Source organism: Medicago sativa, chromosome 7 (assembly GCF_051527215.1).
Source record: "Medicago sativa cultivar Bolivia chromosome 7, Bolivia_mono, whole genome shotgun sequence".
Classification (NCBI taxonomy): Eukaryota; Viridiplantae; Streptophyta; class Magnoliopsida; order Fabales; family Fabaceae; genus Medicago; species Medicago sativa.
Genome location: NC_140755.1, coordinates 90,694,145 through 90,838,323, shown reverse-complemented (window position 1 = coordinate 90,838,323; position 144,179 = coordinate 90,694,145). Strand labels below are relative to the sequence as shown.

The following is a 144,179-nucleotide window of genomic DNA, read 5'->3' as shown; positions in this document are numbered from 1 at the left end:
ATACAATAATATGATCAACCTCACAAAAAATGTAAAGGGTGAATATGTAAACAAACTCACAACATCCAAGTTAATAGCATACAACGACAAAATGCCTACAAATAATTTGATAAAATTTAGATCGTCAGAATACTTATGTTTCCGGATCCACAATGTTAACGACCAAATTATTTAAGCTTGAAATGTTGTGATTATCACGTTCCTTTCCATCGTCGGAACGTAATCTTTTAGTAAATTTTCCGAATTTCATTTGTACCATATTGTAAAACTTAACAAACAAATAGTTATCCTTTGTAAGCTTACAAATAAATTGAAAGTTAATTTCACCACAACACAACGATCAATATTTGTATGAGAATCATCTATATATAAGTAATATAGAGACTGTTAGAAGGAGAAATATACATCAAATTTGAAGTCGCAATTAGGTCCTTAAACTAATTTGTCATTTGAAAAGGGTGGTTTTAGATCTTTTTTTTTTTAAAACATGTAAAACAATAACAATTATCTACAAATTTAATTTGACAATCAATTTTCTTTAATTCCTATGTTTTTTTTTTCAAAAGAGTCTTATATTTTTATTTTTTAAAGGAAAAAGAGTCTTATATTTAATGACAAAGTAATATATACAGCATATTTTTTCTTAAGAATATTGTGATTCAAAGACACTTGTGAATATTTTTGTATATTCCCCAAAAAATAATATTTTTGTATCTTTTTAACGGAAGTTTGAATTCCGACCACAATGTTTAATTTAAGGAGAATTCTACGGTACAGTCACCCAAATGACTTTTTCAATAAAGTCAAACATTTTAAATCAGTTTGTGGAAAACCGGCTTTAAAAGTCTAAATAAAAATGGAATTTATTAAAGGACCAACAGGGAAGTGTATTTTACAACCCTTTATTTTATGTCCAAACTATCAAGATATTACACTAGTCAAAGCACAAATTAGATGGTGTGATACAACGGCTGAATATTTTTTAGACAAATATTTATATGAAAGCCATGAAAATATAGATCATTTTTTATATAATGAATATAAAGGATTAGCTCAAGATTTAAGGAATAAACTTAAAGAAATAGCTAGATGAGTGAAGAAAACAATACACTCACAACTAGAGTCAAGGCTCTGCTTGACGAAACCAAGAAATTAAATGAGAGATTTGAAAAACAAATTTCTTTTCTCGAAACCTTACCTCAGATCTTTAAACAAAATAATTTATATACAAAAGATTATGAGCAAGGATTAGAAAGACCCCATGAAACCTGGGCAAATATAGAGAAAGATTTTCTGTGCTACAACAAAAATGAGAATCAGAAATATCCTCATATATATCATTCTTTTAATCCTCAGTTAAACAATATAACTGATATGATTAATTACATCATAAAAAATTGTTGTTGTAAGCAAAATCATTCTCCTCAACTTAAAGAAGGGGGGAAGAATAAGGAAAAAATTGAAGCATCTTTATTTACTAACTTTAAAAGATGAGTATAGAAGAAAATATAGAATATCAACTCGAAAAACTAGATCAACTTATGGCTACTTTAGACATAAGTGAAAAAGATTCCATTAAGGAAGAACCTGAATCTAAAGATCTAGAAGATATTATCTACGACTTTAGTTCCGATGATGATTCAAAAGACGGCGGAAATTTCGTTAAAATAGAACAATTAGAAATGGGCGAAAGCTCAAGAACAAAAAGAGGACCCTCTTATAATTGGAATACAGAATTCCATAGAGAATTTTCTCAAGCTAAATTCCAAAGAATTCCTATGAGTTATGTTCCCAAACATAGTGTAAATGATGGAAGTGGAATTCTAAACATTGATTGTGTTGACAATCTAGCTCAAGCCATAAGAAGTTGGTATAATAAAAACATTATCCAAATACAGCTAGATAGTGATTTAAAAAATCTAACTCCAAAACAGATTTTTAATTATCTTTTGTGTAGAACAGAAGGTAATGCATATAAATTTTTAGCTGAGAAACCTGATGAGGAACAAACTGCAGAAAATAGTATCGGAATGATTAATAAAGTCTTTGAATGGCTTTTAAATGAGTTTAAAGGATGGCAAGATACGGTAGACTCAAATGTCGCTTTTAATGCCGAAAAATTATGGAGAATAATGAATCTATCCATATGTAATCCTTGTTACATAGAAAATTATATTTGTGAATTTTCACAATTATATTATGATCTAAACAAAGACACTAGAGAAAACCAAAAGGTTGTCGAATTATTTTACCAAAAATTACCTATGGCAATGTCCCAAATAATCCAAACTGAATTTAACAGTGCAGTATCTTCAGGAAAGGTTAAAGATACTTTAGGAGCTAGAATTTCTATCCTTAGAAATTGGATGCAAGAACAATGCCTAAAGAAACAATCAAAAAGAGACGCACGAATAGGATTGTGCTGTGATAGGATCCAAGGTAGAATTGGAGCATATGGTTGTGAAAAAACTAGGAGAAAAAGAAAATACCCTAGAAGAAAGAAATTTAAGAAATTTTCCTATGACAAAAAGAAACATAGGAAGAAAAGATTCTATAGAAAAAAGAGGGAGTATCCTAGAAAAAATAAAACCTGTCCTAAAGGTAAAAAATCATGCACATGCTGGTTATGTCATGAAACAGGACATTATGCGAATGAATGTCCAAAGAAAGTTTCTAAAGAAAAGAAACAAGTTTTAAACATGATCTATAGAATAGGTTATGAACCAGTAGAATCAGATTCAGATTCTGATTGGGAGCAACAAAGTTTCTATGAACTCTGCACAGATTCCGAAGATGAGCAAAACCAAAATTTTGAGTAAAGGAAACCCTAGTGCTACCTTTATCAAAATAAAACTTCATAAGAAGGAAATTTTAGCCTATTTAGATACAGGCGCAACATTATGTTTTGGAAAACGAAACATATCAAAAAATTGGGAAAGATTAGGAAAACCCAAAGAAATAATTGTTGCAGATAAGTCAAAACATCAAATATGGTTTGTTTTGAGAGATATCTCAATTACTATAGAAGGTCATGAATTCTTCATACCAACAATTTATCTCCATGATTCAGGATTAGATTTAATCATTGGAAATAACTTTTTAAAATTATATGCACCGTTTGTGCAAAATGTTAAAACTATTTCTTTACTTTGGAAAAATTTAGCAAACCCCAAAGAAAAGACAAAAGTTATAACAACAAAAATTATAACTAGAAATGAGATTATTCAATTAATTTCTGAAAACCTTATAAACCTAAAGAGTATTTGGGAGGATAGAAAATTATTTTTAAATCTTGAAGAAATAGAACAAAAACTTGATGTTGTATGTTCAGAAGATCCTTTGGATAATCTGAAAAACACAAATCATGAACTTGTTACTATCAAATTACGAGATCCTAATAAGGAGATTAATGTAAAATACAAAATGCCTTATTCAGTTCAAGATAAATTAGAATTTCAAAAGGATATAAAAGAACTTCATGAAAAGAAGTTAATTACTCCATCTGCAAGTCCTCATTCAGCACCCGCTTTTTATGTGACAAATCACAATGAAATAAAAAGAGGAAAAGCTAGAATGGTGATAAATTATAAGAAACTCAATGATGCTACAATCGGAGATTCTTATAAATTACCACGAAAGGACTATATTTTGCAAAAAATAAAAGGATGTGATTGGTTTTCATCTTTTGATGCAAAATCAGGATACTATCAAATCAGACTTTAAGAAGAAACTAAGCCTTTAACAGCTTTTTCATGTCCACAAGGTCATTACCAATGGAATGTCCTTCCATTTGGACTAAAACAAGCACCATCTATATACCAAAGATTTATGGATAATGCTCTTAGAGGATTAGAACATATATGTTTGGCATATATTGATGATATTTTAGTTTTTACAAAAGGAACTAAAGAACAACATCTTAAAGATGTAGAAATCGTTTTAAACAGAATTTCAGAAAAGGGAATTGTTATTTCAAAAAAGAAATCACAATTAGCCAAAAAAGAAATCGAGTATTTAGGCCTTATTTTTAAAGAAAATGGCACTCTCGATTTATCTCCACATGTTCAGGAAAAGATTCAAGCTTTCCCTGATGAATTGAAAGATCGAAAACAAATTCAAAGATTCTTAGGATGTTTGAATTATATTGCCAACGAAGGATTTTTCAAAAATTTAGCAAATGAAAGAAAGATTTTACAGAAAAAGATATCTGAAAAGGTTCCATGGTCATGGACTGAACAAGATACTCTAACTGTAAAAACTATTAAAAGAAAAATTAAAGTTTTACCCAGCTTATACAATCCAACAGAAAATGATTTTTTAATTGTTGAGATTGATGCTGATAAAACAACCTGGGCAGGTTGTATGAGAGCTCTACCTAATGGTAAAGCGATACTGAATCTCGATGATTCAGGAAACTATGTTGATGATGTAACCCATCAACAAGGAATGAAAGATACTGGAGCAACCCAGTACGCTAAGTCTAGTAGCTCGAAAGAGAAATTGGACAAACTATCTGATTCATCAGAAAGATTAGTATCAAAAGATACTAAGATTGATTATTCTTATGAAAATATTAAAAATAAGATAAAAGATGAAGATCTTTTACTTTGTAAATATGTTTCAGGATCATTTACAGATACCGAAACAAGATATCCAATTCATGAATTAGAAACATTGAGTTGTGTTAAAGTTTTAACAAAATGGCAAATGGAATTAATTCCAACCAGATTTTTATTAAGAACAGATTCCAAATATGTAACTGGATTTTGGAAATATGACCTTCGCGTCAATTATAAATATGGAAGACTTGTAAGATGGCAGATGAAACTCCAACCGTTTCACCCATATATTGAATATATAAAATCTGAAAAGAATTGCTTTGCAGATGCATTGACAAGAGAATGGAAGCAGCTATAAAGACGCTACAGAATTCTCTCAGACAAAAACAGGAGCAAATTGCCTCTACAAAAAATTGCCTTGAAACTCTTCTTTCTGAAGAGGGGGAGATGATATTAACAATTCAAAACCTTGAAAAACTTTGTAAAAAAGAAACATCAACAGTTTCAGATTCAAAAAATAGTGAAAACTGGGATCTGCTTGGTCAAGATTCTGGAAAATTCAACTACTATGTAAAATACTCAGCTCCAAAAGAGTCAAATACCCCAATTGAGTCAATAGAACCAAAAGGATGGAAATCTTCAACAATCCCAACAACTGTCCTTGCAGATTTACCAAAAACATCTTGGGCTGATAAAGTCGAAGAAGATGAAAGAAAAAATGGAAAAGAAAAAGAATCCATTGATCAACAAACAAGCCAAAAGATTGACAGTCAGCTTGGAGGCAAAAAGAAAGCTTATGTGATTTTCGATGGACCTATGAAAGGTATCTACCAAAACTGGGAAACCACAAAGTTACATACAAATGGCAAAAATGTCAGATACAAAGGCTATGAGACCCTTGAAGAAGCAAAGGCAGCTTACAACGCTGTTTACAAGGAAGTTACAATAGCAAACAATATAGTCCAGCCATCAAAAATGGAGACTAAGAAGAAAATATCTGTAGATAGAATTATCTATGGAGAAAGCAAATTTGTTAAAGAAGTCACCATTGGAGACTACTACAAAAACTGGAGATGGTTAACCAACTACTCAGAAGAGTTAAAAACAGAATGTTTTTATCCCAGCAACAACGGGATAGAAGTAAAAGCTGTAACAGTCCCAGGCGTAAGCAAAGAGTTAGTCAGATCATTCTATGATTGTGGAATGATTAAAACAATGTATCTTCAAGAAGATGCAGGAAGAAAAATTCATGAACTAGAACTTCTTCCAAAAGATATAGGCGAAATCGCTTATAAATTCAATAATAGCTTCGCGAAAGGTAAAGAGTTCTTTTTATCTTTTACTTCAACTTATCCATGGTTCGAAGACGATGAAGTTATTAAAGCCAGACACTTAATCAAGATTGGCATTTCAAATCATTCATATCCAACAAATGATGGAAGAGATGTAGATCCAAGACCAGAATGTTTTCTGCATCAAATGGAAAAATTCTACGATACTCTCATCAGATTTGGAGTAAAATTACCAAATTTCAGGGTAATTACTGCAAAAGAAAGTTTTCTAGTCTATAGTGATTCAAGGAAACAAGCAAAAGAGGAGCATCTTCAGCAAATCCTAAAGTTTGAAGAAAACTTTAGTGGGCTTGAAGCAGACTTGGGCCGTCTACCCGACCCAATCCAACAGGAGTGCTGCCGACACTTTCAAAAATACAAAGGACACCAATGCAAGTGGTGTGCAAAAGACATAAATAACGTGGCAGACAAAGAATCGTTGTATGACAGTGACGTTTTACCAAACAACGAAGAAAATGTAGAAAATTAGTAGGCATGGGACCCATTTATAGATAAGCCTTATCTCTAAGGCAATTATGTAATCTACTTTTCTGTATTTTCTTTATTTCTTTTGTCACATAGTAAGCTGTAGCCAGCTGTAAGGATGGAGACGTAGTACCTATCTGTAAGTCTCTATTCCTATAAATAAGAGCCTCGAAGCTCATTTGTATTCACTATAAATTGAAGCAATATAATTTATATCAGTTTGATATGAGCTTGCCTCTTAGTTTTAAGAACTAGTGGTCCTATAGTGGTAAAACACTATAGTTGAGAATTCTTGAGGTAATACTCTGGAGGAATTCGCCCTGAGTTGGGATAAACTCAACACAAGCAGAAAAAACTGCTGAAGAAGATCAGATTGCTGAAGCAAACCAACCCAAAATTCTGAAGAAAAATCAGGTATGAATTTATTACAAATTATCAAATATGTCTGAAGTATCATATTTTGAAGGAACATCTAGTTATCATGCTGATAGCATAATAGATAATAAAATTGAAGAAGCAGATTTATCTTTAACTGCTGAAGAAAATTTCAAAAGAAAGTTTAGTAAACTTAAGGAATTTCTGTCAAGAAAAAATATTCTAAAATTCGGAATAATGGTAGGAGAGGAAGCAATTCCAATTGAAACAACTAATGGAAAAATTGTTATATCTACTATAGATAAACAACAAATTGATAAAAGACTTGGAAAATTTTCTGAAAATGAAAGAAGAAAGATTGGTTATATTCACATATCAACCATTCAAATTTTAATTAAAAGTACCTTCATGAAAGGTATTGATTCACCGCTAGAAATAGCTCTAGAAGATTCTAGAATTAGAAATAAAAAACAAGCAGTAATTGCAAAAGGAAATTGTAATCTAAAATATGGAAAGATAAAATTTGATATAAATTTACAGATGGGATTATCCCTAAAAGATATAGATTTGAATAAATCTATAGTTTTTCATTATAAACTAAAAGATTCAACATTTATGAAAAAAGGTAATCATCCTTTTACAATTTACTACAGAATTAATTATGCTTTGAGTAATTCACATCATAGCATAGAATTCATAGGAAAAGAAACAATTCATATTGATGAATTATTTACACCATTAATTACTTTGGAAACACCAATATTTAAAGATATCACGAGAAATAGTTTTTCTTTGATAGAAGCAGAAAAGAATATGTTTGAAGAAACAGAAAAACCATTGTTTAGAAGCCAAAGTCTTCGAATAACATCACCAAACAAAAATCAAAAGGATTTTAATAAATCATTAAGTTCTCAAACTATATTTGAAGATGATATCTCATCCTCAAATAACACTTCATTCGAACCCCCCTAGGAAGGATTTCGAAATAAGCAGAGAAAAAGAGCTTAAGGATCTGCATGATTCTATAAAAACTCTATCAATACAGGTTAATAAGATTAATCAAAGACTATAAAAAGTCAAAATGCCTGGATTAAATCTAAAAACAGAGTTACAACTCTATAAGCAAAGACTAGAAGAAATAATTTCTGAAATAAATTATCAAAATACAAGAATTATATTAAAACAAATTCTTTTTGCTTCACAAGATTTAATAATCTACCATGTAGGTTATATTTCTAATTTATTAGAAGAAATAGAAGACTCGAATACTCTTACAAGTATTCAGCAAGAAAAAGCAAAAAGACTTTTAGAACCCTTTCAAGGTTTAGAAAAAATCGAAAAAATGTTAAAACAAATAAAAACTGATCAAATGTTAGAACAAGAAAACCTCCGCTGGAAAATTAACAATTAGATATGCCTGGATTAGATCTTATAACAGAATTAAGACTCTTCAAGAAAAGGCTAGAAGACATAGTCTCTGAAATAGAATTGTATTATGAAAGAATTGTTTTTAAACAAACTCTTTACAATTCTAGAGAATTTGTTATATATCATATAGAATATATTGAAGATCTATTAAGAGATACGGAAGATTTAGAAAATCTTACTCAGATACAAAAACAAAGAGCTAAAACACTCTTAAAACCTTTTCAAGGATTATTTAAAATCGAACAAATGTTAAAAGAAGTTCGAGAAAATTCCGCAGAATACCCCACTCCAAACCTGGTATCAGAGCCAGAAACACAATCCTAAGGGATAAACATGAAAATAAAAATAAAAAAGAAATTAAAAAATATTTTTTATATAAAACAAAAGCTTTTTAAAATCGTTTTTCCAAATAACCGATTTAAAAAGACATCCACGTGGCACTCTCCCATTAAGCCACATAAGCAACTTTTTCAGAAAAGTCATAAAAACAACTGCACCATAGCAGTCCCCTTAATTTAATCCAATCTTTAAATATGGTTAAATCGGTATACATACACATGATAGTAAACATGTTGATTTGTAAAAGAGAAAGATTCATCAACATAAAGAATGAAAACATATGGACGTGGAGCACTGACATGTTGTCAGATAGTAAATTAAGGTTAGGAACATTTTGATTCCGTTGCAACGGAAATATGCCAATATCAAACTCCCAAAGTCCCAAGCGGCACTCCTTCCTCCATAGACAGTGGCATTCCACCGCTTCTTTCTCTCTTTATATTATTCTGCCAAGAAATCATCACTCACTCACCGCTTCATCAATCACTAACTCAAACCAACGCATGCATGCTTTGGAATCGGCGTTAGGACCATACTGCTTAGTACAAAGTTACAAGATGGGTGGGTTAATCCATTTTTTTTAGTCAAGCAAGACCAATGACCAAGTTACAAGATTATTAGAAATTGTGTCTTAGTTTTCCATTGGGGTATAAAGGACAAGGTTAACCGCTTCTATTAGATTACACAGATATGTCTGATACAATACGATGTGGTATTGGAACTGCAAGTAGATACCCAATAACTACTCATTAAGCTAAGTTTGTTCCCCAAGCAAGCTTCCCTTGTTGCAACAAAGCTCGAATGGACTGTACCTCACGTGGTGAGAGTATGGGATGAAAATAAATATATGGTAATATTAATACACACTGCCATTTATATTTTTAAAAAAGTTCCATAACACTTACTTTTTGGATAAAATATTTTTATATGAAAAAAAAATTATAGTACAAATAAAATAATAAATCAGTTGGCAAACTCACTTGTGTTGTGTTGGGTTTGAAGTGTTAATGGTTAAATTTTGAGTAAGTTGATCACCACCATTTTAAACTAAAACTGTTAGGAGAAGAAAATAATAGCCGCAAAGGAATGACAACATTTCATCAAGCAATACAAAGAAAAAACTACACAAATAATAAAACTAATCACATGTAAATCTATTTCTTAATGGAAAAAATCCAAATCATCTCCAATGTTTTTTCCATTATTTTCCATTAATTTTCACAATACAATAATCTGAATATTTTTTTTTTGAAGGAACAATAATCTGAATATGACTAAAAAAAATATTCAGATTATTGTATTGTGAAAATTAATGGAAAATAATGGAAAAAACATTGGAGAATATGATTTAGATTTTTTCCATTAAGAAATAGATCTGAATATGACTACCGTCACAATTTTTTTTTTTTTGAAGGAACAATAATTTGAATATGACTACCGTCACAATTCAATTAATTTTTTTGTGGTGTCCGGGGTTCGAACCTCATACCTTGCATATATTATACATTGTTCTTACAAACTGAGTTAAGCCCACGAGGACACAATGTTGGAATATTTTATTATTTATTATATTCCAATATCATTATGTGGGCAAATATCGTAACAATAATTATATTAGCTATTTATCATCTGTGGGCCTTAGTTGATTAGTGATCAAATTAAGTGATAAGGCTATTAGATTTCTAATTGGATAATTAAATAAATATTTAATTAGTTGATATGGACTCAATGAGTGGATGTCTGGATGGCCCATTAACGGAATAATGGAAAACCCTAATGGCCATCCAATATAAAAGAGGTTATGGTCCCCAATATACCGTACACGGCAAACTTTCTTTTCTCCCCATCTGAAGAGAACTTGAGGCATAAAGGTACCGGTTGAGGAAGAACCAAATCAGCCACCGCTAACCCTTGCTGCTTGTTTCAGATCACCTCCTCTCTTTTCCGTTGTTGTTGAGAGGACTGCCAGCTCTATCGAGGTATTCCTAATACCCTATTTCTTAATAGTTTGATAAATCAAACATGTTGTAGATCCGTTCATATTCATGTTCACTGTTTTGTTTGCTTCCGCTATCGATTTGTAATTGTTGAACATGTTTTATGATATCTGTTTTATTAAGACCTAAATTTCCAACAAGTGGTATCAGAGCGGTTTCATGTTTGATTTATTGAGATTAATTGAATTTTTTGTTTGTTTTTCAATTTTATGAAACCTACTTTCATGAATTTTGAAATATCAATTACGGTTGAATTTTTCGAATGGAATTACTCGATCCAGAAATTCATGTTTTTTTTCTTCTTTCTATCATGGATCCGAGAATCAATTTAATTGATGATCATAGGTTGTTTTCTATTTGCACGTGTGTGTATATATTAAATATTCATGTTTCCCATTCCCTAATCATTCAGTATATAAACTTGAATATGACACATGAATAAAGTTGATTTTATTTCATAATCGGTTGAATCGATGCTTTTTGAGAAAATATGGGTTTAAAACTGTTTATTTTATCTGATTCAGAAATAGTTTTAAATTGGCTGTTTTCTATCCAGTTCAAACCATTTTGGCATCACTTATTGCATTTCTTATATGTGAAGCATGGGTTCTTTCTAAACTACTGTGGTTGTTGTCTCGTTTGAACTTTTTTTTCAAAATTAATTATTTAAAGAGTAGAATAATAATATGATGTGAGGCACTAGCGTGAAATGTTTGCTGTCAAAGATTTCCAATATAGTTCTCCTTTGCAAAATTTTACGGGTCCAGTTTTTGTTGTTGTTGTTGGGAGTTTCAGTTGTTTTCCCAATTTTCATGAATCACAGTGTATTTTGATTTTCACGTTCATTGATCTCATGTAAAAGTTTTGTGCTATCTTGTACGAATTTGTGCTATCACGTATGACCTCTTAGCCATACTGCATATACAGTTGTTGCTTCCAAATATTTGGTAACTATTAAATAAGGATTTGGATATGTAAGTGATAAAGTTTTGAGTTTTGATTTGGTTATTTGATTTTGAATCAAATAGTATGGTTAGCATGATTTTCAAATATCATTATCATATCTTGCAGCTTAATTTTCATTTGAAATTAGTTTTGATTCACGGAGTTTTTGTACATAAAGTTTGTTTTGAAAAGTAGGCAAATAAAGATTAAAATATATTTGTGATATATTTGTTGCCTTTTAATAATGAATCTCAAAATATTATGAACATTTTTTTTTTGGTGTGTACAAAAAAGTAAGAATCTAGTTCATTAAAGTTTAAGAAATAATAATTCTAGTTTTGTTTGTTTATTTATAAACATATAAAGTTTGTTTCCTTATTTAGGAAATAATTGAGTCTAGAGTTATTCAGTATTTTATTTAAAGAATCATTTGGTATATGTGAATCAATTGTGACATGAATATTTTTTGTATATATAAGATTCAATTTTCTTTTGATTTGAAATTGAATATTTTGTTTATAGCATGATTATGATGTTAGAGTTTATTGTTATTGAGTTTCTACAATAATATATTTGTTAATCATGCAATTTGAATAATTTTCATGCTATGTTTGTTGTCGCTTTTATGTGATAATTGTAAATGCATTGTTATACACACGTTGATGTTGTTTTTGGGACTTGCATCTTCTTTTAAATTATTGTAAATGCATTGTCATACACACGTTGGTGTTGTTTTTGGGACTTGCATCTTCTTTTAAATTATTGTGAGTTTGTCTTCACACTTAAGGGTTGTCGAGTGACTTATGGTTACTCAGCGACATAATGGACTAATTCGGCCTACATTATGTCGGTAGTGCCTTGTAAATTTAAGAATTTCCCATTTGCCTTGTAAAATTAAGACCATTCCCATTTAAATTCATTTATTGAATTGTCCAGTAATTTTGGTTGAGTTGGTTGAAACAACAAGTTGCAAAAGTAACCTCTGTTGCGTAGATTTGATTCAGTTGGAATTACAAAAGATGTAGTATGTAATTGTTCATGCGAGTTGTTTTAGTCGGCCAAAAGGAAGGCACGGTTTGGCCGGATAATTACATACCTGCGATGGTAAATATGCGGTAATTATTAAGTTTTTCCATGTGGATAATAAGGATGTCAAAAGACACCCATTATCTGAGAGGACTTCTTAAGTTTTATCCATGTGGATAATGAGGATGTCAAAAGGCACCCATTATCTGACAAGACTTATTACCATATTTGATCATTGCATTGAGATTACCGTTTGCAGTTAATTCTTAGCAGTCAAAAGATTGTGTTTTAATGGTGCTTTGGTATCTTGTTTTTTGGTCTTTTAATTTACAACTTGTGATGATAAATATGTGGTAATTCTTAAATTTTTCATGTGGGTAATGAGGATGTCAAAAGGCACCCATTATCTGACAAGACTTCTTAAGTTTTTTCATGTGGGTAATGAGGATGTCAAAAGGCACCCATTATCTGACAGGACTTATTACCATATTTGATCATTGCATTGAGATTACCGTTTGCAATTAATTCTTAGCAATCAAAAGATTGTGTTTTAATGGTGCGCTTGGTATCTTGTTTTTGTCTTTTAATTTACAAATAAAGATCAATTGTGCATGTCTTACAGTTAATTAATTTCGACATGTCTATTAATGTTGTGTGAATTTAAACTCATTCAAGTATTTAAGAGTTTACATCTACACTTGTAATGGTAAACACACGATAATTATAAGAATTTATTCTTTGTCAAAGTAAATTGTCATTGTTTGATCATTGCTATAAAATACCACTAGCAATTGATATTATTGTTTAAAGACTTGATATTGATGATGCACTAGGTATTTTAGTGAGTGCTTTTGCTACTCTTGTTCTCTCTAAACTAATATAGTTTATGTATCTGCTAATTTGAGTTTTAAAGGACCAAATTGATACTTTTAGTTTTTTGTCGGGGTCCAAATTGACACGTTTTTTTGTTAAGGACCAAATCGATACTTTTTTATCAGGTACTAAATTGGCAATAAAATTGAATTTTTCTTGTGGGACTAAAATCAGATTTCTTTTTCTTCTAATATATAGTATACTTGCAATATGAAGCTTTTAACATTCATTAAAACTAGCTAATCTAAATGCATATTATGAAACCATCAAATCCAATATATAATTTTCATCAAACCCATCGAAATTATCAAACATCTAGCATTCCCTCACGCTTGGCGCGAATGATTCTTATTTTCTTAATTTTTAGAAGAAAAAAAAACTATGCCTAAACCAATATTAAGTAAAAAAAAGAATGGCACTTCGAGTTCGATATGCAAAAAGATTTTTTTTTTCAAAACCATTAGATTATATATCGAAAGAGTAGTATGAAAAAGGGGTATTTACGATTTTATATAATTATAATACTCTATTTTAGTGTCACAATTCTTTGTTTGTTTTCATCTTTCATAGCAGAGACATTTAACAACAACATTAATTATTTTAATTGAATTTCAAAATAAAAATGAAACTTTTGGATTGCTGAATAAAAAACTACACTAAATAAGAGAGCAACAGAAGCATCATATTCTTTAAAAAAAATTCTCAAACAAAAAAGAAAGGTGATTATTATATTTTGGATTCGTTACTGGTATATTATATTTCTGCAATGGAATGTAAATTTCATATTTATAGTAGAGCCGAGCCGTATGCTATATAAAAAAGATGCCTGTACGACTTTAAATTAAATTTCTTTTTTATATGCCCTACCTTATAATCCAAGATTAGGAAAAACTCCTATCCTGTTAGATTCTCAGCTCAGGGTAATGATCCATCAACCTGCTACTTCTTTGTATCGAGGGACAAGCAGGAGAATGTATCCTGGAAGCGAATGAATTACTGACAATGCGAAAAGCTATGACAAATAATTATGCACAAAGAACAGGCAAAACTTTCTGGCAGATATACAAAGACATGGAAATAGATCTTTTTATGTCAGCAGAAGAAGCTCAAGCCCACGGAATTGTTGATACGGTCTCAGATTAAAGTAAATAAACTAAACTAAAGTAAATAAAATAAATAGGAGTGAAAAATTATGGTAACAATGTGCTTGCCTCCTCTATTGGGTTTTCTTTTGAAGCTTTTGAAGCGAGTAATTACTAAAGTAGAGTTGTTTTTAATACTAAACGTATTTCTTCATGAAGTAAAAAAAGAAAACTCTATGGGAAGGAAGAACACCAATTTTGTTGCAGTAAGTTTGACCCATGTTATTTATTTACAAGTAAAAAACCAGCAAGGTGTACGTCTCATGTTAATTTGTTGCAGTAGTCTATTTCCGTAAAGGATGACCCATGTTAATTAAGTGTATACATAAATGTTGATTTACAAGAAGTCTCTTCATTTGTTGTAGTAGTCTCTTCATTTGCGGGTAGCTGTGGTGTAAAATCAAGTTCAGTTTTTTTTTATTTTTTTAAATAAAATAAGGAGAAACGTCAAATATATTAGATCAACGAGTAATAATGTTTAATCAAATTTAGTTAAATCAACATACATGAATATCTTTATTCAAATTCAATATTAATATTATTCAGTTTAATTAATTACATTCAATATATATAATGTGCGCGAGCGAGCGCGCGTGCTTCTATGAATTGCCTAAAAAAACATTCTGTTGAGTTCAATGTGAGTAATTTATTCCAATGTGAGTAACGTTTCAATGTAAGTAACTTATTTCAATGTGAGTAACATTTTGAACTAACTTGAAACTTTTAAAACATAAGATACCAACTTGAAACCTAAAATAAACATAAGTAACAAAACATGCAATTAAACCTATTTTTTTACTATGAAGTTCAATCAAATTATAAGACAGCAATCGGTAGCAAAAATTATACGATTGTTTTGTCTGTATGCACAATTTATTTGTGTGAGAACAAAACTCATCCTTAACATTTGTTTTAGGGATAAACAATTTCTTTTAGATAAGAATTGAGCGCGCTAGCCTCAAAGCCAAAATACCTTTGTTTTCTATCAAACTGTCATTTATTATTTTTAGATCTATGACATATTTATGGAAACACCACTCATCTTTTCAAATTTCAACATATAATTATAGTACGATGCAATAAACTTTTTTTGACAACTAATGTCGTCTTATACTTGGGAGCATATATTGGAATCTCAACTCCAAAATGTAAGATCAATCTAGAATATTGGGGTTGTTTTTGGCTTTCAAACTTTTTCTTTGTCATTATAATTTATACACTAATTGATTGCAACGAAAAGCAACAAGATTTCTTTTTATTCCATGGACTCTACTACATATGTATACTATTTTCTTGGTTATTAATATTTGCTTAGTGAAACCAATGATCGGTGTAGAGTGAGTACTTTTTTACAGAGAAAAAGTTGCATGAATAGGTATTAATATTTTTCGTATTCATTTCGTCATGCATGAAATTTCCCATTTAATCTATATTTATGTACAGTTATATATATATATATATATATATATATATATATATATATATATATATATATATATATATACTTTATGAATGTCTATTTTTCTAATTTTATTCATTTTCCTTTCATGTGTAGGCTCTAATAGAACTGCAATATGATTTTGTTCATTTATGGTATATATTTTTCTTGTTGTTTCAGCTTTCTATTCTCATGCTCTCAACATCATTGGAGGTTAAATAGTTAACTATATTAACAAAAAAAAGTAATATAAAAGTCGATGTGAATCCAACAACTATATATTATAACCTATTTCAAAAAAATCATACTTGAAACCAAAATAATATTTCAAATAGTCTTGAACCACTACACTTCTTCCACATAATCCAACTTTTTTCCTTCATATATATCTTCAAAATTTGTAACTATACCCCATACAAAGTACACTATATCAGATTTATGGAACAATACAATATCCACCATATGTACATGAATCATTCTTATTAATATTTAGGCTTAATTACATATTTTGTCCCCTAATTAATTTTCAAGTTTCGTATTGATCCCCTAATTAATAAAAGTTTCGTTTTGGTCCCTTAATTCAATATCTGTTTGCCAATTTGGTCACATTTTGTTAATTTTAACCTTTGATATTTTTTTAGAAAAGACAACCGTTTGATTTTGAAGGTCTATAGAATCTAACAATGGACCATCAACACCTAATTTTATTTTACATTTCTTCATCTTCTTCCCCTTTTCTTTTTCATCCCCCAAACAATCATCAATAAAACAACACTGGATCATAATTATTCAAACAATCAACCGGGTTATGAACTTTCCATATATGAGGTTTGCTCCATCCCCCAAAGCTGTCACACTATCTTCCAATTTTCTCTGTCTGTTATGAACCTTCTTAGTTCTTTTTTTTTTTTTTTTTTTATTATATGAAAAAAAATCAACCGGGTACTTAAATCTCAACTTGCAAACAGTGTGAAAAATGCGTTTAGAGAAAACCCCTTTTTGATTGCAGAAAATGCAAACATTTCACGGAGAAATGACTTGAAATTTGATGGAGGAGATAGAAACTGAGTGCATTGCACATACCAACATCCAGTGCGGTAATGAGTAACTGAACCCCAAGACTTTGTTTGGATTGATGGAATCCGATGGAATGGAGCGGAATGGAATGATATTTAATTAAATTCAATTGTTTGGATTCTTAAAATATGGGTGGAATGGAGTGGGATGACATTCCATCCCATTCCATCATTCTTTCTTATATTTCTTCTTCACTTTTTAGATTACTTATAAATAAATACAGCTCACCAATTTTTGCTTTTTCTAGTAACCTGTAATTAACCTGTAGTTTAATATTGTTTATGTGGTTTATGGATTTGTAGTTTATTAATTGATTAATTATAAGGAGAGACCTACAAATATTTTACGGTGCATATTTTTCTTGTATATCAACTTTCTCCTCTCACGTTTTGAGTGTCATTGAAAATTAAATATTTTACTACATAAAGAAAAACATATATTTTCTCAAAAAAAAAAAAAACAAATATAAAAGTCGATGAGAATGCAACATCCAAAAATGCAACCTCTTCAAAAATATCAAACGTAAAACCAAATAATTTATACACCAATACATTTCTACCAATACACTTATGGGCAAAATGGATCCATCGGGTTGGCCCGTTTAACCCGCACTATTTAGTGGGGTGGTTTGAGATTTTGAACCCCACCATTGACAGGGTGTTCGTTCTTCCTAACCCGTTAAAAAAAGGGACGGGGCTGGTTGACTTGATATTAGAATGAAACTCTCAGTTTCATTTCTTTTTATTTATAAGTCACAATCAATTTTCTTCTGTAGTGGAGAAAAAAATTCAATTAATTTTATCACTTTTGTTTCATGATTTTAGCTTCATATTTTTCAAATAGTCAATTGATAACTCATGAAGTTTTTATTTTGAACGTCTTATTGATTTATTATAGATTTTTAGATGATGTATTTTATATGTTTGAATGATTATGTTCATATTCTTAGTGGAGTAATTACTTGCATGTTTTTTTTTTTTTTTAAGGAACTTATATATAGATTTCCTTAAATTGACTTTAAATTTATATATTTTTACATTGTTTATGTGAAGTTTTTTAATGATATTTTTTTATATAAAAACATTGACGGGTCAACCCGCAGGTCTGCCATAAAATGGAGAGGGGTGAGATTTTCAACTGTACATCTCTAGTTGGCCTTCCCCGCTCCTCCCCTTTTTAGACGGACTATTGACGGAGCGGGTTTTCCTTTTTTGCAATCCCTAGTTATAATTACATTTCCAAGTCGAGATTAAAACAATTCTTATAGAGACGAATTTATTTTATTACTTCAATGAATTTTGAATACAATTGCTAAAAATTTATCAATACCTCCAAATTTAAAAGATAAGGGGACATTATACATAAAACTTTTTGCTGCTTTATTTTATTTTATTTCCACAATCTTAGATTACAATATCATAACTTCAAAGTCCATGAAATTAAGAAGAAAAAAATACAATTATTTGGTACATGAAAAAAAAAGACAACTCGTGGAATATTCTAGCATTAGGTATATTATATAGTTCATTTGCTAGCCCAAGTACTCACTCATCTCAGATTCAGAAGGCCTGTACACATTGACTATGACGACACCTAGTATTAAGTTTTCCAACTTTTGGACAATCTTTATCCGTTACACAGTGTTTTTTAAGCACCCAAGGACTAACAGAATGAGATACTGTAATGACAAGAAATAAGGAAATAAATAGAATCAGAAGATAAACAAACTTTAAAGTTTCAACCATATTTTTCCCTCTTTACATCTAAGAAATAGGGTACAATTTGATATATTTATAGTGTATAAAGTTCACGCTCACATAAAATTAATTAAATTGTTTAAGCATTATAAAATTTAAAAACCCTTTAAATGCCCCTTGGTTATATCGATGTGTTGTGTTTGTCCCTTTCAGACACTTCTAAAGGAGGTCATATAATAAACTTGATAATCATAAGAGTTGAATATTGTTTAACTAAATTTTCACTACTTTTTTCTTTAATAAAATTTCGTTACTTTTTTAACCTTTCGTCATGGTAAAGGGAAAAATTCTTTTTTTGCACCTGGTGTTGTTATCAATGAATATAATGTATCATTTGGCTGAGAAATATTTATGCACAACTAGATTGTATTGTAGGATCAATAAATATTTTGATTAAATAATTGAATCATAAAAAATGTTTATTTAAAAATATTAATTTCATAATTTATTGCACCTTCTCATTCAGATCAACTATATGATTCATATTTATTTTCAAAGTAAAGTAATTGGTATTGAATGTAAACCAAAATGGATTTTTAAAATGAATTATATTTGTTATAGAACCACTCTTTTTGGTCTTGGCGGTTCCAAAAACAAGGGATGATATTGGGTACCCTATGGATAGGGTATTACACAATGCCCTTATCCAAACTCGTGTTTGCAAAAAATACATGTACCTAAGCCCGTATCCTCGTGGACAACTTTAGTGACGCTTTCTATACCTTATGGGCACCTAACTGTCCATACCTGCACCCATTACCCACACTTTAACTATAAAAAGACAATAAAAATATTACAATTGAAATAAAACTATGGTCCAATTTTTTTTTTAAATAAACTCATAAAATAGTACGAACCATAGTATTTAGCCAAATAAAAAACATCAAAAATATACTTCAAAAATGGTACACCAACAGGAGGGAGCGGTTATGTTATATAACTTGATTGTTGGAAAGAGGCTGCTGCACTTGAAACCTGAAAATTTAATGGTTATGCATATAAAACTCAAAGCGCATGGGGTTGCCACACTAACCTTTAGGTTCGATTCGCCCCCACTAATAACTGTATATTGGATGCAATAGGAATGACCAGCGAACCCCCTTCAAGATACTATGAGTACCTTGATGTGTATTGCACAACCATACCAAGCGTATCTCCTCACAATATTTTACAAATTTATGGTTCCAGCAATTCACTCAAGCATTAGAGAATTGATGGATGATTTAGAGTAAAAAAATGAAGGAGAATTATGTTGTTAATGTAACAAAATTCCTTTTTCTGTTAGTTTGTGTGTGTGTCCATACTGATGCCCAAATGCCAAGTATTTATAGTGCATTATATGGTTCATATTTAAGCACTCATTTGCCAAAGGTTATGATCATATACACTTGAATCAATGCTAAGGTTCATTAAGCACACCCCTTTGTCAAAGGTTCCAATGTATACGAATGATTCCCATCAGGGCCGTTCCTAGAGTTTTATGGGTTTTAGGCATAATATGAAAAAAGGGCCCTTACATAATACTCCCTCCATTTCTTTTCTTTTGATGTTTTAGAACTTCAACTTTATTTCAAAACATTTGATGTTTTAGTATATTTAATGTTGTTTTCTCAAGTTTACCCTTGTTGAAAAACACACCATACTATTAAAAGAGTTATGACTTTTGGCTTATCACATGTGAATTTAATGATAAATAAGGATATTTTAGTCAAAACATACAAATATTTCTATACATTAATTATTCCTTAAGACTTGTGCCAAGAGCTAAAACACACCATACAAATATTTTTTTAGCTCGTTTTTGTGTTTTTTTAGCAATTCATTTTATTTTTTTTATTTCGCTTATCACTACCAAATAAATGTTTTTTAGACAACATCTGAAAATAACTTAAATACTCTATATACACCAAAACAAAATAAAATATCGTAGAAGTGAAGAAAAATAGCACATGTGAAGTAGACTGAAATTTTAGCACCCCATTTTCAACTAAAATAGAATTTGCTTTGTTATGAAAATTATCCTAATTTCTTAGATAATAAATATCGTCGATATTTTTAATATTAGTGAAACACATTATTAGGAACAAAGGGACCAAAAAAATATCACCAATTTCTTCGATAATAAATTTTCGAGCATATTATTAAGAATAACCAATTTTTTTTACAGGAAGGTGTATATAGAAATTTTTGTGCTGCATGGAACATATATAACAAATCTCACTAAAAGGGCCAAAAAATTAACAGATTTCAGCCCATTCCTATATCATGTCAAAGTTTGGGCCTTTTCAGAGAATTTTACTATATATACCCCCAAAAATCCAAATATTTCTATATACACCCCCCACCTTAAAAAAACTTTTGGCCCCCCTCCCGGCATGGGTCCTAGGCCGTCGCACTCGCAGCCTATGCCCTAGGGCCGGCCCTGATTCCCATGAAGAGTTACAACTCTTGGTGAAGAGTTACAACTTTTGGTTCCAAAGTGATTTCATTATTTTGGAAATCACCAACAATCCCCCACCATTTTCAAAATACTAAATCACATAAATCCGAAAATTTCATGCCTTTAGATAATGGTATCTCACGATTTGAAACATTACTTAGTAAGTTAAGTTTTCTCTCATTCCCAAATAGTATGGTAGACAAGCTTTGAACCAACAATTCATTAGAACAAGTGTGCATAACTTACACATAGAATCTCGGTACCGTTGATAAAGAGAATTGTAAAATGACACATTAAGAAGACCTCGTGTCATGTATCCCTTTTCATGAGAACTTAAGAGTCAAACCCTTTAACTCTGTGAAGCGGCCAAACTTCATTCTCACATAGGTAGACTATATCGGGAATGCCCCATAAGTATGCATTCCAACAAATATATGTTATATGTCCATTAAGAGGAAAACCTCATCCTACCCCTTTTCTTCTTATGGTCCAAGTACTTTTACCCGTTGAGATATTGTCAAGTGCTTTAATCATTCTAATAGTGTACTTTCACCATTGAACCCAAAACTTGATACTACTCAAGTGTCTGTCCATAAGGATTTATCTGTCTCATAAGCGCAAATCCCCCAGGATTCAACAGGCTCTTCTTGGTTTAAAACCAAGGATACAAAACTGACAAGAGAAAAGATTTTAGGAAGATGAAACCCAAAGTAGTGTATTAGATTGACAAAAATTGATTTTGATTTGTTTTGTACATGACTCAAAGCATAAATATGAGGGTCTTTTTCTATGTTTTGTGTGAGCACTTTTTTGTACTAAAATGGTGAACTTCTGATCAATTTTTGTTTGGATGATCCAATACATATATAACCGACCCTACTAAATATACTGGAAAAGCATTAAGCATCTGATATATTTCCAAATGTTATTCCACTAAATCTTAACCGACCCTACTAAAAATACTGGAAAAGCATTAAGCATCTGATATATTTCCAAATGTTATTCCACTAAATCTTAGTGAGCCATTGATCAAGTAAAACACAATTAATGTGGTAAAATGAAACAGCTGAGAGAAAATTATGCTTTAATTATGCTTTTTTTGGTAGTGAAATGTTATTCCACTAAATCTTAGTGAGCCATTGATCAAGTAAAACACAATTAATGTGGTAAAATGAAACAGCTGAGAGAAAATTATGCTTTAATTATGCTTTTTTTGGTAGTGGTCGGGGTTTGAACACCGGACCTTGCATATTTTATGCATTGTCCAACCAACTGAGCTAAGCTCACGAGGACGGGAAAATTATGCTTTGATTATGCACTATTATTTCCTCCTTTAAGAGACATCAAGCCGTTACAAAAATTTGGAAATTAAATACATGTGTACAAAACCAAGTCAAACATTCTTTAAAAAAAAACCAAGTCAAACATATTATAAATTAATAATATGAAAATAATTTTCTATTAAAATAATTTTCTATATTTCGAAATTAAAAATATGGGACATAATATTTAAAACTTTTGAAATATACTCAAAATTTACAACAATATTGGCTGAGGGGTTGATGTCTTGAATTTGGCAGTATAGGGGTCTTGTTTTGGAGGATCTTTTAGTAGTTTTTGTGATAAGTATTTAGCTTCTCTGTGTCAATTCAGTTTTAGTTCTCCTTATGAACCTTTTGTAATTTTAATTACTTACACACCTTGTACTTGGAGTGGCGGATCAGCACATTCATTTTGCTTTTGCACAAAAAAAGATTTGAACACGTATTATCAATATCTTCAACTTGTATTAGTTGTAGAATGTGAAATATTATAATTTTCTTGTATATCTTGTCATTATTAGTTGTAGAATAATGTGAAATATTATAATTTTCTTGTATGTCTTGTCATTGCGATGGCATGTGGAATGACATGATCATTTAAAACCAACTTCTTATTTATATGTCTATGTTACATGGCTATATTTGCAACTGTGATCTAAGTTTTGACAATGCAAACCATTGTTTGATTTTGGCAATTTGCAAGAGTGATTTACATTTTAAGCATGTATAATCAAACCATAATGTGCACTTCCAGAAGAAAATAAACATGGTTCACAAAAGAAGGAAAGTGGCTTACAAGAAAAAATTGTTTTAGTTCTTGAGACTTTGACATTCACTCATATATTTATTTTTCTAGTTTTGGGCAAAGTTATAGTCTACTATGACCTAGCAAATAGTGCACCAAAGTGGTCTGCACTCATTATGGACCTGATTAATCAATAACATATTTTTTGAACAAGATCAATCAATAACATTGCCAAAGCTCATGTACATGGGTCAAATTTTCATATTTATTAGTACATGACTTTGATTGCCATATCATTTCAAAATTATATGCACAAGAAATTTTCTTAAAAAGACATGTCATAACCTATTGCTCAACTGGTAATAACTGACGCACATTGTTTGAAAATGTCAAATTTAATTCTCAATTAATAAGGTCTTTGCATTTTTGTCATAACCTAATGCAATTCTATTTACTATGCATAAATGAACAAATGACATCTTTCATTTCATCCTTTGGTTCTCCGGCGATTACAAGGCATATCCTAGATTTGAAGCCACTGGGGTGGTGCCTCTGCTACTCCAAGTCGACAATGTCTTTGCAGCCTACAGAGGAATGACAAGATCTAAGACTCAGAGATCTTTCAAAATTGGGTTTTCTTAAGCATAGGAACGAAACTGCAAATCAGCGACCGAGACGGATAAGCAGATTAGAGACACAGGTGAATAAAAAACGAAGTCTGAGACATAAATCCAGAAAAAGCAAATTAGAGAGAGAGACAAAAGATAGAGAGCAGATAATGACAGCACGCGCATGAGCTGAAATATGAATCGGAAGCCACTATCAATATTATTTGGTTCATTTACTAAATGACAAGAAAATAAGTCTAGAACTCAACATTGAAGGTCTCGATTCATCATTAGGATCACTATATTCTTTGAAAAATATCAATAGTAGCATGCAGCAACATAACATATAAGCCAACCAAGTGATTGAAGTTTCCACTTGCATTGACACAACAAGTTTAGTTTCAACCCGATATAATTTGCATTATGAGTCTTGTTATTTTCATTAGGACTTAACATTGCATTCAGAGAAAGACCGGATACATGCACATTCAAGCCTCAGCATAGCACATCACAACACTATGAATACACAATACATAATCAGATTGCAAATTGAAACAAACACTTACCATATAGAAAATCAACATTAAATTTAACATCAGATAATGCCATAAAAAACGCGGTTGGCAAAGTTTGTGTGAACTCTGAGACTAAAATTAATAACTATAGAGAGATGAACCATAAAGCAATTGAAGAGATGAATATGTCATACACGATGAATGCTCATTGATATAGAAAAACATCCAAACGTATCCCAAATCTGAAATTCGATTTAGTAAAATTAAAATTTTAAATTAGAAAGCAAAAAGGAATGAGAAATTGAAACAAGGAGGTAAAGCTTCATGAAATCCATGGTTGATCTGTAAAATGGAGAAGGAATGATTTTGAAGTAAACTCATGATGGAATGACGAACTAGAACAAAAAGTTTCTCCCACAGGTCAACAGAATATATAAAATCTCAAATATATAAAATACCTTTGCAGGTCAACAGAATATGTTACTTCATCAAAGTGATAGAAGTTGCTCAAAAGGAAGAAAGAACCATTCCTCTTTTTCTATCATGCTACCTCATTGTTAACGGCTGAGCCGATGCTTCTGAATTGCTGCATATATACTAATAATTTAGAAGCATCGAGCTACCAAATCGATAGCCAATTAGGGAGTCTTCCCTTTGCTTGTAAAAAACGGGAAGACTACCAACTGTCATGGGAATCTCAACAATTCCATTTAACATAATTGGCATATCCATAAGAACAATGCACCGGCATAAATTCTCCCATCAGTCACTGAATCACAGTGCATTACAGCTCGGGGGAAAACGGTTATGGCAATGATGGTCATTACGCAATCTGAGACAGTAGGCTGGCACACATGAGTAATGGATTTGTATGAATTATTAGTAGTTACTTAAATTGAAAAACTACATTATTCAAACCTACATGACAAAGTTTGAAGATATAGTAAAACGAATTGTGCTTCATGAGTATATATTATCTTAATACACATGCTTTGAACGATTCCCACTTTCCAATTCCATACTTGTTGGTTGCCAAGTCAGCAGGGTGGCTTTTAGATTTTTCTAACTGGTAGCAAGTTTATTAACAAGGCTTATCCCAACTTCGGTCATCTGAAATGCCTCTGCAAACTGTCTAGGCGTTAGAATCCTATAAGGTTTTTCATTTTCCGCCCAATATTGTTCCTGAACTTTCATTGATTTGACCTACAATACCACATAATAATAACAAAAAATCAAACTATTAAAACTCATTATGTTCTAACCATGCAGTTATTTATATTTACTTGTAGAAAATCTGCCGCGCTGTGTGCAATGCGATAGAAGCACATCATGCTTTAAAGGAAACATACTCTCTGAGGGACATATTGTGTACTAGGGTTCATGTGAGCATGTGCTTGTAGGTCAGACAGACTATGCTACACAATATGTCTCTCAGGGAATATAACAATGTCATCAAAAAGCTCATAGGTCTCCAGTGGTGGCTGCAAGAGTGAGATCACAGATCCATGAAAAAAGCTTTCGCTATTCCTACCAGCATCTCCCCTGTTTTTCACATTATCAATTTGTGGTGATTAATCATATCAATCATGATATACTTCAACATAGATAGGATTCCATAAGTTTGTATGCTTCTTTCATAGGTTGTATGTTCTTTAATTTCCAAAAACAACATGTTTCCTGCGGCAAATACAATAACAGCAACAACAACAAAAGTGAAAAACTGGAAAAATGTCAGGTTGGAAATTTCCGGGGGGAGGGCATCGACAAGAACAAGATATGCAGATTGAAGAGTCATAACTGTGTGCAATGCGATAGAAGCACATCAAGATTTTAAGGAAACAAACTCTTTGAGGGACATATTGTGTACCCGTGTCCGTGTGAGCATGTGCTTGGTTTTTTTTTTGCTTCAATGGGTTTTGTATGCCTCGAGAGAAAAGCTGTGAAAGTAAGTATAACGTTATGATCGTCTTTTTACATGATTAGAAGATAATGAGTTTTAATAGTTTCATTTTTGGTTATTATTATGTGGTATTGTAGCTCACATTAATAAAAGATCAGGACAGGAGCAATATTGAGCGGTAAATGAAAAACTTACAGGTTTATGACGCCTAGAGAGTTTACTATGCAATTTCAACTGACTGATGTTGGGATAAGCCTTCCTGTTGAACTTGTTACCTAGTTAGAAAAATCTAAAACCACCCAGCTGCCTTGGCAACCAATAAATATGGGATCGATCAAAAGCATGCGTATCAAGAGAATACATACTCATGAAGCACAATTCATTTTACTATATCTTCTAACTTTGTCATGTAGGTCTGAACAATGTGGTTTTTCAATTTAAGTAACCACTAATAATTCATACAAATCCATTACTCATGTGTGCTTGCCTACTGTCTCAGATTGTTGTGGTGGCCATCATTGCCCCGTTTTCCCCTGAGCTGTAATGCACCGTGATTCAGTGACTGATGGAAGAATTTATGTCGTGCATTGTTCTTTACGATTATGGCACTTATGAATTGTGTTTAATGAGTATATATTCTCTTGATAACGATTCCCACTTTCCAATTCCATACTTGTTGGTTGCCAAGGTGGCTTTTAGATTTTTCAAACTCGGTAGCAAGTTCATCAACAAGGTTTATCCCCATGAGCTGAAATTCCTCTGCAAACTCTCAAGGCGTCACATACCTATAAGATTTTACATTTTCTGCCCAAAATTGCTCCTGATCTTTCATTGATGTGACCAACAATACCACATAATAATTAATAACCAAAAATTAAACTATTAAAACTCATTATATTCTAACTATGTAGAAATAAGATCATAATGTTATATACTTACTTCTTGTAGAAAATCTGCCACAACTTTTCTCTCAAGGCATACAAAACCCATTGAAGCAACAAAAAAAAAAAAAAACAAGCACATGGTCACACAGACCGTGTACACAAAATGTCCCTCAGAGAGTATAATAATGTCATCAAAAAGCTCATAGGTGGTGGCTGCAGGAGTGAGATCACAGTGGTTCCCTTGAGAAAGTGCGCATATTGGTTCAATGATTTCACAACTTGGAAAGTTGTTTAACAATCCAAACCGGTGGATATTTCATCCATGAAAAAAGCTTTCGCCGGTCCTACCGGCTACCAGCATTTCCCCTGTTTTCACATTATCAATTTGTAAGACTTGGATGGAAAACTTCAGTTTCAGTATTGTCAAGGTCAAATGAAACGTCAAGATGCAGATTGTATTATTATTATCAGATATTCAAAGTGAAGTATGATTTACCTATTGTAACACGTTTCTTTTGTCCTCTAGATATACCTCTCTCAACATTGTAGTCCCAAAATCTGAAAATGTAAAGCAAATAAAATGCTAAATTAACACAAAATTTCGTATACTTAATGATAATCAGAGAAGATTCCAAGTGTATGAGTTATACCTTTAAAATATAATCTGTTAGAAAACAAACAAGTATTGTAGTGTCTCTTAATTACCTTCATATAGGTATCAATATCTGGAATGGATCGGGGATAATATTTGCTTCTTAACTCTTCTACACACCTCAGACAACATATCTGCAAAATACCAAAGACCCTTAATTAATCTAAGCCTTAGGTGTGTAGAAGAGAGAGAGAAGCAAATATTATCACATATAGTTATCTAAGGTAAGAAAAGAACAACACTTTATAGTTAGTTACTTGGAAAATTACATGAATATTTTATTAACCCTATGACTAAAAGCAACAGTTTATAGTAACACAAACCAAATTAAATGAATGGAGATTAGAAAGGAGATAATATAGAAAGTAAGAGAGGATCCTCAGAGAGGAACTTAATCTGTGTGTCTCGACCACTATGCTCGAGTGGGAAACGTGTGTAGGCAGTAGGATATGCATAAGTAATGAATGGATATTAATTTTTTTTTTTTTTTTTTAGGGGAAGTATACGATATCAGTTAAAAGAAAATTTTAACTATCAGTTTATTTTTACCATTTGTGGATTTATGTCCTTTGAATGCATGTGATGTAGGGGCAGTAACCATAAATTACTTCAGCACAACATGATATGAATTCTCTTTCGTACACACGTTACGGAACCTTAATTTGCGCCTTTTTCTTACTGTAATCTGCATTAACACTTCTTGGTTATAAAATACTTTCATTTAGCTAGCTTATATGTGACTGATGTCAATTTAAAAAATTCTAGAGCTAATAAGATGATGAAATTCAAATGCAGATTGTCCATAGAGATTTTTGGTTTGCTTCTTCACATGTTAAGTATTATTATTACTATATTTAAACTCCTAGTATGTTAATTTGTGCATTTCCTTTTGTTACTCGTATTTTATAATGCTTTGCTTTTGTTTTCTAAATGCTTCAATTCATCATTCACACCTAGTGCAGGACAAGTATTTTATCTGCTGTTTAATGTGATTTTAAAATTAAACTTCATTTTTTATTTTAATATATTAGGCATATAAATATAATATATGCATATTGACCATTTTTAGATCAATTAAAGTAGGACTTATTCAGTCAATTTAAGTAGGACTTCTTCAAATTCAGCTGCTAAATAATGTAAGCAAGAGGTGAGGCTTACGTGAAAGAAATTGGTACTAGATTGTTGTGTAAACGACACTAACGTACATAGAAAATGCATTCATGGTTGAACCAAACTTCAACTTTAGTGATAAAGACTTCTCATCGTATTCTGCTATGCTTTATAAAGGAAACAAGGACAGTTACACATGATGTGAGTAAGTATTGTTCACGTGGTTGATCAGATACTTGAAGAAAACCAGAGTTAATACCTCCAAATGAAGAAAACCAGAGTTAATACCTCCAAATTTAAAAGAGAAGGGGACACTATACATAAAACTTTTTTCTGCTTTATTTTATTTCATTTCCACCATCTTAGATTACAATATCATAACCTCAAAGTCTATGAAATTAAGAAGAAAAAATACAATTATTCGATACATGAAAAAAAATAAATTTAAATTACAACTTGTGGAATATTCTAGCATAAGGTACACTACATTGTATATATCATTTGCTAGCCCAAGTACTCACTAATATCATATTCAGACTTATACGCATCGGCCCTTACGACACCTAATATTATGCCTTGTAACTTTTGGACAATCTTTATCCGTTACACAATCTTGTTCAACGTAACGAACACCAGGAGCTGCAGATACTACAATGACAAGAAAAATGAATATAAATAGAATCAGAACATAAACAAACTTTGATGTTTCACCCATATTTTTTCCTCTTGGCATCTAAAAAATATGATATAATTTGATCTATTTATAGTGTATAAAGTTCATGCTCTCATAAAATTAATTAAATTGTTTAAGCATTTATAAAATTTAAAAACCCTTTAAATGTCTCTTGAGTATATCGGTGTGTTTTGTTTGTCCCTTTAAGACACTTCTAAAGGATGGCATATAATAAACTTGATTGATAATCATAAGAGTTACAACTCTTGGTGAAGAGTTACAACTTTTGGTTCCAAATTGATTTCATTATTTTGGAAATCACCAACAATCCCCCACCATTTTCAAAATACTAAATCACATAAATCCGAAAATTTCATGCCTTTAGATAATGGTATCTCACGATTTGAAACATTACTTAGTAAGTTAAGTTTTCGCTCATTCCCAAATAGTATGGTAGACAAGCTTTGAACCAACAATTCATTAGAACAAGTGTGCATAACTTACACATAGAATCTCGGTACCGTTGATAAAGAGAATTGTAAAATGACACATTAAGAAGGCCTTGTGTCATGTATCCCTTTTCATGAGAACTTAAGAGTCAAACCCTTTAACTCTGTGAAGCGGCCAAACTTCATTCTCACATAGGTAGACTATATCGGGAATGCCCCATAAGTATGCATTCCAACAAATATATGTTATATGTCCATTAAGAGGAAAACCTCATCCTACCCATTTTCTTCTTATGGTCCAAGTACTTTTACCCGTTGAGATATTGTCAAGTGCTTTAATCATTCTAATAGTGTACTTTCACCATTGAACCCAAAACTTGATACTACTCAAGTGTCTGTCCATAAGGATTTATCTGTCTCATAAGCGCAAATCCCCCAGGATTCAACAGGCTCTTCTTGGTTTAAAACCAAGGATACAAAACTGACAAGAGAAAAGATTTTAGGAAGATGAAACCCAAAGTAGTGTATTAGATTGACAAAAATTGATTTTGATTTGTTTTGTACATGACTCAAAGCATAAATATGAGGGTCTTTTTCTATGTTTTGTGTGAGCACTTTTTTGTACTAAAATGGTGAACTTCTGATCAATTTTTGTTTGGATGATCCAATACATATATAACCGACCCTACTAAAAATACTGGAAAAGCATTAAGCATCTGATATATTTCCAAATGTTATTCCACTAAATCTTAACCGACCCTACTAAAAATACTGGAAAAGCATTAAGCATCTGATATATTTCCAAATGTTATTCCACTAAATCTTAGTGAGCCATTGATCAAGTAAAACACAATTAATGTGGTAAAATGAAACAGCTGAGAGAAAATTATGCTTTAATTAATTCCACTAAATCTTAGTGAGCCATTGATCAAGTAAAACACAATTAATGTGGTAAAATGAAACAGCTGAGAGAAAATTATGCTTTAATTATGCTTTTTTTGGTAGTGGTCGGGGTTTGAACACCGGACCTTGCATATTTTATGCATTGTCCAACCAACTGAGCTAAGCTCACGAGGACGGAAAATTATGCTTTGATTATGCACTATTATTTCCTCCTTTAAGAGACATCAAGCCGTTACAAAAATTTGGAAATTAAATACATGTGTACAAAACCAAGTCAAACATTCTTTAAAAAAAAACCAAGTCAAACATATTATAAATTAATAATATGAAAATAATTTTCTATTAAAATAATTTTCTATATTTCGAAATTAAAAATATGGGACATAATATTTAAAACTTTTGAAATATACTCAAAATTTACAACAATATTGGCTGAGGGGTTGATGTCTTGAATTTGGCAGTATAGGGGTCTTGTTTTGGAGGATCTTTTAGTAGTTTTTGTGATAAGTATTTAGCTTCTCTGTGTCAATTCAGTTTTAGTTCTCCTTATGAACCTTTTGTAATTTTAATTACTTACACACCTTGTACTTGGAGTGGCGGATCAGCACATTCATTTTGCTTTTGCACAAAAAAAGATTTGAACACGTATTATCAATATCTTCAACTTGTATTAGTTGTAGAATGTGAAATATTATAATTTTCTTGTATATCTTGTCATTATTAGTTGTAGAATAATGTGAAATATTATAATTTTCTTGTATGTCTTGTCATTGCGATGGCATGTGGAATGACATGATCATTTAAAACCAACTTCTTATTTATATGTCTATGTTACATGGCTATATTTGCAACTGTGATCTAAGTTTTGACAATGCAAACCATTGTTTGATTTTGGCAATTTGCAAGAGTGATTTACATTTTAAGCATGTATAATCAAACCATAATGTGCACTTCCAGAAGAAAATAAACATGGTTCACAAAAGAAGGAAAGTGGCTTACAAGAAAAAATTGTTTTAGTTCTTGAGACTTTGACATTCACTTATATATTTATTTTTCTAGTTTTGGGCAAAGTTATAGTCTACTATGACCTAGCAAATAGTGCACCAAAGTGGTCTGCACTCATTATGGACCTGATCAATCAATAACATATTTTTTGAACAAGATCAATCAATAACATTGCCAAAGTTCATGTACATGGGTCAAATTTTCATATTTATTAGTACATGACTTTGATTGCCATATCATTTCAAAATTATATGCACAAGAAATTTTCTTAAAAAGACATGTCATAACCTATTGCTCAACTGGTAATAACTGACGCACATTGTTTGAAAATGTCAAATTTAATTCTCAATTAATAAGGTCTTGGCATTTTTGTCATAACCTAATGCAATTCTATTTACTATGCATAAATGAACAAATGACATCTTTCATTTCATCCTTTGGTTCTCCGGCGATTACAAGGCATATCCTAGATTTGAAGCCACTGGGGTGGTGCCTCTGCTACTCCAAGTCGACAATGTCTTTGCAGCCTACAGAGGAATGACAAGATCTAAGACTCAGAGATCTTTCAAAATTGGGTTTTCTTAAGCATAGGAACGAAACTGCAAATCAGCTACCGAGACGGATAAGCAGATTAGAGACACAGGTGAATAAAAAACGAAGTCTGAGACATAAATCCAGAAAAAGCAAATTAGAGAGAGAGACAAAAGATAGAGAGCAGATAATGACAGCACGCGCATGAGCTGAAATATGAATCGGAAGCCACTATCAATATTATTTGGTTCATTTACTAAATGACAAGAAAATAAGTCTAGAACTCAACATTGAAGGTCTAGATTCATCATTAGGATCACTATATTCTGTGACAAATATCAATAGGAGCATGCAGCAACATAACATATAAGCCAACCAAGTGATTGAAGTTTCCACTTGCATTGACACAACAAGTTTAGTTTCAACCCGATATAATTTGCATTATGAGTCTTGTTATTTTCATTAGGACTTACCATTGCATTCAGAGAAAGACTGGATACATGCACATTCAAGCCTCAACATAGCACATCACAACACTATGAATACACAATACATAATCAGATTGCAAATTGAAACAAACACTTACCATATAGAAAATCAACATTAAATTTAACATCAGATAATGCCATAAAAAGCGTGATTGGCAAAGTTTGTGTGAACTGAGACTAAAATTAATAACTATAGAGAGATGAACCATAAATCAATTGAAGAGATGAATATGTCATACACGATGAATGCTCATTGATATAGGAAAACATCCAAACGTATCCCAAATCTGAAATTCGATTTAGTAAAATTAAAATTTTAAATTAGAAAGCAAAAAGGAATGAGAAATTGAAACAAGGAGGTAAAGCTTCATGAAACCCATGGTTGATCTGTAAAATGGAGAAGGAATGATTTTGAAGTAAACTCATGATGGAATGAGGAACTAGAACAAAAAATTTCTCCCACCACCATTAAACTCTCAAATATATAAAATACCTTTGCAGGTCAACAGAATATGTTACTTCATCAAAGTGATAGAACGTTGCTCAAAAGGAAGAACCATTCCTCTTTTTCTATCATGCTGCCTCATTGTTAACGACTGAGCCGATGCTTCTGAATTGCTGCATATATACTAATAATTTAGAAATTAGAAGCATCGAGCTACCAAATCGATAGCCAATTAGGGAGTCTTCCCTTTGCTTGTAAAAAACGGGAAGACTACCAACTGTCATGGGAATCTCAACAATTCCATTTAACATAATTGGCATATCCATAAGAACAATGCACCGGCATAAATTCTCCCATCAGTCACTGAATCACAGTGCATTACAGCTCGGGGGAAAACGGTTATGGCAATGATGGTCATTACGCAATCTGAGACAGTAGGCTGGCACACATGAGTAATGGATTTGTATGAATTATTAGTAGTTACTTAAATTGAAAAACTACATTATTCAAACCTACATGACAAAGTTTGAAGATATAGTAAAATGAATTGTGCTTCATGAGTATATATTATCTTAATACACATGCTTTGAACGATTCCCACTTTCCAATTCCATATATACTTGTTGGTTGCCAAGGCAGCAGGGTGGCTTTTAGATTTTTCTAACTGGTAGCAAGTTTATTAACAAGGCTTATCCCAACTTCGGTCATCTGAAATGCCTCTGCAAACTGTCTAGGCGTTAGAATCCTATAAGGTTTTTCATTTTCCGCCCAATATTGTTCCTGAACTTTCATTGATTTGACCTACAATACCACATAATAATAACAAAAAATCAAAGTATATATATAAATAAAAAAAACAGAGAAAAAAAATTTAAGACATTGGTTTTATCATGTGATTGGTTCTATAGTATTGAAGCTTGAATTGTATGGGATTGAACTGTCTTAAAACTGAACAAGGATGGTAGTGATTACTTAACTCCAATTTTTATTTTTAACCTACTATCTTAAAAATATCTTACATGTACCTAAACTCTGTTATAACTCTTAAAAAACTTCAAAAGTGTGTATTGCAATATTAACTTTGCTTAACTGTTAAGAAACTTTTCAAGGCTATGGTAATATGGCAGCTCTGCATGTTGACTATGTGTAACCTTATATATACTCACTTCAGAAAAGCTGTGGAAAGGATGATGATTCAAGCCGGTGTATCATCTTCCTTCATTAAAATAGTATTCGGAACATCCAGTTGAATGACAGCAACTAGAGAATTAGGACTTGTTCAACTGGATGTTCCGAATACTATTTTCAATGGAAGAAGAGGGGACAATATGTGCGATAAATTCATCTTGCTTTGCTTTGCGAGTGGTACATTTTCTTTCCCTTTCCTTCCATGTTTTTGTGTGTGTTTTCAAATATGTTATGTGTAATATGTTAGAAGTTGAAAGTAGAAAGAAGAAAGAAACTTGTATGGATCGTAAGTAAGAAGGAAAGAAGACTTTCAATTAAAATCGATTTTAGGACTTGAATATTTCATACATCAAGCTGATTTTGTTGAAACTATGTATAGATACAATACAGCTAGCTATGTACTTGCCTTATTACTCCGTGACACTCTAGTGTGCATTTTTCATTCACTACAATACAACAATACATCACATTATTGTCCACCTGACATGTTACACATCATCATGCATCATCTTGTGTCAGTTATGCGTTCTGTTTTCACCCAAACTCGTGAGGTACAACTTGTTGAAACTATGGTCTGAAACTATATATATGCAACACAGCTAGCTATATGTACTTGTCTTTTTTTAACCACTACAATACAACAGTACATCTTGAGGTACAACTTGACACTCTAGTGTGCATTTTTCAACCACTACAATACAACAGTACATCACATTATTGTGCACCAACTTTTTTTTACGTGTGTCTATATATATACAACATTTTTTTGCACGAAGTAAACAAATGTCGATGTCAAGATATAAGGAATGTCGAACACAATGTCAAGACATCGTAACAATACAAATAACAATTAACAACTTAAAGTAAATTGCAGAAAATAAATGGCACAAGTTATTTGTTAATCAATTCGGTGCAAAGTCATCGACATTTGGGGGCATCCAAGTTAGGAAGGAGTTCCACTATAATAGTATTAGTTTGAAGTCCTACGTAAACAACCTCCGGTTTACTTGCCTTCGCACCTAATCACTACCCGTGATATTTCTATCTAAGACATACCTAGACATGAGACCCCTCTCACTTCCTCTCAATCACTCACCAGTGATAACAACAAATACAATCAAAATGGAGACATACTCCAAGAAACAGAATCCATTCTTGCTTAAAAGCTTCGAGTGATTCACAATTACAACTCAACTATCAGTCCAACTCTAGCATCAAGAAGATACAAGAGTGGCTAACAAACAACAAAGGACAAACTAAAACCTTAATTGCCACTTTCAAAATTACGGCTTCAATAGTCTTCTTAGGTTTAGAGTCTTCCTTTATATAGCCCGAGAAAAGTATGGGCTTGATGGACAATTTGAGCTAAACACACATCTAATCCAATACGGTCTTCAGCACAATATTCCGGAAGCATATATATATATATATATATATATATATATATATATATATATATATATATATTGTTTCCTAAAATGTTATGACATCCATTCTTAGAAAACACAAATTTGGTCATAAACACAAATAAAAAGTGGTTAGGCACACACACATAAAGTGATAAAATTAAAAGAGAAAATAATTGAATGATGTTGACTAAATTTTTCTCATTTATTTTTCTCTATTCATGTGAGTGTGCTCAAACATTTTTCATTTGTATTTGTGCCTATGTAAGACTTTCTCAAAATTAGCTAGCTAGTATAGAAAATGAAAAAATAATTAAGAGCACAAACATGAGAGCTTTTTTTATTTTTGGTTGGAATCAAGTTTTCCAGCCAAGGCCAACAGGAGTGGGGTCTTGCCTGAACTTGGAGGGCCCAAAAGCAATGTCAACCTGGAGATAGAGCAGCAAATGAATATAAAAAATGGAAAATATTACAATTATATGAGAAATGGACACGAGAAAAAGAAGATGAACCAACGCACTATGTTTAGAGAGAATGAGAAGTAGATGAGTTACATCTAAGAAAAGAAGTACTCTTACGTTATTATTTTTTTTCCAAGACCATAAGTTAGGAAGGTGTTTTGAGATTTCTTTAATTATTTTTCTCCATAGAGGTTTTATTGTCAACTGATTGTACCTCAATTAAGTACATGGGTTAGTTAGAATGGAAATGAACAAAGTTATTCAATTAGAAACATCAAAAGAAAATCTAATGCCATATGAGCCGGAATCAGATTCCCTGCTGTTAGAGCAGGGTGCTGTAACTGATCCAAGTCATTCAATTTTAAATTGATGGCTGAGATTATTTTACTATGTGAAACTGTGATTAAATCTGGACCGACGGATCTCATATCTACGGTTGAGATGTGCTACAGCGTGCAACTGCGTGCAGTGGCGGATCTTCACTTATTTTCTTGGAGGTGCCAAATGCTTTTGTATACTCCACTTTTAATGAACGTTTATATATTACAATATTTCAAGTAATATCATACAATAAATAATAAGTGATCTGGTGGTTTGAATTGCTTTAAATAAGCGTTGTGGTTCGATTCTCCTTGAGAACGTTTTTTTTGATAAAATATTAAAATGCACATAAAAAATATACTGGCTAAAGGCTAAAGGGTCGAACACACGACCTTTAGCCTAATGCACATGCACATCAAAAATATAATATATACTGGCTAAAGGGTCGAACACACGACCTTTAGCCTTGTAAAAGCACCCTTATCCGCTAGAACAACTGGAAATTCCTTGCTGTATTATGGATAATACTATATATATAGTAAACTTGGGGGGTGCCACGGCACCTGGGGGTCTCAATAGAGATCCGCCCCTGACTGCGTGTAAATTTACAGCAGCAAATCCTAATCCGAAAAAAATATGTATGCACGAACAATTGGAATCAAAATCAAGTTAATATTGGGAAATCAAATATTTTTCAGAAATTCGCTTTCTTATAATCTAGATGCAGAAATTACATGTTTTTGTCAAATATAGTACTTAGCAAAGACCATTAAAAAGTATACGCAAATTCTTGTGACTAAAATTAGGTAGAAATAATCAGCAGAATATAATTATGTAGAAAACTATCAAGGAATTCAAGCTACACCATTGGATTGAACACACTTAGAATCCTGTTGAGGTATAATAAGTGTTCAATTAAAGAAAGGCTATTGGATTGATTCAAACCTTTATTAACAAATCAAAGTAAAGATTACCTTGGAATTCATAATTGAACATTGAACATGTACACTTTTGTATATTTTAACAATTTCGTACCTACTGCCTATATATACATTAAAGTAAAAGAAATATTAAAAATATGTAAAAAGAAAAGTGGCCTAAAAATTGAAGAAGGTAAAGATGGTGTGATGCACAGGCTACAGTTTCCCCTTGAATATGTTGGTGAAACACTCATCATGTGTGAATGTGACAAATTCAAGAGATGGCAAGTCTGCCTTTGTTTTGGGCGTTAGATTTTCTTAAACTTCTCTTCCATTGTGGTTGCTTTTGGAACTATCAACTGTTTAACTTTGGATTAGGGGTTCTAGAACTATGAGATCACATAGTAGCTTAAAAAAATTATTAAAATGAAAAAACAAAAGTGAACTGAACCGTCTAAAATCAGTTTACAAAAGAAAAGAAAAAAGTGTATATATAAAGAAGAACAGAGAAAAAAATTTAAAACATTGGTTTTATCATGTGATTGGTTCTCTAGTATTGAAGCTTGAATTGTATGGGATTGAACTGTCTTAAAACTGAACAAGGATGGTAGTGATTTACTTAACTTCAATTTTTATTTTTAACCTACTGTCTTAAAAATATCTCACATGTACCTAAACTCTGTTATAACTCTTAAAAAACTACAGAAGTGTGTATTGCAATACTAACTTTGCTTGACTGTTAAGAAACTTTTCAAGGTTATGGTAATATGGCAGCTCTGCATGTCGACTATGTGTAACCTTATATAGACTCGCTTCAGAGAAGTTGTGGCAAGGATGATGATTCAAGTCGGTGTATCCAAAATGCTGGCAAGAAGAATGAACTTTGAGGTTATTGTTCATAGGATAAGTAAGTTATTTTATTGTCTTTTTCATTTAACAAATTTGTTCCATGAAGACAAATAATATTTTAAGTTTGGGGTTGTGATGATAATCAGTCATACCATGTTTTTAGAGTATTTCTAATTGAGTTTTTAGCTTATTTTTATTTAGTTTAGTATCTAATTTAAAGTCTTTTTGAATAAATTACCGTTTTTTTAGTTATTAAGTTAAGTAGTGTATTATTACTCATTATTTTGGCCACGGACGCATGAAAGTATGAAACTCATGAAACAACACCTATTGGAAAAGAATTTGAGGAGCAGCGCTGGCAATGACGGAACGCCATCGAGTTTATTAAGTTGCTTATTTCTATGAACGATAGCTACTTACTTTCCTTTGATTGAGTTTTATAGATGAATTTATTTTGAGCTTCTTGAAACATATGTAACATTGAGTATTTTTTTTATACAATTGTAACTTAGTATTATTCAACATGTTTGTTCTTGATGCCTTCTGTATTATGACGAATGTATGAATTAATCTCTATTATCAATTGACTACTTGTTCTAATTGTGATTGAGAAATTAACGTGTTGTAAAATCTTCAACGATCACGAACTCACCTAATATAAGAGATTAGGGAGTTGTAATCGGAGAATATTAATCTCATATATTTGCTCTGCATACCCCCCATTTTTACATCCTAATTATAATTATATTTCCAAGTCGAGATTGAAACAATCCCCATGAAGACGAATTTATTTTATCACTTTCATGAATATTTAGTAGACTTGCTAAAAAATCATCAATACCTCAAAATATAAAAGATAAGGAGACATTATACATAAAACTTTTTGCTGTGCCATATTAGATTACAATATCATAACTTCAAAGTCCATGAAATTAAGAAGAAGAAAAAAGGGTTAATAGTGTTTTACCCCCTGTAATTTTTTTTATTTACCCCTGTAAAAGTTGGTTTTTGAATGACCTATTAGGGGTATTCCAAAACAATTTTTTTTTACAAGAGTGTAAATAAATAAAAAATTACAGGGGGGGAAACCGAAAATGACCTATATTATAGGGGGTAAAGCACCATTAACCTAGAAAAAAAATACAATTATTTGGTACATGGAGAAAAACTAAATGACAACTTGTGGAATATTCTGTAATTTATTTGTTAGCCCAAGTACTTAGACATCTCATCTCACATTCAGATCTCTACGCATTGGTCACGACAATGCCTAATATTATGCCTTAGAATTTTTGGACAATCTTTAAGCTACAAAGTTGCCAATCTAAAAACATATACATCGTACTTTAAAACTAGTATATGTGGGAGTTGTGATGCACTTGCAACAACTTTTGGGAGATCAAAATTGATTCCCTTGCTAATGTTTGGGAATTTGGTCATGATAATTTGCAAAGAAATGCCGGTATTGCCTCCGACATCCACCAAAGTTTGCACTCCACGAAACCCGTCGTAAGATTCTAGAACTTCTCTCAAGAATGGAGTGGTCAATGAAAGTCTTGTTAAACAACTCCATTTGTTCGGGATATTTTACGTAGAAGTCCATTGCCGGTTCCCCGTTCACCTTCCGGAATGGTTCCATGGATGGGTCCTCTCAACCACGTCCTTAAGCAGAGGCCAAGTCTTCATATACGAATGCTATTTAAGAAAGAAATAAATATATATCATTTAACTAATCAACCCTTTAATTTCTAAGATCATTTTTAAAATGTATATATGTAAGAATGAAATAAAGATAATAACAACTGATAATAACTAACCTGCTGGTGTTGAAGCATGTAAGGGGCATAAGAAAAGCCGTCTCCATCTTCAGCGAGAGATTTACCGACATCTGCAAGTGAAAACTTTATAACTTCGTTACTCATCAAGTGCTCCTCAAAGATATTGTAAGCTGTTAACAGCCTAAGCATACGTAGGTTATCTGGTTCCCCTCCTTCGTTCAAGCTGTATTGTATCTATATATATAGTTTCAACAAAATTGGCTTGATTTATCGTGGCGGTGGAGTTTGTCTAGGCTTACTATGCAAACTTGTCTTACCGTGATGCATGGGTATGCAAATTAGGGAGTAGAAATCATCACAGTACCTTGGCAGTGGTGGTGATATTGTGGCTTTTCCTTTATTGTATAACTTAGCATCATGTTTTATTTAGGTGGTTTAGTCCTTTGTTGGTTTTGATTTCTTGGCTCCGCCTATACACAGTGCTCTTGTATTTTTTCGTTTTTCTTACCGCGAGTGATACTTTTTGTGTACAACTTGTCGTGAAAAATATTAGCCGATTCAAAAAATCAATAAAATCAGCTTGATGTATGAAATGTTCAAGTCCTAAAATCGATTTTAATTGAAAGTCTTCTTTCCTTCTTACATACGATCCATACAATTTTCTTTATTCTTCTACTTCCAACTTCTAACTTATTACACACAACATATTTGAAAACACACAAAACCATGGAAGGAAAGGGAAAGAAAATGTGTCACTCACAAAGCAAATCAAGATTAGCCATTATGAATTTATCGCATATGATGAGTGTCCCCTCTTCCTCCATTTAAAATAGTATTCGGAACATCCAGTTGAATGACAACAACTAGAGAAGATGGGACACTCATCATATACGATAAATTCATAATGGTTAATCTTGCTTTGCTAACTAGTGGCACATTTTCTTTCCCTTTCCTTCCATGTTTTTGTGTGTGTTTTCAAATATGTTGTGTGTAATAAGTTACAAGTTGAAAGTAGAAGAAGAAAGAAACTTGTATGGATCGTAAGTAAGAAGGGAAAGAAGACTTTCAACTAAAATCGATTTTAGGACTTGAACATTTCATACATCAAGCTGATTTTGTTGAAACTAAGTTGAAACTATATATAGATACAATACAGCCAGCTATGTACTTGCCTTATTACTCTAAAAAAAAAATGTTCTTGCCTTATTACCCTAAAAAAAAAAATGTACTTGCCTTATTACTCCGTGACACTCTAGTGTGCATTTTTCAACCACTACAATACAACAGTACATCACATTATTGTGCACCAACTTTTTTTACGTGTGTGTGTGTATATATATAATCAACTTCTTGGCACGAAGTAAACAGATGTCGAACACGATGTCAAGACACAAGGAATTTCGAGCACAATGTCAAGACATTGTAACAACACAAATAACAATTAACAACTTAAAGTAAATTGCAGAAAGTAAATGACCCAAGTTATTTATTAACCTAGTTCGGTGCAAAGTCACCTACATTTGGGGGCATCCAAGTTATGAAGGAATTCCATTCCATTATAATAGTATTAGTTTGAAGTCCTACGTAAACAAAAACACAACCCAGGGAAAAATAAATTCCCACAAAAATAAACCAGAGAGAAATAAACTCTCACAAGAAAAACCTTCTTCAGAGAAAAATAAATTCTCACAACAGGATGTCTAGACATCAAGTATGACATCAGTATACCATAAACTCAACACACCCACATGCATCCATACATCAAGCACATAAACTAAAATTTTAAAATAAGTGCATAAATTCTCTCTTTTATCTTCCATTATTTTTTTACAATGTTAATCTTAAAGTTGACCACTTTGAATTTAAAATCATCAACAAAGGGCTTTTAATGACTTTAGTCATAGTATCTTGAGATGAAAGAAAAAGCAAAAAATATAAGTTATTTTGTACTCTCTCCGTCTTAAATTATATGACATTCTAAATATTTCATGCAAATTAAGAAGTGTAATTGATGTTATATGAGAAAAAGAAATTACATGTAATTTTACAAAAATATCCTTTATTAATTAGTGGTATATAGGGGTGGGAACAGGCCAGGCCGTCCGACAAGGGCCTATGGCCTAGCCTATTTAAAGCCTAACTCGGCCCAGCTCGTTTATTAACAAGGTCAGGCTCAAGCTTTTTATAAAGCCTATTTAATTAAATAGGCCAGGCTAAGGCTTACAAAAAAGCCTATTAAGCCCGTCGGGCCGGCCTATTAAGCTTTTTATGTATAATATATCTTCCATTATTGATATCATTGAAGTTTTTTTCTCATAAACTCAAGCCTTCATATGATTGGTTATTTATTAGTAGATATATTGGTGTGATTAGACCTTTGTAAGATTTCATTATTTAGTAGCACATATTTTCATGTGCTTTAGGCCTTCGTAAATTTTGGCCTATTTAGTAGTAGGCTTACATGTGTTGCTAGACTTTAGTGTAAAATAGGCTTTTAAATAGGCATTCGGGCTTCATCAGGCCTTTAAATAGGCCAGGCCAGGCCTCGAAATTGAGCCTATGACGGGTAATAGGTCAGGCTCAGGCCTATAATTTTTGAAGTAGGCCAGGCTTGGGCCTTACAAAGCCCGGCCCGGCCTAGCCTATTTCCACCCCTAGTGGTATAGGGAAGATAAATTGAATAATTGAAAGAAAAATGTAATAAATAGTTGAGAGTATAATAGAAAAATAGCATTTAATGCTTCATTGATATCGTAAAACAACTTATAATTTAGGACAAATTTTTTTCTTCTTCTAAAAATGACTCATAATTTAACACAAAGGGAGTAAGATATAGCATTTAATGCTTCATTGATATTGTAAAGCACCGGGTTGTCGTTGATCATGCATCACCAACATATGTACAACTCTAATTATTCAATTTATTCTTAAAAACATATCATAACGATTTTGGTAATAGCAACAACGTTAGTTTTAAGGGACTTCATTAAATTAATATAAAGAGTTAAAAAAAATTGCGTACAAGAGTTTAATAAATTTCATAGATATACATCTAAATATTTATTAATGTGTTTTTTAAAGTACAACAATGAATTTTTTTAATATACATAAAGTGGAAGCTTACGTTTAAAAAATAATCATTAAATAAAAATATAAGTTGAAAACTTCTTTTTTTTTTAATTTAGTTACTTTAATAATCATTAATTAAATTTACTACTTAACATAGAAACATTGCATGCTTTCACAAAGGAAAATGCTACTTCTCAAGAAAAATAGCTTCAAGAATTTTTCAAGAAATAGTTGGCAAATTTTAATTGGATGATTTATTTGTCCACTTCCTATTTTTCAGCCACACCTCCTTGAATTGTGGCAAATAGTGCATTGTGATTGACTATTCTTTATTCTTGAAGAATTCTTGATGTTATTTTTCTAGAGATATAGCATGCTTTCACAAATGATGTTCTGAAAGCAGACACTCCTACTACTAATAAAAAGGAAAATCATTTTACCTCTCCTGAACTATTTGGTTGGTTGAATGACGTAACATAATTTTGTTTTCTTACTTGTTCAATTCACCTACTGCAGTGGAGGTGGGAAAATGCCTTGTTGGGATGTTGCTTCCTATTCTTCCTCCTCGTCACAAGATTCATGACGTAAGTGAGGAGATATGATCCTTCCTAGAGTGAAAATGTGTTGATATTCTTAAACTCATATGTGGAAATTGTGGACCTATACTAACAACTTAACATTGTATGCATGGAAGATGTTGTTAGAGTAGCTAGATTGTTAACACCACATGTTAGATTACTTTTGTAGTCCTTCTATACATGTTAATTAATTATCAGATTTAATAATTATCAATTTTAAACTTCATGCACAATCTTTCAGATTTAATATTCTACTCTTCTTGATACAAATGAAAAATTGTACATTGACCTGTAACTGTACATAAACCTCTGCCTGACATATATTAAAGTTGGTTTCGTACGTATAGCAAGAAAAAGTTTGCAAGCTCCAGAATTCAGTTACGAAAGTTATAGTGAAATGGTATTTTTAAAGAAAGAGAAGTTTGTGGCTTCATAATATGCCAACACTATAGTTGGAAGAGAAGTACACTAATTGGTACGTCGACAATAGTTTTCAAGATAAATAGACCTACAAATTTTTTTGAACAAGCTAGACCAATAAATTAATCCAGCTCAATTAGCAATAGATCTCTCACATTGCGCCTTGACTTAAGAGACTTCCATCATATTACTATCTTAAAATGCTACTTAAATTAGTTCACATCTTTCATCTTTATCTTTATCTCTTCAGATAGGTAACTTATATTTCTCATTCATAAATCCCTCTTTAGCTTGATTACTGAGTATAGCAACTACACATTTAAAGAAGAAAGGCTGGTTTTTTCCAGGAAGATGAATGCTAAGTCCCCTAAACCAGCTGTAGCTTCTGGTGTGTTTTGTCTCTTTCTGTGTGGTACAGTGGTGACTTAATGAGATTGTTTGTTTGTTTCTGAAATATGGCATACTTGGTTTCAAATTTCTTGTGTAAAAGTGATTGAAAAACTACTTGTGAAAATGATGTTTGTTGATGATGAAGGAACGGTAAAAGTGGTTAAAAATTTAACTTTTTAAATGACAACAACATTCTTCTCATCTTTAAATTAACATTAATTACTTTACCTACTTCCCACAATTCGTCAACCACAACTTCCACTTTATCTTGCAAAACGGTCAATTTTTTTTAATCATTAGTAAGAGCTAGAACTTATAGTCTTGGAGTTGGAAGACTTGCTACTCTTCAAACATATTGCTTTCAAATCTCCAAATATTGCATCAGAATAGCTCTTTTTCTCCCGATTGAGTGTTAAAAATCCACCTTCATAAGGAATTGGCTAACAGTAATCTACGTGTTATTTTATAATTGGTTAACAGTAAGAACGGTTCATAAGGAATTGTGTGTAAGTTTTCTCTTTCAATTAATTTATTAGTATCTATTTGTTACATATATTATTTATATTTAAAATTAAAATTAAAAATTAAGGGTATTTTAGGAAAGAAAAGTCCAATCTAAAAGAGTGTTGAAAATGGTAGTTTTCTTTATATATATAGTATAGATAAAAAAAATTCATTTTTTTTAACAAACACATTAATAAAATAAGATGTATTTTTTTTTTTAAGAAATTAGATGTATATGTATGAAATTTATTAAACGCTGTATATTTGTACCCATAAATATTAAACTCTTTATATTAATTTAATGAAGTCCATTAAAACTAATTTTGTTGCTATTACCAAAATTGTTTATTTATAATCAAGTTGTTTGGGCTCCGGTGGCATGGAGCTCCTAGCAAGGACGTATCCGGGGATTACCGGGTTCGATTCCCAGGGGGAACAACGTTTGGTCAGTGCACATGTCTCTACGCATGAGCCGGATTAGTCATCCACCTTTACCCATACCCGTTCACGAAGATGTGGAAATTCTTGCTTATTTTTCACCGTATCCATTTGGCAATGTAGAGACTCTTGCTTATTTTTCACCGTATCCATTTGGCAATGTAGAGACTCTTGCTTATTTTTCACCGTATCCATTTGGTAATGTAGAGACCCTTGCTTATTTGAAGTTATACTATATCTATACGATGTGTTGCTTTTATGAAACAACCTAGCATTGACACAATTACACATTTGCTCTTAGCATATCATAGAGATTGGATAAAATTTTATATATGTTGATTGTCAAGGCCTAACACAATCATATCCTTTTCATTCAGGCTATACATACGGAACCAACTTTAATATTAGGGGTATGATATCTTTCATTTGTATCAAGAGAGAGTAGAATACTAGGGGTATGCTTTCTTTTCTTTTTCTTTTTTGAAAGAAGGGGTAAGATATCTTTTATTACGTTACGTACATGGTATATTTTTTAACTCAATAGGGAGGACAATAATGTTAGGTATGTGAACCTATCAATTAGTACTCTACTGACCCTTTAATGTCACCTCCACCTCCCACTTCACTTGCATTATTGCTTGGAAAAGAGAAAATATAGATAGACAAAGAAAAAGTGATATTTGATGGAAATGGCAAACAAGAATCAATTCAGTACACTCCACTACAATTATTGCATGTGATTCCTCGGTTGATAGCAACTGCACATTTAAAGAAAATCAATCAATTTAAAGTAAATCAATCAATTTTAGCTTTACCTTATTACTGTGTATAGCAACTACACATTTAAAGAAGAAAGGCTGGTTTTTTCCAGGAAGATGAATGCTAAGTCCCCTTATTACTGAAGAAAGGCTGGTCTTACATCCATACAAGTTTTCGTTATTCTTCTACTTTCAACTTCTAACATATTTGAAAATGAGCAAAGCAAAGTTAGCAATAATGAATTTATCCCATCTAATGAGTGTCCCTTCTTCTCTAGTTGCCGTAATTGAACTAGATGTTCCGAATACCATTTTCAACAAAGGAAGCAACCTTCCTATGTCGGCTTCCGAGATTTTGGCAATTGTTCGCCCAAACGGGGGAGGGGAAGCAGATAACCTGGAACGTATGCTCAGGTTGTTAACGGCTTGCGATATCTTTGAGGAGCACTTGATGAGTAATGGAGTTAGAAAGTTCTCACTTGCAGAGGTGGGTAAATCTCTTGCTGAAGATGAAGACGGTCTCTCTTATGCCCCTTACATGCTTCAACACCACCAGGTTAGTTATTATCAGTTGTTATTATCTTTATTTGATTCTTACATATATACATTTTAAAAATGTTCTTAGAAATTAAAGAGTTGATTAGTTAAATGATATATACTTATTTCTTTCTTGCATAGCATGCGTATATGAGGGCCTGGCCTCTCCTTAAGGACGTGGTTGAGGACCCATCCACAGAACCATTCCGAAAGGTGAACGGGGAACCAGCACATGACTTTTACGTAAAATATCGAGAACAAATGAAGTTGTTTAACAAAGCTTTTATTGGAATGACCATTCCATTTTTTAGAGAAGTTTTGGAATCATACGATGGGTTTCGTGGTGTGGAAGCTTTAGTGGATGTCGGAGGCAATACGGGCATTTCTTTGCAGATTATAATGGCTAAATTCCCAAACATTAGCAAGGGAATCAACTTTGATCTCCCCGAAATTGTTGCAAGTGCATCCCAACTCCCAGGTATACTAGTTTTAAAGTACGATGTAGATATTTTTAGATTGGCAACTTTGTAGCTTAACAAGTACGTGACTGTTAATTTCTCTCAAAAAAAAAAAAGTACGTGACTGTTAAGTACTTGGCATTTAAGCAGGGTCGGCACAATAAATTGTGAGGCCCAAAGCAAACACCAAAATGAGGGCTTTATTATTAAAAATGTAAAATAAAAATTCGTTTTTACAAAAGGTGGTAGTGTTGTTATGGTTATTATTATTATTTTTTCGGATTTATATTCTTTTTTTTTATCAGAAGTGTTGTTAATTTTTTTAGGGAAGTAAAAAAAATAGAAATAAAGAAAATAAAATTGAAAAACGAACTTAGCATGCCTTCACAATGTCTTCAACCTAGGACTTACACATGTTTGTTAGCTTATTTTGCTAATTGTGTTAGATAACCATTCTGCTAGATATCGATATGTGATATATAAATACACAACCGCTTATTTTTTTTTTGAGGGGTCTAAAGCAAGGGTTTATTAGGTTGCCTTATGTTTGGGCCGACCCTACTTTTAAGTATAAGTGTGTGTGTTTTTAAACAAAATCTATGTTTGTAAATACTTTTTTTTTCACCATATATACTTGCAAATATTTTATTCTTCACATTATTGATCATAATCATATTGCATATATAGGCATAACCCATGTTGGTGGTGATGCCACTGAGTTTGTTCCTCCTGGAGACGCTATCCTGATAAAGGTCAAAGTTCATCCCACTCTCTAGTTGAATTAAAAACGTTATACGCAAGTATTAATATTGTACAACATTTGTTTAACAAATTAATATTCCACTTGCAGTGGTTGTGTTTGGGTCTGTCAGATGAACAATGTAGTACAAGTATGATGAGGAATTGCCATCGCACTCTTCCGGCGCATGGCAAACTTATAATTTGTGATCCTGTGCTGCCAGAGGTGACGGACGAAAGCACCAGGTCAAAGGCTTTGCTAGGTGGGAATGTCTTCATGTTGACCATGTACGGGTCAAAAGCAAAACATAGAACTGAAAAGGAGTTCAAACAGCTGGGTGTGGCTGCTAGTTTTTCGAAGTTCAGTGCTTTCTATGTTGATGCATACATGACATTTTTGGAGTATCACAAGTAGCGGCCAGTCTTTCAGATTGAATAAGTGGAGCATGTTGGATTGTTTTAGCGAGTACGTTGGTGTTTGTTCCATATAATCTTATTTTGGTTTTTAAATTTGTTTGAAGTATGTTGTTGTAAGACTTAAGAGTGTAGTGACGTACATACTCCCTCCGTTTCAAAATGAGTGTCGCTTTAGCCAAAAAAAATTGTTTCAAAATGAATGTCACTTTCAGTTTCCAATGCAATAATAACTTTTTTCTTTTCAATTGTACCCTCCAATTAATACTCTGCACACTACTTCCAAAGTATTACTTTTAAAACTAACCAATAGTTAATAAGGATAATTGGTAAAATAACCATTCTCTTTCTTTTAATCATTGCATTTTTTAATATGTGTGTAAACACCTAAAACGACACTCATTTTGAAACGGAGGGAGTAATATTTGCTTGAGTGGTGGGGTGTCACCCACACCTCAATTATTTTTAATTTATTATGTGCTATTCTACATGCACGTCTCAAATGGGTTTGACATTTACCATCTTTAATTTATGTTTCGTCGCCGCATATACTGTTGCGGCTACTGCTATTAATTTGGTTTCGGTTTTCATTTTTGACTGATTTTTTTTTTTTGTTAATGAACTCTATGCTCTTTCTTTTAGTCCTTTCATAATAATTTACTATTAATTACTATTATGTGTTAAAATGAGTTATTTACTATTAATTATGATGTCTAGCCTGTTATAAAATATTTTATCCTACTTGAGGTGCATAAGAACTAATAACATTAAAGATGAATTGTTCCCCTACAAATGCCAGGGCAAATATACGATTTTCAATCCTTTTTACATCCACGATATCTTTCTTCTATTCCTTATCCACAATAATGCCTACCTTATTTCTCGATCTAACCTATAACATTAAGGAAGTATTGTTTCATTACAAACTTTAGGGCTTTAATATGATCTCGTATATTTTTTATATCCACAATATCTTCTTCTTTTTTTGTTCCTTATCTACAATAATTCCTATCCATTTCTTGATCTAACTTTGTCAATGTACCAACTCTTAAATCTTGAACTATCTAATTCTTTTACTTTTTCACGCACACACTTAATTTCTTTTAGGTACAGAAAATTAACCTTCCTCTAGTCACAATGTTATCTATTTCCATATATTTTCATGTAAGTGCCCACATTCCATCGTCAAAAATGTATCATGCTATCATGTATTAACTTCTTTACCCATACCCGTTCACGAAGATGTGGAAACTCTTGCTTATTTTTCACTGTATCCATTTGGCAATGTAGATACCCTTGCTTATTTGATGTTATACTATATCTATACAATGTGTTGCTTTTATGAAACAACCTAGCATTGACACAATTACACATTTGCTCTTAGCATATCATAGAGATTGGATAAAATTTTATATATGTTGATTGTCGAGGCCTAACACAATCATATCCTTTTCATTCAGGCTATACATACGGAACCAACTTTAATATTAGGGGTATGATATCTTTCATTTGTATCAAGAGAGAGTAGAATACTAGGGGTATGATATCTTTCTTTTTCTTTTTTGAAAGAAGGGGTAAGATATCTTTTATTACGTATATGGTATCATATTTTGACTCAACAGGGAGTATAATAATGTTAAGGGTATGATATCTTTCTTTAAAAATACCATTTCACTATAACTTCCAGAACTGAATTCTGGAGCTTGCTATCTTTTTCTTACTATACATACGGAACCAACTTTAATATTAGGGGTATGATATCTTTCATTTGTATCAAGAGAGAGTAGAATATTAGGGGTATGGTATCTTTCATTCTTTTTTTGAAAGAAGGGGTAAGATATATTTTATTACGTTACGTACATGGTATATTTTTTAACTCAATAGGGAGGATAATAATGTTAGGTATGTGAACCTATCAATTAGTACTCTACTAACCCTTTAACGTCACCTCCACCTCCCACTTCACTTGCCTTATTGCTTGGAAAAGAGAAAATATAGATAGACAAAGAAAAAGTGATATTTGATGGAAATGGCAAACAAGAATCAATTCAGTACACTCCACTACAATTATTGCATGTGATTCCTCGGTTGATTCTTTTGTGTTTTAAGGTGTGATTAATGTTATTTGACTCTATCAACAATAGATTAAAATATATATATATAACTCAATAACATAGAAAGAGAACAACAGAGGATCTATAACTATAGCTGCTTTATTCATTGAATTTCCTTAAACCGAGTTGAAATCCCACACATGATGCCACAATTCATGCCACAAACCTACTGCACTTCCTCAAATCCCCTCGTTACTGTCACAAACCAAAACAAAGTATGAAAGTAAATCAATCAATTTTAGCTTGATTACTGAGTATAGCAACTACACATTTAAAGAAGAAAGGCTGGTTTTTTCCAGGAATTATGAATGCTAAGTCCCCTAAACCAGCTGTAGCTTCTGGTGTGTTTTGTCTCTTTCTGTGTGGTACAGTGGTGACTTAATGAGATTGTTTGTTTGTTTCTGAAATATGGCATACTTGGTTTCAAATTTCTTGTGTAAAAGTGATTGAAAAACTACTTGTGAAAATGATGTTTCTTGATGATGAAGGAACGGTAAAAGTGGTTAAAAATTTAACTTTTTAAATGACAACAACATTCTTCTCATCTTTAAATTAACATTAATTACTTTACCTACTTCCCACAATTCGTCAACCACAACTTCCACTTTATCTTGCAAAACGATCAATTTTTTTTAATCATTATTAAGAGCTAGAACATATAATCTTGGAGTTGGAAGACTTACTACTCTTCAAACATATTGCTTTCAAATCTCCAAATATTGCATCAGAATAGCTCTTTTTCTCCCGATTGAGTGTTAAAAATCCACCTCTTAAAATGAATAAATGGTTTTTTGGAGTTCGAACTCTATCACTGCATATATTATACAATGTACCCATCAACCGAGACTCACAGACACTACAAGAGGCTGTTCTATTAGACTAATATAATTAATATTATTTTTCTAAAAATATGTTTAAATAAGTTTGGATTAATATTTCATTTATATATATATATAAAAAAAATATTTCACTCTTTCACAGCACCATCCGTTAAAAAGAAGAAAAAAAATTCAATCTTTCGCAATATCAAGCGTTTTTATTTTATTTTATTAAATCACCTAGCAATAGCATTGATGTTTCCTGATATATTTGTTTTTTTTAGAAGGCAAATGTTATATAAACAACCAAAAAAAGTTGTCCACACCGTCTCTTTCTACCATTTGCTATACAAATTCATTTTTTTAATCATTTTTAATTATGTTGGTTTGCATGCCAGACTTAATTTTTCACATGAAAGCTACGGTGTGAAAAAAGGTTGTAGGTTTTTGGTTGTCAATTTAACACTCCTCCTATAAGGTTTCCTGATAGCTACATGATGTGCAAAATAAGTGAGAGATTACATGAAATTTGACACCCCAATTTTTTTTGTATTTCAATTAGACCCTTTGCTAGGCGGGAATGTCTTCATGATGACCATGTACGGGTCAAAAGCAAAACATAGAACTGAAAAGGAGTTCATGATGACCAAGCACTAGTGCTTTCTATGTTGATGCATACGTGACATTTTCTATGTTGTAGCGGCCAGTCTTTCAGATTGAATAAGTGGAGCATGTTGGATTGTTTTAGCGAGTACGTTGGTGTTTGTTCCATATAATCTTATTTTGGTTTTTAAATTTGTTTGAAGTTTGTTGTTGTAAGACTTAAGAGTGCAGTGACGTACATCGTCATTGCATGTAATAATATTTGCTTGAGTGGTGGGATGTCATCCACACCTCAATTATTTTTAATTTATTTTGTGCTATACGACATGCATGTCTCAAATGGGTTTGACTTTTACCATCTTTAATTTATGTTTCGTCGCCGTATATACTGTTATTAATTTGGTTTCGGTTTTCTTTTTTGAGGGATTATTTGTTTATTTATTTTAAGGAACTCTATGCTCTTTTTGATGTCTAGCCTGTTATAGTATGTTAAATCCATAACCTTCATTGACTAAATTAAAGAAATTAATACTTTTTCCGTCTATCATTTATATATATTTTTCCTTAACAATAAATATATATTATGATATTTTTAATACACTTAACTTAATCTAAATTGTATGTCTTTCTTTCACGTCTTTTATCGAAACTAGCTAGATGTTGATTTTTCTCCCTTCTTAGTGCCTAAGTATTGGTATAACCCATCAAAACATTGTGTTCTTGCTTCGTTCAATGTCTTCTTAGTCACTTTCTTAACTCTCATAATTTACCAAAATTTCAACATTTATACACCTAGAACGCTCTTTAAAATATTCCATTTTAATTCTCACATTACTTTGATAACTTTTGTTCGACTACCAAGATTCTATTCCCCTTGGTCAAAAACCTTTTGGTTCTCCCAATGTCTCTTTTCCTACATTTCTACATGTGCTATCTGTTAGGAAATAACAGGGTTGAAGAAGAAAAATAAATACAATCGCAACACAAGAATATAACGTGGAAACTCCAAACCGGAGAAAAAACCACGTCCGTTGTCTAAACCGACAACCAGAGAATTATTACTATGTGAAATTTTTTACAACACATAGACTTCTCTAACTCTCACCCAATGCCCTAGTACACCTACACTCTCACAAAACAAATATTTAAACTAAGTCATATATAAGCTTAAAGTGCTACTGGCTGGTGCATCTAAAAACAAAGAACCTAGGTTCAGTGTATAGCCTTGGTCTTCCCATTGCTTCAATAAACTAAGCGATGTGGGACATAATCACCAATAACTAATTAATATTTTTTAACCTCATTCTTTATTCAAGAAATTTGACAATCAAACCCAACAATCTCCACCTTGATTTGAAGAGTTTTATCTTCCGCTTCCATTGTCTATACCGACAATCATACTCCACCATAAAGAATATACTTCACTTGAAACATAACCATTCCAAGAATTTCTTCACGTCGAAACCTTGCTGAAAGATTATGGTGCAACTCCCTTGTTGGCTTCCAGGAAGTTCTTCAGCCATCGACATATCTCACCACACACCTTGCATCAATGCCAACCAATGCCCGTGTGTTGTTCTGAATCCGCTATCAATAACTTGTCCTTTTGCATGGTATATCGGAAATACCATAAGGACACACTTTGTCTTCTAGATAAGATCACCATCATCTCCCAAAACCAGTGAGACATTGCTAGCACTTGTCTCACAGTCTTTTTCGAAAACTGATCCACCTGGACAATTTCTCTTTAAATGCCCAGACATTCCACACTTGTGTAATCATGATTGTATCTGCACATCCATGACTTGTACTTTCCACAAGCCAAAGTCGATTCTTGCATCAAACTTCATTCCGCTTGAATAAGACATAGCAGATGCACAATACTACCCTTCTCCAGCACATTCACAATATCACACTTCTTTTTTCTGATGTAGAAGATCAAACAATGCTGCAACCACAGAGCATACTAAAAATTGTGATATCTCACGGAACTGAAGCCCTTGGTACTACTCTTGGGGAAACAACAGAGTTGAAGAAGAAAAATAAACACAATCACAACACAAGAATATAACGTAGAAACTCCAAAACCGGAGAAAAAACCATGACCAATGTCTAAACCGACAACCAGAGACTTATTACTACGTGAAAATTTTTACAACACATAGACTTCTCTAATTCTCACCCAATGCCCCAGTACACCCACACTCTCACAAAGCAAATATTTAAACTAAGTCAGATATAAGTTTAAAGTGCTACTGACTGGTGCATATAAAAACAAAGAACCAAGGTTCAATATATAGCCTTGGTCTTCCCCTTGCCCTTTGATGACTTTTGTTTGACTACCAAGATTATATTCCCCTTGGTCAAAAACCTTTTGGTTATTCCAATGTCTCTTTTCGTACATTTCTACATGTGTTATCATGTCTCACATATCATTTGTGTTTCCATGTAGCTTCACAGAACTTCTCTTAAAAATCTTATGTTAGAAAATAATTTGGCTTTCACCCTTTAAATGCATCCACTTGACCCTTGGAGAGGAATACCTGCTTCTAATCTTCGTCCTTACATACTGTAATCAATACACATTCTTCATCCGGTAACCGTTTTTGTTGGAATAAGCTCATTTTTTTCATTCTTGATTACCGTCATGCCTCCCTTTTTAGGAACCACTTGTACCGGGCTCACCCAAGCACTATCCGAAATCGGATAAATCATGTCGGCCTCAAGTAGTTTTACAACTTCTTTCCGGACTACCTCCTTCATTGTTGGATTTAACCAGCGTTGAGGTTGAGCCACCAATTTGAATTTCTCCTCCATCATAATCTTATGCATACAATAGGAAGAACTTATACCTTTTAGATCAGATAACTTGCAACCTATTGCTTCTTTGTTTCTCTTGAGGACTTCAATCAATTTCTTTTCTTCAATGCTTGATAAAGAGCTACTAATGATGACTGGTTTTGTGTCATCTTCTTCAAGAAATACATACTTCAAATGTGACGGCAAAACCTTCATTTCCACCTTTGGCTCTTCAACCTTGTCTTTATCTTTCAATTCCTCTATTTTTGCTTTGTTTGGAGGAATCTCTTTCAAAGTTTCAAGATCTTTCAAGCATTCCTCAATTTCTTTTTCTTCCTCCGCACTAACAACATTAAGTGCGTTGGTAAGCACTTTTTCAAAGGTCGTTGGTTTGTGCAACTGTTTTCTTGTATCCATGATTACCTCTTCCGTTGCATCCATCTTGAAACAAGCTCCTTTGTCTTTAGAATGCTTCATTGCCTCATTGATGTTGAAATTGATTTCCTCATCATCTAGCCACACTTTCATCAAACCATCATCATAATCGACCATCATTCTTGCGGCAAGCATGAATGTTCTACCAAGAATCAATGACACATCATCATCCTCTTCAATGTCCATTACCACAAAGTCCACAGGGAACACAAATTTATCAACTCTAACCAAGACATCCTCGGCTATCCCCGTTGGTCGGGTAACGGACTTGTCGGCTAGTTGTAAGGTCATTCTTGTTAGCTTCATGTCTAAGCCACCAACCCGCTTGACAACCGAATATGGAATAAGGTTGATGCTTGAGTGGTTATAGTACCATAGTTAGAGAAATTAAAAATTGGTGGTAACGCCATATTTGAGTGGTGTTAGCACCATAGTAGAGTGGTCACAACACCATATTGGTTTAAGTATTAAAAGAGTGATTTTAGTACCGTATTGGAGATGTAATTCTAGAATGGTTTTCTTCAGTGAAATAGTTAATCGCACAATTATAGCTGGACTTGTTTTATCTTGAAGGCGGCGTAGTTGAGCGTCTAAATATTACCATTAACTCTTTCTGGGGGAAATACGTTGCGCACAATGCAACATTCTCCTTAAACCAACCATCACTTGTAAAAGTTGGTTATTGAATGACCTATTAGGGGTATTCCAAAACAATTTTTTTAACAAGAGGGTAAATAAATAAAAAATTACAGGGGGGAAACCGAAAATGACCTATATTACAGGGGGTAAAACACCATTAACCTAGAAAAGAAATACAATTATTTGGTACATGGAGAAAAACTAAATGACAACTTGTGGAATATTCTGTAATTTATTTGCTAGCCCAAGTACTTAGTCATCTCATCTCACATCAGATCTCTACGCATTGGTCATGACAACGCCTAATATTATGCCTTAGAATTTTTGGACAATCTTTAAGCTACAAAGTTGCTAATCTAAAAACATATACATCGTACTTTAAAACTAGTATACGTGGGAGTTGTGATGCACTTGCAACAACTTTTGGGAGATCAAAATTGATTCCCTTGCTTTCCCTTGCTGATGTTTGGGAATTTGGTCATGATAATTTGCAAAGAAATGCCGGTATTGCCTCCGACATCCACCAAAATTTGCACTCCACGAAACCCGTCGTAAGATTCTAGAACTTCTCTCAAGAATGGAGTGGTCAATGAAAGTCTTGTTAAACAACTCCATTTGTTCGGGATATTTTACGTAGAAGTCCATTGCGCCGGTTCCCCGTTCACCTTCCGGAATGGTTCCATGGATGGGTCCTCTCAACCACATCCTTAAGCAGAGGCCAAGTCTTCATATACGAATGCTATGCAAGAAAGAAATAAATATATATCATTTAACTAATCAATCCTTTAATTTCTAAGAACATTTTTTAAATGTATATATATGTAAGAATGAAATAAAGATAATAACAACCGATAATAACTATCCTTTTTTCAAAACAAAAAAAATGATAATAACTAACCTGGTGGCGTTAAGCATGTAAGGGGCATAAGAAAGACCGTCTTCATCTTATAAGTATAAAATAAAGTATGTCGTTGTTAAGACACATGCCTTGTGACATAATTAATCAAAGAAATCACACTCGATGAAATAATAAAATTATTGTCTATGGATTGATTAAACCTTGTAGGAGATGACAAAGAAACAAAAGTCACCCTCCATATTAAAAATGTAGTGAAAATGTGAATATGATTCATTAACTGAAAAGGAGGTTACAAGATAGTATATATACTATAAGCTAATTGTACTATCTTAGGAGAATTGTACTATCCTCAAGCTAAAAGTACAATGTAAACTAATTACTTGTACTACAAGTTTTCTCACTATTATCCTTATTAGCATTTGAATTATTATTCTACAATACTCCATAAACTTTGTAGCAACATCATTAAAGTACTTATGCTATATGTTGCGTGGATTGATTAAACCATGTTTTTGTGTGTGTTTTGAAATATGTTGTGTGTAATAAGTTAGAAGTTGAAAGTAGAAGAAGAAAGAAACTTGTATGGATCGTAAGTAAGAAGTAAAGAAGACTTCAATTAAAATCGATTTTAGGACTTGAACATTTCATACATCAAGCTGATTTTGTTGAAACTATATATAGATACAATACAGCTAGCTATGTACTTGCCTTATTACTCCGTGACACTCTAGTGTGCATTTTTTCAACCACTACAATACAACAGTACATCACATTATTGTGCACCAACTTTTTTTTTACTATATATATATATATATATATATATATATATATATATATATATATATATATATATATATATATATATATATATATATATATATATATATATATAAGGTTTCGCTAGAAAACACATTTTAGAAAGGTGTCTTTTAAAAAGTTATCCTATAGGCATTTGCTAAAAGACCCCCACTCATTTTCATGAAGGTCTATTTTAGCAACCTGCACCTTTTGATTTGGACACAAAAACCCTTGGTTTTGTTTTGAAAAAATGAAACTAAAGCACTCACATGTAATTTTCCAGTATCATTAATGTTTTCTTTGTTGACAAAAAAAAATATCATTAGTTATTACTATTATTGTTTATCGATTCTCTCCTTCTCTATCATGCTGCAATTCTCCTTCACTTCTCTCCACCTTCTCTCTCATGGTGTTTTGCAATTCTGAATTCACAACAAACACTTTATCCAAACAAAAAAAAAAGTCGATTGACATTTAAACTTAAAAACAATGTTTTTTTTTCTTTCAAAAAACAAATTAAGTTTAAGAAATAAAGACAAAGAACAGATTGAGAAAAAGAATGAGAGATAAGAGAGAGGAATAAGTGTATCAAAATCAACACAATCCGTGTTACTACTTGCTTTACCAAAAAATAATTCAGATCATAAGTTAATTACTTTTGCCAATATTCAGCACCAATTAATTTCTTTTGGAAGCAAGCACGGTAGGTAAATCAGAAAAGAAGAGGGAGACCTGAAGAGAATGGGAGCGGCGGTAGATACAGGAACAACAAAGGAGACGTATGAAATAGAAGAGGCGGACATGAAGAGACGATAAAATAAAATAAAAAACAACTCTTCATTAAACATAATGTAGTTAATTACATTTGTAACCTTTAGTTTCAATTTTTCCAAAAAACAAAACCAAGGGTTTTTGTGTCCAAATCAAAAGGTGCAGGTTGCTAAAATAGACCTTCATGAAAATGAGTGGGTCTATTGTAGCAAACCCCTATATATATATATATATATATATATATATATATATATATATATATATATATATATATATATATATCAAAAAATTTAATTTGTAATACATAGATTACATTAATTTTCAAAAAAAATTTATCTTTTAAAGGTCTTAAAGAGTTCCCCGGAGACACTAGTTAACATTTCTCTTATTCAATTTATTCTTAAAAACATATCATAACGATTTTGGTAATAGCAACAACGTTAGTTTTAATGGACTTCTTTAAATTAATATATAGAGTTAAATTTTTTTTGGGTACAAATATATAGAGTTTAATAAATTTCATACATATACATCTAATTATATATTTTTTATACAAACATCTAATTATTTATTAATGTGTTTGTTAAAGTACAACAATGAATTTTTTTAATATACATAAAGTGCAAGCGTACGTTTAAAAAATAATCATTAATTAAAAATATAAGTTGAAAACTTTTTTTTTTTAATTTAGTTACTTTAATAATCATTAATTAAATTTACTACTTAACATAGAAACATTGCATGCTTTCACAAATGATGTTCTGAAAGCAAATACTCCTACTACTAATAAAAATGAAAATTCTATGGTGAAGTCATGAGAATGATTTTCAAGTGAAGTTAACACTATAGCATCAAAAATGTTGTGAGTAACACCCCACTGTTTGTACAGTGGCATCAAAAGTTCAGTCTCAATAGTATCATCAATTCATCAGATTAACAAAAATACATTTAATCTAATTTTATCCTACCTATACCCCACAAAGTGTAACACTTAAGACTATCACATGGTATCAACAATTCTGTTTGCATGTTAAAGATGCCAACGATACAATAGTACCTGTAAGTCCAAGATGTTGCAAGCATTACTAGATGAATTACTATTGATCAGTAATCAGTAATCAACAATTTAAAAATGAATCAAACATTAAGATTAAAATTAACTTTTTCAAAAAAGTCAATTTCATGACTGCACCATAGAAGCTCCCTTATTTGTAAGGGTTGGGGTTGGAACCCCATATTCTCAACTTCTCCGCACTTTAAAAAGTGTGTGATCGGTGGCTAGTTGACCAAAAAATATTAATTCTTTTTTAGGAGAGGAACCTAACCTGTGTGTCTCAACCACTATGCTCGAGTGGGAAACGTGTGTAGGGAGTAGGATATGCATAAGTAATGAATGAATATTAATTTTTTTCAGGGGAAGTATACGATATCAGTTAAAAGAAAATTTTAACTATCAATTTAATTTTTACCATTTGTGGATTTATGTCCTTTGAGTGCATGTGATGTAGGGGCAGCGACCATAAATTACTTCACTACCACATGTGATGGATTCTCTTTTCTGTTGTAAAGGGTGATTTGGAGTGGGAATTAATTAGTTTTTGTTGGTTGGTGCCTAACTATTTTAGTGTCATTTCTCAAATGTCTTTATAACAATGTTGAAGCTTTTATGATCTTTAAAGTTTGTTGATTTATGCCTATCTATTTTGGTGAACCAAACCAGAGGGATGCATAAAAATGGAATGTGGGGTTTTGGGGAGGGTTATGGATAATGGCTTCTCAGCAATAATTCTACTGCATCAAGAAGCATGGGTGGGGTTACTTTACTTTAGGGATTTCTTAACATACTATTAAACATAGAGAGTTGTTTGTCACTATAATTTAAGGAAGCATTTCTTGGGTGCATTGCATCTGAGTTATGAATAATAGCATATTGGAAATTGTTAGAGGATTCATTAGAAAATCATAACAATAGATTGCTGAATGGATGCTTATGCAATAATCCTTCACACTTTGTGCAAAACAACATGTAATACTATTCTTGATGGAAGTCATACATAAAGAAGAGAAAAATATAGAAAAATAATCTTGTTGAAAAAACCTGTATGGTATAAGGATCTAGGATTAAAGCTTTGTATTATTCGTTTTTTCCTCAACCTTTGTGCCTTTTTCTTACTGTAATCTGCATTTACACTTCTTGGATACGATTTAAACAAGTGACAGTGGCTTGGGTAACAATTTAAATATCAATGGTGAGAAATCGGTGGAATTTGGCAATAAAATACTTTCATTTAGCTAGCTTATATACGTGACTGATGTCAATTTATAAAATTCTAGAGCTAATAAGATGATGAAATTCAAATGCAGATTGTCCATAGAGATTATTGGTTTGCTTCTTCCTAGAATGTTAATTTGTGCATTTCCTTTTGTTTCCATTGGTTCCAATTGAATCACTTGCAAGTTTGACATATTTCCTCTCCCAAATCTATGTAGGTCTTAAATTGAGAGCTTTATCACTAATAATTGGGTAAGTGCACGTTTTAGTTACTCATATTTTATAATGCTTCAATTCATCATTCGCGCCTAGTGTAGGACAAGTATTTTATCTGCTGTTTAATGTGATTTTAAAACTTGATTTTTATTTTAAAGTATTAGGCATATAAATATAGTATGGTATATATGCATATTGATCATTTTTAGATCAATTAAAGTAGGACTTATTCAGTCAATATAAGTAGGACTCTTCAAATTCGGTAATGTAAGCAAGAAGTGAAAGAAATTGGCACTAGATTGTTGTGTAAACGTGTGAAAGTAATCAAATTGTACACTAATTGACCTATAATTATGGTATTGTTCATCTATAAGGTACTTTGTTGTGATTCTAACGTACATTGAAAATTCATTCATGGTTGAACCAAACTTCAACTTTAGTGATAAAGACTTCTCATCGTATTCTGCTATGCTTTATAAAGGAAACAAAGGGCAGTTACTTGCAGGCTTATGATGTCAAGCAAGTGCACCGAAACCCAACAATAATAGAGATGTACAGGCCATGATGTCAAGTGCTACATCATTTTGGTGGATTTTGATCCTTTAAAAAAAAAAACGCTAACAACCATCATTTTGGGCATGTATTGGAAAAAGGCTATTATTTTTTCTACCTTATCTAATTTTCGCGTGCCCTGTTTTGTTTATAATCTAAAATGAGGCAGCAAAGTCGTGTAAGAAGTTTCTTCTTTGGGAGCCTTGATCCTTGATTTTTTTTCTTCTTCTGATTTTCTATTAAAGTTTTGAAGCAGTCTGATCAAGTAGTCCGAAAATCGGATTTTCGACTCGGACACAGCGGGAACAACTAACAATAACTTAAAACACAAGGGTGAGAATTAGGATGATTAGTATGGTCCTTAAATTGGCTATCCATGTTACAAACATGCTCAATATTTGTGCTAATACGGTTTGGATTATATAATCCGAATTATTTTCCCCTAAATTGTTGGCGCAAGAGGGGTATTTCGAGGGTGTTTGAATTTTATAATCTGAAAAAAGCAAGGAACGCGCCCAATTTTTGGGGTGTTCGGATTATAAAATCTGAAATGATATAAATAAAAAATAAAAAAACTCATTTTTCCACCCCCAAAATAGCGGAAAAACTCATTTCGGATTATAGAATCTGAAAATCCCATGAACATTTTCGTAAAAAAAATTGAGTGCGGCAGAAGATGGTGATAGGGTTGAAAAAGTATTAGTCTTTGAAAAATAGCCATTATGGTGTGTAGGTCTATTAGTGCACCTTCCCTCAAAAAAAGGTCTATTAGTACACCCATGTTTATAAATAAACAATTGTCAATTACAAAGACTAAACTCTTTAAAAAAAAATAAGCATATACTAAAATTGTAGTGTATAGGGACTGATTTAGAGCTCATCTGTTATAGCTTTTTTAAGAAAAAAAATCATATTAAAAAAAGGGAAATGTTAACTTGTGCCCTCAAGGCACAAGTTAATGAAACAAATATAGAAATAGCTCATTGGAATGTGTGCATTACATTTAATTTTTAGTTTTTTAATGAGTTGAATGCACAAAATTTTATAAAATATTTCTTCTTTTAGGTTCTTAACATGTGCCCTAAGGGCACAAGTTAACACTACCCTTAAAAAAATGATCACTTTTAAGAGTATTGCATACGTTTGCTATATAATTCGAAAATCACGATTTCGATGTTGTGTTAATCAAATTTGCAAAATTTATGTGTAGACCATATACAACTCTTGAGATTTGTTCTAAATAAAAGTAAAACCACCCTTGAATCATGAAGGTCGACTAAGATAAGAAGATTTTCGCATTTTGTATATCACTTTGTAATTTATTTTCCCTATTTTGTGCGGCTATTAAAAATAGTATTTGCACACCATAATTAGCATCTCCAAAAACATTAAAGAAAACAGATCAAAAGAAAGTTATTCCATTTGACATTTTTTTTAATAATCATAAACATTAAAATGGACTAAACCCCAAACACAATGTTAAGGGAAGTGAATAACCATTGCAGCAACAATAATGTTCATTCAAGTCCATTGCCGGAACATGTGGTCTATATCTCTCTCTTCATCTCACTGCTATAAGTATAATACTTAATAATGAGAGTTTTCTCACAGCTGCAATAGCTGATTACTAAAGTGATTTTTGGCATGCTATCAAATTAAGGGTTCACGGGTTGCTTTAGCTTTTCTTACCCTACCTATTGTGCATTTTGTGTCAAATTAATGGAGCTTATTAGTCTTTGAGCCTATTGTGAATTTTCACTTTCATGGTATGTTGTTAAGTTTCATCATGTACATGTGTCAAAAAAATAGTTTCATGGTATGCTCTTAATAACAAAAATAATTCTGTCTCCAAAGTGACTGAAATATATTTGTCTCCATGGTGACCAAAGTATTGCGATTCCGTGATGACAAATTTGAAAACCTAATCTTGAAACCAATTTGTAAATGAGTTTGTGGCCGATTCAGAAACCGATTTGTAAAAAGCTGTTTTCAAATGTCGCTAATTGGATGTTGATGCTCATTAGTACCTCATAAGTAAAGCACACATGATCAACCTTCAATTAACTTGAAGAACTTGATAAAGGCTATAAAAATGAGGACTTAATTTTTCGTTGGGTTTCTAAGCTAACTTTTCAACTTGTAAATGCAAATTATTACCATATTCAACTTGTAAATGCAAATTATTACCATATTTTGCTCTTATACTTTGAGCAAATTACCTCTTAAAGGAGGATATTATATAGAGCTTCAAATGGTGTCATTTTGATTACTAGGCAACCCAAAAATGTTCATATACACAACATTTTAATAGTTTCTATGTGCATATAGTTCATACTTCATATCAGCAACTGACAATTCATGATTGAGGACCTATGGCAAGGTTGAAATTTCATTTCCTTTGCAGTTTTTGTGATCTGGAAACAAAGTAAATGGAAATTCGTCAAAAACTAGCACTTAGCAAGGTACATTAATTAACAATTATCCATATCACAAAAGAAGTAGTCTTCTTACCATTATTAAAAAAAACAATCCCAACGCTATAAGCTATGGAGGTGTTTTGATGTCACACATGACGAGTATGCTTGCTTCTATTGTTGCGGCGGTTATAAATCTCAAAGTCCCAGACACCATATGGCATGAAAGAAGCAACTATCAGAATCTGAGATGCAGAGATTGGAACATTGCTTCTATCATGCCATATAGTGTCCGAACTCTTAAGATTAATAATCGAAAAATAGACGATAATGAAATAGAAAGTAATTTGAAGAAGTTGAAGCAACTCTAAATCAATGATCCAATCATGATAATTCGCAATGAAATGTTGGTGTTACCTCCAACATCTACCAAAGTTTGTACTCCACAAAACCCGTCCTAAGATTCCAGGACTTCTCTCAAACAAGGAGTGGTCTTCAAAGACATTTCCAAAGTATGTATATAAATAAAAATAAAAACAACCGATAATAACTAACCTACTCATCATGAAAACATGACCGGCCACCGAGTAAAGCCTTCGGTCGGGTGCTTTCATCTGTCAGCTCCGACAGCACAGGATTACATATTATAAGTTTGCCATGTGCCGGAAGTGCTTGATGATAGTTCTTCATATGCTTATGCATATACACAATCCCAAACACAGCCACCGCAAGTGAAACATTATTAATTTGTTAAAAAAATAGATATTGTAGAGTTTTTTTTTTTTTTTTGAAGGAGATATTGTAGAGTTAATGCTTATATATAACGTTTTTAAATTACATAATGATAGACATGCACCTTTAAGAGCATGTATGGGGGCGCAAGAAACAAAAATCATGACATCGTTGATTAGTTTTGGTTGTGGGTATAATATTACCTCACTTGTTACATCACCGTAACTCACTTTCGTTGCTTGAATATGTAGACCCAAGGTTGTATCGTTCATCCAATAATAATTCACTAATATGTACCTCAAATATTACCACCCTCACCCATATCATCCTTCTAATACGGCCTCTGACTCATGTTCTTAAAAAAAAAATATTAAGTATGCTGATTTAAATGCTAGATTTAATATCATTTATAAAAATACTCTTATTAATCGTAGTTAAGTGGAATAAAATTCAATAAATAAAGGTAATATAAGTGCAGGAAAATCATAAATATTGAATTTGTATTTTTTTTTTACAAATCAATTAATTTACTTCAAAAATACATTATTTTACTCTTTCTTCTTTTACATTTTATCACTTATGTGTGCCTCCAAATCATTTTGGTTTGGAGTTGTGATCAAGTACGATTACTCCTTAGAAATATAATTAGTTAAACATGCGTTAAAGAAATAAATACATCTTTTTTCTACATAAACTAAAAAAACAATAAAAATGAATAAAGACTAAACTTTTTCTTAATAAAATAAATAAATAAAGACTAAACTTTTTTTACTAAAAAAATAAATACTAAACTTAGAATGACTTGTAGGAATTAAAAACATACTAAAGGATGAAGGTAGTGAGGTAAGGGTGTTGTCGTTTGTGGTTTGAACTTGTTGATAATATTGTGGGGAAGCCGATGATGTAGGTTGTATTTGTTATGGGGCAATAGTAATGCTATCATTATGAATTTGAGATATTGGCAGAGTGGGTTGTTGGTTCAGTTGAGAACTTGAGATATTGGTGGGGTTGGGATTTGATTGTGTGAAGGTGGATTTGTATTTGTTAGTTGAGGTGATATTGGAGTATGTATACTTGGGGTTGGTTTGGTGAATAGTTGTTAAAGGTGAGGGATTTGAGAGATATGGATTATTTGAATTGTAATGGAAATTAGTTGGAGATTTGAATTGTAATGGAAATTAGTTGGAGAATTCTCAAAGTGGGGATCCAAAAACGGAAAGTATTTTCAATAAATTCAATATGTCTTGTCTTGAGCGGTAAAATTTATTGGTTTTAAGATTGTAATAAATATAGGCACTTTGGACGAGACTATAACCAAGAAAAACATAAGGCTCAGAACATGGTTGAAGTTTGTGTGTGGTATACGACATTAGCCAAGGAAAACAAAGACAGCCGAAGGATTTGAGCTTGTTGTAATTGGGTTGATTGTTAAAAAGTGTGAATAACGACGAGTTCATTTTTAAGGTAGGAATAGGGAGAAGATTGGTTAGATATGCAGCTTTTTGGGCAGCATAGGACCAAAACGATGGAGGAAGGGATGCTTGATGAAGTACGCATCTTGTTGTTTCAAGTAAATGACGATGTTTCCTTTCACAAAGACCATTATGTTGCGGTGTGTGTGTTGGCAGGCACGGATCCAAGCATATGAAATTGGGGGCAAGTGCTTCCACTTACTTAATAGTATTTTTGTAAAATATCCAATAATATTATTTTTATTTTATTTTATCAAAAATTAAGTATTGACCCCACTTAAAAAATATTGTAGATTTTATTTGTGAAAAATCACGTAAGTATGAGAGATAAGTTGCTCAATGATTATTCGGTCACATACATAAAAAAAAGTATTTGATAGTGTTAAAAATAAAAAAGTATAATAATTTTAAAATATAAATAAACAACTTATAATTCAAAGACATGCATTATATAGGTGTCTTACGTTTTTTAGATGAAATAACCGTAACTTTTTTAGTTTAAATTTTCGCTTTGTAATAATTATGTTATTATTTTATCACTCATAAATTGATGTGTTTTCTTATAACAAAAATTATAGTGTAAAATCTTTCTTATCCCCACCGATTAAAATTTCTGAATACGTCGCGATTAAAATTCCATGATTTTGAAAAAACTTAGAAATCCAAAATATTCTCCACTAGACCAGGTGATATCCTCCTCCATAATCTACGTAAGTGCTCTCCAACACCCTCTACTATGGTCGTCCTAGCTTTCATCTCCAACCCACTTCTTTCAAATCATTTTCAAATTTTCTTTTAAAATAAAAACATTTTCAAATTTACAAAATGGTTTTTTTTACAACTTAATTTGATTTCAAAATAATATTACCCAAAATAATTGTTTTGAAAAATAGCGTTTTCAAAAATATTTTATGGAAAAAATTTCTTTAGAAACAAAAAGAAATACAAATAGTTTATCTTAATTTTGGATTAGGGATGAAATAGTTTGATTTATTTTAATTTGAGAGAAAATTAATGTAACTAAATAGTCAATTTAATTTAGTTCACATTTTTTTTTTTTATAATAAGCAAGCAGACAAACAAAATTATGAAACTTCTGTAAACTAAATAATATACTGTAAAAATTTGATGAATTTTAAAAATCTTTTCCAACCCCTCTGATTTAGGTATAAATAAATATATAAACTAAAAAAAGACAATAAATCAGGTTTAAATAATACACAAATACAATAAACTATTTTAGATAGTATTACTAATATTTCATCAAACTAAAATTAAAATAATACAGTGTTGATTTGATTTTGGTCACGATTAATTGATTTTGAATGTTGTAATCTCGTACTGAATCAATAGATGTTTGATTTGTTGTAATTCAAAATCCAAACATAAGAAGAAACTAAAACAACCTGATTGATCTGGAATGAATATTCAGATCATCAAATTTAGTTCAGGTCCTATACTTTTAGAAAGGATTACTTTCACAAGAGACAACAATGTTAATAAAATTATTTCAGGAAAAAATAACAACAAACATGACAGTTGAAGTCAATAAATCCTACTGGATCTAATTTATAAGACGTATCCATTCAAGTTTTTTGCACCAATGACCTTTCTCAAACCAGCAAAGGCTTGTTTTTAAGCTAACGCACAATCTTCGACTGCCTCTGGCTTCAGGCATAACATCAGAGTCCACTAAAGACACAAGACAATGTAAGCAGCGCCCCACATAGCTCCGGGGTCTTTGGCTTGAGACTTGCTATAAGAATGTTTAGCAATTTCAGCTACTGTTTGGACTTGAGAGCTGCTATGCAGTCAGCATAATACCTACCTAGACCCAGAATCCGGACTAGCATCTCCATAGGAAACCAAACCCTTTTGCCCAGATGCAGAGCTCGATCTAGACCGGCTACGAGATACAGAGGTCCTTTTATTATAACGCTTTGGGGGTGTAGCGTCAGGGGATCTGGAACGAGAAGAGACATTGCTCCTTGAGTTTGACTTTGACCTCTTTCTGTTTGGAGATTGTTGACTGTCTCGTGCACCAAGTCGGGATTTTAATCTGTCACTTATGGGAGGTCGCCTGCCTTCTGGGCTAACACTGCGTATTGGACTCCGGCCACGACCATTGTCTCTATAACGGCCTCGTACTGGACTGCGGGAGATGCTCCTACTACGACTTCTTCTGCTTTGGTATCTAAACAAATAAACATATGAAATTAAGTTCATGAATGATATATGTTACATTTCCATTTTTTCATGCTAGACAATTCTTAGAAACAAACACAGCCGTGCATAATGCACAAGGTTTGGAAACAATACACACACAATATTTGAAATTTAGTAGCAGATGTAACAAATTATGCAATAAAGGGAGATACAAGGACAAAGGTGACAATGAACACACATAAAAATGAATGTGAAATATTTAACCTACCACAGCATGTCCATAGACTAATTAAAGTAAATGTCCAGTTATATATTATTAAGCAAGTGCTCTAGAAGGATAATGTAAATTGAGGGAGAAGGAACCTGGGACGGCTGCCCCTTGGTGGGCTTCGAAAACGTCGTGGTGGTGAGCGCTCAGAATAATTTCTGTAGCTTGTATTTCTTCAAATACAAATATTCCAATTACAAGTCAGAACAAGATCCAACAATTTTTCAAGGAATACAGTTTAACAAAACGGTATATACAAAGAGACATACCTATCAAAGTTCCTTCTAACATTTCTATCCCCATAACGATATGCACGAGGAGACCGCTCTGGAGATGGAGTACGATATCTGCGTGCAAAGGCAAAACGCTCAGTAAAGCCTCGACCTTTTTTAACGCGCTTTGGCATACCATTTGGCGAAGGGCTTTTTGAAATGCCCCGGCCATGTTTGGAGGCAGCAGGTTCAGATGCTTTATGGTCAGGACTAGCCAATAGAGCACGTCCTTGGTTCAGCTCCCCAGAATTCTTGGTAGGACTCCTAGCAGGACCTCTTCCAGGACTCGCATCTCTGTTAAATGAGATATAAGATAAGCTTGTGACGAGTTGACAACTTGACATTTAAATCAAAGCAAAATTCACATCATAAGATGAATCATATGCTAAAAAGCAAGAGCCGACACCTGTTGTGATTTGAATCATCTGAATAAGCTCGTTGATTAGCAGGTTTACTAAATTCAGCTTGAGTATCATGCCCATTATTCAGAAATTCACCATTTTCTGGAGACAATTCACCTTCTTCATGTGATTGCTTGTCTACTGTCGTTCTAACCTTGGGATCCACCTCTAGTTCTGGACTGGTTGGACTTTGTAAGGGAAGGCTAGAAGACTTATCTCCTATGTCTGTAGCATGAGAGGCTATTTACTTAGACAGCAATATCAACATAACAGTACTCATAAGATCCTTGAACTGCCCCAAATGTGAGGGAAATGGGGGAGGTGAGTGGGTGCAGCACATCTTGTCAGAAATAGATAAATACCTAGAATTTTTTCAGCTTTATCGTCAGCTTGTTTTTTATGACCAGATTTCTTATCACTGGCACTAGAACTGTCGCTTTCTGTATCACTTGAACCTTCAGAACTCCTAAAAATACAAAAGTAACTTAATTCAAAGCAGAGAACAAGCAAACTGTAACTGAGGGAGGTATACTATAGAAAGAAAGAAAAAATCCACGGTTCCTCATTAAAGTCCAGCTATAATCAGACCTTTTGGACTTGTGTCTTGATCTTCTACGACTGTGCTTGCTTCTCTGCTTCCGTCCAATACTTTTCTTCTTCCCGTGCCTGCGTTTACTTCTCTTCCTCTTCTTGTGCTTCTCATAGCTAGAAGAACTTGAATCAGAATACGATGAATCTGATTCAGAATCTGAGGAATAACTATCACTATCACTGTCACTATCAGATGATGAGTATTTCCTCCTTCTCTTCCTCCTGTCTTTGGAAGATGTTTTTCGTTTTCTACTTAATTTTTTGTCAGCATCAGAACTATCATCAGAAGTTAAGGATTTTGTTGACTTTTTCCTTTTCTCTGAAATGAGAAACAATTCATATATTAGAAACAATTACAATCAGTAGAACTTTCAAGTGACAATGTTCATAATATATTAATATTGAATCTATCCCTATCACAAGTACCTTTCTCCTTCTCAACTGCATGCTGGCTTTTTGCTTTAGAGACTTCACCACAATCAACAATTTTAATTGGCTGGGTAGGTTTCCCATCCGCCGTTCCCAACTGCTCCATTTTCTTCAGAATCTCTATTCCCTTGGTAACTTTTCCAAAAACAACATGTTTCCTGCAACATCGCGTGATGTAAAATATCAAATCTCTCAAAAAAATAGTCATGATAAAAAAGCTCAAAGCTTTTAGAGTAAATGAAAATGTAAAAACTAAAAACCAGCTAGCATGGACAATAACAGCAGCAACCAAAAACTGAAAAAATGCCAAGTTGGAAATTTCCGGGGGTGGGGTGTGTGTGGGGATGCTGTGGACATCAACAACAACAAGAAATGCAGATTGAACAGTCATAATAGTGTGCAATATGACAGAAGGACGTCAAGCTTTAAAAGAAACATACCCATCAAGATGAGACTGGCGCTTGAATATAATAAAAAACTGAGATCCATTGGTGTTAGGCCCACTATTAGCCATAGAAAGGACACCAGGTCCATCATGTTTTAGTTTGAAATTTTCATCTGCAAGGAAGAAGTGCTTGTAGATTTAGTCAAATCATTCATTATAAAAGTAACTAACCATGCATAAGAAAACTATCATCTTTTATTTCTCAAATGTCAAATAATTCATAAGAGATAAATTTACCTGCAAACTTTCCTCCATATATACTTTCTCCACCGGTGCCTGTCAACCAGACAAATGTTGTTCCTTACAAATCTTGGTAAAGAAGAAGACAAAAGGGAACCTACGTATTAAATTTGGTAAATAACAGATACAAATGTAAATGAAAACATACCATTGCCCCTTGAAAAATCACCACCCTGTCAGGACATAAGAACAAAAATTGGCATTGTTAAGTGCTGAAACAATAAAATTGTAAAATACAATAAGTTTGACAAGAATGCAGTAAAAGAAAATGGTGAATTCAAAAAGTTTTGTCGAAACTGTCACTTCTGCCCAACCCGGTTAACTTTAGGCATAAAGAGGAGAGAGTATGTGGAGAATACGGAGAGAAAATGGAAAGGAAATACGAGAGATGAAATAAAAGATGTGAGATAGAAAGAAAAATTGGTGAATTTTCCACCCAAAAGGTAGAGGATCCTTGTCCAGTGTGCAGCACAGTACTGACACAACCTCCAACATAACTAGCTTATGACAATCATGTATAGAATAACCATGAAAGGCAACTTACTTGAGCCATAAAACCTTTAATTATACGATGAAAAGATGTTCCTTTATAATGCAAGGGTTTCCCAGTTGCTTCGCCAATCCCCTTTTCACCTGCAAACAGAAAACAGCACAATTACAGAAAAAGCAAAGCCAGTAAATGAAAGAAACAGTTACTATGAAAGCAATGCCATCATTTTAAAAGTGACATTTCAAAGTCTTTAAGCAAAAATTTCAGAATTCTTTATAGAATATACTATATTTATTACTTTTAGGCTATAATTTATCCATGTCAACTGCATGTAAACATAAACTGCACTCTGTTACAGGTGAGTTACAAATAACTTATGGACACAAACTCTGCAACTCATATTCAACATGACAAAGATATCAGAAAGAACAAATTCAATGAAGAAATTATGCATAAAGAATATAACAAATTTTTTGGCTCTTTTGACCCATGTCTTCATAAGGCACATGGAGAGAAAGGGTCGTGTAGTGGCAGCTGAGGTGGCAAGTAAGGTAAAGAGAGTGAAAGAAAAATACACGTGAAAGGGGAGTATGTATATGAGGTGTGTGAGAAGGAAAGGAGAGTAGGTTAGTCTTTGGTTGTACTTTTCGGCTTTGAGCTGGGGCATAGAGAATTACAAATTCCTCAGAGGAGCATTGCTCTTGGGTTACAGGAGTATTCCTCTTGCAATACTTTTGCTCATCTTTCAGTTAATAATACCGTATTTCTTTCATTCGGACTTGGGTTCCTAACATGTTTTCTGCAGACAATTTTAAAACGCGTGATGCGTGTGAATTTAAAACCAGCACTGAGCCTAAGCTTCATTTAGCAGGGAAACTTGATCCAAAACAAGGCAGATAACTTCCAACCCCAAACTAACTAATGTTTTACCCTACTGCCGGACATGATGTGTTTGGTTAAAAAAAACGCTCTCTTAGCAACAAACCAAAATATTATATAAATAGGAATGCAAATGAAAGACTATTATATAAGTAATTTAAGGATACCTGTACAAAGAGCCCGAAAATTCTCGGCCGTCTTAGGAACTACGCTAGAAAAAAGCTGCGTCATTGCAAAAAAGTACAGTCAAACCAACCCATAAGACTGAAGCAAACTTCAAATATCCTTTCAAGCAAATAACTAAAAAAAGATCTACTATTTTAAATTACCTCAATAACAATTCTTTCAACAGGATCCCCATCAACTGATACATCAAAAAATACACAAGGATTCTTATCCAGACTCATTGCCTCGACAATAAGATGCTTCGGACACAAATTAGAAAAAGAAGAAAACAATCACGAATCAGCAGCAACTTTCCAAGAGTGTATGTATCACAAACAGCGTTTCAAGCCAATGCTAATCTATTATTAAAACAAAGAGCCATAGTTAATTCTTCAGCATCAACCACAACGAATTGTCATCATCTTCCACAAATTTTATGTTTGAAGCAAATTTGAATTAAACAAACACAAATATAAAATAAACTATATAGATTTTATGCTTATTTCTTCCCAATTACTAGAGTGCAAGATTTTTTTACCTGAGAACTACTCATCAATTAAAACCGTGACATTGTGATATCCAGAATTAGGGAAGATTAACAAGATCGTTTTTCGCAAATTCAATGCAACAAAAACCCTAAACCCTAAGTATCCATTTCATTCAATGTGTAATTAGACTCAGCTTCATCGCAAAATTCTAGATAAACCTAAAAAAAGAACTAAATCGAAGTATTCACCGGAAAGCGCATTTTGCATCACGATCGAAGAATTATTAACTGAAGCAGCGAAAGTGGAAACAGAAGATGATGAAACTCTAACGAATTTCGAGTGTAGCGAATTGCACGATGGTACTAGTTGAGCAGAGAGAGAGAGAGAGAGAGAGAGATGAACTCACCGTGAACGGTGGTAACAGTTCTGTTTCCCTGAACACTGACGAAAACGAAGTACCAGTTCGTATTCGGCTGGGGAGATAGGGGAAGCAAAGCACGAGCACGTTGTTGAACAAGATTTGGGTCATCCATGCCGGCCAAATAATCTGCTATATGGTTCTTATCTGCACCTCCAATTGTTTCTACTACACACCCCCTTCTCAAATCTCTCCATGCATAATGACTTATTTGCAAGATGGATGACGGGCCGAGCCACTAGGGGTGGGAAAACGGGTCTGACCCGCCGGGCCGGCCCGTTTGGCCTGCTATTTTTGGCGGCCTGAGTCGAAGTTATGAACTCGCTTTCTATAGTTGGCTCAGCTAGTCTCGTCTCGTTAAAATATGGGGCGGGGCGGCCCGGCCCGCTTAACTCGTGTTTCAATTTGTTATTTTGAGTCTTATTTTATGTTTTTGGATTTATTTTAGTTGTTAGATATATTTTGAGACTTATTTTATGGTTTTGGATTTATCTTGGTTGTTGAGTTTATTTATTTTGAGACTTATTTTATAATTTGGTTGTTGGAATTATTTTATGACTTGTTGCGCATTTGCCTTATTTTGCTATTAGTTATGATGTTGAATTCGACAATTTGATAATTATCTTGTTTTTGACAAATTTATTTGCTACCTATTCTTTAATATTTTTTTACGATAAAAGCAACATATTTTTTTTGTAACAATTAAGTTGTAAAAAAAAAATTAAAAAAAAAAGTTTTTGTTTCACGGGCCGGCCCGCCAACTCGTAATCCCGCCACTAAACGGGGCTGGGTTAGATTTTGGACTCGGTCACAAAATTTGACTCGGCTCTTCTCGTCTCGTTTTTAGCGGGCTTAGACGGGGCGGGCCTATATGGGGAGGGCCGGCTCGCTTTGCCATCCCTATATAATGTCGGTTAATTATTTTGTGGTGTATTTGGATGGAGGGTTTAAGAGGAGAAAAAAATGGGAGAACTTATTTTTCATTTTTCAATTAAGGCAGCTATGAAATATTTTTTTTAAAAGTTAACATATTAAAATAATAAACGATCATATGATACTTCAATCACACATGGTTTATTTTAGAAAACCATGTTATATACTTTGTAGTTTAAAAAAAGAAAAGTAAACCCTCTCCTCTCTTTCTCTCCTAAACCTTCCATCCCTCTCTTTCTCTCCTAAACCTTCCATCCAAACACACTTTTAAAATTGGGTAGAAAACTATTAAACCAAACTACATCGATGAATGATAATTTAGTTTGATTTTGTTTTTTTTGGCGGTGATAGATCTTTTTTTGTGGCGCGTTTAATTTTGTTTAATTGAATTAAAAATTTCTTAAATAATTAAATTATTTTATAAAATATAATTTATGAAATCTTTCCAAAAAAAAAAAACTTTTGCGTGAAATTTACATCAATATATAAATGGGATACACACTTTTGAGCTGAATTTTTTTCTTCTGTATTTACCTTTCATTAAAACTATTTTAACGTTTTTGTAATATGATTTAAATTATCAAAAAAGGATAATTAAATCTCGTTAAAACAATAACAATCCACAACAATAGAAATAGAAGAAACAATTTTTTTTTGTGGCCGAGATTTGAACTTCGCACTCGTATATTATGTATTGTCCATACAAACTGAGCTAAGTTTACGAGAGGACAAATCGGAGAAACAATATGCAAGGATAAAGAAAATAGGGTTAATTATGTTTTTGGTCGCTATAAAATTGGGACCTTTTAAGTTTAGTCCTTACTTAATTTTAATAGTTCTTTTAATACTTAAAAATAATTTATGCACCCAGTATTAGTCCATTATCAATTCAAATTTGTTTAATTTATGCTTAAACTCTTTAGTTTTTTGATCAATTTTTTGTAAACGTGTTAAGAACATTACTAAAAGTTCATCGCAAAAAATTGTCGCAAAATTTGATTCTTACGTCCAGATTTTGTTAATTTTATTTTTAACCTTTGTTGTTTTAAAAAATTCATATTTAATTCGTTTCATCTTAAAAAATTCTAAATTTTAGTAAATAAACCTTTCATAATGTTCTAAACTTGTCTCAAAAAAATCGATCAAAAAGTTAAAAGTTTAAGGATAATTAAACAAACTTTGTTGTAATAGGGACTAAAATTAGAAGTAATTTTTTTGTAGGGACTAAAATCAATAGTATATATATAAAGTAAGGTTTTTTATGTCACATGTCACTTCCATATTCATTCTCAATATTTTTATTATTTTTTATTTTTTATATTTTTAAAAACAAATATTTTATTGGGTTAATTAAGTAAATGGTTCCTGTAAATATTCAGAATTTTGTTTTTAGTCCCTATAAAATAAAATCACACTTTTTACTCCTTATAAAATTTTCCATCAGCATTTTCAATCCCTATAAAATTTTTCCATTAGCATTTTTAGTCCCTATAAAAAATTTCCATCAACATTTTTGGTCCCTAAAATGCTTAAGGAAAATGTCACAGGGACTAAAAAATATGATTTAATTTTATAGGGACAAAAAACAATACCGTGAATATTTATATGGACTAAAAACTTAATTAAGCCTATTTTATTTAACATAAATATCTCAACAACATTTTGATCTTATCCACTCAATATTTTCTTTAAATTTTTATTGAATTTCTAATATTTTATATAGCAGAAATATCTCAACAAAATACACATAATACTTTCAACAAAGTTTACATATACGATCTTATTTTATGATTAAAAGACTCCAATTTGTTTATTTGTTTTTAGGAAAAGAAGCTTCAATTAGTTATTACTAATCTTTTAGCACTATATCATTCAATTAGTTTTTATGTTTGAGGGAAAAAAAAGGTTCGATTAGTTTTTTTTTGATAAAAAAAGGTTTGATTAGTTATTATGTTATATTTTAGCAGCATATTCTATGCAAATGTTAACTATAAATAAATAAATTTTCGTTAATCACGTGTTTACATATTTTGAGCACAAGCAGAAACCCCAAGCCTTCTTTTTATCTAAATTGTTTCCTTCTTCAGGTTTGTCAAACACCAATTTTATTATTTCTCATACATATACTTTGATATATATATATATATATATATATATATATATATATATATATTTCAACCACTTTCTTTCATTTCAATCGATTTTTCTCACTCATACGCATGAGCCACGAAACAAACCCATGATCACATGTTTAAAGGGACCCAAAACTCTTACCACTTGGACTAATTCATATTATTGATTTTGTTACACTTTTTATTCTTACATTGGACATTCATCTCATCATTTATATTTATTTTTATGATATTATTATAATTGTGCATTTTCTTTCTTCAGGTTTGACAAACACCTACACTATAATTTCTTTTACTTATACTTAGATTTCTATATGATATATAAGAGGGAATAGGTCATTCTTGAACTTAAGTTTGAACTAACACCTACAAGTGAGTTTATGGATTGTTTTTTTCAATTTCGCATGAAAACAATACCGCTCTTCTCTCCATTTTGATTCATAATTGAGTTTTTTTTCTTTTTTTGTGGTGGCCGGGGTAATTTGAACCCCAGACCTTGCATATATTAATGCATTGTCCTTACCAACGGAGCTACGCTCACGAGGACATTCATGATTGAGTTTGTGACATCCATTCCTATTTTGTTTTATATTTATTATTATTATTATTATTATTATTATTATTATTATTATTATTATTATTATTTCACCAGTTCAGTAGTTTAGCAATAGGTATTTATTTATGTTGACATGTTCTGTTGTTTTGTTTTATTTATTTATTGATTGATTTATGTCACTACATTGACTGATAGGCATTGTATACATTTTGTTAGGATTTGTGAATTCATTCGTAGTTGATATTGGTGCGTGCCATTATAGCGGACACCTTGAGCCCAGTAGTCTATAGGAGCAGAATCATTTCTAAATAACAAACCAATCACAGTCATCTAAATAACAAACCAATCATAGTCGTTTGTATTTCTAAATATGTATATATCAACCACTTTCGAATCCTACTTTTTAATATAACATGTTTTCATCTTTTTGTTATTTTTATTTTTTGATTTTTGAAGACAACTTTTCAAACAACATCTTAAAAATTTCTAATCACATTTTCTGATCACCTATTCACATACTTTGAGAACAACCAGACTTACTATAAATACAGACTATTTTTGAAGAATATGACCACTGTGAAGTTAGTTAATGATTCAATTGTTTTTTCTATGCATTCAAATTCACATCGTATAATGAAATTTTTAAAGTTGTTTAGATTTATACTTGATTTATATTTTTAAAGAGTTAATTCATATATCTATTGTATATTTATTTGTTATAGTTTTTTTTGCTTACATTGAATATTAACCTAACCTTTCATATTATTTTAAGATATTATTGGAATATTAACAACAAAGAGAGAACTCACAAAATACAAAGGAAGTCTTCAATCAACTAATTATATGCCTAACCCGGGCAACGCCGGGTTACTAAACTAGTACCTATTAAAATTAAGTAAGGAGTAAACTTAGAAGTTCTAAATTTTATAAGGATCAAAAACATATTTAACCCAAGAAAATATTAAACACTAAAAATAAATATACTTGAAAAATGTTTTTGTAAACATATACGCGGTTTTTGTAAAGCAAATAAATAAGGCTTAATTGCACGTTTGGCCCACTATCTTTCCAAAAGTTGCGATTTTGGCCCCCTAACTAATTAAAATACAAAACAGTCCCCTATGTATTGGATCTTGGGCAGTTTTGACCCCCAAGGCCACTTTGGACTTAAGTGAGGTGCCACGTGTCGACCATTGTGGGTGCCACATCAGCGAAGACTAAGTCAAAAGTGGCCTTGGAAGCCAAAACTCTCAAAGATCCAATACATAGGGGGCTGTTTTGTATTTTAATTAGTTAGGAGGCTAAAATCACAATTTTTGAAAAGATAGGGGCCAAAAGTTCAATTAAGCCAATAAATAAAGAGGGAATACGTGTTTTTTGTTCGTGTTATCCTCTCTGACACTGTTTTTCTCTCTACTCTTGAAATACGCTACGGCGGAGACCGTTGCGATAATCTAGAAACGCAAAACTGCTTATCGGAAGCAGCGGCGGCTATCGCACCACCCTGCAATCGTGCAACGTCGTTATTACGGTCGAACATACAAATTGCTTTGATCAAACTCTGAATTTTCTCAACATTCATCTCTACTCTGCACTAATTCATTTTCCGCGTTCCTCTATCAATTATCCCAAACCTTTCAAACCCTACCAATGGCGAATGATGCAACCGAAGATTCGTCAAAATTCGAAGACGAATACTCACCTTCATCAACCGTCATCAAATTCGACCGTCCAATTCCCTTACTCCGAGGACCGTTACCGGCGAGTCCTTCCGATGATCCATCCGCGGGTCCATACGTTCTAGCTTTCAAAGACTCACAAGCTTGGGCTTCTTCGTTCATAGCCTGCGAGCGGAAGATTGTTCAGCAATGTGAACAAGGGGCGAGGATTGGTTGCGCAATTAACGCTTCTAGCAAGTGTAAGCCTCCTTGGTGGAAGGTTTTGTCGGGTGTTAAACTTGAAGATTTGAAGGAACGAGAGGCTTGTGAAGTGCGCGAGATGGAGGAGTGTTTTGCTGTGGTGAAGGAGAAGTGTGTTGGTTTTGCGAAAGAGAAGTGTTTGGTGCCGTTTAGGAATGCGAGGATTAAGGTTGGGAAAGGGGTTTTGAATTTGAAGGAAGCTGTGAAGTTGATTAGCTGGGTTTCAATGCCGATGAATGGAATGAGTTCTAAGTGTTTGATTGGTGGTGAATTCCGTATGACTAATCGAAGGGCTAGTGAATTGCTTGGTTCGGATGATTGTGTGCGAAGAATTTTGGATGAGAGGCAACGAGGGACCGAAAATTGAAAAAATGTTGAAACGAGGAAGCACATCCTGCATGATTTTGTTATATGATACTCAAGGTAGGATTTCTATGTTCTAATGTTTGTTTAAAGTTATTGGTTTTGCCCTTTGTTATGTCGTGCCTTTAGGTGAATTAGAGATTATATGAACTTGTTGGTTTGCTATAAAGGAAATCAAGAAATCCCTATTGCACTTGTGCTCTGAGTATTGTAAGGAAACTTGAATGGCAATGTTTGAAATGCTAGCACCATGGGAAATTAGGAATGTAGGATTACTAGGAATCTATGATTTCTATACTTGGGTATTCTATGTTTCTATTGAACAGTTTATATTTTAAATTTGATACCAAAACTTGATTTGAAATCCCAAGAATTGATGTCTAATTTGGAACTTTGGTTTGAAAATACCAGTACAATACCAACTACCAAGAAACCAATGAACTAAACTAAAACTAAGATGAGTTCATAGACCCAAGTCCCAAACAATTCATAGACATCAAATCACAATTTAAAATTGATGGATAAACTCATAAATTACAAGATAGGTTCACAACATATCACTTAAAAAGAGTATAATAAGTTCCAAAGTCGCAGGATAAATTGACAAATAAGATGTTTTAAAATTACTAAAGGTTTGAGGATGGTGAGGCCAAGCTCTCCCTGTTGAGTTGGGTTTTGATAAAGCTAGGCTTCAGCTCGTTAGAGTTGCATTCACTCACCTCATTGCCCTATTGGGTTAATTGCAACCTTACAAGTTACAACCATAGGTTTGTTTCCATTTTCTGCTTCATGGCTTTGTTTATGTTAGAAGCTATGGGATTTTGACTCGATAGAACATTGTTTGCCTCTTTAACAAATGGGCTCAGGTTGGGATGTTAGATGCATCAATGGAGTCGAGTGCTACAATTGTTAGGTTAATGTATATCGCATTATGGATCCTTATCATAGAGTAGGCCCAACCAATTCACAAACATCACATCATAATTTAAAATTGATGGATAAATTCAAAAATTACTAGATTCGCAGCAGAGTATTACAAGTTCAAAAGCCACAGGATAAAATTGACAAATAAGATGTTTTAAAATTACTAAAGGTTTGACGATGGTGAGGTCGAGTTCTCCCTGTTGAGTTGGGTTTAACTTGACAAACCTAGCTTCAGCTCATTAAAGTTGCATTCGTTCACCTCATTGGCCTATCGGGTTAATTGCAAACTTACAAGTTACAACAATAGGTCTCTTTACTTTGGCTTTGTTTATGCTAGAAGTTATGGATTTTGACTCAATAGATCATTGTTTACCTCTTTAACAAATGGGTTCACGTTGGGATGTTAAATGTGTCAATGGAGTCAAGTACTACAGTTGTTAGGTTAACGTATAGTGCATTATGGATCCTTATATTTCTTTTTTTTACTGACAAATGTTATTAATCAGTTGTTAGATTTTTTTTTCTCCTTCATCCGGGTTTGACCCTTAGGTCAAATGAGTTGAGCTACCCACCCAACCCCTGTTTCCTTATCATTCAGTTGGTGCATTTTAGACCTTCTAAGAATAAACAGAACCACTGTCATTTTAGGTATGTAATTGTATAGGGAAAATAAACATTATGTTGTAAACTCTTTCAATTGTCTTCAAACTCACAATTAGGGCTGGAAATGAGTCGAGTCGAGTCAAACCTGTCCGAGTTCGACTCGACTCGATAAGAATTGGTTCGGCTCGAAACTCAACTCGAGTTTGAAACGAACCTTTTTTTTAGCTCGAGTTCGGCTCGTTTAAAGTTCACGAACAACTCGGTTCGGCTCGTTCGGTTCAACTCGTCTGCTCGAATTGTATACTTCAAAAGCTCTTTTTTTTGTCAAAAATATATGTCTTCGAATTTTACAACAAACAAAAATATAACTTAAATAAAACTATGAAGGTAGAAAGGCAGTAGCACTTACTACTGTAGCGCAGACCATGTTTTACATTGTATTCATCATGCACCTCTCTTATATATATATACTCTCCCTCTCAAATATTTTCAAAACTTCCGATGTGGGACTATTTGTGTACAAATGTTTGTTTAAAAAGCCTTCAAAAGGTATTAACTTTTTTCCTCTATTATTACAATTATCGTTGATTTTTAATCAAATTAGTAATAATTCCTATGAGAAAAGTACATAATAATTATAAGAAACTTGTAATAAATTACATATTATATAAGAACATGTAAAATTATATTTTATATATATCGAGCTGGTTCATGAACCAAACGAGTCGAACCATACTCAACTCAAGTTCAACTCATTTATTTAACGAGCTTAATTTTCAACTCAAGTTCAACTCATTTGGTTCATGAACCAAGTTCAACGAATCAATTATCGAATCGAGTCTCGAACTATTTTCGAGTTAGTTCGGTTCATTGCCACCCTTACTCACAATTCTATGCGAGTCTACCCAAGTTAATGCTAGAACAATTAATAAGTGAGTTAACTTTTTGATGCTTAGGGTTTGTAACTCGAACAATTCTAAGTTAACTCAAGAGTTTGACCACCGTGATCACAACTAACCAACAATTGGTTTGTTGTTCTGTTACGCTGTGTAACTGGTTTAACAAATTTAAAGGTTGAGTGGTGGCGTTGGCTTGGGATCTTAGAGTGTGCTCCTCCTCAAGGTCTCAGGTTCGATTCTCCCCTGTGCCAATTTAGGTGGGCTAGTTTAGCTTCTTCAAAAAAAAAAAAAAATCTTAATTGGATGCTGCCGTTTATCAGCACTCCCGTAAAAAGCGACCTCCTCCTCAATGTGGAATAAGTTAGGGAATATTCCTTGAATGCTGGCTGTAGGTTCCCAACTATTCTCCCAATCATGGAAACACACCCATGTAGCTGGACAATTTTCTTTGAGAATACCAGCCATTTGTATTGGAGCGTTTAAATTATTTTTTACTTGTTAATATCTATCTAGTTAATAAAAGATTTCAGTCTGTGTTAGTTTGTGAGTGCAGTAAAGTGGCATTCAAATAAGCAAGTATGCATTTTCTAGATGATGATTCGAGAGCTCTTCAACTCTCCCAAGACTGAGTTACTTCACAGCTACCTCACCTCTTACAAACTAACAATCAAACAACTAACTATAGGCACATCTACCAATTCTTTCCTCCCACAAGACATTAGGTGAATAAAATGGATAAAACGACTGCAATTACAGAACACTTTGTCAATACTCATCGTCTCCACCAGATCTCGTCTTCGTTTTCAACAACCCTTCCTCTTGAATCTGTAATCCCCTCTTCCAGCAGCATCACCTTCAATTGTTTGTTCTTGCATACTTGTCCTGGGTCAAATATATCATTGTAATGAAAACACAAACAACCCTTTCTTGATATTCCTCTCCTCATCGGTCTTACACTCCGAGCTGCTCCTTCCACCATCTTCTGTGGCAATTCCCTGAGAGTTGCCAACATGGATAAAATTAACTTCTGGCGAGTAATCATGCTTAGCGTCCTGGTTCTCGGCCATCAATGTTCACTCCTCGTCATGACCAACCCCATAAAACTCTCTGCTACCCCCTCCTTTATATACAGAAGTGGATGATTGACCCACCCGTTTCCTCAAAATAATGCTCCTTTCATCAATTAGCATGGGTAAATCATCTGTTTCCGCCCTAACCACATCCCTTATATGAACTTGTTGCTCCTTTCATTCAAGGCTTTGGGTTTATGCACCCTTATTTCCACCCTAACCACATCCCTTATAACCTATTCACGAAATTCCATTTAGATTCTATTGTTGGGTAAATTTTAAGGACCCAGGTAATACCTTAAATTTCTCTCTATATTCACAAACAGAGCCTTCTTGTTTCATCCGCGACAGTAGTTCAAATATGTTTTCCACCAGCGTTGGCTGAAATTTTTTCACAAGTCAGGATATTCAGAGCACATTCCCACCACTGCATCCATGACAATGCCTTCTGTTCCACCAGCATAAATGGACTGCTTGTTTTTTACGAAAGGATCGATCAAGTCTATATTTTTCCTCAAAATGTTGCTCCTTATTTATCAGCATCACGACATGACTCTGCAGCCACATTCACCTTTCTTCCTCCATGAATTCCTCCAATAACTTCACTTTATACTGCTTGTTTATGCAGAAATGACCAATTCTATATTGTTCATCACACCTTAAGATGCTTTAAATGGCCTCCCCGCAAGTGGAAGGTGGGATTGGACCCCTCGGATTAGTCGGTCCTTGGGCCAGATACTGAGTTTTCAAAACAAACAAAAAAGATACAGTCCCCTCTTAATCCTGCCTTGCATTTCAGCCTCAGATAGCCTCCTGAATCCCTACTGTCCCGTCGACCAGCCCACTAATGTTTACAGAACCTGTTCTGCCACCAAATCTGTCTTAACTCAAGAGATTATCAAAATGATTCTGAGTCATTGCAGCCTTAAACCCCTCTCAAGATATGTAGGGTTTGCAACCTCTGAAACCGAGAGCTCTCCCTTTTAGTGCTCGTTTGGATTGGGTTATTTTTGAGCTTATGAAAAATAGCTCATGCAAATAAATCAGCTTTTATGTTAATTCATAAGTTCTCACTAACGAAAATTGTTTCTTCTTGAGCTGCTTTTTCGTAAACTACCTTGACAAACTTATGAATAATACATAAGAGCTTATTTATTTGCATAAACTGTTTTGCATAAGCTCAAAAATAAGTTAATCCAAACAGGCTCAGTGCTATCACTACCACCTGTATTTCTTCATATATAGTTCCTTTAATGCGAGAGTACCACTCTAACTTGTTGGCCCAAACATATACATAATCTCCTGAAAACATAGGAATGCCACTTCTTCATTCCCTGAGCACCTTCTTATGGACCCCAATCTCCTCTCCATTTTTATGCCAACTAGTATGAATCCTTCTTGCACGATACCCACAAATCTTGGATAGATGGATCTATGATACTACTTAAAAAATTATAATAACTGGATTGAAAAAAGCAACTGAATTGAAATTTGATTGAAGAACTCTAATTCACAAGTTCTATACTGGTGGGATAGTAGAATTGGGCTAGGGCAAAAGATATAATGAATACCCTTACCCTCTGGTATTTGAAAGACCAAGACTCTCCCACAACAATGATCACACTCAATGTCTTCCCTCTTTCCTCTCCCACCCTTTCAAGTCTCTCCCCTACAATCACAACTAGAACAGCAGTTGTTCTGTTACGCTTTATAACTATCTTAACTAATTCAGAGACTGGGATCGTCTGCTCTCTTTCTGTTTCTTCTCACATAAACCCTCTTAATTGGAGGCCTCTGCTTGTCATAGAACAATGTTAAAGCTTCATAATCTGAATGAATTATTTTATGATGCCTGTGGTTAGGTAGTAACTTATTCTTCTTTGGTTGGTGCAGAACGTTATCAGAATTGCCATCTCATAGAGCTTGGAGAATCAAAGTATCCAGGTTTTTCTTCCCTCTAAATTTTGATCTACGTTTTTTTTTAATAAGTTACAAGGAGGTATTTGTTTGTGTAGTTGCATCACGACTTGAAAAAATGCTCTATTATAGCCCCATCTATTTTGACGTTTCATAAGGTAATGCACACAGAGGTTAGATTCTAACCTCTGTATTCCGGAGTCTGACTGAATTGAATATCTTTAAATAAAATCCGCGTCCGCCATGTACTTCCTTTATGCAATGTTGTCTTATTGTTCTTCCGTTTGGCTAGTTTTAACCCTACTCTTTGGAAACCTGAATTTTATGAAATGCAACCATAATGTGTTCCACCCCCACCCCTCCACCCCACCACAAACAGACACAGACATAATGATTGGAGATATTTTGAAGGGAACTTAAATTATTTTATTTCCATATTATTTATTATTATGTATAGATCAATTTGCTAGGTTAACTCCCAAGTTTCAGACTGACTTGCTCTAGCTATTTGATTGCATTTGGAATGGAGCTTCATTGTTTGTCTATCAATTAATGTTAGTTAAGTATACATTCTGTCTTATTAGCCTTGCTAGTGTCTTTGGTCAAGAGTTCAACCATACGCTGAGATGTGAAATTTGTTGTATGTTGTAGATATTTATTGATTAACATGGTACTGTCTCTGATTTATCCTCCTGTTTGTATGCATCTAATGGCTAAGAACTTATGGTGCTTTTAATTGAGAGGTTAAACAGTTTAGCAGTAACTTTTAGCCACTTGGGAATAGCTCAAGTTATAAGAGACAAATGGTGAATGAGTTAGCATGCTTCCCTTTAAGAGCGGAATGATGGTGAAGATGTGTATATTCTGTTACCCAGTACTTTATGGGCCAGATCTAGTTTGCAAGTCTTGACACATTAAATAAAAAGAAGTAGGCCAAATCAAAATTTTATACTTTGGATCAATTACAAATATACACACTGCAAATCGATATGGCGAACATTTAGATGTCATTGAAGCCTATAGTGTTGACCATTCTCTTTAAAGTAGTTCCTTTTTTAATTACTTAGCTATTTCAAATAGGGACATTTCAAACATTTTTTGTATCTTTTTTTTTTTTTTTTTTGAAATGGCTAATGTTAAAATTGTCAGTAATAGTTAATATTCTGTTGAGAGGGGAGATAGAACCCTCAACTTCCTTATCACTCCACTTCTTAACTTTCCCACCCCAGCCATAAAACCAACTTTATATCCCCATTTTTTATATCATCTTTACGGAGCATTAGGTTTGTGATTTGAATCCACTTAAAGTTTGTTACTTCTTGAGGTTTACCTTTAGCCGAGGAATTGTTTTGATTTGACTCCCTGGTCATTGCTTGTAGTTTTTTCTCAATGTGAAACTGGGTTGTTAGAGTGAGAGACTAATTTTTGAATAATGGATGATAAATTTGCATTGATTTGAAAGATTCACCCACACAGTTTAAAGTAACTGGAATATACATTTAAATGATGTTTGGTTGTTTACCATAAAATGATTGACATAGTACAGCAAGACGATATGTCTTGCGAAATAAAATATGTAGTCCTTATCCGAGCATTATTGGCACGTAGCTATCATATTGAATATGATGTTTGTGGTGGTGATGATTGATTAGCAACCTAATCTAATTCCCAAAGTCTGTTTTTTGGCTATGTCCCTTTGTCCTGTACTTTTCACACATCGCAAAGGGCATATTGAAAGAAATAGACGAGTAGAATAGGTTTTCTTCTCTTACTCTGGCAGAACGGTATATTCTGCATATCAGTCCATTTTTTAACCATAGCAATCAAATCTTTTTCTCACCGGATGGAGTCAATTACATAAATCTATTGATATTATAAAATATTTTAATGAACTAGATTCGAAGATAGATTCATTTACTGTTAAATTTCTCTGTTGGTTTATCCAATAGTTTTACTTGATTCATTTATGCTTGGTTATTGGACTATACTTTTCCTCCTTATTGACGTTTAGAGGCTATTCTTTTGCACTTTCTCTAACAACCTATAATGACTTTTCCATTTTTTCCACAAAATAGGTATTGTAAATTTTCTCTCTTACAGTTATATTTTTAATCTGTCTTGCGTAATCATTTATCTATTATAACATTCTCATATGTCAGACCATGCTTATTTTCTTGTTTATTATTTACTTTTTTTTGGTGGTGAGTTTATTATTTACTTTCGTACAACAATATGAATCTTATAGTTGCGTGAAGAATAAAAATTATATTAACAAATTAGTGATATTTTATTATCAATTTTTTAAAAATTATACAGCTTATTATGGATATCTCCGTGTATGCTGATGCAATTTTTTGTATTAGTACGGGTGGTGGGGATACTAGGATTCCCATGAATTTATCTCATAATTATTATAAAACAAAGACTGGGTCATCTTGAAAAGGATATTTTCCTTTATTATTTCCTCGTGAGTCGACATGGTAAGGTGCTGCGAAACTGCACTGAGCTAAAGACAACCAGACATTTGTATTGTTTGTCACGTACAAAGTTTTATTTCAGCTTGACATTTCAAAACCAAAATGTCTTTTTCGTGAGATAACTTGTTAGTTGTTGTTTACTGGTTTCTTTTCTGCAAGTCAGAACATACTGCTAAATATGTGAAAAATCAATAGGGACGAAGTTACCAGGTAGTTTCGCTTAGTCAACAAAAACTACCCATCCTAGTCCTGCTACGTACATAGGGACCCCAAAGTACTCATTTCTTTCCATAATGACCTACTTTGTTCGATTTTGTGCACTAATTTAAAGATACATGATACTCCCTCCGTCTCGCAATGTGTAATTTTGATCTAACTTATTTGACCGTATTTTTCTATTAATATACAAGATTCGTCTCGATGAGTATTTTTAGAATATCAAATTTCCATAATTTTTTCTAATATATTATTCAAGATATTTAAGCTTAAAGTTATGCATTTACATGCGTAATGAGGTCAACTGTGTCAAGTATTATAGGACGGAGGAATTATATATATATATATATATATATATATATATGAGATTTGCTAGAACACACGATGTTTATGAATTTGTTTTGATAAATAATTAAAAATATCAATATTTTAATAATTTTTGTTAATAGATAATCAAAGATAATGAAGGTAAAAATTATGCATTACATAGGTAAAAAATCAACTCGTTTTTTTTTGTTACAAAAAGTTTAGGTGGGTTCGGCTCCGGTCACCACCAGGGTCAGGGCACGCCTCCAGGCTCAAAGGGCACTTATAGAGGTACTTACAGATCACCCACCAACACTGCCCTCACATCGGTAGAGGGAATCGAACACACAACCTTCTGCAAGGAAGTGGCCTGTTCCTTACCAACTGAGCCAACATGTGTTGGTAAAAAAAAATCAACTCGTTTAAGGACAAGGATGTAGAGTTTAAGGTGAAGTAAAAAAAAAATAAGCGTATATTATTTTTGCCCTTGAACTTGTAGCGAGTAGCCACAATAATACCTTAATGTAGCAAAATTATAAAATAATCTTTAATTGTGCTTCGTTAGTCAAAATAATATATTATGTCCTTGAATCTAAAAACTATTTTTGATTGCTTGTTGATTTTATATGTCTAAGGATTATTTTGACTAACATAGTTCAAAATAAAACACTATTTCAAAATTTTGTTACATTGAAAGACTATCGTGACTATTTGTTACATATTTAATGGAAAAAAAATGACGATTTGCTCAAAAGATAAAGAAAGATGACCATTAGATATGACGACTCTCTCCTTTTAAACTTAGTGCGATCTGGGTACACATTGTCCTAACCTTTTGAAAGTAGGTTAGAAAATAGTGTGAACAGGGGTTCCACATAAAGATAAATTTAGTAGAAATGAAATATTTCACGGCCGGAAAAGGCATTGTACTTCTCCAGTTAAATGTGTTAGTTTTAACTTTTAAGGGTCGTCCACTATGCAATATTTAAAATTATTAGAAATTTTAATGGTACTATTTAATAAAAAAAAATCATGGCTTTTCTTATATTTACCTTGTTGTGTTAAGATTGTAACTTAATTGATATCGGTTTAATATGAGATATATAATTATTTTTTGTTATTTTTAATTAAATTAGTATCAATTAAGTCAATATTTCAATCGTAAAAATAAAGAGGATCATTAACATCTACTACCACGAGATGACATCTGTAATCGTTTGAGTTTTAATTATTTTGAAGTACTAGTTCACGTTAGGCCATTTATAAATGTGGACAATATTAGAATTTCTCTTTTGTTTAAGAGTTTAATTTCTATAATGCAAAGACAATATTAGAATTTCTATAATTTCTATAATGCAAAGAAAATGCAAAACAGTCCCAGAATGTAGACTATGTTCGTCAATTTTATGGACTAAAGTGACTAACAGAGTCTACATTCAGGCACTAAATTGACAAACGGAGTCTGCATTCAGGGACTAAATTGACAAACAGAATCTACATTCAGGGACTATTTTGCAATTTATCTGCATTTAAGGACTAAAGTGACGACTCATTTCCTATTCAGGAACTAAAGTGATTAATCTCCCTTATTTTGCACATACATCTATCCAATGATTTGGCATCATTCAATATATCTGTAAAATAACTTTGCACCGAAGTGCATACAAATTAAATTATTTGTTTAAACTATAGATAGTTTAGTCATTGGTATGATCTTTATAAAATATAATTGTTGATCCACATTTTTTTATATAATAATTTAGGAAAATGCTAATATGTGTTCTTATGACACATGTTACCATGACCGAATAATTTCTTCCCACTTTTCATGTAACTTCTCTCGTGGAAATTCATTGCATCCACTTTTGTGCATACTAGACATGATATGTTTTCTATGATTACCTGCTACCTTTCCATAAATGGAATGACACACTTCCCCATCCATAATTATAAGATCTTTTTACAGAAATTAGGTTGTTTCTTAATATTAATACAAATTATTAAATACATCCATGACTTTTAAAAAAAATAGTCATTATTAATATTATCAATTTTTCTTAGAATATGAAAAATAAATATTAATTAGATAATTAATAATAGTCATAAACATTTTAGATAAACTTACTATCCCAACAACTTTATTTTAATATTAGTGATTTTTGTTAGAGATTCTATAATAAGGTACGAATTGAGTATTTAATACTCCCTCTATACCATACTATTTGTCGCATTTGATAATTTTACATTAAAAAAAGATGATAAACGAAAGAAAGAAAATAATAATTTTACTCAATTATCCTTATTACTTAGAAGATATTACGATGTATTTTTATTATCATAAATGTAAAATGGAGAGTGATGCACCTGATAATATTTTTTTTTTTGGTAGTGGCCGGGGTTTGAACCCCGGACCTTGCATATTTTATGCATTGTCCAACCAACTGAGCTAAGCTCACGAGGACGTACCTGATAATATTTTGATTAGATGTTATATTTTTTTTACAAGAATTAAAGGATATAATTAGAAAATGAGCAATTATACTTATATTGAAAACTAAAAGCGATATATTGCTTTTTATTTGAGACACTTATCCACTAGTGGCCAATTTAACTTGAAAATTCATGTTTTCAAAAAAAAAAAAAAACTCATACAAGCATCACAATGAGATGTCATCTCGACTTATGTCACTAATCCACCAGTGGCCAATTAACTTGGATTTGGAGAATACTTTTTTGCCTTCGAAAGTAAAATTTATCGTGAAAATTAAAGCATTGATTAAATATGAGTTAGGATCATCTTCATTTTTCAAAATAAATGTACTACGTGATTTGGAGTGAGATGAACAGAAAAAATTGATAATGAGTCTTACTATTAAGTGGATTCTACCATCATTAATTATTTTATACTTTTTTCAAACTTATTTGTGTTTGTATTTCTCTAAATGGAAGAAATAGAGAAGATCTTAACCCACTAAACACACGGTCGATGGTGTTTTCCATTGGAAAAAACATAAGAAAAGTTGTTAGCGTAGTTAATGTATTTATCATATGTGTGAATACCTGAGATACCCTTGGTACATATAGTGATATTAGTTAGAAGTTTATTTAGAAAAGAAATAGGTAAATGTATATAGTAATTTAAAGAGAGACTTGTATATTTATTGACAAATTTTAAATTAAATAAGTACTTATGTTTAAGAACGGAGGGATACATAGTGTTAAATGTTGCCACATATTTTGTCTCTCTCGTCTTTTTCCTTTGTATTTTTTACATTCTTTATGTGAAAATTATCAAAAGATAGAAAATTCAAAATTAGAATCTGAATTCCTCTTCAAAATTACTCTGATTTCATATGACACCAAAGCATGCCCAGCATGGCATAAATTAACTTGAAACCATTTTAACTATTGATCCCTTCCTCCAATATCTATGGAACACAATTACAATACAATTGCTCTTTAGGCACACATGGTTTGCTTTCAGGCATCCCGAACTGACGAAAATACCTTCAATGACAGTACGTTGATGAATTGTAGTTAGTTGTTGTCCCAAACCTATCAAATACAGGAACCTAGAACACATTTCTGTTTAATTACCCATTGGTATTAAGTATCGTTCATACCTTTGGTTCAACTTTTGTGTTATGAAATGAATATTAAAAAGTAACACGTGGAGTGAATCTGAGTTTATTCTTCTCTTCTCTTATTCGAGCATATATAATTTTTTTTCTGTTCTCCAAACAATCCTACTCGTGCTGCAGCAACAAGGGAGCAACTGGTCCAACTAGTTCGGTTTGGAAAGGACAATGGGTCTATAAAAGTATATGATTAAAGGATAATGGGTCTATAATAGTATATGATTCAACTTTTGTAATAATCATTTCATTATACAAAAATTGAACTAAAGGTATGAACGACACTCAAGCACAGTACAGTTAGGTAAATTAAACAGAAATGTGTTATGGATTCATAGTACACGACAGATTTGGAACGTTAGTTAACCACTGTTCATAACGAACGGTAGTTAACTGCTATTTGAAGTATTTTCATCAGTTTAAAGCGTCTAACGACAAACCATGGATATCTAAAGAGTAATTTCTTATTATTTTTCTTGTTCTCTGTCGACTGTCTATTTCCTGTCTCCATTCCGGCGAGTCATGTAAAATTGGAGATGAGAGTAAGAGTGTGGTAGATGGAAAGAAGCTTGGGAGGCCCAATCGATTAATATAATTGTTTTTTTTAATATCATAGATGTGAGTTAAATAAAGAGAATTAACCTTAAGACTCAAAATGATGGTTTCTGACAACGTAGGGATACCATCCTAAAAAACAAAATTACAACGACTAAAGTAATTTATCTTTTTTTTTTTTTTAAGGAAGTTATTTATCTTTTTATTGAAATTGATATACATAAATCATATTACTACTACTTAGATGTTATAATTTTAAAAAATGAATCAATATTAATTACTGAGAAAATGACATTCGTTTAAGGACATTTTTATTTTTCCAAACATCACTTATTGTAGGATTGGGGAATATTATTTTAGTTCATATGACAGTTTACCTCTTTTTTCTTTAAGAAAAACATGGCACGAGTAGTTGGTTGGGTTAAAATGCAAAAAGTTACTGCAACATGGCACGAGTAGTTGGGTTAAAATGCAAAAAGTTACTGCATTTGCTTGCATGTCACGGGTCTTTTGAATTAGTGTATATTTGATATATCAAATGTACACGAGGTTCTATAAATTTATTATAGTTTGTACTATATTAATCTTTTTAGTTTTAAATTGGTCATTTATGAGAGTAAAAATGAACAAATGTATTTTATTTTTTTTGGTATCAAATTGATCTTTTTTTATTCAACTTTGTTTAAAAGTGCTTACACGACCATTTAACATTGAGATGGAAGTTTCAAAAGTACATTTACATTTATGACATCAAACATGATACTTGCATACATTTTCTTTTTATTGTTTTTCAATTCTAACTTTTCAATTAAATATTTCATCAACAACATTATAAATCAATTAATCGGTCTATTTTATTTCAAATTAAAACTGAATACCTATGAACCGTAGTTTTTAGAGCGATGAATTTATACTACCAACTTATTAATAAATATCCATATAAACATTTTTTAACTAGGTTTGATGGAAAGAGAATAATGATCGATACATCTTATAACTTAACTTAAAGATCACGTGCACACTTTTACTAAAATAAATATCAATATAAAACTTAAAAATCCCAAAATGCATTTGCCCAACTTGATATTACAGCTAGTTTGTCAAAAGACGGTAACCACAAATTTTTTTTCTTATCTGTTTATCCTTTTACATTTATTCTGATTTCATATTAGTCTCATTTTGTCATTAGCAAGGTTAGGTCCAGCAGCAGTAATCGACACGAGTCAGGATATAATTAATACGTTTGGCTGGTGTGAAACATGCCGCAAATTTTGATGTTCCCTCTCTATTGAGTCGTGTAGAATGTACATGATGTTTTTTTTTTGACAAGAGAATGTGCATGATGTTGTAAGCAAAAGTCCACAAAATTCATTCATTCTAAAAGTTAACAGTGTTAGTAATAATATATATTATGGCACTTCCAAGTTGGAAAATATGAGGTGAATGCACTAAGGAGTAAATTTATTCTTGTTTGTGTTTGGGCACTTGGTGTGTACATGATGACACGTTCATGCTAAATTATCTAAAATTTTGAACCCAAATAATGAATGATATATAACTTCACATATTTATATGATGGATTGCATGTTTCTATTATATCAGAGGGTAAGGAATATCGTGTTTTAAAAGATAAATATTAACCAAAATAAATAAATATTATTTGAGAAAAAAAAATTATCCAATCTTGTCTGGAACTTTGTACTTGTCGCGTGTACGCGAGTTCTACGCGAAATCCTTGTCCGTCCAGGACGGCATGCCATTAATTAGACCTGGAGCTATTCAGAAACTTTTTTTTTTATATAAATTTTTTTTAGATGAGTTAAGTGACGGAGTTCATACCATCAACACAAATCTTAACGCTCAAAGAGTGTTAATACGGATGCTTAGATCATCTTCAATGGAACAGTCTTAAACATTTCGATCCGGTACCTATTAAGTATCTTCATTGAGAATAAACTTTTTAGGAGTCTTATAAAATCCGGAGTCTCACTTAAGACATCAATCTTAAACAGGACCTCACTCTTTTAATATTAAAAAATTGAAATGTAATAGTATAAAGTTATTGATAGTTGGTCTGAGAGTCCCATTTAAAAAATTTGTGTGAGATGCTGGATTGGAAGAATTTGATGTTTATTAGGTTTTACTATTAAAAAATATGAATGAAGGATGTGTACACGTGAAACTCATTTAAATATTCAAAAATGAGTGTCTCCATTATAGATGCTCTATGATAGATCATCCACCAAAAAGTTTCGACATTGGTAGCAACAAAAGTTGAATACACAACTTTGTAGATGAATCTACTCCTTACCGTATAAGTGAATAAAAAATTTGCTATTGAGAAACTTTTCATAATTGTGAAAATGAACTAAACTTAGTGGTATGATTGAACGTGCAGCCACGGCTCATTGCTGGGCTCTGCAAAGAACATATTTTATATTATGGAGAAAAAAAAATTGTAAAAGCATTTTGATTCTTGGATGAGAAAGAAAACTACAATATATTTAACTAAAGAATTTTCTAGATATTAAAAATTTTAAAAATATTTAATATTTGTTTTTTAACAATAAAAAATATTTAACAAATCAACACAACCAAATCATGCTAACAAAGGTTGAATTTAGTAAAAGAATTTGTCTGTTACAACATCGCAAATCACCATTTAAATTTAAATTTTATGCAAAGTGCTACATTTAGTGTCCGACTATGTCTTAAAATACATTAAGTCACCATTAAAAGTTTTTTAAATTTGTTCTTTTTTTAATAAAGATTTGTCTCTTCATTCCTCCTAGTTTGTGCTATGCACCGTGTATTGACTATTGAGATAGAGATAATGGTTAAGGACAACTCAGTTTTATGTCGACTTCATGAAAATGCATCCCACTAAGTATATTTTTCAGTACCAGATCGTGCATCAGTTTTTATTTTGAAATTTCCACTATACTTTACTTCCATTTAATGTGTATTAGTATCAAACTTGTTACTTTCTTCCTAGCAAAAAAACCATTTAAATTGCACCGCAAGAATGTTTATATGTTAAAAAAGTCCTTTTCCTAACTTTGACCAAAATTAGATAACAACAAAAACATAAAGAAATACAGTGTAGATTTCATAGTTTTGCTAGGAAGTTACATGGAAACTATTTCATGTATACTTTAACACGAAATATAAAAGTGTGTCTATATATATTTAAGCAACCAGTCCTTGTAACTACAGAATGAAGTTCTTTCCTAGTCCTTTCCTCAAACCAGATATTTCTTCTCATTCTCTAAAACTTTAGTAAAATTAATTCCACCATGTCTAATAATCATAATCTACAATATGATGGTACCTCCTTTATCATTGACATCACCAATACCCTCACCAAAGTCACTTCCAGATACACCAATGCAAAAAGAAGGTGGCGTTTTGCATACACAGCTATTTATTCTAGAAGGGTTATGCTTTCCCTTGCAAAAGAGGTTATATCTAGAAAAAACTCTAACCCTTACACAAAACTCTTTCACACAGAATCTTCAAGTTCCACCACCACTCTTGATATAATTGAACCACTAATTACACAACATAATGGAACCAATCATTACTTTTTGGTTTCTGATGTTGTTGATAAAACCAAACTTGCTGATATGGTTAAGGACAAAAACTTGAAGTCCTTAACTGAGTTTGGAGGAGTTGAAGGTGTTGGACATGTTCTTGGAACATTTCCAACAAAGGGAATCATTGGAAGTGCAGATGATATTTCGAGACGGCTCGAGTTGTTCGGTTCAAATACTTACAAAAAGCCACCACCAAAAGGTCTTTTACATTTTGTGCTTGAAGCTTTCAATGATACAACAATTATCATTCTTCTTGTTTGTGCTGGTCTTTCCCTTGGTTTTGGTATAAAAGAACATGGACCAGGGGAAGGTTGGTATGAAGGTGGAAGTATATTTCTAGCAGTTTTTCTTGTTGTGGTTGTAAGTGCACTAAGCAATTTTAGACAAGAAAGACAGTTTCACAAATTGTCTAAGATAAGCAACAATATCAAAGTTGAAGTTGTGAGAAATGGAAGGCCTCAACAGATATCAATTTTTGATGTTCTTGTGGGAGATGTTGTGTCTCTCAAGATTGGTGATCAAATTCCAGCTGATGGAGTATTTTTATCAGGTTATTCGTTGCAAGTGGACGAATCTAGCATGACAGGTGAGAGCGACCATGTAGAGATTGAGCCTTTAAGAGCTCCTTTTTTGTTGTCCGGCGCAAAAGTTGTCGATGGATATGCTCAGATGCTTGTAACATCTGTGGGAAAAAACACATCATGGGGACAAATGATGAGCTCGATATCGCGAGACACTAATGAAAGAACGCCGTTACAAGCACGCCTCGACAAGTTAACCTCTTCGATTGGAAAGGTTGGACTTGCAGTAGCGTTTCTTGTTCTTCTAGTGTTGTTAATTCGGTATTTCACCGGTAACTCACATGATGAGAAAGGGAATAAGGAATTTCGAGGAAGCAAAACCGATATAAACGATGTTATGAATTCTGTTGTGAGTATCGTTGCGGCTGCAGTCACTATTGTGGTCGTTGCCATCCCTGAGGGTTTGCCATTGGCTGTGACACTCACTCTTGCTTACTCCATGAAAAGAATGATGGCAGATCATGCTATGGTGAGGAAACTTTCAGCTTGTGAAACTATGGGATCAGCAACAGTTATCTGCACTGATAAAACAGGTACCTTGACATTGAATCAAATGAGAGTGACCAAGTTTTGTCTTGGTCTTGAAAATATTATTGAAAACTTTTCCAATGCAATGGCACCAAAAGTTCTTGAGTTGTTCCAACAAGGGATAGGACTCAATACAACTGGTAGTGTCTATAAGCCTCCATCAGGATCTGAACCTGAAATTTCAGGGAGCCCAACGGAGAAAGCTATACTCATGTGGGCAGTATTGGATTTAGGTATGGACATGGATGAAATGAAACAGAAGCATAAAGTCCTTCATGTTGAAACATTTAACTCAGAAAAGAAACGAAGCGGTGTTGCTATAAGGAAAGAGAACGACGACAACAGCGTTCACGTGCATTGGAAAGGAGCTGCAGAGATGATACTTGCAATGTGTACAAACTATATTGATAGTAATGGCGTGAGGAAGTCCCTTGACGAAGAAGAACGGAGTAAAATTGAGAGAACCATTCAAGGTATGGCTGCTAGTAGTTTAAGATGTATTGCTTTTGCTCACACGGAAATTTCAGATTCCGAAGATATTGATTATATGATCAAAAGGGAGAAAAAATCACATCAAATGCTTAGAGAAGATGGATTGACATTGCTTGGTATTGTTGGCCTCAAGGATCCATGCAGACCAAACACTAAGAAAGCTGTGGAAACTTGCAAAGCTGCAGGAGTTGAAATTAAGATGATCACCGGCGATAACATATTCACTGCTAAGGCAATAGCAATAGAATGTGGAATATTAGATTCTAATAATGATCATGCAAATGCTGGAGAAGTGGTTGAAGGTGTTGAATTCAGAAACTATACAGAGGAAGAGAGAATGGAAAAAGTCGATAAGATCCGAGTGATGGCAAGATCATCCCCTATGGACAAACTTTTGATGGTGCAATGCTTAAGAAAGAAAGGTCATGTAGTTGCGGTCACAGGCGACGGCACAAACGATGCACCTGCCTTAAAAGAAGCTGATATAGGACTTTCTATGGGAATCCAAGGAACCGAAGTCGCCAAAGAAAGTTCCGATATCGTCATCTTAGACGACAACTTCAATTCTGTTGCAACTGTTTTAAGGTGGGGAAGATGTGTTTACAACAACATCCAGAAATTTATTCAGTTTCAACTAACAGTGAATGTTGCAGCACTTGTGATAAACTTTATTGCAGCAGTTTCTTCTGGTGATGTTCCTTTAACAACAGTTCAACTTCTTTGGGTGAATCTCATTATGGATACACTAGGTGCTTTGGCACTAGCAACAGAAAGGCCTACAAAGGAGTTAATGAAGAAAAAGCCAATAGGTCGAACCGCGCCTCTTATTACAAACATTATGTGGAGAAACCTTCTAGCTCAAGCTTCATATCAGATTGCAGTTCTTCTGATTATGCAGTTTTATGGAAAATCAATCTTCAATGTAAGTAAGGAGGTAAAGGATACACTAATTTTTAATACTTTTGTTCTCTGCCAAGTTTTCAACGAATTCAACTCAAGAAGCATGGAGAAACTTTATGTATTTGAAGGGATTCTTAAAAACCACTTGTTTCTTGGAATTATTGGGATTACTATTGTTCTTCAAATCTTGATGGTGGAACTGCTAAGAAAGTTTGCTGATACAGAAAGATTAACATGGGAGCAATGGGGAATTTGTATTGGAATTGCAGTTGTTTCATGGCCACTTGCTTGCTTAGTAAAGCTCATACCTGTTTCAGATAAACCTTCATTCAGTTATACTAAGTGGGTTAAATTATTAGTCTACAAGATTAAGAATGCTTTTTAATTTCACCTCATGTTTCACTCAAGTATCTTGAAAACTAGAATGTGGTATTCAAGTATAGTTACATAGAGGATATTGATTTTCCATGTGTCTGAGTGTCTCATACCAAATATGTGGAATTTTCAGCAAATACCTTTAATTAGGCCTTGAACTATAGGTAGCATTTGTGGTTGATAAGTTCTTGGAATGTGAGAGTGTATAATAAATATAACTAGCTGTATCTATTCGTGTTAACTTCTCTTAAGTGTACCAAAAGTATATAAAGTATTAGGGTTGAAGCCTTCAAATTTGTATGAACAGAGTTGCATTCATTAGCTATTACAGGTATGATATCATTTTTGCTTATATTGACTCTTAGATATCAATAGCTAAAAGGGAAAAACAGAGTTCTTTGGACCTAATCCAAGCTCATCAAATTTCATGTGATTTCTGTATGTAATATTGTCTTCTGATGTTATTGCTATGCTAACATACTATGTGAGAATTGTAATCTTTGGTGTGTTGCTCTCTTATACAATTTTTCTTGGACATTTCTCTTTATCTATAGGAAGATTATTATCACATTAGACCTCAATACAAAGTTGATATGACTTGAAAATTAATCTTTCCTTTTCCTTTTGGAGAAAAACAATATTTCATTTTCACCGGTTGATATGAACGTGTTTTTTTATATTTTATTAATAATAAAAGTTTGGATGTGTTGATATTTAAATTCACTGGAGTTGATGCATGCCTCAAGATTTATAAATAACTATAAAGAGTCTTATAGATTATCCACCAATAAAATCTTCACATTGGCAGACGAGTTTGAACTCAAGCCCTTATAAGGTATGGCTTGCATCCTTATCGGTCGGATCAACTTTGATTAACATTGCAGCATTATAGCATTATACTGTAAATGTCAAACCAAAACTCACATAATCTTTTTTCCTTTTGTGATAGAATATAGAATTTACACATACACAAGACTAAAATGAAAAGACCGTTGAACTTAATTTTTTGAAAGAGACTCTTAATTAAAATCTACATTGCATCAAAAAATAAAAATTTATGTTGAAATTAACAATTGTAAAAAGTAACAATAGTTATACTACATATAATTTTATAAATGACATTTCCTCTTATATTCCGACAAATTTAAAATTTGAGTTTTTCAAAATTCTAAAAAACTTGGTTTTTGAGTCTATTGTTATATAAATGTGTTTAGTCACCAAATTTAAAACTTGAATATGTAGAAGTTCAAGTTCTAACTTATGCCCAATTTTTATTTATTTTTAGGAGCATATGCACAATTTTGTCATCTACTTACCTAAAACTTAAAAATATTTATGACTAAATAATAAAATTGAAATATTTATAAGGATTAATAACTTATTTAATGATTCTCTTGCACATCTAGATGTGCTATAATTATTAAGTTTTTTTTTTGGTACAAGAGAGGGAATTATTAAGTTTTTATATGTGCTGTTTTCGTCTAAAAAAATCACTTATGTATATATTTCGAATGGTTAAAAATTTAAAATACACTTCTTAGTAAATACGTAATAAAATAAAGAATCGTGTTATCTTACGTCCCAAGAGCACTAATTAAAAAATATAAAATGGAAACTTTTTCATTGAATAAAGACATTTTTTGTCAAGAAGTCCTAACTCAATTGAAAAATACCGAAATTGTAAGGTCGGACATCATGACCCAGGTTCAAACCCAGGATCTCATAGTTATGTAAATTTAATTTCAGTGGATTATCTAAGAAAAAAAACATTTTTATATTGTTTAAAGCTTGATTACGTACACAAATTTCAATATATTTTTTGTATATTTATTTTCCTCATCTTTTGTGAAACAAATTATAATTGTAAGCACACGTGGGACAGGTGGCAGTGGTCCAAGCAAGACATGTTTGATACTTTATCATGTCCAAGACGGATAAATCAAAGGCTTTGACTATTCCTAAGAGGATACATCAACCAAAGAGAAAGTGCCAACCACTGTGTATGACTTTGTGGGGACCATATACATAGCTTCAAAAAAGAGCAACACAAGTATTAACGTGGTAAACATTATCACTATTCACTAGTGTGACTTGGGAGAACCAAGTACCTTTTTTTTAAGGAAGAACCAAGTACCTTTTTAATTACATCTTGTTATGCAATTGATTCTCCACAATTTTTCATTTGATTTGTGAGAGACACAATTTTTGGAAATAGTCTGCAACTCTTTCATAATTCTTATCCGTATCAACTCATATTGTTTTCTCAAGGATTGAAACCTCATCTTCTTCACTTTGTCATTACCTCCAAAGCTTTTCACAAGATATCCCATTTAACTTCTTACGTTGTATCTTCTACAACCTTCTCAAAGATATTTAAGCTCGGTTTAGGAGTTTGAAGAGGAGGGAAATGAAGGGCTTGAAAAACCCGAAAAAAGAAGTGGAATTGCTTTTTAAAGCGAAATTGGTATCACGAAATGTTCCCGAACGGCATATCATAGATGAATTTTAATTATTATTTTCAGCAACAATCACCCATGTATGGTAAGTGGAACTTACTTTATAGCCATATGCCATTCGTGATTGATTCAGGACACATTTTGTCATTGAATATAGCATTACCCTAATACAAAATCTTTTTAATCTGGAGAATTAAAAATTTGTATTAAAGGAGGATTTTGGGGTGTTTGGGTAAATTTTCTAAATCCAATATATATTTTTATAATACACACAAAATAAAAAGAACATTAATCATAAGAATTCTTTTTTTTAGGAAAATCATAAGAATTCTTTTATCATTCACTAGAAAAACACTCTAAAAAAATTGAAAGATTTTTCTATTTTTCTCTCTAATCTCATCCATCCAAAACCCTCATCTCTCTTCCCCTCCAAACTCCTAAACAAAGCCTTACATCGACACACGAATGTGTCATGCGTCATGTGCGTTGGTCACCATTTCAGATACTTCTTAATGAAAGGTATAAATTTATACAATTTTTTGAATATATATATATATATATATATATATATATATATATATTTTAAAAAAATAAACGTTAAAATTTTAAAAAATAAAATAACTATATATCGGATCCTTTTCTCAAATTTATTGTAGTATTATTCTACTATTTAAAGAGAAAAAGTTAATTTGGTCCATTTTCAAAAGGTTCCCGCTTGAACACATGCTTCCATATCCACTCTTAACAACTTTTCCACTTGTTGCGAATTCGTTGTGAAAACACACCAATAACAACTTGATGTGTGGAGCAAGGGATAATTAAGCAACCAAAATCAAAGTGTATGGAAATAAACACAAATAAAAGTAGAAAACATCGAGAGAAAAGAAGAGAGAACACAAAAGAATTTGTTGACCCAGTTCGGTCCAAATTGGCCTAGTCTGGGGGAGAGAGCAGCCCTCCGTTCCACTATATGATGAGTAACGTTACAAAGAGGTATTGAGTTACAAAAATCAGTCTCCCGCCTAATTCTACCCAAATCCCAGCCTCTTCCCGTAACCAAGAGACTCAATCCTAATAGTGTTTCCCAAGGTGAATCAACCTTCAAACCCTAGTTTGTTGCTAACAGACAAACTCTATACAAACCCTTGTTTGATTTCTAAACCCTTGTTTCAGCCTCCTCTATCTCCCGGTTTACTCTGATACAAAGTCTATATTTATAGTAAAAGTATCTCCCATAAAATTGGAACAAATCTGGCCTAAAAATACGTTTCCGAAAAAAAACAGCACGCGACATCGGGCCCCGATTTTCACCCCTCGGGCGCCGATTTTTTCCGCAGCAAACTGCTCCCAAAAACAGCCAAAATCGGGCCCCGATTTTGCCACTTCGGGCCCGATTTGTACTTTCAACAAACATCAATTTTGGCCTCTAAACTCCAATTTTGAGTCACTTTCACAACAATCTCCACTTGACTCCAAATTAGTGATGATGCCCATTTAACATCAACCACCTTGCTGCTCTTTCCCTTGCTTCCCACTACACCAAGTAGCTCCACAAGTTTACACCCTAACCTCTTCAACCATAGGAATGCCTTCCGCCCCTTTGAAGATCCTTGTGTCCAAACTACTCAAGGAATTTTAGGTAGTTCCACAAGTACACACCTTAACCTCTTCAGCCATCGGAATGTCTTCCGCCTTCTCGAAGATCCTTGTATCCAAACTACCCTAGGAATTTCAGGTAGTTCTACAAGACTACACCATACCTCTTCAATACGAGACATTTCCCGCTTCCTTGAAGATCACCTTGTATCCAATCACCCTTGGACTTTTAGGGTAATTCCACAAGCCGTGCTATACATTCTTCAACCTCCGGAATGCCTTCTGTCTTCGTGAAGAAATCCCTTGCTCACCACTAGAGCATAGCACCCAAGGTCCTCCATAGTTGTACCACTCCCGGTGTGTTCAACTCCACCTAAAGCTGAGCTTCCAACCTCTCAACTAGCAAATGAGTACATCCCATTATGTCTTCCACCTTGAAACTTCACCTCAACAGGTAGATCGTGAGTATTCTTACCACCGCCTCTCCAGGCTGATCATGAGTATTCTTACCACCGCCTCTTCAAGCTGATGTTGAGTGTTTAACGTCTCTCTAGAGGACCACCGCTCCACTAGGCATTAATCTCAAGGTGAGAAACATCACCTTCATCCTCCAAGAAACACGCCATCAAAGCACCTGCATCCTCATAACCCTCAGAGACAATTTGTGCGGAATTACAATTAATCTCCGAACAATCCTTCTTGAAGTGACCCATCTTGTTACACTTAAAGCACTTAAACTTTGTCTTGTTACTACTCTTTCCCCGGTTACCTCTACCTCCACCATTCCCTCTTGAAACACTTAGGCCTTCCCCGTTTTCATCAACTCTCAAGTCCTTCGACTTAGTCAACTCCTTGGTTCTCAAAGCCGCTTGAACTTCTTCCAAGGTAACAGTGCCTTCTTTTCCATAGAGCATTGTATCTTTAAACGATCAAAAGATCTAGGTAGAGCACACAACAAAAGTATAACTTTATCTTCATCCTCAAGATTCACCTCAATATTCTCCAAGTCATCAAGGATTTTGTTGAACTCCGTAAGTTGCTCCATGATGGCCTTTGACTCCACCATCTTGAATGAGTAGAGTTGTTGCTTTTGGAATTGCCGATGATCCAAAGACTTTGTCATATACAAAGATTCCAACTTTGCCCGCATCGATGCCGCGGTTGTTTCCTTTGCTACTTCTCTCAAAACTTTATCCCCGAGGCACAAGACAATGGCACTCCTGGCCTTGTCCACCATCTCGGTCTTCTCCGCTCGTGACATGGTGACCGGTAAAGAACCTTCACCCTTCAAAGCTTTCTCACACTTCTGCTGTATTAACACCGCTTCCATCTTTACCTTCCATAACCCAAAATCGTTATCGCCGGTAAACTTCTCAATATCCCACTTCAAACCCATGGTACTTGATTATCATTTGACCCTTGTCCCACGGTGGGCGCCAATTGTTGCGAATTCGATGTGAAAACACACCAATAACAACTTGATGTGTGGAGCAAGGGATAATTAAGCAACCAAAATCAAAGTGTATGGAAATAAACACAAACAAAAGTAGAAAACAGCGAGAGAAAAGAAGAGAGAACACAAAAGAATTTGTTGACCCAGTTCGGTCCGAATTGACCTAGTCTGGGGGAGAGAGCAGCCCTCCGTTCCACTATATGATGAGTAACGTTACAAAGAGGTATTGAGTTACAAGAATCAGTCTCCCGCCTAATTCTACCCAAATCCCAGTCTCTTCCCGTAACCAAGAGACTCAATCCTAATAGTGTTTCCCAAGGTGAATCAACCTTCAAACCCTAGTTTGTTGCCAAGAGACAAACTCTATACAAACCCTTGTTTGATTTCTAAACCCTTGTTTTAGCCCCCTCTATCTCCCGGTTTACTCTGATACAAAGTCTATATTTATAGTAAAAGTATCTCCCATAAAATTGGAACAAATCTTGCCCAAAAATACGTTTTCGAAAAAAAACAGCACGCGACATCGGGCCCCGATTTTTTCCGCAGCAAACTGCTCCCAAAAACAGCCAAAATCGGGGCCCGATTTTGCCACTTCGGGCCCCAATTTGTACTTTTAGCAAACATCAATTTTGGCCTCCAAACTCCAATTTTGAGTCACTTTCACAACACCACTCAAAGAGTGACCTTCAATGTCAATCCCCTTATATTTGATTGTTTTATTATATTATACTCCATGATAGTTTAGATCTAGGTCAATGAATGGTTACGTAAGTGTAATTTTTTCTCATTAAAGTGGAGGAACTTTGCTGGGAAATCTAATTGTTTTGCTCCAAATTGTTGCATTTATCTAAGGCCAGGAAAAATAGCTAATGAGTTGTTATTGATTTGGCATACAACAATTTAGGCTATTTAAAGGGTCCATAATGAGGTAATTTTTTATGGGAAGACTCCGAGGGTAAAAGCAGAGAGGTGACCAGGGTTTGAATCCGAACCTTGCATATATTACGCATTGTCACAATCAACTGAGCTAAAATCATGAGGGTCAGTTCAACACATCTCTTGGCAATGATTTTTGGTTAAAAAGACATAGTTTTAAGGTTGATTTTACTAATGATTTTAAAATTCTTTGAATTGCTTCGTTGTTGACCAGGCAATGGATATGGATGTAGTATCACTTATACTTACTTTCATATTTTATGTTTAATATTACTTGTACCTTTATCCATTATTAATATATTCATTTACGGTTAAAAAATGAATTTAGAGTGATTTTATATTTGCACAAAAGTACTCTACCGTAATAGATCACATAGGTCAAATTAAAATTGTGTTTAAGTAATAGTTGATAATCTTTTGATCATCATTGGACGTTTTAGTTAACCACGCACTTCGTTTCGTTTCATTGTATGTTGGGTTATAATATTTATGATTTATCTTCCCCTCTTTTTTTTTTTTTCATTGTATACATCTTGCTGGTAAAATAATGTAATGTTTGACTACAAAAGTCAAAAGAGGTAAGAATGGGTAATATCGAGTTAGACTTTTTTTTTTTAAAGAAATATCGAGTTAGACTTTTGAAAACGTAAGTTTGGTCTCTATAAACTTTTTTCATTTTATGATTTTGGCCGACATTTTTAGCTAAACAACCTTCTAAAAAACTCTTCCAATAAAAATAAAGCTTCTAAAGAGCCCTTAATCTCCTCTATTAGGAAAAAGCTTAAGCGCATGAGCCTAATGTAAACTAGGTCGTAAACCCTTATAAGATGATCTAACCAATTTGCAACCCTAAATGTCTCGAAAATCATGTTTTCCTGATAAAATTTTACCTATTTCATCTGTCTCAATTTATAAGACTCATTTAAAAGATTATTTTCTTCTTAAATATAAAAACTTCTGTAAATTTTTAAAGAGTAATTATTAATGGCACGACAAAAATAGCGAAATGGCACGACAAAAATAGCGAACAACACTTAGACGAATTGATTTAGGCCGTTGGATGATCTTTTTGTTCTTCCTAAATTGCTTTATGGTTTCCTATATGCTTTCTCTCCCACTTGATTTGTGTGTCGACAATGTTCGTCACATGATAAGTCGTGCGATATAGCTCTCCTCATTTTTTAATGCATGTAATACTTTGTTCAGAGGAAATAATTACTCTTTTCCAAATTTATATTTTTCTATATTTTATTGATACTAACAAGAATTGATCTTGAGATATTAAAAATCAACATTGAATACACTTATACAAAAAATATTAATTTAAAAATGACCATACACAAATTATAAACATGAATCATACTCCTATATTATTGATGAGTAAAAAAGATATACCTAAGTATTTTGTAATCGTCGAAAAATAGAGTAGCTCATCACATCACTTTAGATTAGGTGTGTCTAGGCAAATGTTATCTTAAATATCTGTGTAGTTACATTAACCTTTTAAACTTAAACATATGCTAGGAGTATATAATGCTTTTTAAAGATATGCTAGCAAATATCTAATGCTTAAAAATAAGTGATTCAACTAAAATGGTTAATCAGTTTTATGAACGAACACTTTAAAAAAAAACTTGAGTATTAACATAATTACTACTTGTGCTTATAGATTACTTACACAATTGCCAACACTAATAAAATATTAAGGGTTGCTAACTTATGCCTTTAGACCTCATGTTTGCTAATAAAAATAAAATTTTGCATTTAAAATACAATATTTTGACTTTTGAAAAGTTTTTTTTAGAGGTTTATTAAAAAGCTTAATGTACAATTATTAACAGGGCCGTTCTTTGGGGAGTGCAAAGAGCTCAATCGAGATGGGCCTCCCAAAGAGATGGGCCTCAAGTAAAAAATTATTGCTCAATATCCCCACCCCCACTCAAAAAAAAAAATAAACATGTTTCATGTTTTAATTTCTAAGTAAAAAAATCATGTTCCATGTTTCTATTTCTAAGTTAAAAAACACGTCTTTAGTAAAAATAATTGCTAAGTTTGATTTTTGTGGCTAATAATCATTATACGAGTGTTATTTTCAATTTAAATAGAAGATTAATCTTTTAAAAAAATTGTGGTTTTTTTTATTAGGGGCCTATTTTTACTATGAAAGTCGAGCCTCCAGTTTCATAGGGACGACCCTGATTATTAAGATGAAGATTTCTACATTGAACTTCTTAATATGCTCTAGGAAGGCATGTTAGTATTTAATTTGCCAAGAGTAAAGGCAGTCAAGCATAGTGTTAATTCAAATGTGACCCAATATTACAAGTTTTAATCTTAATTCAAAGTTGATTATCTAAATAACGACCATACAATATTTCACGACGTTAACTTGTAGAAAATATCACCACATCACTATTTTTTAACATGACTATCATTAACAACGAGTTAAAAATAGTTATTTTAATCCACATTTTTGTTCTAATGATAAATAATTTGATTGAAAAAATGATTTTGGAAGAGTTGGTTGATTCTTGGATATTACACATTGACCGGAGGATTAATCTCAAAGCAAACTTCAAAAGACCTAAATAGTAGTGTGAATACTTACTTTAAAAGCGCAAACGGGAGTTAAAGATCATAATTACTTTGGATTATAAAAAATAATTATTGGATATATGTGCAAAACCAAATTTATATCGTCAAAACATTTCAATTATTTCAAAATACTCATCTAATAATTAATTAAAACTTTATTTCCAATATTATACAACAATAAATATCAAATTATTGAAAATGAAATAATAGTTGAAGACCAGGTTAATAAAACAAGTCTTCGTAGTTTCTTAGTTTACGTTATTTTTTTTCAGCTTTTAATGATACAAGAAAAGAACTAGAAAGAAAAACCCAGCATAACTAACATAAACAAGCTTACACACGCTAATGATTGTTTCATTGTATTCACATAAACACACTAATGATATTTACATATTATATTACTTCAAGCCATAAACTAATATTTGAGGACCACTATAGTGACCATTAATCTTCGGGTCCTACTTTTAACACGCTGCAAAAAAACCGTCAGATACAAAGTTGAGGCAGAAGATAATAAATTTAATTCTGATAAATATAAAATAAGATCACAAGTGATAATGTGCTTTTATATTACACTGTTACGGATAGAACCTGCAGTACTCTTATATTTAATTTGGATATAACAGGTAAAAACTTGCACCTGACAAAATGAAAAAAAAAAATGTATGGACAACAAAATCATAACATCAATAAATAAATGCTGCATAATAAACATATAAAAACATTCATAGTTCATACAATGAACCAAGACCTAAAATATAACAATCTAGGTCAAGAAAACCAAAGTAAAGGACAACATAAAAATATACAATTCATAGAAATTAAGAGTCAACAAGAAACAGTAAAACCAAGTTGGCATGAAATAACAAGAGAAGAAAAAGTAGAGACAAACAAAAAAGGTAGTAATAACAACGCACGCCTGCCAGAACATAACAGAAACTAAGAAAGGAATAAACTAGAGATGCTTCTTCTAACAGTAATTTCACTCACCTTTTTGGTTTAAAGTTTGTTGTGTATCTTTCAGTTTGTTGAAGAGATCGTTAGGATTAGGAACTTGGTCCACAAAATAGGAAAGAGTGAGGCTGTCACAGCATGACCTAGTCAAGGTTAGGGTTACTTACTCTCTCTTCTTTCAATTCAAAAGAAAGCTCTCTAACCTAAGTTTAGATCATGCTGGCAGCTTCACTTTTTCCTTTGTGAACTTTCATCTTCATCTCCAGCAATAGTTATGCATCAACTTCACTCTCTCTAGGTTTATATGTGTCAAAAGAAGTAAAAAACAAACAACTATTGTAGCACAAAGAATGAAAAAGAGAACAGATTCAAGTATCTAAATCTAACTCAAAGAAGAAAGAAAAAAGAGAAGGTACAAGAAAGTCATGTGGTTTCATTTTAACACTATTTGTAAGCATAGAAAGAACTAGGAAGGCAAGAATATTACTACAAACTATGATAAGAAGCTAGATTTGGAGAATATATATATAGAAGTAAAGAAAGAAAGAATGGGACATATGTAATAAAAGAGGTAGATACTATAGTAAAGGAGGAATCATAAAGACATAACCCATCTTGTGAAAACAGTGAATTTAAAGGAAAGGATTTAACATGCAGAGTTTGGAAGAAAAGGAAGAAATTGAATTCAAAATTAGAACAGCTAAGAATGCTATAAAGGGAATAGCACATGCATGATGATTGATCAAGAGGAGCGAGCTGTCTTATAGCAATAGGTTAGATTAGTAGTATAGGTCAGATTTTATATTATGTACACCCTTTGGTCACAAATATAAGCAAAAATTTATTTTTAGATTCATTCAATAAATGATGTATGTGGACTATTAAATAGACCACATGCATCATTTATTGAATGAATCTATAAAATAAATTTTTGCTTATATTTGTGTCCTGAGGGCGTAGAGAGCTGCTATTTGGGAGTCTTGTAGCTGCCTAGAGACTAGAGTAGAACACAGTGGGGGGATCCTTTCTCTCTTTTTTGCCACCTATTCCACTATATTGTCTGTTTTTTTTATCCTAATGACTAGAACTCACACATTTTAAACATGGAAAAGTTGGTTGTTCAGGGTTCGAATCCCGATTCTTACATATAATATATAATATTTCTATCAACTGAGTTAAACTCATGGAATATTATATTGTTTTTTTACTATTAAGAAAATGTTTTTAGGAAAAAAGTTTTTAACATACGAATATTAAGATCTTGTTAACGAATGATATCAATACACTCGTTAAGAATCATAAATTTTAAAATTATTTTTTAAAAAAGTTAAATAGTACATCAAATTTCAATGTATTGAATACATATATTTTTATAAAATCTTACCATTTAAATTCCTTAAACAGCACCTCGTGAACACTCGTTAGCATTTCACATATTTTATCGTGAATTCAAAGTCAAATCACACAAATAACTTAGATACTTGGATCAAATGTCAATGACAATCAACAATCTAAACAAAGTATCAAAAAAAAAATATATACTCCCTCCGTCCTAAATTATAAGCAAAAAAAAAAATCACACTTAGTAAGAAAACTAAAACATAAGAATTTGGAGCATAGTTTTTTATGTTTTCTTTGGAAAAAGTTTTATAGGAAGATGTAAAAACAATTTTCATTGGCTATTTGTTATGGAAAAAATGAAAGAGAGAGAAAATTGAATGTAATTTGCATTTTAATTTTATGAGAATAAACAAAAGTTTTCTTGGAAAATAGATTTTTTTAAAAAAACAAGATTAAATAGGATAAAAGTTTGTCTTTTTTGCTTATTTTATGGGACGGGGGAGTACACATCAAGATTTAATTATCCAATTTGACCCAAAATAATCTTCTTTTAGAGAAGAGAGATGAATTTTTCAATCCACTATCAATAAATGTGTACGAAAAATTATAAGAAATTAGCTTTAACAAGTTATTCAATAACATACATAATTTCGACCATTTTTTCACTATTTTTTGATGAACAAGTGAGTTGGAAAAATCAACAAGAAATTGTTCCCAATTGCTCTCCAAGAGCAATCCCTAATCTCTCTACTTTTCTCTCTAACTCATCATCTCTTCTATATCCAAGATTAGGATCCTCTCTTGAGAAAAACTTGAGAAATTTATGTGAAGATTTAAATAATTGAAATACAAAAAGAACATGCTTTTATAATTTGAAAAGAAAAAAATTGGTTAAAGGTGAAATAGTTCAATATCAACATCAACATCTAATATAATATCATATCACATGCTTTTGCAATGAAGATATACACTAGTAGTGTGAAATAGTTCAATATCAACATCTAATATAATTTCAAATTATTAAAATAATCATCAAATGAAAACGTCAGTAAAAAATTAATTTACATTGACAATACATGTTACATGGAAATGAAGTGTATAAGATATAATATAAGTACGAGTAAATGGTAGAAATATAGTGCAATAAATGTTGAAAGAACAACCATAGCCCTTTAAAATGTTTTTATTCTATACAAACGTATGTTGTACATGAAAGTATGATACATAATTCACTATATAGTTATGATATCATAATAAACTGATTATACATGAATTATATGCAATGGGTGAGATTGAAGGAGTGAATGTGAGGACTTGGCACTGTGATGATGATGGTACGTACAAAGGAAAAGGATGTGTTATCGTGTTACACTTATTTGTTGTGAGGTGGCGGTTGTGATGGGAAAGTGGAAACCTTTCCCATGATGGGAAAGTGGCTTTTCTACCATTGATATATTAATAAATTTATTCAATGGCCATGATTCTTTACCTGTTACCTTTTGATGAATTTTTTGTTTTGCTAATTTTCCAAAAAATCGGACCCTACATTTCTTTCTTTAATGTAAAATATTGAAATGGGCCTTAAGCTGAAATTGTTATGGGCTTTGTAATATTAACCAACCTTTATGAAGCCCGAATGAAATTTTATATTAACACCCCCCTGCATATTAAAATGTGGTCGAATAAACTGTGGATAATGTGGTTAAATAAATTGTTAGGTCTTGAAGCATATTTAACAGGAGTTAGTTATGTTGGAAAATTATAGAATGTGGTCGTAAAAACATGTTAATTGAATAAAAATTTGTAAAAAAAAAATAAACTACTCTAGGTTATTAGAAAATAAATGAAGTGGTACAATGAAAAAGTTTCATTAAGATGTAGAGATCATAGATGTTAAACAAAAGTTACGTTAAGCACTAGGGTTCCTTGACTCTTATATTGATTGCTTTCTTTTAGGATTCCTTAAATATTTGATTGGTTGGTTTTGTTTTGGTTCCTTAATTCTTACATTGATTTCTTTCATTTGAGATTCTTAACTCTTATAATGATTGGTTTCTCTTATGATTTCTCTTAGGGTTCATCAACTATTTGATTGAATAGTTTCGATTGAGGTTTGTTAAATGTTTCAATCATATGTTCTTGCTATAGTTCCTTAAATGTTATGATCATTGGTTTTCATTTTGATTCTCCTAAAGTTTCTTAAATCTTATATTGATTGATTGATTGATTTCATTCGGCTTTCTTCAACTCTTATAAGTTTGTCGTTTGATGTATCCATGAGTTCCTTAATTCTTACACTGATTGCTTTCATTTGAGTTTCCTTAACTTTTATAGTAACTAGCGGAAAGACGGGCACGATACCACTCTTTCTACTGCGCTAACGCATGTGATTATTTTATTATGTTTATTTGTATAATTTTGATTTAAATTTTAAAATGTTAATGAAAATTGTTGATATTTGATTTATAAACAAAATATTGTCAAGGCATATACCAATTATTTATGAACTTAACATATTTTGCTCACGTTTGTTACTAATATTTTTATCCGAGGATTTAAAGTCCAATTTTTAACATATTTTTTTGCTCACGTTTGTTACTAATCTTTTATTAGAGGATTTAAAGTTTAATCTTTAACATTATTTTTTGCTCATGTTTGTTACTAATATTTTTTTAGAGGATTTAAAGTCCAATCTTTAACAATGTTTTTGCTCACGTTTGTTACTAATCTTTTTTTAGAGGATTTATAGTCCCATCCTCATCGGCTATTATTTTTGTTTAAAAAAAATTAAAAAAACTGATAGAGTTATGAGAAATAAAGTAGGAAAAAACATAAACTTTGGATTTTTTTTTGCATAAGTGATTATTGTTCACCTTTGATCATTCGTTTCTCTTATGATTTCTCTTAGTGTTCCTTAAATCTTACATTGATTGGTTTATCTTAGGGTTCCTTAAATCTTATGATCATTCGTTTCTCTTATGATTTCTCTTAGGGTTCCTTAAACCTTACATTGAATGATTTCTCTCGAGGTTCCTTAAATCTTATGATCATTCGTTTCTCTTATGATTTCTCTTAGGGTTCCTTAAATCTTACATTAATTGATCTCTCTTGAGGTTCTGTAACTCTTATGAACATTTATTTCTCTTATGATTTCTCTTAGTGTTTCTTAAATCTTACATTGATTGATTTATCTTAGGGTTCCTTAAAGCCTGCATAATTGTTTTACCTTTGGATTTTTAATTATGTTTAGTGTTTCTTAACTAAATAACATCATACTTAGGGTTAGGGTAAAAAAATATTTGTATATTGAAAGATTAATTTTGTTATTTTATTTAAAAAATAATATTTTTTTTTTCAAAAAAAAAATTATAATATATTTTATAAGTAAATAACATGATTTTTTTTTTAAAGAAAATAACATGAATTTATTAAATCCTTAAAACAAATGAATTTATTATAAAAAAAAAACTAAATAACATAACAGCATTTGCATTCAGCTTATCCTTATCCTCATATTCAGGGAAAACGGAGAAACGTTGAAACGTTTTCAATTCACCCTTCAACGTTTTCAATTCATCAAAATCAGAGAAACGTTTCTACCCCATCCACCAAAAACAGAAAAACGCAAATCGACCTTCAATCTTCAAACAATCACAATCGATTTTCAATCTTCTAAAATTATCAATCGCAATTTACTGTTCACCCACGAATCGATGCCGGAATCTGGAGAAAGGTTGGCTTTGGTTGTGTTGTTCTTCGGCCTTGTTCTTCACCAAATGACCCCCACGTGACTCTCTTTCTTTCATTTAAGTGAGGAATTGATTTTTATTTTTCTGGTGTATAAAGTAAAATTTATTAAAAGGGGGGTGTGATACAAACTTCAGTTTAATATTGAATTATAAGTTGTTTGTCCCTTCCAACAGACCAAAAATGACTTGATCAGCTGCCACCTGTGGGTCAAAACACAACTTTCCCATGGTGGGAAAGCTTTAGTGTTACCCATGACAAACGCCACCTTGTTGTGATAGTCTTTTTCTCGATGGCTGGGAATGAGGAAGTAACGTTGAATTGAAGACACATTGAATTGACAACTGAGGGTGATTATGGCCATGCTAGTGCAATAAGAAGAGAGTGAGTGAATAAAAGAGGTTTAAAATTAAGTAGTTGTAATGAATATGCATGCGTCGAAAATCTAAACATGGCCCCCTTTCTTTTCTTCCCTTTATTAGCACTATTTTTTGTTCTTGTTCCAGAACCCAATAATTGTAGCCTCGGTGACTTTCTGTCCCTCTTAGTGCCCTCTTGAATTGTTTAAGTCGCAACCCTACCTCTCTTTGTCTAATCTTAATTAATAAGAGCACTTAGTGTGTGTTTGCTTCCAAATTTAAAATGACAAATCGATTAGAAAGATGCATAATTGGTTATGTTTGAAGTTAAAATTTATAGTTTTTAATTATAAAAGTTGATTTTAACTTACAAATTAATTTAAGAATCATGCTAACTTGCGCTCTTATGACATATTTTAAGGTATTTGAAAGTAGAAATTTTTCTTTAAATTTTGTGCATTTTTTTTTTGAATCAGCAAATATTATTGAACTGAAACTTTAGCTTTCTTTAAATTTTGTGCATTTTTTTTTTTGAATCAGCAAATATTATTGAACCGAAACTTTAGCAAGACGCTTAGAGACGGAAAGAAAAAACAAAGATGCCGCTTATACACGTAACACTCACAAAAGCACCAAAAGCGGAGGCCAAAACACCTAAACAAGCGCCATCACAGACAAGAACCATACAAACAGAAATGTTATGCCTATGAAATTCAATATTGAACACTAAATTTCAGTCTCATAGCATCTCCTCTATAGTTCCTGCGCACCGAACACATCCAGCACCCAACCAAGGAATACCCAAAATTTGTAAAAAAAAGAAGAAAGAGAATAGGTCTTTTCATGTGTAATTTTCATATGAGAGAATACGTGTGATCTCTTACGGTATATCAAAAGAGAGAAATATATGAATAATGTAGATAGAGTAAATGTTTGAATACGTGTATTTTCTCTTTTGAAAAGAAAAGAAAAAAAAGAGAAAAAATGCATGTTTAACAAGCAAACCTTTTCCATAGTGAATACAAAAACCTTTTCATTTTTTTTTAGAGTATGTCTAAGTGCCCGTTTGGTTCAGCTTTGAATATAATTGATTCTGAGAGAATTGATTCTGATAGAATTGATTCTGACATAATTGATTCTGAGAGAATTGATTTATGTTTGGATACAATTATGTAGAATTGATTAAACAAAATGATTTATGTTTGGATGCAATTATGTAGAATTGCTTTTGAATGTATAATTACTAAAATAGACATAGCTAAAGGAAAATTGATAAAGAATGAGAATTGATAAAGGGCAATAAAGTAAAATAACATGTTGTAATAATAAAATATACAAACCTATACACGTTGTTCAAGGAGAATTGATTCTAGAAAAGCTAGAAGTTAGGATTTGTAGCTTCATGGAGAATTGCTTTTGGAGGATAAAAGCAATTCTGAAAAGCTGAACCAAACACGTTGTTTTTGGCTAGAATTGCTTTTGGCACTGTACAGAATTGATTTTGGGCTAGAATTGATTCTCAGAAGCCAAACCAAACAGGCCCTAAGTCTCACTGCATGTTTTCTCCCAAGAGATCATTTATTTACGGCCTTGTTTTTGCGCCATGAGGTATTCGGTTTGAGAATTAGACACACTCTAAAAAAATGAGAAAAGGTTTTTGTATTCACTATGGAAAATGTTTGCCTAAACATGGATTTTTTCTCTCTCTCTTTTTTTTTTTTAAGTGTGTCTAAAAGAAATTATTAATACTGAACGAGACCATATAAGGGAAATGTTAAGCAGTGTCTTCGGGACACTAGTTAAGGCATTTAAATGGTACTTTCTCCGTCCTGGATTAACTGAGTCATTTACTAAAAGAGCAATGCTATTTATCAAGAAAAAAAACATCAAGAATTCTTCAAGAATAAAGAGTAGCCAATCACAATGCACTATTTGCCACAATTCAAAGAGGTGTGGCTAAAAAATAGGAAGTGGACAAATAAATCATGCAATTAAAACTTGCCACATGTGTCTTGAAAAATTCTTGATGTTATTTTTCTAGATAAATAGCATTTTCCTTACTAAAAAAGAGTGTTCCAAAATAACTGAGTCATTTCAATTTTCAATACTACTTTCATCATTCCCAATTCAATATATTCCACTTTTTCCCCTTTATAACTCTAATTAATACTACTTTCATCATTCTCAATTCAATATATTCCACTTTCCCCTTTATTTATACATTTTTCTTAATAAGTGTGAAATGAGCCAAAGGCTCAATTAATTCGGGACGGAGGGAGTAGCTTATCATAAAAATATGTGTAATAAATGCATCGAAAATCGAAATATTTTACATTTTATAAAATATAAAAGGAAAATGCTAACAAGTGCCCAAGGGCATTGTTTAAGCATCTAAAATTAGCAATTTTTGCATTGGAAATTGTACGGTTATGACCTTAAAAAATGTTTGACTTGTATTTTGAAGATATAGTTTTTTTTTTTTTGGGTTCCTTAAACAATGGCCTTAGGGCACTTGTTAGCAAGACCCAACATAAAATATGTGCTCCGAGAACACTCGTTAACAAGACCCTTTATTTATCGGTAATTGGTTATGGTGTAATAATACTCCCTCCGTCCCTCAATAAATGACCTAGTTGAATTCAACACACATACCAATGCATATGTTTTATCTTTGATATCATCAATTCTCTACTTAAAAAAATTATAAAAATTTAATATTTGAAAAATATTCATCGAGACGAATCCAACAACATCTTACATGATATTATTTATTTTTGTGAATTAGTAGAAAAATATGGTCAAAATATGTCAAATCAATAATATATATTATCAAACAAGTCATCTATTGAGGGACGGAGGGAGTATTGTTTTTGCAATTTCCAGGGTGCCTTGTTCGCAATTCGCATGCGTTGTAAATGTTGGTGATTTTGTGACAGCTAAGTTCTGTGGACTCTGATTCACGTTAAGTTGTTAGTTATAGGCTGCCTCATAGCCCTGTAACATATAGACAATTCAATTCCAGTTGGATGCATTGGAGATGCCAATTTCTGTTTTTTAAGTACATTAATTTGGGTAAAGATCCTCTCCATTTTGTATAATAAATGGAGTATGCAATTTGGAAAGAGATAGACACATTATAGATAGTGGATTCCACTATTAAGTGAGTCCCACATTCATTAATTACTTTTTAGTTTTTCGAAGTTTTTTTTGTGTCAATATCTCTCCAAATGGATGAAATGGAGAGACCACCAAATGGAGAGGATCTTAACTCCATTAATTTTTTTAATTATACTCACTCATCGAGCACTTTTGCTTAAAGTTGGTTTGGTAAACTTCCAAACATCTTCGCATGTTACTCATGTGTCTGTGAGTGTGATGTATCTTTAATCTTTAGGAGAATGTTAAACGTATTCTCAGGATATTGATTAAGCAATCAAAACAACTAACTTTTTTTATAAAAAATGGTGTAATAGAGTATTCCTTAATCAAAAGTCAAGATTTATATTTTTAAAATAAATTTTTTATTTATAGTTTCCTTAACCATTACCCTGAGGACACCGGTTAACAATATCCTAATCTTTATTATTGTTTTTTCCTTGGCTTTGATTCAAGCTTCTTAAAATATAACTCTAGAATCGCATGGTCAGAAATTACGATTACTTTAGAACTCAGCTTATAAAGGAATTTATCTAAAACAAAAATAATTACTTTTTTTTAAACAACAAAAATAATTACTAAAAGGCAAAATTCTTAATTTTCCATCAATAAAAGATTGGTGAAAGTTTCTCTTATAAGTTATATCAAACAAAATTATTCATTTGTCTTTTAGTATTTATATTGAAAGATAAATAAATGATTTTGATTAACAACTCACATGCATAATTTATATCCATTTTTTATTGATGAGTAACGTAGTTGTCTTCTCGACTTGTATAAACAAGACTTAATAGCAGTTTTAGCCCCCTAATTTTTCCAAAGTTGTGACTTTGACCCCCTAAGAAAAAAAAACTACAAAACCGCCCCTAAGTTTTGCAACTGTAAGTGAGGTGCACCCTAAGTCTATGCTGACGTGGTACCCTAAGTGAGGTGCCACGTGTTTTATTTTTTTTTTTATTTTTTTTATTTTAAATTGGCCTTGGGGCCAAAACTGCTATAGTTGCAAAACTTAGGGGCGGTTTTGTAGTTTTTTTTTCTTAGGAGGCCAAAATCGCAACTTCGTGAAAGTTAGGGGGCGAAAAACTGCTATTAAACCTATAAACAATTGACTGATCTTTAATCTTTGGGTATCAACAATTGATCGATTTTGGGAACCATAATACTCATCTCTTATATAATCTCATTCGAAGTTAGAAGGGTCTTTTTCAATTCCAGTGTTTCATCTAGAAGTTAAGTCATGCATTTTTGTCTTTATCTTTGTTAACAAACACCATCAGAATTCATAGAAGAATGTCATCTAATGATATTTGCCCTATATGCAATAATGTTATTGAAGACCATTTTCATGCTTTTCGGGACTCCTCTTTGGTTAAAAATGTTTGGATCTGAATGCTTCCCGTTTCTATTATACGATTTTTTTGAACTCAATTAGAAGAATTGGTGTAGTGTTTGACAATCTATGGTTTAGAAGAAACCAATTTACTTTTCACCAAATTTTCATGTATGAAATAAAAATACATCATCGTTTAATGAAGATTTCTTACAACATTGTCTCTAGCTACAACCTAATAAAGCCTCTACAAGAGCATACAAGTGAAAATAATAATTTTTTGAATTGTTGGAACTTTTTGATGCTTGGAGTCGTGGCTCTGAATACGAATTATTCATTTACTCTCAACGACATTTTAACATCTTGTGGAGGAGTGACTAGAGATGATTGTGGTAATTTTATTTGTGTTATGTAGCAAAACTACATTTATGTTTTTTATAGATTCTATAAATGTGATTACTCTTCTAAAAGATGGTTGCATTACTATCAATCCGCAACAAACACCGGTAGAGAATAGTTATCGGATTCATAACAATACTGGTGAAGTGAATTGGAAGCATATTTTTAGAGAGGCTAATAAGGTTGTCGATGATCTTGTAAAGCATTGTTTGTCTTTGGACAACGGCGTTAAGGTTTTTAAGTTTTCACCACCCTCTTTTATTTCTAATGTCTCATTGGTAGATGTAGCTGGTGTTGCTTTCCCCATAAGTTTCTAGTTTCTTTTTTGGTGCTTAGGTCCCTTTTATTATAAAAATAAAATAAAATAATAACAGACTAAATTATGCTACTTTAGCCAAAAGAACTCAAATAGAGGAATCATCATATATTTAAATATGTTACAAATAAGTAAGAAAAATGGGAAAAACAAAATGATCAATAAGACAAACAAAATAATTGTCACCACAATATGTTACAAATAAGTAAGAAAAATGGGAAAAACAAAATGATCAATAAGACAAACAAAATAATTGTCACCACAATACATTGTATTTTTTTTTTTTTTTGCGGTGACCGGGGTTTGAACCCCGAATCTCACATATATTATGTATTGTCCTTACCAACTGAGCTAAGCTCATGGGGACAATACATTGTGATTCTAAATACACCGTAAAACTTGTAAGGTCTACACTCGGTTGTAAGCAAATGATTTGCTGAAGAGACGACGAATGTATACCACTTGCAATAAGCTTGTACTCACAAATAAAATATACTCCAAGAGTGTGTAAAAGACAACACGTTTTCTGGTGCTCTCGTTTGCTACAATTACAAAAAATTAATACATCAATATAAAAGAAATTTATCATATACTCCGCTATCAAGATGCATGGGTTTGATATATGTACACATGAATTCCATGATCACTAGCAAGGGAGAACAACTTACTATGTCGATGTCTAGTATCACGTGCTTTCAAGTACTTTTGTTCTGTAATAATAGATTCCAATGCTTCTCTTAACTCAGCAATCTTCACATTAATTGGATCAAAATGCTCTGTACCCAAAAGCAAAAATAAGTAAATGAAAACTACTTGGCTATTGGGGTAATACACACTTGCATACTAACACATACACTCGAGAGTGTTAGAATTGTAGAGAGAATAGAGAAAGAAAAAGTTATATGTGAAAAGAGAGGGAATGTATAAATTTTGGTGTGAAAATTGCTTTTTTGACATAAAATACTTCCTATTGACACAAGTAAAATACTAAAATGCCCCCAACGGCAGTTAACAACCGTTGGATAAAGCGCCGGTAGTTAACAACCGCTGGCTTCCAGCGGCAGTTAACTACCGCTAAAAAATTGTTTTTCAGTTTGCAATTCACGCATGGTCCCTTGTTCAGCCACCAACTACAACTTTTTAATTAATTAATAATAATTAATGTTCTTCCCTCTCTCATCCGTATGCCTTTATCATACCCTTGCTTGGTGCATTTTTTGTTTTGTTTGAATCTGCATATTAGATAAACCATCCCTGCTTGAATTCCCATGTTTGTATACTTTTTTATTCCTAAATTCAATATTTATATTTTTTGTGTGTGAACCTCTTCAACTCTGTTTTGTTACTTCCATCAAATGATTAGGGAAGACATGATTGTGATGATGATGTTGATAATCAAAATTATGAGAAATACCTGAGAGTTTCATCATCTTCATAACACAAAAAATCAATAATACACTGCTAAATTACTCATGAATTTGTTGATATGTTGAAAAACAACTTTCAAACACAACTAAATTACTCATGAATTTATCAATTTCTCAAAAATGTTTTTCATCTTTGTTGATTTGTTGAAAAACAATCATAAATTAATTACTCAAAAACTTATGTTATTTACTTGGCCATGGAGAAAGAGGCAATTCTTCAACAGATTGATGAGGAAAAAAAATTGGTGAATAAATTGCTTTTCCAACAGTATTGATTAATTTAAATATTTTACGTTTGGTTTTTTCTTAGAGAAGATGGGGAAGAATTGAAGAAAAGCAACAAAGATGGAGAAGAAGAAAAGAAGACAGAGAAAGTGGAATGACAGACTTGAATAAATGAATTCAGCGGTAGTTAACTACCGCTGGGTCCTCAACGGCAGTTAACTGCCGCCGGGTCCTCAACGGTAGTTAACAACCGCTGGGGGTATTTTAGTATTTTACTTGTGTCAATAGAAAACTTTTATTGTCGGAAAAGCAATTCTCTTTTGGTCTACGCAAGAACTTGTATGCAACATGGTAATGGGCTTTTCATAGCATACATAGGCCCAATACTATCTAACAAACTCATGTTCTGTTACTTGTATATCAAGTAACTTCTCTTATTTAATTGCATTGCAACTAACTACTCTAAAAACTAACTAACCAAATACTCTAAGTCAATATTTGAATTATGCTTCAATAGAGAGAAAGCTTAAAGAATGTTCTGAAAATATTTAAGTGTTACTTCTCATTGAATTATATGTAGTTATTTATGCAATTGAATTCTGCTCTTACCCAAACAGTTTCGCTCATTCCCAAGTGAAAAGACGGTTTTGCCCTTACGTGACTTAAGTCACGCAGCGTGACTTAAGGCACGTTGAAAATTCACTTGAATCCCAACGTGAGTTAACTCACGTTGGTTTTCTTTCACCCATATTCCAACTTTTTCTTTCACTGAACCAGAATCAAAGCTGCACAAAATTAACCTTCCCCACAACTGCTTGATCCAATTGCATCTTTCCCTTAACTGCACAAGAGACTAGCCACTGCAAGCTGTTCTTTCTGACTACTCAACTAAATTTCCACGCTATCAACAGTACCTATTCTGCTGATCCAATTGCAAAAATCACCAAACAATTATTTTGAATTAATTAATTGATTAATCTCCCAACGAATGGACTTTTGGAAATTGAATCTGCAATATTTGCTAGCAGTGGATTTGATTCAGCCTTAGAAAATATTTCCATTATTTGAAGCCTTATAAAAGGACGAAAAAGAGCCTTAGCAATTTTGCTGTTCAATTTCCAATATTTGAAGCCTTAGAAAAAGACAACAGGAAAGGGTGTGAGACAGGAGGATATGATAAAAAAAATTGGAATATGTGTGAAAGAAACTAGCGTGAGTTAACTCACGCTGGGTTTCAGTGTGTTTTTTCTGCGTGACTTAAGTCATGTAGCGTGAGTTAACTAACGCAAATTTAACACTAGCGTGAATTAACTCACGTAGGGGCATTTTGATCATTTACTTTGGGAATGAGCAGAAATGTTTGGGTAAAGAGCAGTTTTCTATGCAATTTGTCCCACAGTGATTGGGCTAGAAGACTCGTCAAGGCCCAACTAACTTTATTAAGTCTCTAACTGAGTTTAACTATCTAATACACATCACACATTGATTTACATTACGGAAGTTTAGCTGTATTATAAAACTAGTTGTGAAATTAAGCTATAATTTTTTTTTAAGAGAAATGATATTTGTAAAAGTATTTTTTGACATCTTTTGTGACAACTTTCTCTCTTATATTCACATTATGTTTTTAGCTTTTCTCTTTATTGTTTTGGTTTTTGTGTCAATACCTCATTTTCTTTGTAAATTATGGTTGTACAACAAGTTATCATTGAAATAGTTTAGATTTTTTTGAAAGGAAATAGTTGTTTAGATAACACAGCTTTTTTTTAAGGGTTAATTATGTTTCTAGTCCCTATAAAATAGCGACCTTGTAAGTTTAGTCCCTACTTAATTTTAATAGCATTTTTAGTCCCTATAAAAAAAAATTTACTTATAATTTTAGTCCCTGCTAAAACAAAGTTTGATTAATTATCCTTAAACTCTTAAATTTTTGAACGATTTTTTTGAGACAAGATTAGAACACTATGAAAGGTTCGTTTACTAAAATTTAGAATTTTCTGACATGAAATGAATTAAATATGAATTTTTTAAAACGACAAAAGTTAAAGATAAAAAGTAATAAAATCTGGATGTAGAAATCAAATTTTGCGATAATTTTTTGCGGACGAACTTTTAGTAATGTTCTAAACATGTCTGCAAAAAATTGTTCAAAAATTTAAGAGTTTAAGCATAAATTAAACAAATTTGAATTGAGTAGGGACTAATACTCAGTGCAGAAAAACAAAATTAGGGACTAAAAATGCTATTAAAATTAAGTAGGGACTAAACTTACAAGGTCGCTATTTTATAGGGACTAGAAACATAGTTAACCTTTTTTTAATAAGCAAAATAACACAGCTTTTTTTTAATAAGCAAAATGAAATTAACGAGAGTACAGTACATTCCCCAACCCATTATAAAAGGAGAAACTAACCCATTATATACTAAGTCTAAGAAAGAGACAAATACTAGTTAGTAATATTACCACCAAGCACATCTCCCACACCCCCTTTGAAAATAACATTATATTCCAAATGCTCAAGTGAAATTAACATGCCATAATTGATTAAGTACACGTTATAAAAAAAAAAAAAAAAAATCACTCAAGTACACAATAAGGCAATTAATAATATTCTAATTTCAACAACTTATGTGATATTGTTTGCTCTCACTTTCTTGATCATTTTTCTTTATATAACAGCCGAATCACCTTAATTTTATTGGTCCATTAACATGATATTTTAGAATTTTTGTCGGATCTAACTCAATCATACAACACCGATTTGTAAGGTGAAAACTATCTTAAACACATATTCAGATCATATCTCATCTAGTGAAAATCTTCTCAACACATGATGAAACTAACTGCATATATCCAGTTAAATTAGAGAATTGAAAGCGAAAAGTCAAAAAGAGTTTCTCTCCGTCACAATTATTCAATTAGCCTATAGGATTATCAGCCAATATCCATTCGTGCAAGTTTAATTTAATTAAAGTCTAGTTAACTTACCATCTTTAGCTAAGTTATGCACATTTGGAATGTGGCCAACATGAACATAGAAGGACACAGTTTCTGGCGTAGAGATAGGATTGTGAAAGCAAAACTTGTAAATTCCACTATTTCTGGCTTTTAACTCAAACTTGTCCCCTGACGTTCCCTTCAAAGAGTGTACCACATTTCCAGCAGGAGATGTCACCTATAGATCATACATTCATACCACAAATCACAAAACAAAATACTCATGTGTTGATATACTAATTGAAAAATAAATAAATTAAATATAAATAAAAAATCAAACATGAATTGTCACAAAATTTACATTACAAAGACAAATCTTGAAGATATAAGTGACTCGGGTCAGGCCTCAAAGAACAAGAGTGAACCATTGGACCGGAGCAAAAGAGAGATAAGGAGGCTCTAGTGGTTCAGTCTTGTTCTATGAGGTCTGATCCGACTCACTTGTATCTCCAAGGTTTGTCTTTGTAATAGTTTATCAAAATAAAAATAAAAATAAAAATAATGTGGCCTATGATTATGATCTTACTGTGAAATCAATTCCAGGATGATCTGAACTCCAAAATATATCATGATCCATGACAACAAAATTTCCAGAAATGGTGTCACCGCCATGTTCAACATACTCTGATACACATTCAACATCGTGTAAACTGATTGAGAGAGCAAATACGTGACAAATTGTAGTACCTAAGAAAATTATCACAATTGTACAAAGCTTTGAAAGCCAATCCATATTTCCCACTTTGTTATGATTGTTAATGCTTAATTTACTATCAAGTTGTGGCCTAAATTAACCAGCTTAGATCTCTTTTGTAAAAATGAAAATAATTATTTGTCAAGTGATCAGAACTTTTAACGGCTTTAAATTTGGTTAACTAGTTTAACAGGTCGTTACTACTTACTAGCATCTAAAATCACGTTTTATAGTCATAAAAGTATATACATAAATCTTAAATAAAAATTTATTTTTATGTTTTGTAAATGTTGTTGGAGGAGAAAATTAGTTTTGTGAATCAAATCAAAGAATAAAAAGAGCAAAGAAAGACAAAAATAAATAAATTAAAAATACAAAGATAGAGAGAGATAGATGGGGAAATTATTCCAAACAATGCAATGCTATCATTTTTTTAACGAATTTATGGAGAAAATTATTATTGACCAAAGCGACACTATGTTGTGAGTTTGTTTACAAATTTGTTCTTTTTGTTTTTAACGACTTTAAATTATATTGTATCGATTACTCTATCAATTTGAATAAATATCTTTTTTTTTTCTTCCAAAAAAGAGTGACATTAATGATCATCAAACAACATTTTGGGGGGATTTGAATTTTTGATGTTGCAAGGTCAGACTTTTACCACCGAGTTTCACTTCATGAACAATGCAGTCATGCTCAAATCATGCAATTCTGGTATATTTAGATATATTGTGAGATTTTTGTGTGACTTTTTTCTTTAAATTTTAACATTTATTTGAACTATTTTAGCATATTTTATTCAATTAAATAAATGAATCTTTTGTACCAAAAAAATCCACAGTTAGATCATGTGACACGAAGCTCAATTCTGCTATCAATCAGAAAGGGAGTGTTCAAGAATGCAATATGAGACTTGTGGAGCACTAGTGTGCCATCTAACATTCAAGTCTTAGTGTGCATTCTTTGCCTTTAAGAAATGGAAAATGTGACACAATTATGCTTTTAATGTCCTTTTGCAAATGTGATATGGAGTAAGGAATGCACATGATTAGGCATATCAATACCATTGAACATGGTTGGAGGAACACTTTGATATGGCTTGCTACTTCTTGGTGTTTGTGGCTGGTGCGAAATGACGTCGTTTTCAAAGAAGCTATAAGTGATTTGTCTATTGTTATGGACAACATCAAAATAGTGACTTGGGCTTTGGTTTGTGGTTAGAGTTAGAGATAAATCTTGTATCAAATTCTCCTTTTAGTGTTCTAACCCTTTGTCTTGCTTTCAAATTGCTTAACACTCATATTTTGTAATGGGATTGATTGAGTACCCCTTATACTCCCATTAATAAGCTTTGCTTATCAAAATGGATGTCCAAAATGGATCTGATTACATAGCAGATTGGGATGCACACAGATCACACAATCACATCATTCACATGATTACAAAGAATGTCCATATACCTTGTACAATATTATAATGAGTTTTTTGTAGGACTTTTTTCTACTATTTTAACATATTTTACAATATTATCCCATTTTTAGTAGGGTAGAGCATCGGTCGGTTTCGGCCGGGTTCGGTTGAAATATTGCTCATCGGAATGAAACCGAAGATGGAAAATAGGGAACCAATTCCGACCATTTACGACGCCTGTTTGAGCGGGTGGCGATTTGTGCGAAGAACGGGTAGTGCGGGCGGTTTCAAGTGGGTTGGTCGGCATACCCAGCAACGATGGAAAACAACAACCAATTCAGGCCAAACTTTTTGAAGTGTGGTGCCAACCATCTTCAACTTGGAGGTTATATATGAAGAGGGAAAAACAAATTGCTCATAGAAAGAGAGAGCATGACCAAACAGAAAGAATGAGTTTCATGAGATTAAAAATAAATAAGTAATATAGTAGAAAGAACAGAGTTATGGGTTATGCTTCTTCAAATGTTTTCTTCTCTCCTCTTGTTGAAAAATGAATCTTGTAGAAGAAAGAGAGATATGCTGCAAAATGGATTGAAAGAGAGAGAAAAATAAAAGTAATAGTTAATTTAGTGGCTTAATTATATATATGGTCCTTAAATAATTACCAAATTTCGATTTGGTCCCTTAAATAATTTTAGTCTCATTTTGGTCCCTTAATTCACATTCGTCCATCGTTTATATCTTTTCCGTCAAACACTAAGTAAGAAACGTTAACTCTCACACATGGAGGCTGATGTGGCGCTTATGGGTTGGAGATAAGGGTCTGAGGTGGCATAAGTTGATCTTTTCAAATTGTTATCTTCTTCCAATCTCTCTCTTTCCTCATTCTTTCCCGATCTGGTGCCTTTCCTTCTTTCTTCTTCAAGCTTGTTAAAGCTTGTTCTTCAACTTCCCTTCATTGTTCATCTTTCTCCTTTCTCCTTGTTCTTCTTCCCTTCATAATTCATCTTGTTCGAAGGTTTTCAACCATGTCCACTGTTTCACAGAATTCAAAATTTAACCCTAGTGAAGGGGGGAATTCTTCAATTGGTGGATCTGTTATGAGAAGGAGATCGTTTAGAGAGTGCAGGTGTGGAGAGAAACAAGTATTGAGGACTGTTACTGATGTATCCAATCCGAATTTTGGGAAGAAGTTTTGGGGATGTGTCAACTACAAAAACCAATTTGACAAGGGTTGCAACTATTTTAATTGGTTTGATTCAAGGGATGATATTATTGATGCAAAAGATATGGAGATTGAGAAGCTAAAGAAGAAAAATTTGAAGTTGAAGGTTGCCTTAGCTAGTTCCCAAAAATGGGGAATTTTAAGTTTTGGGATTATTTTAGTTTTGTTAACAATGTTGTTATGTAACCAGAGTTTTGGGGAAAATGTATTTGAAGTAGGTTAATATTAATGTTGTAATGTAAGGTTGTGGATGAGTTGTTATGATATGAATCAATGTATGAACATCATTTGAATCAATGAAATACCATCCTTCTACTTAATGTATTAATTCTGTTAATTTTGTGTTAGTTTTGTGTCACATTTAACTGAATACCAAATATGGAATTGAATCCATCAATAATGCAAAATACACAAATAAGTTGCAAATTGGTAATCAAAATACACAAACAATGTCAAAATAAATTGCAAATTCCTGCACAAGCCTAAGTAACTTGAAAGTAGTTGAAACTGCATAGTAATAGAGATCAATAATGTCTTGCATCAATAACTGAAAACCAAATATATAGTAGCAGTCAGACTGTCATATTGGCTTACAACAAAATAAGGCATGAAATACCTAGTTGGTGTCATATTGTCTTACATCAAAATAAGGTTACCAAAACCAAGATGATCCATAATGTATTTGTTACAAAATAAGGTAACCATAACCTAATTAATACATAACCAAAAAACATATTACAACAGGTAGACAATTTCAAAGAAATCAAGTGTTTTGGGGCTGAGTTGATGATGATCTTTTCTTCTTTCTTGGTGATCTTTTCTTCTTGATGGTTGACGTTGTTGGTTGACTTGATGACACTTTGGCAGTAGCAGACACTTTGGCAGTAGCAGATTGAGTATCATAAACTTTAGCAGAAGCAGATTGAGTACCAGATGCAGCAACAGATTGAGTATACACTTTAGCAGAAGAAGATTGAGTACCAGATGCAGCAACAGATTGAGTAGCATAGACTTTAGCAGAAGCAGATTGAGTACCAGATGACACTTTGCCAGTAACAGATTGAGTAGAAGACACTTTAGCAGTAGCAGATTGTGTTGCAGGCACTTGAGTAGCAGACACTTGAGTAGCAGACACCTGACTAGCAGACACTTGACTGGCAGAAGCTTGTGTTGCAGACACTTGAGTAGTTGGAGCATGACTTGAAGTAGGTTGACTTGTAGGAACTTGACTTGCAGGAGGTTGAGTACCAGGTTCTGGTGGTGGTGGTGGTAGTTTGCAGGTAGACTTGTTATGGCCTTCAGCTTTGCACCTACTGCACTTCATCCCATACTTAGCCCTCTTCAACTGTTGTTCATCCCTTTTTTCATCAGCATCCTTTCTTCTATTCTTCTTTGGTCTGCCAGGCTGCCTCTTGATTGGTGGTGGTTGTAGATCACTATATTCAGTTCTTCTCCAAAGAGACTGACCATTAACTGGATAGATGATGTGGCTATAGCAAGCTTCATATCTTTCTTTTCTGAAACAATCAGGAACATATTGATCCACATCAATATCTTGAGATTTCATGCATGATATAGCATGGCAACAAGGCAAGCCAGTTAACAGCCATTTCCTGCAAGAACACTCCTTCCTCAACAAGTTAATACTATAGGAATCCCCATTCATTGACCTGTGTCTGACCTCATAGTCATACTCACTAGCACGCCTGACCAAAACATTCCAGGCATATAAATGTTACACTAATGGATATAAACAGGTAAAAATACATTCAATATTAATTTAAAGTTCATAATTGTTGTCTACATACCTGACCACCCAATTGTTTGTAAAACTGGTCTCTCTTTCAAGTTTTTCCTAATGTTTGGTAAAATGTTGTCAGCATAGTTTGCAATTTTCTGTCTATTTTTTTCCCACCTTTCCATCAAATAAATCCTGATATCCTCAAGCATTGTCACAACAGGTTTTTTCCTGGGAACAACAATGACTGAGTTGAATGCTTCAGTCATGTTGTTTACTAAGGTATCACATAGTGGACCATTACTAAACTTTGACTTGCTCCAATGTTTAACTGGTGTTTGCATTAAATGGTTGTATGCTTCTTCTGAGATTTTCTTGATTTCATTCATCTCTCTATCAAAAGCAGTGGTATATGTAGCTTTAGCAGCCCTCCACATCAGCTCTTTAAGTTTTTTTCCAGGGTACTTCTTCCTAAAATTGCTGTATAGATGTCTTACACAAAACCTGTGGTCTGCATCAGGAAGCAATTCTGCCAAAGCTGGTAGTAAACCCTGCATTTAAGATGTATATGTCATTAACTTAGTATTTCAAAACAATATGTTCAGTTAAACTATTTACATAAATATACAAGTATAACATACCTTCTGTTGATCACTGATGAATGTGTAAGTGTTGCACAATCTTCTTCCACCCAAATCATTTGCCAGCAGATCCAAAAACCAACTCCATGTCTCCTTAGTCTCACCCTCAACCACAGCATAAGCAATAGACAACATCTGGTCATTTGGGTCCCTCCCTATTGCAGTCAGCAACTGTCCCCCATAATAACCTTTCAAGAAACAACCATCTAATCCCACAATAGGTCTACATGAATTAAAACTCTCCTTACAAGCCTTAAAACAAATGTACACTCTTTGGAAATATGGACATATGACAGTATCAGTGTTCTCTAAATCTCCTTCACTACCTTCAAATGGCTGACTGGTCAATCTCACAGTAGAGCCAGGGTTGGATCTAAACAATTCATGACAATAGTCGTGCATCCTAGTATACTATTCTCTATATGACCCATCCACCATATCAATTGCATGACTTCTAGCCCTGTATGCCTTTGATTTAGTAATACCAAGATGGAATCTGTGGTTTGTTTTATCAATGATGTCACCCAATTGAATATATGGATTTTCCCTAACACTATTGTTTAGCTTACCACCCAACCACTTAGAAGTCATTAGCTTAACTTTAAACTGCCATGGACATGTGTGATCATCTACAATCTTCCTCAATTGCCAAGTTTCTTCCCCAGGTATCTTTGCACAGAATGCTTTCCATGGACAACCATCCTTCTTGCAAATGACTCTTACTATTATCTTATCACTTTTTGTGAATTTGAGATCCTTCCCATTATGTACAGCATATGTCCTCATCCCCTCTTGAAACTGTTGTTTAGTAGCAAAATAGGTTCCAACTTCCCATTTGTATTCAAACATGGACTCAAGTCACTATCTAGGTCTTCACTGTTACACTCCTCAATGTCATTTAAACCAAATTGTGGAGGTTCTGGAACAGGTTCAGCAACTGGTTCTACAACATGTTCAGTTCTTTCAGTTTGAGTTATAGGTTTTTTCTTTGGCCTTCCCCTTTTCTTTTTTGGTTGTGCAGGCTGAGGTTGTGAATTGGTGTCTGTTTGAGATGGATCAACATTAGTGTCAGTTTGAACACTTGTTTGAGGTTGTGAATTATCAGCATTAGGCACAGTTGAGGAATGAGTTTGGCTTGGCACAATTGAGTTTGGTTGTGATTGTGCTATAGAGGGTTCAACATCAGTTTGAGGCACAGTTGAATCAGTTTGAGGCACAGTTGGTTCATTGTTAGGGAAGGGTTTGGGCCACCCAGGAGCTTCACCAAAGTAGTCAGCAAAACCAACATCTTCTTCTTCTGGTTCATTAAAAGTGCTTCCAAATGCACTATCACAATCACTATCCCTATTAATGGTTGGCCCCACAGTCACACCTTTAGTTTCATTAACAGCAACAATAATAGTGGGCCCATTGTCCACATAGTCGCTATCTCCTTCATTGTTTGGGCCACTTTCTTTGTCCACCACATTACTGGGCCCACTTTCCCTAGGGCCCACATTTACTATCCCATTACCTTTAGCAGCATTACTTCTCACAGGGTTATGGTCTTGAACAAAATACTCCAAAGATGGGTATTCCTGAACTATAGGTTCATCTGGGGTGTGTAACACATACAAGTGGACTCTCCCTTCACTAAATGCTATCCATTTCATTCTCTTAGTGCCTATGTCACTGTTCAGCCTAATCAATTCATTAACCTCCAGTGGGTCATAAAACCATAAAGACTCTAAGTCATTGTACCCCATATCTTTCAACCCACTTAGGACCCCAAGATAAGACCACACATCAGAATGACAAATCCATGTAGACTCACACCCATAGTAACCTAAGTGACCAGGTTCACAAAATGACCCCTTATGATGAACCACAACTTCAAACTTTTCCTCCTCCATTACTTAAAAATCCTAATAAACAAATGACAGATGTACACAATTCAACAAACAGGACCACAACAACACAAGGACCACAACAACAGATAAAAGCAATTAAACTATAAAAAAATCTCATGTGCAGACAAATTTAAAACCACATTCGACATGTACAGTTCATAACAACTATAAATAATGTAAAACCCTAAAAGCATCGTCTGTGTTAGGCCCCACATCAACTATAAAAGCAAATAACAACAACATTTCCACATACAAAAACTTCATAACATCAGATATTTTATCAAACTTTCAACATACAAACCCTTACTGTTCAAACCCTAACTCACCAAGAACCAATTTGTAGAACATGAATAACAAAGCAGGTGAAACATGTTTAGCAGTCACAATCGTATTTTAACAAACTTTCATTTCATAAACTCTAAACGTTCAAACCCTAACTGACGAAGAAGAAGAAGAACAACAACAACAAACCTGATGTCGAACGTTTCACAGTCGCAATCGCAGGTCACAGATTCGAAAGTTTGCAGTTTCGTTTTCGTTTCACAGATTCGCAGGTTTCACATTCATCTTCTCCAAAACCCTTTCCCGTTTTCGTTTTCCATTCTGAGATAAGAAGAGGATCGTTTCTCTCTCTACAAATCTCTTGAAAATATCAACTTATGCCACCTCAGACCCTTATCTCCAACCCATAAGCGCCACATCAGCCTCCATGTGTGAGAGTTAACGTTTCTTGATTAATGTTTGACGGAATGGATATAAACGATGGACAGATGTGAATTAAGGGACCAAAATGAGACTAAAATTAATTAAGGGACCAAATCGAATTTTGGTAATTATTTAAGGGACCAGATATATAATTAAGCCTAATTTAGTTGAATAAAATTGGGATGGAACATTGGGAGAGGGAAAAGACGTGGAAGGAAGAGGGAAAGTATCCAGAAAAAGTTAAATAAAGTTGTCTGACAAGTGACATAAAGTTATCTCACTCTATCACATTGCATGGTGCGGGCGGGTCTGGGTACCGATGGTTTGGATTTTCTAGAACCGGGCCCGACCGTACTAACTCATGCGTAACTGATTTTGACCATTTCAGAACCCGTAGCCCGTAACAAACCGACCCGTATTACCCATTCAGTTGCGGTTTTATCGGGTTCTGGGCGGGTGGTACTTTTTTGCTCAGTCCTAATTTTTAGATCCAAAAATGCAGTTGCTCCATTTTTAATATTTTAAAAAATTTCACCACTATTGAATTTGCGCTTACTTTTGCTCATGCGTCATGTTGGATGATGAGGTGACAATCAATTGTGGCGTGTCAATGCATTTTTAAAGAGAAATCAATTTTTTTTAGGGTTTTACATTTTTCTCATTTTAAGTTTTATTTTTTAAACAATAAAAATTATATAAAAATAAAACAATAAGATTTAATTTACATATGAATTGTGACTTCAATATGTGATATGCCAACTAATAATTTAACTTAACACATCAGCAAAAATAAGTCACAAGAATAGTGGTGGAGAAAATATAGGAGACTGTATTTTCATATTTGAAAACAAAATCACTAAAATTGTCAATCAACAAAAATAAAATGACCAAAAGTGGCACCATAATTATAGGTGTTCTAGATTGGACTCAAACATAGAGGCTTAACTTGGACAAAAATCTCTATTACAACTTGACTCTCTATTAACTTTTTACGATCGATAATCGTTTTAAAGTAGATGGTTGCTCTTTAAGCCTCAAGACCGACAAAATAAATCATGGAAAATATGTTTGATATTATAAAAAAGAATATGACAATAGATAACAAGTGGACTTTATATATGTCCTTCAAAAAAAAAGTGGACCTTATATATGAGATGTGTTATCAACACATCTCTAATACACAGTTTCTAATATTTTGTATAAATTTGGTAAATCATTCATATATTTTAACCAATAAAAAAGAATATGTTGAAAATCATATGTTCAAGAGTGTGTTATTGTTAACTTTATTCTTTTGTATATTATTTCCTTGAAGAGAATATGAACGAGATTATTCTTTTGGTTTCTCACATATTCCTTTCACTTGAAGTAATTTCATTTGAGAAATTATTGAGTATTAAATGTGAACACTTTTATCAACTGAAATTTAAACATTGATTCGTCGTATTGTACAATTCTAACATATCCCGTTAGACACAACCTCAAATGAAAAAGTGGACGAAAGAAAATAATGTTATCTTTTTGCACTCTTGGTAACAAGAAAAATCATGCAAACCTTAATCTATGTGAGAAACATGAACAAATCATTAATTAAATTAAGGATTTTTTTTTTCAAAAAATTATCCAATCAAAATAAGTATTCTCTCCCCTTTTGAAAAATCTCTAATATCAACTTCTCATTGATTATCTTTCATTCCTCCTATCTATTCTTCCTCAGTGTGAAAAAGGAGTGAAAGCAATTGTTAGTTTTATCATTTTTTCTTCACTCTAATTCAGTCCACTCATTTCTCAAGAACATAGTGCACACACAATTTTGTCCCCCTAATAATTCTTTATATATTATTTTTTTAAATGAGAAAGGAATCTTGAACACATGAAGATACCTAGCAAAACACTACATATATGTAACATCATGAAATTCGTTTGATGGATGCCTCTCTCTTTCCCTTTTTATTTCAAGACCACAAGACAAAAGTACAAACAATTGTAAAGTTTAAAAGGGAAGAAAAAATATCAAACCGACAAGGTTAACCACCAACAGGATCTTCACTCAAAAAGCAAATTCAGTTATGATTCTTGATCATCAGCTACTTCGTACCATTCTACATCTTCTGAATCATCTACATTTGTTAAGGTAACATTATTATTAAAACAATAAGAGGCAAAGACCATATCTTGGTTGACATGGTGCATTTATTACATTCTTTTTTTTTTTGAGTGGGAAAATTGAAATGACATTGAATTAACAAAATACTGAACCTTGAGTTAATAATCATCTCTATCAACTACCAGAGGTTCTTGTCCAATCAACAGCTGCAAAACCTACCTAATCAATAAGAGAGAAACATGAGAAATTGAAATTTGAGCGCATGTCTGGTATCGTGGTGAGTTTGGCAAAATCACGATGCTACTGTAATTTCGACCAACCCATTTGTATACCAAACATACACTTGACCTGTTACTACAAAAGGACATATAAGAGTTAGAAACACAAAAATTTAAATGGTTTCCACAGATTTTTTGCTTGGTAGTTTTACTGTCACACCAAGTTGCCAACCAAGACCACACTACTAGTGTCCGATCGATTTTGAGTCCGAATCCTAATCAGTCCATCATACGAAGAAGGTTAATCTCGATTAAGCGTAATTCATTTCGGACTAGAACCTAAGTAACCAAAGCGATTGGACAACACATTGACATCTTCATCATCATCATCTTGAGAAGTTAGAATATCTAATTCACTCTCAAATTTCTCACTAAAAAGTTCTTCCCAAAACCCTTCATCAAGTTCTTTATTCAATTTCTCATGAGTCTCAAATACCTCAATCTCTTCCTCATGTTCTCCACCACCTCTTCCAAGACCCTGCATTTCCATAGCCAACATTTCCAACTCTGACACTTCAAATCCATATCTAACACCGCTCCTTCCATCGCCACCATTGCTTGATTCTCCATACTCAATTGGCCTTCTCCTCTTCTTAGTAATATCATCTTCAATCTCCTTTCTATTTTCCTTCTGTTGAAGTAATTGCTGAATAAAAGCTGGATTTTTCATAGCTCTAGCCAAAAAAGCCATCATTTGTTGCTGCTTAATTTCGGTTCCACGTAGCCTTTCCTCCATTGCTTGAAGAATTGATCTTGTATTCTGTTGTTGCTGTCTAAGCTTCACAAGTTCCATCATTAACACTTGTTTGTCACGTCTCAAATGATCGATTTCTTCGTCTAATCCAAAACGACCAACTTCGACACAATGACCTTGTGATGATTGTTGTTGTGAAGTACTAGGTTGTGAAGTTTGTCTCCTTCTCTTAATGTTTGCTAAAAGATGTTTGTGTCCTCTTAGAAATCCTTCATTTGCAAACTCCCATTTATCAGGATCAATTTTTCTAAAACCCTGTATACAAAAAATTGAGTCCCACATCGACATTTAAAATAAAAAACTTAACTCATATGGCAATAAATATAGAATTGTTCAATTGCTTCAACCAAAGGTAATGGTATAATAGTAATTATAACATGATTTCTATTTTCTTTTTTTTTGAGCAATGATTTCTATTTTCTTGTTAGATGCATGAATGTGACATCTAAATTCAACATCAAATGGAGCAGGTAGGAGGAGAAATCCAGAAACCAAAAATCCAGGAAACAATAAGACAAGACGCGTGACATTAAAATAATCATATACACTTCCAGATAATACTATATTTTATGGAGTTTAAAAATAAGGTTAATGAATAGAAAAATATTATAAAGCAACTATACAGTGAAAATATCTGCTGACTTTAGAAGATACATACGTATATATACAGTACAAACGTTTTATACATTAATTCAACTGTTTTAATATAATTTAATATCTGCTGACTTTAGAAGATACATACGTATATATACAGTACAAACGTTTTATACATTAATTCAACTGTTTTAATATAATTTGATAATCGTATAAAGTATACTTTTTCTGTCAATACAGATAACATATATAAAAGGTAAGAAATTAATAAATAAAATATTATTTAGCTTTGCCTAGGGATTTTTTTTAGCACAAACATATATAAAATATTAAAAAACCAATATACAGGTAATGTAAAATGATTTGTCAAACAAAAAAGTAGTGTAAAATGATCCAATCTTCTTAGATTTAATTTTTGAGTGCATATTAATATTAATTTAGCTTAAGATCAAAATTTTCTTTTGGTTACTTAATTGGGTTAAATATTGTTTATGCAAATGAAGATGAGAAGAATACTTACATAGGTGTTGAGTTGTCTAACAAAACTTGAGAAATTGTTGTGTTTGAAGTATCTAGGAAGAAGGTCTCTGGAGAAAGCATTTGGATCCCAAACAACAAAGCTAGCACCACCTCTGCTCCATGAAACTATGTGACTTGTTGTGGGGTCCTCCACAACATCAAATGTCTTTGTGAGAAATGGTGGTGGTCCTACTTCATGAAGCCCCTCCATTGGCCGTGGAATAACAACCGTTGATCCCTCATCACTTCCTCTTTCATATGTCGATGATGACGAGGTTGCTTCAATTTCCAAATACTCTTCTTTCACCGGGTAGAGATAGTTCATTTTATAATTCACGACCTAAAATTTGAGGGTTGCTCGAAAAACAACAGAGTCGCGGTGGAAATAGTTTGAGCTTGCTTTAAAATTGACAAATAATAAGGGAAATTTAAAAGAAGTGAAAGTTAAGGGAGATTTTAAAAGAAGTGAAAACGTTCATAATAAAGGAAAGGATTAGATTCAATGAAATGGTGATGAGTGTAAGAAGGAGAAAGAAAAAAGATGAAGCATTGGAAATTTGAGAATTGATGTGTGAAAGAAGAAATTTGGAAAGTTTTTTTTTTTTGTGAAGGATTAGGGAATTGTTTTGTGAAAGAAGAAATTTGGAAAGTCGTTAAGGCAGTTGAAAGGAAAAAAAAAAAAAACAAGATGAGGTGTCTTACCTATATTTGAAGAAAGCTAAAGAGGAAATGTTGTGAGGGTTTATATAGAAAGAGAGAGTGAAGTGTAGTGAGAAAAAATAATATTAAAGATGGGTATTATTAAGAACTTTCTAGACATCTTGGAAGCAAATATTGTGTTATTTTATTAAACCAAAAACAAATTGTACTCCCTCCGTCTCTAAATTATAGTCGTTTAAGGTTTGTGCACGATTATTAAGGAAATGATTAGTTGTGTTGATTTCAATGGTAAAATTAATATCATTTACTAAAATACCCTTATTAATTGTAGTTAGTGGAGTAGTTAAGTTTGATGAAATTCAATAAATAAGGGTATAATAATGGAAAAAAATAATAAATGCTGCATTGGTATTCTAAAGTGACAATTATTTTGAGAAAAAGAAAAAATGCTAAAGAGACAATTATTGTGAGACGGAGGGAGTAATTATTTTATTGATAAATTCTTTCCATGAATAGCAAGTGGATGAAAGAGACAAGTTTGTGGGTGAAGGAGTGGGTTCTTTGTTAGGAAAGTTCTGGAAGTTAGAGAGGAAGGAAGTACTTTGATATGGTGGGGATGCTATAGTTTTATTTTAATGTTATTTGATTAAATTAAAATTGTTTGTGGGGGTTCACATGTTGCGAGATAGTGGTTTTGGTTGGCACCCTGATTTTATAATACTTTGGATAGGATATGGTGTGATGTGTGAAAAGGAAATTAAACCATGGTTCATCAATTGGGTGGTAACAAACATCTGTAAAAAGAGTCCATAATAATTGATTTGAATCAAATGAAAGTGGATAAGCACAGAATTTATGGCAAGGTTTTTCAGAAGTAGAAGAATGAATGGAGAGTGAGGCTTCTTGTTCTCTCATGGTTTGGTGAAGTAAACTATCTCTGCCACCAAAATCTAAGGAGGAAAACAAAAATAACATTTGTTTAGTATTTCCGTACGTGACTAAATCTTATATGGCCTTGTCCTATTTTTTTTCTTAATAGCTGATTTAACCCTCTAACTTTTCCAAATTTGCGATTTTAGCCCTCTAAGAAAAAAACTACAAAACAGCCCCCCTAAGTTTTGCACATGTGGCAGTTTTGACCTCAAGGCCAATTTTGACTTGGTCTACGCTGACGTGGCACCCTAAGTGAGGTGTCACGTGTTATTTATTTTTATATAAAATTGGCTTTGGGGGGACCAAAACTGCTACAGTTGCAAAACTTAGGGGACTGTTTTGTTAGTTTTTTTTCTTAGGAGGCCAAAATCGCAACTTTATGAAAGTTAGGGGGTGAAAACCGCTATTAAACCTTTTTTTTTTTTAACAAATGGGACATATATTGATATTTTAGAGAGTATAGACTATCAAACCGCTAGGTAAGTCTCTCTCAAACATATCAATGACTATATTAATCTTTTAAAATAACTTTTTTTACCTAATAATATTTTAAAGGCTAAAATATCGTATTGGTCCCTGCAAAATAGGCTAGTTTTGGTTTTAGTCCCTGCAAATTTTTTTTTATAGTTTTTGGTCCCTGCAAAAATAGGCCAGTTTTGGTTTTAGTCCCTGCAATTTTTTTGTATAGTTTTTGGTCCCTGCAAAATTTTTTGTTTTTGGAAATAGTCCCTGACCCCAGTTATGTGATGATTTGTCACTTTTATAAATTAAAAAATAATTATTGTATCTGTTTTATTATTATTTTTTAATTAAAAAATAATTATTGTTATATAAATTATAAAAAATAATATTCTTTTTATTAAGTAAGCACATATGCCACATATGCACAAAAGTGACAAATCATCACATAATTGGGGTCAGGGACTATTTCCAAATTTTTTTTTTTGCAGGGATCAAAAACTATAAAAAAATTTTTTGCGGGGACTAAAACCAAAATTGGCCTATTTTTGCAGGGACCAAAAACTATAAAAAAATTTTGCAGGGACTAAAACCAAAACTGACCTATTTTTGCAGGGACCAAAAACTATAAAAAAAAATTTGCAGGGACTAAAACCAAAACTGACCTATTTTGCAGGGACCAATACCATATTTTAGCCTATTTTAAAATAATTGTTTTTAACTAATAATATTTTAACATAATATTAGGCTTTATCAAATATTTTTAAGTTAAGTCTATATGTTGTTTTTTTTTTTGAAAGAAGGTCTATATGCTGTTATCTCTATGGTTTAATGAAAACAATTCTTTTGATAATTTATTGTTTGTAAAAAAACTCTTTACTTTAAATATCAATTTTCCCTTGATTAACAAGTAAAATTAACATAAGTTTTAGAGAATAAAAATAGAAGATATTCTCACAAATTAAACAAAACCATACCTTTTTTTGAACAGTTAAATTTGCAAACTTAAAATCATAAAAACTCAAACCAAATCACATGGAATCAACCCCTACCCTTTAATTAATAATCATACGAATCCTAACACATATGACTTAGGCTCATAATAAGAGTGAAAATGTACTAAGGATAACTTGATGCTTAAGATGAGAAAATTAAGAAGTAGAGTAATAAAAAGTTTGAGGGTTTACTATCTTCTACGTGAACAGTAAAAAGTATATAAACAATTATTAATAAATAAACAACAATAATACTTGAACACCTTAATTTTTTTAATATTTATTTAACACCTTATTTTTTCTCTTGCAAGCATATCACATGTTGCATGTAAATTTTGAATAAAGTATTTCGAGCAAACTAAAGCCTGATTTTCTTGAAGGCCAAGAATAAGTTTATTGTTCATAGAAGAGGTTGATGAACACAACTCTTAGAATTATTTGAAGAGTTCCAAATAATTCAACTTTTAAAAATTGTCATATCAAATATGTTCAAGAAGTCTTTCAATTAATCAACTAGAAACATTTTAACGCAAAGAACTCAAATTCAAAGAAAGAGGTTTGCAGAAGAAGTTACTTAGAAGTTAGAAGACACATGACACTCCGCCTTAGCATGATAACTTATTATTGTCAATGTTAAAAGAACGATGTATGAAACTCACCTACCTTTATATATATATCTTTCCTTTTGCAGGCTTGTGCTAATGATTTTATTTCATTTTTCCTTTTCACTTTACCATTTTGAGTCCATATGTTTCTTCGATTTATAACCATGTGTTTATAATCTTAAACCTATCAACTGGGAACCTTCTTAAAGATCTAACTCAAATTTTAAATTGATATGTCGAGTTAATTGGTTGAAGAGAAATTATTTTGGACCGGACCTTTGGCCAAACAATGGCCCAACTACGAAAGCCCAACAAATAGATGTACTACCTTATAGACACTTAAGGAAGGTCGCTTGTGCACTTGACCACATAAAAACGCCACCTTAAGATGATCTTGGATGTTCGCTCAACATCCAACCGTCTTCCATAACCCTCACCAATTTACACAAGAACGATTAGAACCAATTCGTCTATATAAGTGTGGCTTCTCTCTCTCTCTCTCTCTCTCTCTCTCTCTCTCTCTCTCTCTCTCTCTCTCTCTCTCTCCCTCCCTCCCTCCCCCCTCCCTCTCTCTCTCTCTCTCTCTCTCTCTCTCTCTGGCATTTACTGACTTGGGGTTGGGAGTGGGTGTTTGTTTTGTAGGTAGCGTCGTTCGTTGTTGTGGAAGCAAGGTCCAACCGCACCGGAGTTCCTTCTCCGTCGTACTGGTTCACCACAACCATATTCTCCTTAAGCTCTATTCGAGGACAACTAAAAAATATATCACGTTTATCACATCACCACATCTATTGATTTATCTTTTGAACAGTCTATCAGATGTGTGAATGTCCAAATAACATTTTTCTTAACTAAATTAAAGCAATGAGAGCGAAAGAAGAGTGTGCAAAAGAGGTTATAAGGTAAAGAATGCAACAAGTGTCACATTTGTTGGCATTGACAAAGCAATGTAGTCGGACGATTACACCATACTCCTTCTGCAACTTTTTTCACTTCATTAAATTCATTGAATAAAAGATGTATATGATCTCTTTCAAAGAAAAATGATGTATATAATGTATATTATTGTCCACCTACCTCATTTATTTAATAATTCTAAAAAGTCAAAGTTATACTCAAAGATACCGGAAAAAATATACAAGTATATACGAGTGATGAGTGTTCGAATAGTGTTCCGTAAAAAGTGTTTCCACCACTGTCACAATGTTGCATTTGTAATTGTTTAGATTTAAAATAGTAAACTTGGGAGAACTATTGTGCATCGTCAGGGGCGAATCCTTTCAATGGGATGGGGTAGCTTTGGCTACCCCAAAATTTTTATTTTTATTGAGTCATTAGGTATATTTATATGGTTAGCTACTCCAATAATATAATTTTAGCTACCTCAAACAAATTCATTTGCACAAAAGTAGCATAATAGACGATAATGTGAAACATAATAGACGATAATTTAATACAAATAGAGAAAGCATTTTTAGAAATATAAATTATCAATAGTGAAACATAATAGACGATAATTTAATACAAATAGCTTATTTGTCTACGTTGAAAAAAAATTGTTAATCTGTTTAGCAAATATTCAATTATAGAAATATAAATTATCAATAGTGAAACATAATAGACGATAATTTAATACAAATAGCTTATTTGTCTACGTTGAAAAAAAATTGTTAATCTGTTTAGCAAATATTCAATTATAAATATATTTGACTTCTTCCCTCAAAAAAAAATATTTGACTTCTCGAAACCTAATTTTATAGAGATTAAACATATCTAACCTTTAAATTTAATATATAATATTTTAAAATATATAATTTTTCCTTGATTAAAAAAATTATTTGTATTTGGCCCCTCGTAAAAAATTTCCTAGCTTCGCCGCTGTGCATCGTCACCTTGTCGAATATATTACTACTATATTTTTTTTACGCAATAAAAAAATATTGGATTGCGTTTATGGTCTTGGAATGCTCGTATTATATTGTTGAGATTGCGTGGATAGGGTATCTTAATGCCACGTGCCAAGAATATCTAATAAACCGTGTTAATAGAAGCAAATAATTGAATAAGCAACTAAACATCCAAACCGTTAATATAATATTCTTGCATCATCAAACATACTTTTTCTAATGACGGATCGATCACTAAAGATGTTACATAATTTAGCATTTGTCAACAAAAAAAAATGTTACATATATATTTGGCGCACAAATTAGTTGCTGTTTTAAAGTATGCGGTCTAAAAGAGGTGATAATTTGACTTGGTAATCGAGGTTTAGAGGCGGTGTCTATAGAACTTTGGTTATAAGCAAGTGGTTGACGGCATCTACAACAACATTGGTACCAATTCTGAATTAGGAGCTTTATTAAATTATTGTAAAGCTTCACTTTCCCTTTTACCAATTTTTTTTTTTTTTGGTACAAATTACCAAATTTTTCTTCTTCTTCTTAGTTGGTCCTCGTTTTTTCTCTCATTAGAATTGATTTTTTGTAGATCTTTTGATGTCTTACTAAGCACTTCTTGTGCTGGTTGACACTTTTGGTGATAATATATTACCTTTTCGCCTCTTAAAAAAAAGGATAATTTTTATTAAGCGCCAAACAAACAATGTCAACGTGGCCCACTTGTTAGTAAAAGTGTCAGTGTCTTACGCTAGTTCACATTGTCATAATCATATGTTATCTTGTATTGAATACGATATTATGAATTAAATGAGATAATTTGGTTTCATTCAAAAAAAAAAAATTAGCTTCTATCTTTTGGTTTTCATTTTCGGAGTGGCCTCACCTTCTTATTAGGGAAGAAAACCTGTTAAGTCAGATTAAGTTTTGCAAGGTTTAAGTATGATGTGGTCAAACAATTCAACTCCAAAATCTTGTGTGTTATTTGTCAAAACTTATTTTTGGATTTGAGTTTGACATTTTTGTTTTGACGATTTTATTTTAAAAAACTTGATAAGGAGGTAAGGCTATTTAAATGCCTATTTGATGTTAAAGTGTTTAAATACGTCATTTGACACATTTAAATATACTAACAAGCAAATTAATATGTTAATTAGATTAAAATCTATTTTGATATTTAATATGATATATTTTTTTTGAAAGATTTAATATGATATTATAAATGTGTCAAATGCCATCTTTTTAATAAGACATATGCCAACATATATTTAATCATCTTATGTATGTCTTTTATATTTTTGAATTAGTTTATAAAGAGATGTTTAGAATATACACAAAAAGTTTAAAAAATTTAAGAAACTAAAATAAATTGGTGTCAAGTCAAACTATTAAGCAAATTGAAGAGGAGAAAGGAGAAAAGAAAGAATCTTTATTTGAAAAGCACAAAATGGGGATTTAGATCCTATTATATGTAAAAAAAAAGAAACACACGAGAAAGTTATATAAATGATCTTACCATTACAATGAGAGGGTTAACATATACTCAAGTAAAATATTTTGCATTGCAAAAAGAAGTAACATTTAAATAAAGCTACAATAAATATTATTATTAATATTAAAAATGGCTGAATCGTTTTTGTCAATAGATATTTTCTAAAGTTCATTTTAATTAGGTCTTAATATATGTTGGATTTGTCCTACTTGCTTGGTAGAGAAATTTCAAGTTGAGAAATAAGGCATACATTGCACTCTAATGACTTAGCCAACGAAAATAAGTATAACCCCTAAAAAGTGGTGAATATTTTGTTTATATGACATGATTAAAGAACCACTTTTTTCTTTCTTTCTAATCATGTGATTAAAAAATACCAATCGACAAGTTATTAAGGGGAGTTTATAAGTTATTTTGGTAAGTATATTCATACCAGTGTACTCCCTCCGTCCCATATTACTTGACCTATTTAGAATATTTGCACTATTCATGTAACATGTTTTGACTATATTTTTCTACTAATATATAAAAACAAAATATAGCATATAAGATGTTGTTAGATTCGTCTCGATTAATATTTTCAAAATATCAAATTTTCGTAATTTTTTCTACTAGATTATTAAAGAAATTTAAGTTTAAAATTGCGCATTGGCATACGTGACAGAGTCAAATAAGTCAAGTAATATGGGACGGAGGGAGTATCATATAATACAGTGTTTTTTAGTTAAAGACATTCTTCAAAATATGTCTACCAATTAGCTTGAGACAAATGCTTGTAAAGGGGTCATACTAGGAGAATTTGTTGACAAATGGCAAGCACACACAACCTAGAATTTTTTGTTCTTGTTGCTAGAAACATGCCACATAGACATACTCCATAAATCCATTCCCTCGTAGTTCGT

At 32.4% G+C, this 144,179-nt stretch overlaps 7 protein-coding genes, 6 long non-coding RNA genes and 2 pseudogenes across 34 annotated transcripts; 3 read left to right on the top strand and 12 right to left on the bottom strand.

Moving 5' to 3' along the window:
* Positions 1-23,600: 23,600 nt before the first annotated feature.
* LOC146910132 (uncharacterized) lies at positions 23,601-28,275 on the bottom strand. Of its 10 annotated transcripts, none has more exons than XR_015018701.1 (4): positions 27,838-28,267; positions 27,684-27,745; positions 24,862-27,553; positions 23,601-23,864 (listed from the first exon to the last, which is right to left on the bottom strand). It is a non-coding gene; the product is annotated as an uncharacterized LOC146910132 (long non-coding RNA). The 10 variants fall into 10 exon arrangements; XR_015018700.1 differs by having other exon boundaries at positions 23,601-25,235; positions 25,326-27,553; positions 27,838-28,265; XR_015018703.1 differs by having other exon boundaries at positions 23,657-27,553; positions 27,838-27,973; positions 28,109-28,275.
* A 3,890-nt stretch (positions 28,276-32,165) lies between these two features.
* LOC146910131 (uncharacterized) lies at positions 32,166-36,092 on the bottom strand. The gene is made up of 2 exons (XR_015018787.1): positions 32,984-36,092; positions 32,166-32,578 (listed from the first exon to the last, which is right to left on the bottom strand). It is a non-coding gene; the product is annotated as an uncharacterized LOC146910131 (long non-coding RNA).
* A 3,346-nt stretch (positions 36,093-39,438) lies between these two features.
* On the bottom strand, positions 39,439-45,960 carry LOC146910130 (nicotinate N-methyltransferase 1 pseudogene; annotated as a pseudogene). The gene is made up of 3 exons (XR_015020246.1): positions 45,829-45,960; positions 40,406-40,600; positions 39,439-40,283 (listed from the first exon to the last, which is right to left on the bottom strand). The product of XR_015020246.1 is annotated as a nicotinate N-methyltransferase 1 pseudogene (transcript).
* Positions 45,673-49,260, top strand: LOC146910129 (nicotinate N-methyltransferase 1-like). Of its 2 annotated transcripts, none has more exons than XM_085725952.1 (4): positions 45,673-47,079; positions 47,202-47,538; positions 48,206-48,270; positions 48,369-49,260. In XM_085725952.1, the coding sequence occupies exons 1-4, from the start codon at positions 46,645-46,647 to the stop codon at positions 48,669-48,671; spliced, it is 1,140 nt and encodes a 379-aa protein (XP_085582078.1). In that variant the 5' UTR covers positions 45,673-46,644; the 3' UTR covers positions 48,672-49,260. The 2 variants fall into 2 exon arrangements, with proteins under 2 accessions (XP_085582078.1, XP_085582079.1); XM_085725953.1 differs by having other exon boundaries at positions 45,687-47,079; positions 47,372-47,538.
* Positions 49,261-50,669: 1,409 nt separating this feature from the next.
* LOC146910128 (uncharacterized) lies at positions 50,670-51,931 on the bottom strand. Its single transcript, XR_015018785.1, has 2 exons — positions 51,468-51,931; positions 50,670-50,979 (listed from the first exon to the last, which is right to left on the bottom strand). It is a non-coding gene; the product is annotated as an uncharacterized LOC146910128 (long non-coding RNA).
* Positions 51,932-56,280: 4,349 nt separating this feature from the next.
* Positions 56,281-57,214, bottom strand: LOC146910127 (uncharacterized). Its single transcript, XR_015019804.1, has 2 exons — positions 56,977-57,214; positions 56,281-56,817 (listed from the first exon to the last, which is right to left on the bottom strand). It is a non-coding gene; the product is annotated as an uncharacterized LOC146910127 (long non-coding RNA).
* A 6,160-nt stretch (positions 57,215-63,374) lies between these two features.
* LOC146910126 (uncharacterized) lies at positions 63,375-64,505 on the bottom strand. Its single transcript, XR_015019805.1, has 2 exons — positions 64,058-64,505; positions 63,375-63,960 (listed from the first exon to the last, which is right to left on the bottom strand). It is a non-coding gene; the product is annotated as an uncharacterized LOC146910126 (long non-coding RNA).
* A 2,974-nt stretch (positions 64,506-67,479) lies between these two features.
* LOC146910125 (Cyclophilin-like peptidyl-prolyl cis-trans isomerase family protein) lies at positions 67,480-73,450 on the bottom strand. 5 transcript variants are annotated; one of them, XM_085729591.1, is made up of 14 exons: positions 73,247-73,450; positions 72,675-72,869; positions 72,513-72,567; positions 71,521-71,609; positions 71,125-71,149; positions 70,974-71,012; positions 70,732-70,849; positions 70,289-70,449; positions 69,860-70,181; positions 69,634-69,737; positions 69,277-69,496; positions 68,868-69,164; positions 68,694-68,771; positions 67,480-68,358 (listed from the first exon to the last, which is right to left on the bottom strand). In XM_085729591.1, the coding sequence occupies exons 2-14, from the start codon at positions 72,750-72,752 to the stop codon at positions 67,989-67,991; spliced, it is 1,956 nt and encodes a 651-aa protein (XP_085585717.1). In that variant the 5' UTR covers positions 72,753-72,869; positions 73,247-73,450; the 3' UTR covers positions 67,480-67,988. The 5 variants fall into 5 exon arrangements, with proteins under 5 accessions (XP_085585717.1, XP_085585715.1, XP_085585716.1 ...); XM_085729589.1 differs by having other exon boundaries at positions 72,675-72,770; XM_085729590.1 differs by having other exon boundaries at positions 73,405-73,450.
* Positions 73,451-78,420: 4,970 nt separating this feature from the next.
* LOC146910124 (uncharacterized) lies at positions 78,421-89,258 on the top strand. 2 transcript variants are annotated; one of them, XM_085725951.1, is made up of 3 exons: positions 78,421-79,379; positions 84,709-84,759; positions 89,172-89,258. In XM_085725951.1, exon 1 carries the CDS (start codon positions 78,688-78,690, stop codon positions 79,321-79,323), a length of 636 nt encoding a protein of 211 aa, XP_085582077.1. In that variant the 5' UTR covers positions 78,421-78,687; the 3' UTR covers positions 79,324-79,379; positions 84,709-84,759; positions 89,172-89,258. The 2 variants fall into 2 exon arrangements, with proteins under 2 accessions (XP_085582077.1, XP_085582076.1); XM_085725950.1 differs by lacking the exon at positions 89,172-89,258 and having other exon boundaries at positions 84,709-85,421.
* Positions 89,259-93,856: 4,598 nt separating this feature from the next.
* Positions 93,857-98,697, top strand: LOC146910123 (calcium-transporting ATPase 12, plasma membrane-type-like). The gene has a single exon (XM_085725949.1). The coding sequence runs from the start codon at positions 95,218-95,220 to the stop codon at positions 98,401-98,403; it is 3,186 nt and encodes a 1,061-aa protein (XP_085582075.1). The 5' UTR covers positions 93,857-95,217; the 3' UTR covers positions 98,404-98,697.
* Positions 98,698-107,725: 9,028 nt separating this feature from the next.
* LOC146910122 (uncharacterized) lies at positions 107,726-108,878 on the bottom strand. The gene is made up of 2 exons (XR_015019430.1): positions 108,420-108,878; positions 107,726-108,069 (listed from the first exon to the last, which is right to left on the bottom strand). It is a non-coding gene; the product is annotated as an uncharacterized LOC146910122 (long non-coding RNA).
* Positions 108,879-119,104: 10,226 nt separating this feature from the next.
* LOC146910121 (transmembrane emp24 domain-containing protein p24beta3-like) lies at positions 119,105-124,565 on the bottom strand. Its single transcript, XM_085725948.1, has 4 exons — positions 124,208-124,565; positions 123,673-123,859; positions 119,700-119,807; positions 119,105-119,573 (listed from the first exon to the last, which is right to left on the bottom strand). The coding sequence occupies exons 1-4, from the start codon at positions 124,412-124,414 to the stop codon at positions 119,440-119,442; spliced, it is 636 nt and encodes a 211-aa protein (XP_085582074.1). The 5' UTR covers positions 124,415-124,565; the 3' UTR covers positions 119,105-119,439.
* Positions 124,566-127,531: 2,966 nt separating this feature from the next.
* Positions 127,532-129,944, bottom strand: LOC146910120 (uncharacterized; annotated as a pseudogene). Its single transcript, XR_015018784.1, has 3 exons — positions 129,393-129,944; positions 128,822-129,302; positions 127,532-128,719 (listed from the first exon to the last, which is right to left on the bottom strand). The product of XR_015018784.1 is annotated as an uncharacterized LOC146910120 (transcript).
* A 98-nt stretch (positions 129,945-130,042) lies between these two features.
* LOC146910119 (uncharacterized) lies at positions 130,043-134,108 on the bottom strand. Of its 3 annotated transcripts, none has more exons than XM_085725943.1 (2): positions 134,006-134,108; positions 130,043-131,296 (listed from the first exon to the last, which is right to left on the bottom strand). In XM_085725943.1, exon 2 carries the CDS (start codon positions 131,282-131,284, stop codon positions 130,175-130,177), a length of 1,110 nt encoding a protein of 369 aa, XP_085582069.1. In that variant the 5' UTR covers positions 131,285-131,296; positions 134,006-134,108; the 3' UTR covers positions 130,043-130,174. The 3 variants fall into 3 exon arrangements, with proteins under 3 accessions (XP_085582069.1, XP_085582068.1, XP_085582067.1); XM_085725942.1 differs by having other exon boundaries at positions 134,010-134,108; XM_085725941.1 differs by lacking the exon at positions 134,006-134,108 and adding an exon at positions 131,753-131,890.
* On the bottom strand, positions 133,798-136,958 carry LOC146910118 (heat stress transcription factor A-6b-like). Of its 3 annotated transcripts, none has more exons than XM_085725946.1 (4): positions 136,240-136,958; positions 134,808-135,380; positions 134,246-134,312; positions 133,798-134,106 (listed from the first exon to the last, which is right to left on the bottom strand). In XM_085725946.1, the coding sequence occupies exons 1-3, from the start codon at positions 136,561-136,563 to the stop codon at positions 134,268-134,270; spliced, it is 942 nt and encodes a 313-aa protein (XP_085582072.1). In that variant the 5' UTR covers positions 136,564-136,958; the 3' UTR covers positions 133,798-134,106; positions 134,246-134,267. The 3 variants fall into 3 exon arrangements, with proteins under 3 accessions (XP_085582072.1, XP_085582071.1, XP_085582070.1); XM_085725945.1 differs by having other exon boundaries at positions 134,246-134,308; XM_085725944.1 differs by lacking the exons at positions 133,798-134,106; positions 134,246-134,312 and having other exon boundaries at positions 134,445-135,380; positions 136,240-136,702.
* Between the last annotated feature and the right edge of the window lie 7,221 nt (positions 136,959-144,179).

What these genes read in the sequence shown, in the direction of transcription:
- LOC146910129 (XM_085725952.1), top strand. Translation starts at nt 46,645, where the DNA reads ATGCTAAGTCCCCTTATTACTGAAGAAAGGCTGGTCTTACATCCATAC. An exon ending in ACATGCTTCAACACCACCAG is followed by an intron (nt 47,080 to 47,201) that starts GTTAGTTATTAT and finishes TTTCTTGCATAG; the next exon opens with CATGCGTATATGAGGGCCTG. An exon ending in AAGTGCATCCCAACTCCCAG is followed by an intron (nt 47,539 to 48,205) that starts GTATACTAGTTT and finishes TTGCATATATAG; the next exon opens with GCATAACCCATGTTGGTGGT.
- LOC146910125 (XM_085729589.1), bottom strand. An exon ending in TTTTCGGGCTCTTTGTACAG is followed by an intron (nt 71,610 to 72,512) that starts GTATCCTTAAAT and finishes TTCTGTTTGCAG; the next exon opens with GTGAAAAGGGGATTGGCGAA. An exon ending in TCAAGACACAAGTCCAAAAG is followed by an intron (nt 69,738 to 69,859) that starts GTCTGATTATAG and finishes TTGTATTTTTAG; the next exon opens with GAGTTCTGAAGGTTCAAGTG.
- LOC146910124 (XM_085725951.1), top strand. Translation starts at nt 78,688, where the DNA reads ATGGCGAATGATGCAACCGAAGATTCGTCAAAATTCGAAGACGAATAC.
- LOC146910123 (XM_085725949.1), top strand. Translation starts at nt 95,218, where the DNA reads ATGTCTAATAATCATAATCTACAATATGATGGTACCTCCTTTATCATT.
- LOC146910121 (XM_085725948.1), bottom strand. Translation starts at nt 124,414, where the DNA reads ATGGATTGGCTTTCAAAGCTTTGTACAATTGTGATAATTTTCTTAGGT. An exon ending in GCATAACTTAGCTAAAGATG is followed by an intron (nt 119,808 to 123,672) that starts GTAAGTTAACTA and finishes TTTTGGGTACAG; the next exon opens with AGCATTTTGATCCAATTAAT. An exon ending in TGATACTAGACATCGACATA is followed by an intron (nt 119,574 to 119,699) that starts GTAAGTTGTTCT and finishes TTGTAATTGTAG; the next exon opens with CAAACGAGAGCACCAGAAAA.
- LOC146910119 (XM_085725943.1), bottom strand. Translation starts at nt 131,284, where the DNA reads ATGGAGGAGGAAAAGTTTGAAGTTGTGGTTCATCATAAGGGGTCATTT.
- LOC146910118 (XM_085725944.1), bottom strand. Translation starts at nt 136,563, where the DNA reads ATGAACTATCTCTACCCGGTGAAAGAAGAGTATTTGGAAATTGAAGCA. An exon ending in TTAGACAACTCAACACCTAT is followed by an intron (nt 135,381 to 136,239) that starts GTAAGTATTCTT and finishes TTTTGTATACAG; the next exon opens with GGTTTTAGAAAAATTGATCC.